The sequence below is a fragment of the Panthera tigris genome, chromosome D3, assembly GCF_018350195.1.
Source record: "Panthera tigris isolate Pti1 chromosome D3, P.tigris_Pti1_mat1.1, whole genome shotgun sequence".
NCBI lineage: Eukaryota > Metazoa > Chordata > Mammalia > Carnivora > Felidae > Panthera > Panthera tigris.
The window spans coordinates 26066986-26173730 of record NC_056671.1 but is presented as its reverse complement, the minus strand read 5'-3'; the positions used below and the strand labels follow the sequence as shown (position 1 = coordinate 26173730).

Below are 106745 nucleotides of genomic sequence, written 5' to 3'. Positions count from 1 at the left end.
AGAAAGGCAGATACATGTTTGCACTCATATGTGGAATTTTAGAAACGTCCCAGAAGATGGGGGGGGGGGGTAATAGCTACAGAGAGGGAGGCAAACCTTAAGAGATTCTTAAACACGGAGAATAAACTGAGGGTTGATGGGGGGTGGGGGGGGAAGGGAGGTGTAAATGGATGATGGGCATTAAAGAGGGCACTTGTTGGGAGGAGCACTGGGTGTTGTATGTAAGCGATGAATCATGGGAATCTACTCCGGAAACCAAGAGCACACTGTATAGCATATAGCTAACTTGACAATAAATTACGTTTAGGAAAAAAAGACTGCCTCCTGTATCTTGAGGGTCCTTTAGTGTAAGCACCGTCATGGGCACAGAGCAGTTGCCTTCCACAGAAGCTTGAGAGAGTGCAGGAATGAATGGGCCAACACTTAGAGGTCCCAAGTGTGCCCTCCAGGAGACTTCCCCATGCTCTTCCTCTCCAGCCAGTTGTTAAATACACTCACCCATTCACTGATCTAATAAAAATGTACTGGTTGCCTACCCTGTGCTAGGCTCAAGGGATGCAATGAACACACAGGCTCCGGAGTTTCCATCTCAGCTCTGCCACGTCCAGCTGTGGGCCTCAGGCAAAGTCACCCACACCTCTGGGAGCCTGTTGCCTCTTCTGCAAAATGGTTGAGGATCTATGAGTTAAAATACGTAAGCAGCTCCAACGGTACCTGCGACGCTGTAGGTATTTAGGAAGTGTTCACTGTTAATTTTTGCATACGTTCTTTCTCACTCTCTCCCCTCCATATGATGAAAAGATTCAAGAGGCACTCTTAGAGTACACAAAGTGCACCTGACTTCTGGTCAGAGGTTTGGGTCTAACTTCCCGTCCTTGTTATGAATGGAAGAAGAGCCTACAGAAAGGCAATCAACTGCCAGCTTCATGGGAACGGGCTCTGTGACTTCATGGTCTCTGTGTCCCCACTGACCTGTAGCGTCACTGTGCCTGACACATGATACGCACTCAGGAAATAAATTAGAAAGTGAGGTGGTAAGGGGCACCCGGGTAGCCCAGTCGGTGAGGAGTCTGACCCTTGGTTTCAGTTCAGGTCATGATCTCATGGTTGGTGAGGTCGAACCCTTTATTGGGCTCTGTGCTGACAGCGTGGAGCCTGCTGGGGATTCTCTTCCCCTCTACCCCTCCCCTACATGTGCTTTAAAAAAAAAAGAGAGAGAGAGAGAGAGGCACCTGGGTAGCTCAACCGGTTAAGCGTCTGACTCGATTTCACCTCCAGTCATAACCTCACAGTTCATGGGTTCAAGTCCTGCGTCAGGCTCCATGCTGACAGCATGGAACCTGGTTGGGATTCTTTCTGCCCCTATCCTGCTCATGCTCTCTCTCGCTCTAAAAATAAATACATACATACATAAACTTAAAAAAAAAAAAAACAAGAGTGAAGTTTTAGTACAAGAGAAGGGGGTGGGGGGGATGGGGGGTGGTGAGAGTCTAACAGACTAAAATTTCCACCAGGCAGCAGAGGGAGGAAAAACAAGGAGACAAGATAGACTGTTTTGAGCCTGGGCCCGGAAATGTGTATGCGTCTGTTTACAGGCCAAAGCCAAAGGTAAAAGTAAGCTTGTGTTCAGCATAGAACGTGTTCGTGTGACAGGCATTTCTGCCCAGAGCCGCACGTACACAATGGTGGGGGGCTTAGTTGGCTCGCGTTCCTCGGGATCAGAACTGGCCCCTCTGTTCCTGACGCCCAGAGGGATGAACTTCCCTCATCGCCTTGAGCCAGACCAGGCTGGCCCCCTGGAAGGGCCCAGGGAGGGAAGAGAACTATGCAGAATGGCATCCTCCTAAGATTGGGAGATGGATAAGAGAAACAGAACAAAAGCCAGCTTGCTCAGGACTGCCCTTCGGCAAACTTAATGACTGACCGTAGATCACAAGTGGGTATTGTGTATATTGCCCTGGAAGGAATAGTTGGAAGCCTCACCTCAGGGGAGGATACTCTGCCCCGGGGGGCCCTCCATCCCGACTCCAACCTGGCTGTATGGAGGGGTGGGGAAGGGGGAGGGGGCTTCCCCAGCCAGAAGGTTGGATGATGTGCATACCCGATCGGATGTATTAACCCTTCTCTGATCTTCTCTATACTCCTTTCTGTGTTTACTCTAGTTGCGTATTTCTGTATATTCCCTTTCCCCCATACTTGATCAAGCTTTCTGCCACGAAACCAAGAGTGGCTGTCGTGAATTACTATATTCAAAAGAGCCGGCTTCTCCGTAGCTACCTCTGTAGCGATCCAGCCAACTTTATTGAGCTGCCGTCACTCTGACCGCAGGGAAGTGATGCTCGTAGATTGGCTTTACCAAATGGACCCTGCCATGTGGCTTCCGTGGACTGTGGCAGAGCCACTAAGAGTACAGGCTCTCTGATCACATGATCAGAGTGTGCCTCCCCCCCCCCCGCACTCCCCCCCCCCCCAGCGGGACAAGTGGACATCACCTACCGCGTTGATAGGATGCCCTGAGAAGATCTGTGATGTTCCTGCCAAAGACACGTCACTGGAATGGAATCGGGACACCTAAGACGAACCCAAGTAACGAGACGTTCTACAAAGCACCTGGCCTGTGATCGTGCAAAGTGCCTGGGTCGTGAAAACCAGAGCAAGCCCCTGGCACTGCTCCAGACTGAAGGGTAGGTCTAAAGAGGTGTGGCAGCTCAATGCAACCCGAGACTCTGCACTGGACAGTGTTTTGCCATAAAGGAAGTTACGGGGTCAACTGGCAAAATGTGAATGGGGTCTGAGGTTTCCATGGTCGTGATGTGTTGGTGTTCATTTTCTGATTTTGACAGTTGTCCTGTGGTTACACTGGAAAATGTCCTTGCTTGTTGGAGAGACTAAAGTATTGGGGGAGTGATAGGGCATTCAAGTAGGGAGCTTCATCTCGCTTATTAAGGGGGACAGAAAGTCCTCTCTATACTTAGGATTTTTAAAATTTTCTTATTTAAACAAATTTTAAGACTTCTTTTACGATTATTGTTTTTTTAAGTTTATTTATTTTGAGAGAGAGAGAGAGAGCACAGGAGAGGGGCAGAGAGAGAGGAGAGAGAGAATCTCGGGCAGGCTCCGTGCTGGCAGCACAGAGCCCGACACGGGGCTCGAACTCACGAACCGTGAGATCATGACCCGAGCCGAAACCAAGAGTCAGACACTTAGCCCACTGAGCCACCCGGGCACCCCTAGAGTTTCTTTTTACTGGAGTAAAACTTCAAGGATCCAAATCGCTTTGCTGCTTCCTAGATGTGGGACGGGGGAAGATAGCTTTGCCTCGCTGCACCTCAGTTTTCCCATCCGCAAAATGGGCACAATGATGGTAGTGCACTAAAAGGGTTGTCTTCAGGACCAACAGAGGAGGGTGGTTAGTTAATGCACATGAAGCCGCTGGCCTTTGTAAGAGTAGCAAAAGCTTGGCAAATTGTTATGACTATTTTCATTTGAAAGACCCAACCTCACCGCTGGGCCTGGGAGGCCCCCGTTTTTCAGGATTCCTGAGTTCCAATGCCCGGTCTCCAGAACAGCCAGGGGAGAGGCAACCAGAGGTTTAGATTTATGATTTCGTGCCAGTACATCACGGTCTCCAGCCACCGCCCACAAAAACCCCTGCTTTGGGCCTCAGGGACGCCCGGGCCCGTGTCTACATTCCCCACGAGGCGCTCAGAAAGGGAGCCATCCTGGAAGGGGTGGCGGGGCCCTCGACACTCGTCAGAGGAAGCCGCGGAAGAGGCCGTGCCCCTAGGGGCGTGTGCAGGGCGCTCAACGAGTTCAAGGACAGAACCAGCCGCGAGACCCGGGAGTCCAGACTTCCGGATGGGTGCGCGCCCCCCTGTGCCCTGCCTGGGGCCCCCCACACCACTTCTGCCCCCGTCCTCGAGCTGATCCGTGGAGAGTGACTGCAAAGAACAGACGCTCTGCGTACATCGTCCCCTGGGTTCCCCAAACCTGCCCGATAGTTTGTTACCTGAGTCCACGCTTGCCATCACGCCCCCTGCACACAGCCTATGCTGGACAGCGCTCTCTCCACATTGCCTTCGAAAGATTTGGGGGCCAAAAAAAAAAAAAAAAAAAAAAAAATCCTTCCTCAGCGACAACTTTAAATAGGTTGGTTCCATAGAAACAATCTGCAAGCAGCATTTCAAGGCTGATGTATTTAAAGTCTAGCACAAGTTCCTTTTCTAGGACGGTGACATTCTACAGTCGCCTGTGGCTTATTCTTAGTTCGACTTCGGTCACAAAAATATACAGCGTGCCCCGCGCTGGGGAGAATTGGAAAGCCAGATGAGCTGTGATTAGCAAACCTGGGCTCCCTTTAGAGGTTTTGCCCAGATGGTTGGTCCCTTGTTTCCCTTTCAAGAGTTTGTGAAGACTCTTTTCTCACACAGAGAGCCGGGACGTGAGGTGACGCAGGCCTGGGCGCTCTCTGTAAAGCGAGCGCCCTCGCAAGCACGCAGGGAAGGGGAGGAACCGCAGCCTTCATCAGTCATTCATTCATTCCTTCATCCACTAGCTCGTTCACTCATTCACAGATATCTCACAAGCTCCCAGGGATTTCTTATCGCGGCATATTTCCTATTGCGGCGTGACCCAAGTCCCTCTACACTTAGCGGCTTGGAACAACAGTGAATATTATCTCACGCCATTTCTTTGGGTAGGAATTCAAGGGTAGCCCAGCTGCCTGGTACTGACTTGGGATCTCTCTTGGGGTTGCAGTCAAGCTGGGACATCTTGCTTGGCTTGACGTCCCGGGGCTTGACCACGGCTGGGGGATCCACTCACCCGGCTGGCAGGAGGCCTTGGGGAACTTGCCACGTGAGCTTCCACCTGTGGCTGCTGACTGTCCTCATGACATAGCGACCAGACGCCCCCAGAATGAGTGACTGAGAACAAGGTGGATGCCACAACATATTTTATCACGGAGCTGGAAGTCACCCACTGCCATTTCCCTAATGCTGGTTACACGTCCAGCCCTACTTAGGGTTGCCAGATTTAGCAAATAAAAATACAGGATTCCAAGGGGCCCCCCGAGGGGCTCAGTGGGTTAAGCATCTGACTCGATTTCGGCTCAGGTCATGAACTCACGTTTCATGATTTCGAGCTGTCAGCATGGAGTCTGCTTGGGATTCTCTCTCTCTCTCTCTCTCTCTCTCTCTCTCCCCCTCTCTCAATAAATTAACAACAAAAAATACAGGATTCCCAGTTTTGAATTTGGATTTCACATAAACAACAAATAAGTTTTTAGTAGAAGTATGTCCCATGAAATACTGTAAAATACTGAAAATTTATTGTTTTACCTGAAATTCAAATTTGTTCCTACACTCATACAGTCTACAGTCTAGTAAGACCAATTTGAATCAAACCACCAGGCCAATCAATGCAAACCTTCGCTATGAGCAAGTGCTTCAGAGGGAAGGGTTGGAGCTTGGGACGGGGCTGATGTTCTCACCAGAAGAGCCACTTTTATGTTTCTTTTTTAAAAAATATTTATTTAGGGGCGCCTGGGTGGCTCAGTCGGTTGAGCGTCCGACTTCAGCTCAGGTCACGATCTCGCGGTCTGTGAGTTTGAGCCCCGCATCGGGCTCTGGGCTGACAGCTCAGAGCCTGGAGCCTGCTTCGGATTCTGTGTCTCCCTCTCTCTCTCTGCCCCTCCCCCGTTCATGCTCTGTCTCTCTCTGTCTCAAAAATAAATAAACGTTAAAAAAAATTTTTTTTTTTAAATATTTATTTAGGGGCGCCTGGGTGGCTCAGTCGGTTAAGCATCCAACTTCAAGGTCGTGAACTCGAGGTCCATGAGTTTGAACCCCGCGTCGGGCTCTGTGCTGACAGCTCAGAGCCTGGAGCCTGCTTCAGATTCTGTGTCTCCCTCTCTCTCTGCCCCTCCACCACTCATGATGTCTGTCTCTCCCAAAAACTAAACATAAAAAAACTTAAAAATATTGGGGCGCCTGGGTGGCTCAGTCGGTTGAGCGTCCGACTTCGGCTCAGGTCATGATCTTGCAGCTCGTGAGTTTGAGCCCCACGTCGGGCTCTGTGCTGACAGCTCGGAGCCTGGAGCCTGTTTCAGATTCGTCTCCCTCTCTCTCTGTCCCAACCCACTCGCATTCTGTCTCTGTCTCTCTCAAAAATAAATAAACATTAAAAAAATATATATTTAAAAAATATTTATTTTTGGGGAGAGCGCAAGTGAGGGAGGGGCAGGGAGAGGGAGACAGAGGATCCAAAGTGGGCTCTGCGCTGACAGGATGCCAGCACAGAGCCCGATGTGGGGCTCCAACTCACGAACCGCGAGATCATGACCTGGGCCGAGGTTGGACGCTCAACTGACTGAGCCACCCAGGCGCCCCCATTTTTACATTTCTTAGATTAAGCTTTTGCATATGATTTTGTGCGTGTGTGTGTGTGTGTGTGTGTGGAGCGGGGGTAGCATATGGAAGGTTCTGCCACTGAAAGGAAATGAAACTCTGAAAATACACACACACACACACACACACACACACACAATGGTGGAAGTAGAACAAGGTCTGTGGTCTGCAGTCTAGTTCACAGCACTGCATAGGACTGTTCGTTTCTTGGTTTTGATAGTACCCTCCCACCAGTACAAGACGTCAACATCGGGGTGGGGGGGGACCCTGCCAAGAAGCCACCGAAGGACCCTTGGTAGTCTGTACCTTCGCAACTTCATGAGAGTTTATCGTTCTTTCAAAAGAAAACAGTCCATCAGCAACCTGTGGAAAACACCAGCTGTTACAACGGAAACGAGGTCACGTCAGAACAATGCGGACTTGTGGACGGATTTAAGTTGGTGTAGGGCGCTTGGTCAAGAGCCAGCCCTGGGGGGGGAGGGGGGGTAGACTGAGAGGGCTTTCACCCAAAGGAATGGGCTTTCTTTGTTAACTGTCCTGAAAAGTGTTCCTTTAGAAGAGAGAATGCGGGCGGGGGGGTGAGAGATGTCTTCCTGGTTCCAGGCCCAGATTTGGGTTTCGGGGAGGCGTGGAGAAGCTCCATCAGTGGGAAGAATCGTCCACGCTCCCAAGGCATAAGCTGGGCAAACCAGAAAGCCTGGGTTTCTTAATGACGAGGCCTTTGGGGGGGGGGGGTTGGAATCACTGGGATTTAAACAGTAAAGGAAAGATATGTCATTCTTCTGCAGCCTAATGGAAGAAAGGGAACATTCTGTCCACATCACATTTTACCAAAGAGAAATTTTACCATCTGATGAATTCGTATGTTCTTTGACGCCCCTGCAGGTGAGGCTGATACACTGGTTTTGATGAGGACGGTGGCCAGCTGTATTTTCCCAAGAGGCCACAATTGTATCTCTCGCCATGTGGTGACCTTGCCACTCCAGCACCAAGAGGAGGGATTTCTCTATTCCTTTGAATGGGGGACAACCCTCCGACTATGACAAACGGAGCGGAAGTGACCCTGGGGCAGCACATCCCTGCAGCGACTGGCTGTTCTTTCTGCAACACCTACACGGGGGAAGCCAGCCAGCACGTAAGAATCCTGGCTGTCCTGGGGCGCCTGGGTGGCTCAGTCGGTGAAGCGTTTGACTCTTGGTTTCGGCTCAGGTCACGATCTCACGGTTTTGTGAGTTGGAGCCCCGTGTGGGGCTCTGCACTGATGGTGCAAGACCCTGCTTGGGATTCTCTCTCTCCCTCTGCCCCTCCCCCTATCATGCTGTTTCTAGGAAGGAAGGAAGGAAGGAAGGAAGGAAGGAAGGAAGGAAGGAGAAAGAAAGAAAGAAAGAAAAGAAAGGAAAGAGAGAGAAAGAAAGAAAGGAAGGAAGGAAAGAAGGGGAGAGAGAAAGAAAGGAAAGGAAGGAAGGAAGGAAGGAAAGAAGGAAAGAAAGAAAGAAGAAAGAAAGAAAGAAAGAAAGAAAGAAAAAGAAAAGAGAGAAAGAAAGAAAAGGAAGGAAGGAAAGAGATAAAGAAAAGAAAGAAGGAAAGAGAGAGAAAGAAAGGAAAGAAAGGAAGGAAGGAAGGAAAGAAAGAAGCGGAGAGAGAAAGAAAGGAAAGGAAGGAAGGAAGGAAAGAAGGAAAGAAAGAAAAAGGAAAGAAAGAAAGAAAGAAAGAAAAAGAAAAGAGAGAGAAAGAAAGAAAATAAAGGAAAGAAAGGAAGGAAGGAAAGAAAAAAGAAAGAAAGAAAGAAAGAAAGAAAGAAGAGAGAGAAAGAAAGAAAAGAAAGGAAAGGAAGGAGAGAAAGAAAGGAAGGAAAGAAAGAAAGAAAGGAAAGAAAGAGAGAGAAAGAAAGGAAGGAAAGAGAGAGGAAGAAAGAGAGAAAAAGAAAAGAAAGAAAGAAAGAAAAAGAAAAAGAAAAAGAAAAAGAAAAAGAAAAAGAAAAAGAAAGAAAGAAAGAAAGAAAGAGAGAGAGGGGTCTGGTTGTCCTGAGATCACCATGCCGCGAGGAAGCCCGGGGCCAGCCATGTGGACAGGCTGCACGATAGAGAAGCCCCTAAAAGCCTCTCCAGGCTCCAGCCCCCCCCGGGCCCCCGCACCAGACACGTGAACGAAGAAGCCTTCGGCGACAGCGGTACCCTCCGCCCCCCGACTGCGGGAAGCAGCCAGCTCTACTGCAGCTGACTTCCGGGACCGTCAGATTTCACAATAAGCCGCTGTAAGTCACGGAGCGTGGGGCCGGCTGGTTTTGCGGCCGACAGGTGCCCGGGACAATGAACGAGGCTGGGTGTGTCCCGCGGCCCCGGGGAGCGGCGACCGGGAGCTTCCCCGGTTCAAAGCTCCATCGGCTGTCCCTCTACTACGGTTCCAAGACCGGGAGAGGGAAGAGTTGCCTCGCGCTACGGGCTCACCACCCGGCCCCCCTCCCCCCACCGCTGCCTACAACCACCACCGGCCTCTCCCGAGAAACCCATGAAGTTTTGACTTCCCCATTTTGTAGACGAAGAAAGGAAGGCCGAAGCCACACAGCCAGTGATGTGGGGGACACAGGCAGAAGGCAACAGCATATAGAACCAAATTTCCTTACAACCTGCAGCCCATTGACACATTTGAGGCTCCCTGCTGTCTTACTGCTAAAGCTTCGCTAGAGGGAAAACCACCTGAGTTTGACAATAGCTAGGCCTCCGGGATCCTGTGCACATGAAAATCTCTCTGGAAACTTCCCCTGAAAGTTCCCTCCAACTCCATGGTATATAACCAGTCTCTCCTCAGGGTCCCGGGGCAGCTCTTCCTGCCCACGGGTCCGGTCCCCGTGCTTCGATAAAAATCACCTTCTTGCACCAAAGACGTCTCCAAGAATTCTTTCTTGGCCGTCGGCTCCGGACCCCACAAACCCCACTATCACCCCCAAAACCTCATCAGGCCAGTAAGGGGGCCTGACTCCCAAAAATCTACGCTCCAAACCACTGTGAGCCATTGCCTGCCCAAATCCTGGAAGGCAAGGGAGTGTGGATAGAATACCTTCACCCTTAATAAGGTATGAAACTGCTCTGGGCCCAGCCGGTCCCTCAGCATTTGCGGGCCGTGCAGCAAAGGCCTAACTCAGCGGGCTTGTACGTGCCGAAGAAAAGACTGGCCCTTGAGCAGCTTTTGAGAGGTTATCTCTCAGCCCTTGGAATATCCTAATAAAAGTTGTCTTTCCCTAGCAGGGACTCTGGGCCACAGCAGGTACCACCCAGTGGGATCTGTGGGGGAGCCTGGGAGCACGCTGTATCATTTGACGACCGCAGGGGCTGGAGACGGGGTCACTAAGGTCAGTCAGATGGGTGCCCCATGCCTACGGCTGACGCCCAATGAAAATGCTGAGCACCATGGCTCAGGCGAGCTTTCCTGGCCGGCCATACTTAATACACCGTGTGCACACTGTGGCTGGTAGAGTTGAGCCCCGTCCGTAAGCCTCCACCGGGTGATAACTAGAAGCTCACTCCTGGTCTCTCTGTGCCTGTCCTGCCTACTTTTTTCCTTTGCAGATTTTAATCCGCATCTTTTCGCCGTAATCAGCGGTGACTGGGGCGCCTGGGTGGCTCAGTCGGTTAAGCGTCCGACTTCGGCTCAGGTCACGATCTCACCGTTCGTGAGTTCGAGCCCCGCGTCGGGCTCCGTGCCGACAGCTCAGAGCCTGGAGCCTGCTTCGAGTTCGGTGTCTCCCTCTCTCTCTGCCCCTCCCCCTGCTTGCACTCTGTCTCTGTCTCTCTCAAAAATAAACAAACATTAAGGGAAAAAAAAATGTTAAAAAAAAAAACAAACCCTGTGACTGTGGGTCTCCCAGCTAATCTGGGAGTCCCTCTAGCAAATCACCGATCCTGAGTGGCCTCGGGGGACCCAACCCAGGAGCTCAGCTGTGCCTCACTGAGCCCCCAAGATGGGAACCTTGTTCGCCGGTCATCAATCCACCTGCCAAAATCTGAAATGGGAAAAAAAACAAAAAACAAAAAAGAAAAAAATCTGTTCGCTCTGTAAAGTAAGGCACAGACAAATGAGTCCCTGGTCACTTTATTCAAATAATTTTTTTTTTCCTCTGAAATCTGAGAACTGAGGAGGAATCAAAGAAAACCTCATATATTAAATTCTTAAATAGATTCTTTGAATTCAAAAGTAAGTCAATAGGAGAGAGGCACAGGTGTGGGCCTTGTCCCCGCCAACAAAGCCGCCAAGGCAGTCCTGCAAATTAAGAAAAATGGCAAATCCATTTCTTTAAAAAAAAGTTCTTGAGGGGCAAGATAAAAAATACCGAAATTTCAAAAGCCAGCCTACTTCCCACACTCTTCTTCGTTCTTCTCCATCCTGGGGGGGGGGGGGCTGTCCACAGGTAGAGAGTCTCCAGGTTAAGTTTTCGGTGATTCGGCTTTTTTGCAAACATATGCAAATACATTCCTCGTTAGCAGTCCTGTTTTGGCGATTAAGAGCAAGCAATATGCTTGGATTAGAGGTCCGATTTCCACTCGAATGCAAGGTGTCTTCTCCTCTGGGCAACAATCTGCAGAGATCTGGACAGAGGATACAACGGCATTAGGTGCGGAGTAAGAATTCGGAGACGGACCTTTTGTATTTGTACGTGTGATCGGGGAGGGGATGGTCTCGCCACGTTCACACACACAAACAGGTGCAGTTTTCTCTACACGTCCCCCATGGCCAGAGATAATTTAAATCGAAAAGCGTCCCTCGGGTGGCGGGGGCGGGGGGCACCTGGTTGAGCGGTTGAGGTCATGATCTCACAGTTTGCTGGTTCGAGCCCCACCTCGGGCTCGCTGCTGTCGGCATGGAGCCCACTTTGGATTTCTAGAAGTCCCCTTTTCCCTCTGCCCCTTACCTGCTTGTTCTCTCTCTCTCTCTCAAAAACAAAAATAAAAATAAATAAATAAATAAATAAATAAATAAATAAATAAATAAATAAAAGCTTTCCTTGGGTTCTTACCCACATCTCAGCCTGGGTCCACCTGACCTCAAAGATCTCTTTTTACTTATGAAGAGACCAGTGGCAATGACGTGATAAAACACCAGTGGGATTTTTGGAGGTGAGGGAAGGATCAGCATTTAATGCCAACTGTTCACCAGGGATGAGCTAAAAAAAAAAAACCAAAACACCCTGTACGTGGTATCTCATTGAAACAGCAAAGGGAAGAATATATCTGGCTTCTGTCAACAGGAAGGTTCAAAATTCTACGAATGAATTTTGCGGAAGGAGCACGAGGGGATGGGGTTGAGGAGAAACGTGGAGAAGGAATCCTCGCGGTCCGACTCTTGATTTGGGCTCAGGTCACGATCTCACGGTTCGTGGGATGGAACCCCATGTCAGGCTCTGTGCTGACAGCGTGGAGCCTGCATGGGACTCTCTCTCTCCCTTTCTCTCTGCCTGCTCCTCCCCATTCTCTCTCTCTCTCTCTCTCTCTCTCTCTCTCTCTCAAAATAAATAAATACATTTTAAAAACTTTAAAAAATTAAAAATAAGATCGGGAGACCAAAACACAGACGCCAGGCAGGGAGCGTCTTCATAGTCTAGAGCAACGGAGAACAAGTGGGTTGTGACCTCTCTGTGGGGTCACCCGAGAGGCAGAGGAAGTGAACTTACTGGAACCTTAACGCCAGCGCCCACAAGCACAGCGAGGGGGCAAGTCTTCCTGGATTCCCCACGCGCCCACCTGGGCCAGCTCACTTCACCTCTCGGCCACCCTCGCGGGGTGGACCCGCGTGAACCCCTGCTCTCCAGACATCAGAAGCGGAGGCCGTGAGAAGTCCAATGTGAAGTGAGTGCCCGAATCTTTGACTTCCCAAGGTCAGAACCTGCGCCTCTCCCCACCTTCGCAAAATACGGGTGGATGGATATGCCCTTCAAATCGGTCCCCCAAAGCGAACTCTGGAAGAAGGTGACCTTGGGAGGGATTCTGCCGTTTGGTGACTCTGTGGCCTTGGGCAAGTCAAAGCCCTCTCTGGGCTCTAGTTTCCTCCGCTGTGTCCGCTGCCTTCCCAGGGATACTGAGGGTTAAATGAGTCCCACAGGAGTAGCCCTCTGTCCAATGCCCTGGGGGTTATTCTTCGACCAGACTTGCTTAGAGCTTTATTAGAATATTAATTGCTCTGGGCCAACCTGATACTGTTTATAGAAGCAGGATCAGCAGGCAGCGTTCTGTGCAAAAATGTTCTGGAATCCCCACCCCACCCCCCATCACATTGGTCCCTGGCACCCCCCCTCCCCAAAGGCAGACAAACCTTTTCCTAGTTGGTTCGGCACTGGTCCCTGCCCCCACGGGATCCAGAGCTGGGTGACTAGTCTGTGATTCTATAAATAGCTCCCCCGGCCCGTCGCCATGGAAACCCCCACAAGGGCCCTGGTCAGTCCACCTGGATGGACACTCCCCCCCATCAAGGGAGGCTCTGGAAGGACAAGCTTTTCAGGGAGGGGCTCCTGAGCTGGGAAGGGCAGCCCCTTCTCCCCAGCCCCCTCCCCCGGGGAAGTCTGCAGGCCTACCTGGAAATCATGAACTTCCTAAGTGGGAGGAGGTGCTGTTCTGGTTCACCTGGAGGAAGACAACACACAGAGGAAGGGGTCACGGCCAGGCTGGGGGGCCAGGGTCTCACTGCCCTGAGGTTCAGCCCTCAGCCTCACTGAGGCAGGCACACTCTCCCTCATCAGGGATTTACTGCACACCTACTTAAGACGGGCCAGGTGCTGGGGATGCCGTGAACATGACCGACATGGTCCCACTCTTCTACAGGGAGAGCCTTAACAAATACATCTGCAAGATAACGTCGCGTCCACCCACTCGTGGGCCTATACGAGTGACTTTGGAGCTACTTCCCATAGGGTGTCAGGAAAGGCCACTACAAAGCTGTTTGAAAAACAAATATGTGCTCTGTGTCCTGGGTTCCTGGCACATAGCTCAGAAAACCCTAGACTCTCCCTAGTGAGAACAAGCCTGTCTTGTATGCTAATGACGTGACTGGCCTCTGGCCTCAGGATGCAGGCTGGTGGCTAGAAGGACGGAGGCATGACTCTGGGGAGGGGAGAGGGGCTGGAGGGTGAGTTAATAACCAGTGATTTAATCAATCATCCCTGCTTCATGAAAGCTCCATAAAACCCCTAAATAACAGCTTCAGGAAGCTTCCAGATTGCTGAACACAGCCCAAAGAGGGCGTGGCAGTGCTACACCTCTTACCCCGCACCCTGCCCGGGGTAGCTCTTCCGTGGTTGTTCCTGAGTCGCATCCTTTATAATAAACCAGTAACCTAGGAAGTAAAGTGCTTTCCTCAGCCCTGTGAGTTGTTCTAGCAAATTCCCAAATCTGAGGAGGGGGTCATAGGGACCCCCAAATGGTAGGTGGCTGCGCAGAAATGTGGGTAGCCTGGGAACCCTGCCGTGGCTGGCGTCTGAAGTGGGCGCGGTCTTCTGGGACTGAGCCCTGAACCTGCGGGGTCTGCCACTAACTGTGGGGGTGTCACTGTGCAAACCGAACTGAATTTAACACCCACTTTGGTGTCTGTCTGGAGAATCAGACACTGGTTGTTGGGGTTGGAAAACGCCCCCTAAGCCGAGATCTAAAAGATGTAAGTGAGGCCAGGCACACAAAGATCTGGCTGGAACAGCAATCCCTGGCAGAGGGAACAGCCAGGAACAAACAGGGAGGGCGTTGGGTGCCTGGCGAGTGAATATTCCTTTTTGTATTCGCAGCAATGGCAACGCGCGAGCTGCTTTGGTTTGCTTGCTTACTATTCTTCCATCTTTTGGGGTTCAGGATCATCATTTTAGAGGGCTGTAGAGGACCCGGAAGACTTTTTCTTGTGCCACCATTTACCTAACGGTTGCCGTTAAGACTGAATCCAACTTATGCGATGCCCTGAATGAAGTCATGTGCACTCTAGAGGCCAGGGAGGGAGATGGCGGGAGGGAAGCAGGGGTCGGATGCGGTCTACAGGGCAGCTCTCCCGGGTGGCAAGGTTCACGATGACAGGGCACATGCCGCGCTTTCACATTTTGCTCCTAAGCGAGCACGAAAACAGTCCCAGGCCAGCCAGCTAGACGTCTTGAGTATGGCCACACGTTCGGGTACGGTCCGACGTTTTTGTGAAACAATTTGGCCTTATGCTTCCAGAGTCTTCCAAAGAACTGGACCCTTGCACCCACCTATGACATTCCGTGACAATGGATTCTAAGGGAATGGCCCAAGAGAGCCCCCCCTCCAGCAGGAGGGAGGCAAAATCAGGATGATGGGCACGTGCCACCATTTCTGCGAAAACTGGACAGGACCTTAGGGCAACAGTTAATTGGTGGCCCATAATGCGTTCCAGAGAATACTATGTAACCATCGGGAAGGGCAGTAGACGGAAAATCCAAAAGATGGGAAAACACGAAGAACGCGAAACCAAGCACCCCATGCAATGGAACTGCACGGAATAGAAGGTAAATACTCAGGTGGGCCGAGAAAGGATAATCCACAAAACTGAAGGGCGTTCCGGACGGTGACTAATTCCCCTCACCCCGGCTTGTGTTTGCTGCTCGTTACATCATCTTTTTGGTTAAACCAAGTGCTAAATCACTGCTGACTAATCTTGACAATATTTGTTCACGGCGGCAAGACGATGGGGTCTCTGACTCCCAGAAAGGGAGCGTGGAGCCCTCCCCGAAGAACTGAGATGTGTGCAAAAGCCAGGGACCCCGGACAAGGAGCATCTGTGATTTTGATTATCAAACTGGGGATTGGCACGGGGTGGCCCGCTCTCTCTCTCCCAAATTAAACACACACAGACTAAGAGTACTAAGCTTGGTATCACCACTTCATTTAAATGGGAGCTATCGCGTCCGTGAAGGGGGCAGTCCTTCCCGACATGATCCATGGACTGTGCCCCTCGGACGTGCCCAGGATGTGTGGGAGGCAGGGCCATGGAGATGTGCCTGAAGACGCAGGGATGTCTGTACGTCTACATTCGCGGGGACGCCCACACCACGTAAGCCTTACGGGTCTCATTTTTTGGCTGACTGATAAAAATTCTGGGCTGGGTCACATGTGGGAACTGCCACTTTAAATAAAACTGAATTTAAGGCTAGAGACAGAGGGCTGGACAGAAAGTCCCCACCAGGGGCTCGCGCAAAAGAGCTGTTGAGATTTGACCCTAGCTGGATCAGACACTTGGAGGGCCCCTGGCCCGGCTCCCCACCCCAAATTTTCTGACGAGGAAATGATCAGCAGATTAGGGAAGCAAAGTGTCCGAGGGCATCCGCAAGCTGGTGGGACAGCCCAATAAACCGATTTCCAGAATTCCCCTTGGGGTTTCTAACCTGAAAATATCCTTTCAGATTGGCTGGTGTTTTATAGTCCCCTTTCAAGACCTAGGAAAGAGAAACAAAGTATCACTATCATAGAAATTATCAAAAATAAAATTCAGTCTGTTACCACCACCTTCCCATCTACTCATTTATCCACCCACCTATTTATCCATCTACACATCCATCCATATACATTCATCCTCCTACCCACCCATCTATCCACTCATCCATCTACCTATCCACCCACCCATCCACCCATTCACCTACCCATCCACCCATCCATCCACCTATCTTTTCATCCATCCATCCATCTAACCATCCATCCACTCTCCCATCCATCCACCTACTCTCCTATCCATCCACCCATCCAACCACTCATCTACCCATTCATCATCCATTCATCCATCCATCCATCCATCCATCTACCCATCCACCCACCCATCTACCCATCCACCCACTCTCCTATCCATCCACCCATCAAGCCACTCATCTACCCATTCATCATCCATCCATCCATCCATCCATCCATCCATCCACCCACCCATCCACTCATCCACCTATCCATCCTCCTTCCCATCCACCCATCCATCCATCCATCCACCCATTCAACTACCCATCCATCCATCCACTCTCCCATCCATCCACCTATCTTTTCATCCATCCATCCATGCATCCATCCATCCATCCACCCATCCACCCTCCCATCCACCTACCCTTGTACCCACCCATCTACCCATCCATCCACTCTCCTATCCATCCACCCATCAAGCCACTCATCTACCCATTCATCATCCATCCATTCATCCATCCACCCACCCATCCACCCATCCCATCCATCCATCCATCCAACAAACATTTATTGACCTCCTCTTATTTCTAAGCATCATTCTAAGCTCTGGAGGTACAAAATTAACCAGACAATTAAAATTCCTTCTCTCCTGCAGCCACCATTCTAGAGGAGGAGCTAGATGATCCATAAGTAATACACAAATAAACAAGAACATATCAAACCATGAGAAGTACAGTAAAAAAAAATAAGACAAAGGGATGTGATCAGGAGTGACCAGGGGGCTTCTTTTGAGCAGATGGTCACAAAGGACTTCTCAGAACAAGTGACCTTTAAGCTGAGCCCTCAATGACAAAGAAAACTAGCCAAGCCGAGCTCTGAAGGAAGAGCGTTCCAGGCACAGCACACAGGGCAAAGAAAGTTCTAGGCCTTTCCATAACTGCTCCATAGATAAGCCATCATATAGACCAGTATCGTCCACTAGAATATAGGATGAACCAACTATATACTTCTAATATTTTAGTAGTCACATTAAAAACAAAGTGACCAAGGGGTGCCTGGGTGGCTCAGTCAGTTAGCGGCCAATTTAGGCTCAGGTCATGATCTTGTGGCCTATGAGTTCGAGCCCCACATCGGGCTCTGTGCTGAGAGCTCACAGCCTGGAGCCTGCTTCAGATTCTGTGTCTCCCTCTCTCTCGGCCCCTCCCATACTCGCACTCTGTCTCTCTCTCTCTCTCTCAAAAATAAGTAAACCTTAAAAATATATATATTAAAAAAACAAAGTGACCAAAAAAAAAGCAAATCAAGTGAACTAATTTTCGTTAGATCTTTTATTTAACCTGATATATCTAAAATATTCACTCTTCGACAAGTAATTAATATAAAAATGATTAATGACAAACTTCACATACTGTTCTCCGTAACTGGACTTCAAAATCAGATACGTGTTTAACACTTAACAGCAACCCTCAATTTGGACCAGTCAGATTTCACTAGGCACATTTCAGTGGCCACACAAGGTTAACGGCTAGAGGCTGTAATGGACAGTGCAGGCAGAGACAATTTCATTAGCACTGGGGTCCTTCCAGTGCCCAAGTGTCCTGCACCCCAGGATCTGTTACAGGAACACACAGTGTCTGCATAGAAACACACACACACACACACACACACACACACACACACACACACACAGTTTTCAGTGAGGGAACGTATCTTTGCAGTGACAGCAAAACTACCAGGAAGACTAAACAAGCGTCTGGCAACCCCTGGGAAGAAACCTCTTTGGAAGAAAACCAGGAGCAGCTTCCGTTTTAAACAAACAAACAACAGAGCTTCAAAGAGTTGGTCTTCCTCATCAGAATTTTTTAGAAGATACACAAGGTCAGGCCTTATTCTGGGAGCTTCCGACCTGCATTCTGGAACGAATCAGGGGCCTTCGCCTTTTAATTTTTTTTTTTTTTTTGACGTTTGCTTATTTTTGAGAGAGAGAGGGGTGGGGGGGAGGGGCAGAGAGAGAGGGAGACACGGAATCTGAAGCAGGCTCCAGGCTCCGAGCTGTCAGAACAGAACCCGACTCCGGGCCTGAACCCACAAACCGCGAGATCACAACCGCCAGTCTAAGTCAGATGCTTAACTGACTGAGCCACCCAGGCGCCCCAGGGGCCTTCACCCTTTAAAGAGGCTTCAGAGAAGTTTCCATGGGGCCCCTGGCTGAGAACACAGAGTCGGGAGAGCCCTCTGTCAATGAGGTCCTCATCCTGGTCCAGCTACTGCCCCTGAGAAGCACCCTGGGTGCTGGAGTTCAAGATCATGCTCCCAGCTGCCGTTTCTTCTGTTTAATCTAATTGTTTTCTCATCATATGAAAATATATGCAATACATTATACAATAAGATAGCCTAGGTACAGAAAAGTGTATGAAACACATTAAGTACAGCTTAAAGAGTACTTTATGAAAGCATAAGAATAATAAATAGCAAAGGCTTAGAATAAAAATAATGGAAAAATAAAAGGGACCACATGGAGGTTGTGAATAGTCACACTGTCAGATGCAGTCTGAGCATCATGGACCTCGGGGTATTTTTCCACAAAGAGATGTTTGCAGAATCGATAGGTGTCAAGGGGGAGAGGAAGTGCTGGGACCCGCTACCCTTCCCGCTTCCCCGCTTCCCCGCTTCCCCGAGGGCAGAGCCTGCACGTGTCAGAGAGGTGTGAAAGCCTTGTTAGCACCAAATGGGGTCTTTCTCCTCCAGTCACTGAACAATTAAAGGGGAAGAGGGAGAAATGGGACTTTCTCCCTTTGCCGTTCAACACAAGAACTGTTCACTTCCTAAAATCAGCATGTGAGGGGCCCCTGGGTGACTCAGTCGGTTAAGCGTCTGCCTACGGCTCAGGTCATGACCTTGTAGTCTGAGAGTTCGAGCCCCGCGTCGGGCTCACTGCTCTCAGCACAGAGCCCCGCCTCAGATCCTCTGTCCCCCTCTCTGGTTCTCTCTCTCAAAATAAAGAAATAAACTTAAAGATATTTTTTGTTTTGTTTCTATTCAGCACGTGTTTGGAAATGCTGAGCGTAGCTGGAATTAAGACTCTTGGGGCGCCTGGGTGGCTCAGTCACTTGAGCGTCTGACCTCGGCTCGGGTCATGAACTCTCGGTTCGTGGGTTCGAGCCCCGCGTCAGGCTCTGTGCTAATGGCTCAGAGGCTAGAGCCTGCTTCGGATTCTGTCTCCCTCTCTCTCTGCCCCTCCCCTGCTCTGCTTGTGCTCTCTCTCAAAAGTTAGTAAACACTAAAAAAAAAAAAAAAAATTAAAAAGACTCCAGGTCTTACTGGCGTAGGAGCTAGGAGCTCACGTGTCCCCAGGCACAGGCCCCATGCTCAAATACTGTCCCTAACTTCGTGCCTCCAAGGAAGTTAGCATACAGCACCCAAAGTAAACTAGAAGCTGTGACAGTCAAGGACAGACTTGCTAACTGTTCCTTTCCCCAGGATTACCTGACTTTAAGGCTTCAGAAACATCTAGTAAAGTCATTTCCCTTGACCACCTTAACCAAGGAGAGCTTAAAGAGTAATTCCAACTGCCCCAAGCTCCCATCTGTCTGAGAAATCAACATTAAAATTTAAGGGGGCAGGGGCGCCTGGGTGGCTCAGTCAGTTAAGCGTCCGACTTCAGCTCAGGTCATGATTTCACAGTCTGTGAGTTCGAGCCCCGCGTCGGGCTCTGTGCTGACAGCTCAGAGCCTGGAGCCTGCTTCGGATTCGGTGTCTCCCTCTCTCTCTGCCCCTCCCCTGCTCATGCTCTCTCTCTGTCTCAAAAATAAATAAAAACATTAAAAAAAAAATTTAAGGGGGCAATAAAGTGACCAAGAGTTTATTTCTATTCAGCCTCAACAAAGACTTGAAGTACTTTCTAAACAGACAAATAGCCAGGGAAATGGGGGGAGAGAGGGTAAAAGAGAACAGAGAAACAGGATGAAATTAGGACACATGGACCTGCCGGTAGAAAGGCTAGCAGTTGGATTTGAGCTTCCCTGTGGCCCAAGCAAAAACGGCCGTCATACAGATACAACCACCCCCGTTCCAGGCCGGGAGCACATCTCCGCGCGAGCACACATACTCACCCGGTGGGTGTTGTTGACCACGATGGGGTCGGGGTTGCCGTAGTTGGGTGGGTTTGCGTAGGGGTCATAGCCGAGCCGCGCCAGCATGGGGGCGATCTGGGCCATGTCCCTCACCACATCCCCAGGGATGTGGCCGGTCCACTTGGAGAGCGCTTCAAGGTTCACGGGCTTGATGACCTGGTCTGTGGATCGCTCGATCCTGGGGAGAAAAAACAGGCCGCAGGGGGCACAGGGAGACCCAGATGGCACCCGGGTGACCTGTGCCCGCCTCGGCTGTGAAGCTGCGGGCAAGTCACTTGCCCTCCTCAGCCCTCCTCTGTACGATAAGAGCCTCTGTGGCCAGAAACTGGAAACTGGAAGACAGTGGAAGGCGGTGAGAACTTAAAACCCTGCTCCCTTGATGTCTCCAACTTTTTAAAAATAACGTTTTATTTCTGTGACTAAGATGGGTATTTCGTTCTGGAGAAATAATTATAAAACACGGACTGCCCCCTCCCAGCCTATCAGTTCCCTACCGAGACCTAATCTTAGCATTTGGGGGTCCACCCGCTCAACACCGTCTTCTGTGCTTTCAATGGGAGAGTGGCCAAGGGCAGACTTGGGGGCCGGGCCACCTGGGTTCAAACGCCAGCTGTACCGACACTGGCTGCGTGGCTTTGGGGGGTTACTTCACCTCTCTGAGCCTCCGTTTCCTCATCTATCGATGGGAATAATGATCGTGCCCACCTCACTGGGCTGTCCTGGGGAGTAAATGAGTTAATGACAGACGAGGCTATGGCACACTGTAAGGTCTCAGTAAGCACCAGCTTTCTCTCTCTCTCTCTCTCTCTCTCTCTCTCTCTCTCTCTCTATCACACACACACACACACACACACACGGAAAACCTATGGTTGGTCTGCAGTTTTAAAACAGCAATAATACGCTGTCTGTATCAGCTGATAACTTTGTTTCGCACCCGACACCTCCTCCATTTCTCCAGCTGTGTAGCATCCCTCCAGAGCGTATTTTTCCAGCCCCTAAAGGTGGCCACTTAGGTCGCTGTCACTTCTGCTGTCACCGTGGAACCACCACCACCTGGGACGTGCGTCCTCGCTCGCCCCTAGGACGGGCTTCTCGCACTGTCTGAATCACAGGACCCTACCGGTCACTGTCCGAGGGCCTTGTACGGTGGAGGGTGGGGCACTCCCGGGATCCAGGCCCTGTCTCCAGGTGCTTCCATTCCAACGAAGAGAGAAATTGGGAAGAAGACCAAAACCCAAAAAGATGTGGCGAAAGGAAGGTGGGACCAGGAGTGAGGAGAGCGGGGAGGCTGGGGGGGTGGGGACGGGTGGTACGAGCAAGGGTTTGGAGTGTGCGGACCAGGAGGGAAATCTCAACTCGGCCCCCTGTGTCTAAGATTCAACTACATGCGTGGCCTCTGCCACGCCCTTGAACCTCCAGGATTTTATGAGACAGAAGCGACACAGGTGCATCCCAGAACATGAATGGGACACGTGCTTGATCTGAGTAAAGAACCAACGTGTCCCGGGGCGCCTGAGTGGTTCGGTCGGTTAAGCATCCGACTTCGGCTCAGGTCACGATCTCACGGTTCGTGGGTTCGAGCCCCACATCGGGCTCGCTGCTGTCGGCACGGAGCCCGTTTGAAATCCTGTCTCCATCTGCCCCTCCTCCCCTGCTTGCGCTCTCTCTCTTTCTCTCAAAAATAAATAAACATTAAAAAAAAAAAAAGAACCAATGTGTTCCAAAATACGGGGCGTGAGACAGAATGCTGTGCTCCGCGGGGTGGAATATTATACAGCCGTCCAAAATGACGTCACGGTGGCAAGCCGGGGCCTGGCGGGCAGGTGGTCCCATACACAAAGCGAAGAAAGGTTACAGGGAAACATGTTCCTGTTTCAGGAGGACTCCGGTTTTACCAACAGCCCCTGACAAAGGACCAGTAGGTCACAGATCAAAATCTGGATGGTGAGATTTTGGGTTCTTGTTCCTTACCCTGGGGGGAATCGTCTCAATCTCCGACAGTAAAGATATATTCCTTAAGTTATCTGATTTTTTGGCTAATTTACAAAGATCCCAGCCCCAGCACTGACTGGCTGGGGTACCGGGCACGTGGGCACTTCACTGCTGGGAGAGTTGCTGTACGTCCCCAGCTCTGCTCGGGGCTCAAGAGCTCTTGGGGATGGGGTCTGACAGGGCCCAGCCATGAGGGAAAGGAGGTGACGCTGTCCCGGGAAGGACTGCTCTCTCACTGGCCTCTCAGGGATGCTTGGGCCAGATCGGGATGGAGACCGACAGACGAAACCCTCCGATCCTGCATTGTTCAAGCGCTCTGGGTCTCAGGAGAGGGACGGCCTCCCCAAAGGAGGAAGGCGGAGAGGAAGGGACAGAAGGGGAGAAGGAAGAGGGGTGTGGAGAGCTTGCGAGCACACACCCTGGAGTCCAGCAGACCTGGGTTCAAATCCTGGAACTACCCTTTGCCAGCTGTGTGGCCTCAGGTAACGTCTCACTGCAACTCAGTTTCTCCGCCTGTAAAATGGGTATAACAGCTGTTCTCCTGTCCTCAGATTGGGAATTAAAGGAATAATGTGTGTTGGGGGCTTAACTCAGTGCTTACTACACCTCAGGCACGCATTACGTGGTCATGCGGGTGAGGATAATGAGCGGGCCGATAAAGGCGGTCTCTATGCTACCATGGTGACAATAATAATAGGAATAATCGCACCTAACGTGCCTTGACCTATCTGATACTCCCAGGTAGCTAGAAGGCTGCTCGATTAGATCCCTGTGCTACAGGTAAGGAAATGGGGGGCACAGAGAGGCTGAGTCGCTCATTCAGCGGCACACAGTCAGGCGGTGGCTGAGCCGGGATCGGAACCCAGACAACCTGGTTCCAGATCCGTGTTCTGAATGTAACCTTTGCCCGCTACGACTTACTGCAAAGCACATTCGCATCTGCTGGTTGGCTCAGAAACAGGGCAAGAGTGAGCGCCCCGCTTCTGCAGGTGCTGAAGCTGAGGCTCAGAGAGACAGCGGCACTCTGCCCACCCACTGCCTCTGACTCAGGCCAGGGGGCCGTGGGCGCAGGGCGAGGGCTCCACTCACTTGGACAGGGACACGCCGCCCGGCTTGCCAATGAGGTCCTCATGGTGCAAAACAGCATCGCTCCAGGCAATGCCCAGGAAGTCCAGGATGAGCTTGAGGGAGCGCCTGGGGTGCAGCACCAGCTGCTCGTAGTACACGGGCAGGCACTTGTCCTTGCCCACCTCCATGCACTGGGCGTACATCACCTCGATGGCCTTGTTCCACTTGGTGAGGCAGTCGCGGTAGCTACTGAGGTCGAAGCCGGCGATCGTGACCTTGCGCGTGATCATGGAGTGCACCGACGCGCGGCCGTCGCGCACCATCAGCAGGAACTTGGAGTTGGGGAACAGGCGCGACAGGTAGACGGAGGACTTGAGCGTGAAGGGGTCCTTGTTGCACAGCACGCGCGCCGGCTCCCCGTGCTTGGCGATCACCTCCAGGATGAAGGCCTGCATGGCGGCATCCAGCACCTCGTCCGTCACGCCCGCCTCGTCCAGCCGCAGCTTCTCGCGGCCCGACTTGGACCAGGCCTGGCGCATGGCCAGCACGCGGGGGATGATGCGCGTCTCCTCGCCGCAGCGCACCTCGGGGTGGGCGTCCAGCATGGCGCGCATCAGCGTGGTGCCGCTGCGGGGCACGCCGCCCACGAAGATAAGCGGCATGGCCTTGCCGTAGCGGTACTCCACGCGGTCCGCGCCCACCATCACCAGGTCCTCCTGCTCCGGCCGCATGGTCCGCCGGGGACCCCGGGGGCCCCCCAGCACCGCGCGGCACTCCAGCACCTGCTGCCCCACCTGGACCGCCAGCACCAGGGCCAGGGCGCAGCTGGCCGCCAGCAGCGCCCTCCGCACCGACAGGCGCATGCTGGGCCTGGGGTGGCGGGTGGGCCTTAGGGCCAGGTCAGCGGAGGGCGGGCGGGACTCGCATCTGGGGAGAGAGAGGGAGGCAGGAGTCAGGCAGGCCTGGGGGGGCTGCCGGCCCTAGCCAAACACGCTGCGATCGTATTCCTCATCCGACAGACAGACAATAACAATTATTAAAAAAAAATTTTTTTTAACATTTATTTTTGAAAGAGAGAGACAGACAGACAGAGGGTGGGTGGGGGAGGGGCGGAGAGAGAGGGAGACACAGAATCTGAAAGAGGCTCCAGGCTCTGAGCCCTCAGCGCAGAGCCTGACGCGGGGCTCGAGCTCACAGACGGTGAGATCATGACCTGAGCAGAAGCTGGATGCTTAACCGACTGAGCTGCCCAGGTGCCCCATAAGAATGATTTTTCAATTGACTATTAAAGTATGGAAAATAATAATGCCCTGGGATGTCCGAATTCAGCAGCACGCCCACTTTGCAAGGACAAGGTTTCTGTGTGTCCTGTTCACGGCGGGCTCTCCAGAGTCTAGCACAGAGCCTGGTGCCTAGCAGGTGCTTCGTATGTATTTGGGGGATGGGCCTTGGTTGAATGAGCAGGACAAGGTTCCAAGTGCTGTGACATGATGGCCGTAGAAACAGAAGGAAACCGAGGGCGCCTGGGTGCCTTAGCATCTGACTTCGGCTCAGTTCACGATCTCACAGTTCATGAGTTCGAGTCCCACATCAGGTAAGCTTGAGCCCTGCTTCGGGTGAAGACGCCCGCTTTGGGTAAGCTTGAGCCCTGCTTCTCTCTCTCTCTCTCTCTCTCTCCTTCTCTCTGCCCCTCAGGGGATTCTCTCTCTCCCCCCCCCCCCCCGCCCTTCTCTCTCTCTGCCCCTTGCTCCCTTGTGCTCCCCGCCCCCCCCTAAAATAAGAAAAAACAGAAGGAAACCAAGAAATGGAGAGGCTGATCCCAGGTGCCCAGCTGGGGAGCAGCCAGGCTGGGGTAGAACATTCTAGCCCGGGCCAGCCAGCTCCGATGCCTGCTCTGAAGGACCACACCGCCTCGGTGAGAGATGCTTTTCAGGAGACGGTGTGGAAAACGCTGTCCTGTTCTGGGCTTCTTCTGGAATCACTACTCACTCTCTCGGTCTTCATTCGGTGAATGGGGATTAAGTACAAAAAAGGTGCCGGGCACCGTGCGCAGTGCTGGGGACAGGAAAGTGGGTAAGACAGCCAGGCGGGGGAGCGATACCACACAAGCTATAGGCACCCAGTGAAAAGGGCTTCCGCTGTGAGAGGGATCGAGGAGGGGAAGGAGGAGGGAGGGCAGGGAGGGCCCCTCGGGGAAGGTGGCATCCAAGTGGAGTCCTGGATGAAGCTGGCCATGTGAAGATACATGGAGGACTGATCCAGGCAGAGGGAACAGAGAATGCAAAGATCCCCAGGTGGGAGAGGGTGGCCCCACACCTGGGAGGAGGGGGTGACAGCTTCTACCCGAGGAGGTGAGGGAAGACTTCTTGTAGGAGTCGGCCCCGGAGCCAAGTTCTGAACAGTGCACAGGTGGTTTTCAAACAGCCAGGTAGGGAAGAGAGAGGAGGGTGTTCTGGCAAAGGGAATGCCCAGTGCAAAGGCCACAGGCAGGTTCCTTGATGGATGCGAGCTTCAGCCGGAACCACCGAAGGACCGACCCAGCCTGCATCCCCACCACAGGCTGTAGCAAGTGGGACGTAAATATCAGAACGGAGGGAATGCACAATCTCGGCCCCGGGGTCCAAGCTGTCGAGAGCTTCAGCATTTCCTGGCTGTGTGGCTTTGGGAGAGTCACTTCCCCCATCTAAACCACGGTTTCCTCAGCTGCAAAGAGGGGTGGGGTGCACTGACCTCAAACGCTGAGAGGATTCTAGAAGCAACTAAGAAAGCAAAGATGAATCTCAGCCTGGGGTCACTGGCCACCGTGGACATCAGAAAATAGCTGGGGACGCTCTCCCCAGGAAACTGTGCTTATCATATGCTGCTGACAATGGCGGGGGTTCATTGGTGCCCTGAATTCAGGGTTGGGGATGGGGAAATCTAATGCCAGGGCTCCTTTCAGGGAGAAGGCAGGCTGGGAAGGACAGAAAGCCACTTCGAAATCCCTCCCAGGACCTATCAACTTGTTCAAGTGCTCACTGAAAGTCTCCTCTTCGACTTGAGACTAGAATTCTGTTATTATGTCAGTGTCTGTGCTCCTGGGGACCAGTCCATCACACTTTAGTTTAAATTAGAGCAATCACCCTTTCCTCCTGACACTTGGTGGGCAACGAGAGAATGGACCAGAAGGTGATGGGAGATGCACAGAAAGGAAGAAAAGGGGTAAGCTTTGGGAAAGCTGTTTCCAGAAAGGGTAAGTACAGTATCTGTGCCCGTGTGTGTGTGTGTGTGTGTGTGTGTGTGTGTGTGTGTGTGTGTATTCTCTAGTGTATATTTGGGGTCAGAAAGTGACTTGGATACTAAATATCAGGGGGAAAGGACTAGAAGAATGGACAGGCAGAATAAGAAAAATGTTACCAACACAGCAGTTTTGGTTAATATTGGTCATTCCTGTTCAGTTTAAACCAAATCACACGAATTTTGGGTTCTTACATTTATGACGCACATGCTCGGCTAAAACTTTTACTATGCATTAGCAGCATTTAATGGGATCACCTCTATCACCCCTGGGGGAGGGACGCCTCGCCCTCAGCAGCTCAGAGAGAAGAAGCCACTGGCCTAGGGCCGTGTGGCCAGAGACAGGCCTGCATCTGACCAGGCTGAGGCAAGCTGTTCACTGTCCTCAGACAGGACACAGTGACAGGCCCCTCTCTGTCACCAAAAGAAAACAGCTCAAAGCAGACAGGTCAGGCCTAAGCAGGAGATAGCAAAGCCTAAGGGGTGCCTTGAAAAGAAAAAGTAGGGCAATGTGGTAAAAAGGACAGCCAGGGACCCACAAAACCAAAGGCAACTTCCTGGCCATCTACGGTCAAGGACCCCACTCTGCAGGGGCCAGAGCGCCCAGCCTGGGGATTCGGGCCAGTCTTCTACCCCCCACTATCCCGCTGGGCCCCGCCAAGGGCAGTGTCCCAGCGTCCTGGCAGTGAGGACGGTGGGTACGAGACTCAGACGTGGCTTCTTAAAGCCCTGGGTTCAAATCCTGCCTCTGCTGCTTGCCAGCTGGCGACCGAGACAAGGGATTTCACCCCTCTGAGCCTCTGCTTTCCCCTCAAAGAAAGGGAAGGGTAATAATAACCCTTCCTCAGGGAGCTATTCTGAGATTCGGGGAGACTCTGTGCGAGGTGCTGAGATGAGCAAGCGCACCAGAAACGCTAGTCAGATGGGACACAGAGGGCTTTGGATTCTGGCCGTGCCTTGAATCTGCTCAGCGATGCTGGCCAAATCCCCTGCCCGCTGTGGGATCCGGCCTTCTCCTATTATAGGAGAATCGTCTTTCTAAGACATGAAAAAGAGCAGAGGACTGTCCCCGACATGCTGCTGGGACCCAGTGCTGCATTTCTAACAGAGAGAACACCGGCCAGGGGAGTCTGGCTGCCCCATAATGGAAGTCGGGGGAGTGGAGTAGCTCTAGGGCTCGGGCGGGGTGGGGGCGGGGGGACTTCTGGAGGCACTTACCTCTCCCGGGCACTGTCATCTCTGGGCTCTAGCCCTTGTGGCCGCTCACGGAGACTGCTCGCAGGCTGTCCCCTGCAGAGGCAAAGGAGATGCCGCGTTAGGGGTGGGTGCTGTGGAGGGGGCCCGGCCCCCTCAGAGGGGCAGAGGAGGGTGTCAGGCTCCCCAGGGGCATCCGGCGGTGATTTGGGGGTAAGTTTTCTGGGGGGGCAAGTTGGAGTGCAGGGGGAGGCCATCCGAGCCCAAGATGTAACAGCTGGGGTCTGAACTCGCCTGGTCCTACAGGGAATGAACTGGCTTACTGTTCAGGCAGAGAGGTATGAGCTGAGAATCTGGGTTCAGGTGCTGCTGCCTTAGGGAGCTGTCGGGTGTCTGTGAACCAGGGTTCTCCCTTCCTCTTGGCCCAAGGACATTGGACTTCAGGAAAAGTAAACATAAGGATAAGCAACAACTACCACCATTATATCACTAATCAGCATCTGGGGCTGCTGGTATGGTTGAACAGGCTGTGCACTGCCCAACTCCAAAAGGGCACCACATACCTAGCCTATGATAAATAAGGTGCCCTCAGAGTAGGACAGCATCCTGCCACTGCCACCTAATACTGACCCAATGCCTACTATGTGAGGACCTTGTATCATTTAGTCCCCCTACGAGGAGTGTGTGATGATCCCAATTTTCTCTTAATTTTTATTATTTTTCTAAATGCTTAATTTATTTCCTTGGAGAGAGAGAGAATGCAAGTGTATGGGGCAGGGCAGAGAGAGACAGAGAGAGAGAATCCCAAGCAGGCTCTGTGACATCAGCACTGAGCCCAACACAGGGCTTGATCTCACAAACCTTGAGATCATGCCCTGAGCTGAAATCAAGAGTCAGACGCTTAACTGACCGAGCCACCCTGGCACCCCAATCCCAATTTTCAAGAAAGGAAAAAGACCTCAAGAGGAAGAGCAACTCACCCAGGGGACCATGGGAACCAGGATCCCATCCAGATCCATGAGCCTTGGGTGCCCAGCTCTTAACCACAGCGGTAAAGGAACGGGGCCATGGATAGGATGGGGTCTGGCAGGAAGCCGGGCTGATGTGGAACCAAGGGGCTCCTGGTGTACTTGTCATGCTGTGTCCTTACCATTTGGGGGCGGGGTGAGGAGTTTTAATCTGATTCTCACCTTCCCCCATGTTACCGGTGGGATGACTGAGGCTCGCAAGGGAAATTATTCCACAGACTTACACACGGAGTCCGGGGAGCTCCTGGTCCCTTTCCAGGAGGCGAGAGTGGTTATGAACACAGCCCTGAAGCCGGACGGCTCCCTGACTCCATAAATCATTGTTCCTCGGAGCCTCAGTTTTCCTGTTCTGCAAAATGGGTTGTTGTCTGCTGAAAGCTCACGATGGCCTATTTACGGTGAACGCTCAGAAATCTTTAGCTATTACTGTATCTGTGTCGTGTTGTAAATTATCTGGGTGTAGACTGTTAACCGCATCTCTCTGTCCTCTCTCCCTTTCTCCTCGCTTACTCCTAGCCTCTGTAGTTTGTGCCTGTCCTGGAAAAAGCAGGCTGATGAGGACTCGTAAACACAGCTGGAGAAGGGTATCCAGATGTAACCACAGCAACCAGCCACACACACACACACACCCTGCCTCCGAGCCTCCTGGGGGATGGGCGGCCCACAACAGAGACCTGCCTCTTGGAACAAATAAAAACAATTAGGGACAGGGCACTTGAAGCTCTTCCAGAGTCGAGATGGCTGGGGCCCAGGTGCCCTCGGGTGGCCCTCGAAATGCCACAGTGCTCGGAGAGGCCTGCCGGGGATGAGAGCTGCCCCAGACTCCCATTATTTACAGCTGCAGTCCAGTGTGGGGCACGGACCCCTTGGAAGGCATTTCAATTTAAATTAAGTAAAATGAAACAAATTAAAAAACCAAAAAAAAGTGGTGGGAGCACCTCAGTGGCTCAGTTGGTTAAGCGTCTGACTTCGGCTCAGGTCATGGTCTTGCGGTCTGTGAGTTCGGGCCCCGCGTTGGGCTCTGTGCTGATGGCTCGGAGCCTGGAGCCTGCTTGGATTCATTTATTCATTCTCTCTCTCTCTCTCTCTCTCTCTCTCTCTCTCTCTCTCCCCCTTAACCCTGCTCCTGCTCTGTCTCTCTCTCTCTCCTCTCTCAAAAATAAAAATAAGCATTAAAAGAATAAAATAAATAAATTTCAGAAAAGGAAATTAAGGAAAACGAAAGAAAATGTTAAATTCGGCTCCTTGTGTGCCCCGGCCGTATTTCAAGAGCCCAGCAGCCGTGTGGTGGCCAGTGGCTACCGTGCTGGACAGTGCAGATCTAGGATGGGGTCAGTGAACCACGGACCAAATCCAACCTTCAGCCCTTGACTTAAGAATAGCTTGTACTTTTTTTTTTTTAAGGGAAAGAGGAGGGGGAGGGGCCGCGGGGAAAAGGAGAGGCAGCAAAACCCACCTTACGCACTCAGCAAAACCTGAAATGGTTAATATTTGGATACTTATAGAACAAGTTCGTGGACCCTTGCTCTGGAACATTCCCCTTATTTGCAGAAGGTTCGACCAGACAGCGCTGACTTGGAAGAAAAATGAGGTACACGGGAGGGGTGGGTGTGGAGAGTGTGGTGGGAGGAACATCAGCATTTATTAAGCACCACTGTGCACCAGACACCAAACCGAGGGCATTCCGTGCTTTACCTCAATTCGTCCTTACAACAGCCCAATGGCAGGGTGGGGTGGCAAGAGGGCACCCCGGTTCTGCAGCTTAGGGATGACAGAGTCCCACGCGGGTGCGGCGTGTGCATAATTATGCCAAAAAGCAAAACCGCCAAATCGGCCGAACCGAACGGCAAACGCAAACCACAGAAAAAGAAAAAAGACAAGAAGGAAATACGTCGACTCAGAATGCCAACAGGAGTGGTGCTTGGTGATAAGTTTTGCCCTCAAGACACACTGTCACAGTCTTTCTCTCTCTGTAATAAAACAATAAAGCGACTAGTGTGTTTTTAATCATATGCCAGGTATAGTAGGGGGCCAGGCTGCTTGGGCTCAGATCCCGGCTCCACCAGCTACTGGCTGTGTGGCCTTGCCAACTCACTCACCCTCTCTGAACCTCAGTTTCTGCATCTTTAAAATGGGGATGACAGCAATACCTGAAAGGAGGCTCCCGGGGAGGCACCTAGACACTTGAAATGTAGCCAGTGTGAACGAGGATCTCGCCTCGTAGGGGTGCGGGGAGCTGTAAATCAGTTAGAACGTGGAGCTATTCACAGGCTGGCTTTCGCTTTCTCATTTCAGCTGCAGGAGAACCTTCTAAGGTGGGGCCTTTTATCCCCATTTGATAGGCTGAGGAGATTGAAACTCGGGAGAGTTGAAGTGGTTTGCAGAAACCACACAGTTTAGTAAGAAGAAAAGTCAGTTTCCAAATCTGGTTATGTCCCCAGATCCCTGGCATCAATGTCACATGGTCAGTGGCAGCAGGGGAGGGCAGAAGGGACTCGGCTCTCTCTCTGCACTGGCCCAAGGGTTTCCCTGAATGACCGTTGGAAGGGAGGGGCAGGGAGAGGGCTGTTCAGTCTTCCAGACCCCTTTAAACCCACGTGCATTCATTCCACAAATGTTTATTGAGCGCCTACTATCGCCAGGCACTGATCAGATGCTGGGACACATCAAGGGCAGCAGACAGAGACCCCTGCCCGCATAGAGCTCACATCCTGGCGGGGAGCAAGGAGACCAGTGTGTGGGGTCATGACGCCTGTGACACATGCTCGGAAGGAAATGCCCACAGCAGGGACCGGGAGATACGCCATATGGTGTCACAGAGGGAGGGGACATTTACACGGAGACCACACCAATCTGGGGTCGAAGTCATTTGAACTTTCTAACTCAGCAGGGTTCCTCCAAGCTCAGCAGATCAACAGGTTCCCCAGGCCGGGGAGGCAGGTCGCCGGACTTACAGAGTGGCCTTGGAGGGGTGCCTGGCACCCCTGTGCCCGGGCTCAGCCACCGGCCCTGCAAACTTTCTCGGTGGGGACCAGCTTCCAAACATTCCATTACCATGGCTACTACCTACCCGCTGACCTCACCACCCCAAGCCCCAACCCTTCCCTGGCAAAGCTGGGGAGACAGGAGACAGGTGATCTCTGGGGTAGGGCCCCTGGCGATCAGAGACCTCCGGAGACCCACTCCCGAGACAAGCCAGCCAGAGTCGAATGGGGCCCAGTTCAGCCCTCTGTTAAGGCACAAGACGGGGATGGGAACTGGGGAGGCTGCGGGTCACACCCCGGCTCCCCCGCTCAGCGGCTGGGTGTCCTGGGTCACCCCGGTGTGGCTCTCTGAGCCTCGGTGTTCCCACCTGACAAATGGGAATAACACCCAGACCAAAGAGGGTCTTGAGGAACTGGACGTAACTTCTACCAAGCCAGGCACAGAGTCAATATGCAAAACTAGGCGCGTTTAATATTATGAGTACTGTCCTCACAGCACGTGGACAAAGATCTGAGAAAACAAGTGGCCCGGCGAGGTGGGATCGGCAAATCTCCCTGTGAAGGGCCGGGAAGCCAACGACCTTGGCCACGTGGGTCAGACGGTCTCAGACGCAGCTACGCCATTCGCGAGAGCACCTCCAGACAACACAGCAAGGAAGGCGTGTGGCTGTGCTCCGATGTACAAAACCAGGCACTGAGCTAGATTTGTCCCGCGGGCCACAGGGTGCCAACCCCCTGGCCTGCACGGCAAGGTTACGGTACAGGCAGCACACGCGCCCAGCAGGACTTGGACGAGCCCAGGACGCGCGAATGCAGTGAGCCCCAGCGGGAGCTGGTGTATATTCCGGTCCTGGCCCCGCCCCCCTTCGGGGGAGGCCTCAGGTGGCCAGCCTTTGGTGGGTGAGAGGAAAACGTAAAATTCAGGGGAGCAAATAGTCCATTAAAAAAAAAAAAATGAAGAAGCACGTGCACAGAATCCTCTGGCATCTGGTCTGTCGTCAAGTAAATAAAGACTCAGGGGGAGAAGCTTTTGTGTATGTCTGGAGCTTTCCTGGACACTCTGCCTCCACCAACAACCGTGGGGGGTAGACGCTGTTACCAGCCCCGTTTTACAGAGGGGGGTAAGGTGAGGCTCAGGGAGGTGAGGTGCCTAGCCCAAGGTCACACAGATGGTAACTGTGCCTGAACTGGAACCCAGGTCCTTCCCAGCCTTCCCCACTCCTCTGGCGTGGCCCCTGGTTCCGGACTTCCTGCTCAGGGGAAACACGGTAAGGGGGGGCCCTGCCTGGTAAACAATGCAAACAGGAGAGGCCCAAGGGACCTTGCACTGGCCACACATTCGTGGGTACACACACACGCACACACACACACACGCATGCAGGCATGCCCGAGGCCCCGCCTCCATTCCTCTGCCAAGAAGCTGCCAGAGGGAAGGAAATGAGCACTGGAGCAGGAGTCCTGGTTCTGCTGATTATTATCAATGCAGCCCTTGAGGGGGTAGGAGGGGGAGGTATTACCTAACTTCTTTGTGCCTCAGTTTCCTCATCTGTAAAGTGGGTCTGCTAATGAAGTTGTGAGACTAAACAAATGAAGGGCACAAAGCACTCGGGACAGGGCCGTATGACTGTATCCCTGTGATTTCCCCCCTCAACTCGGTTCTCAAACCCCTGTGCAGCACACCCCTGGGTCCCGCGCCCAAACACTCTGATTCAGAAGTTACATGACGAGGCTCGGCGAGCTGCCTTTTACTAAGTGCCTCTCTCCTCGACCCTGCTGCTGGAGGAAATGCTACTTAGGGCCCTGGATTCGCATGCAAGGTGCCCACCCAGGCCAGGCGCTCACGCAGCGGTGCAAGGCAGCGTCAGGATGCAGCCCCGCAACTCGCTGGTCCTTCCACCTGCTCTGTGCCACAGACCCCTTCGACTGTGACATCGACGGACCCCTTCAGAGAAGAGTGGGTTTTTATTAACGTTTACTCATATATTCTGGGGGTGCGGGGGCAGAGAGAGAGGGAGAGAGAATCCCAAGCAGGCTCTGCACTGTCAGCGCAGAGCCCCACGTGGGGCTCGAACCCACAAACTGCGAGATCGTGACCTGAGCCAAAATCAAGAGTCGGACGCTCAACCGACAGCATCCCAGGTGCCCAGGTTTTCAATAGAATCAAATACAAGGATCACAAGGACACCAATTATAGTAAAATCTGGCCAAGGACACGATTACCAAAAAACAAACAAACAAAAGCTCTGATAATGTGACCGCTATGCTCATTTATCAAAAACAGTAAGGGGCACCTGGGTGGCTCAGTCGGTTGAGCGTCCGACTTTGGCTCAGACCACGATCTCCTGGTCTGTAAGCTGAAGCCCCACATCGGGCTGCCTGCTGTTAGCAGAATTCACTTAGATCCTCTGTCTCTCTGTCTCTGCCCCCCCCCCCCAACTTGCACTCTCTCAAAAATAAATCAAACATTTAAAACCAAATGAAGAACGAACGAAAAATGAAAAAATGAAAGAACAGAAGAACGAATGAAAACATGAATGAAAAACAAAACAAAGAGAAAGAAAGAGAAAGAAAAGAGAAAAGAAAAGAAAAAAGAAAGAGAAAGACAAGAGAAAAGAAAAGAAAAGAAAAGAAAAGAAAAGAAAAGAAAAGAAAAGAAAAGAAAAGAAAAGAAAAGAAAAGAAAACAAAGAGAGATCTAGAGGCAGGCCCTATAGCAAACACAACGTGCACGCAGCGATGACAAGAGATGCCTGTAGCCGCTGAAATACAACATAAAGGTATGTGTGGCTCCTATTGGTGACCACGACCCAGCTGCCTGGATGTGTCACCTACAAGGACACCTGGAGCAAATATTAAATCAGAGTCAATAAAGATATCGTTGGTTCCCATCCAGACTCCCGGGCCCCTAGGGGGCCCTCCAAAGCTGCACTCCCACCTCGGGAGGGGTTCGGACTTGATGGCATAGTCCCGAGCGCAGCTGGGGTGTTTTCATTTTACATAAAAAAATAAAAGTAGGAGGGGTGGCTGGGTGGCTCAGTCGGTTCAGCACGGACTCTTGGTTTCGGCTCAGGTCATGATCTCGCGGTTCGTGAGTTCGAGCCCCACGTCAGGCTCTCCGCTGTCAACGCAGAGCCTGCTTCAGATCCTCTGTCTCCCTTACTCTACTCCTCCTCCAGCCTCTCTCTCTCTGTCTCTCAAAAATAAACATAAAAAAATAAAAAATAGTAATAAAATAAAATAAATTTAAAAAATAAAAGTAGGAGGCAATACAACTATTACAAAGAAACATGGCCTCCGCCCATGCTGGGCATCACATGCCAGCAGGTGACCTTGGCTCAAGTCTGAAGTAGAGGACACCGGGGACCAGAGTCGGGGTGACTGTGGCCCCAGACCCGGAACACACGGCCCCGCGGGGAAGCTGAACGAGCTCTGCGTCTCAGCCACCGGCAGTGCAGAGACCCCAGGTGTGCACCTGCCTCGGCTCTACACCCCTAGCAGTGCCCTCTCCTGTCTCTGGGCCTCAGTTTCCTCATCTGTAAAATGGGCCCAAGAATTCTTCTGAGCAAGACCGCTGTGAGGATTCACAGAGACGGAGGCTTCACGGAGAGAAGGTTAGTTATGCAACTAAGCCCACGGTCCACCTTGGAATGTTTTCATCATCTCAAAGAGAGACCCCAACTGTTAACTATCACCCCAATCCCTTATCTCCCCCCCCCCATGGCAACCATGGGATCTACTCGGTTTCTATGGATTTGCCTCTTCTGAACATGTTATATACAGTCAACCCTCGAACGACATGGGGGCTGGGGGGCCGACGCCCCATGCATCTGAAAATCTGCAAACAACGTTTGACCGCCCCTGCCCCAAACTTAATAGCCTGCTGTTGACCAGGAGCCTTACCCATAACATCAACGGTCCATCAACATATATTTTGTGTGTTACAGGTACTCTAAGCCATATTCTTACAATAAAATAAGCTGGAGCAAAGAAAGTGTCATGAAGAAAATCATAAAGAAGAGAAAATACATTTACGGTACTGTCCTATATTTATATATATTTTTTAAAATCCGTGTATAAAGTGGGCCATGTATTTGAAACCTGTACTGGTCAAGGGTCAACTGTAAACAGAACAGCACGACACATGGTCTTTACTGGCTGGCTTCTTTCATTTGATGTGCTTTCAAGGCTCACTCATTGGTTTCGATTTTTTTTTTTTTGATTTGCATTAAAATGTTATCTACCTTGATGACAGAATTTTTGGACACCCCCCTACGTTCTGTGCCCAACGCGAGTGCCTCGCTCACCACAGCCTCCAGGACAAACCTGGGTTTGTTTCTACAAACCACAAATCGATGCGTGGCTCTGTTCACACCTGTACTCAGGAGCTGGGGAGCCTGGGGATCCCAGAAATGCCGGGATGGCAGGGGTCACTGGGCATCTCTCCAGGAAATCCACGCACAGCGGTATAACCGGCTTCCCCCACAAAGCCCTGCTCCTTCTGGCACCACTCTGCTCAACTCCCGTTGAGAAATTCTACCACAACTGTGGCTTTGAGGTAAGCATTTATTGAGCTCCAGCTGTATACACTCTGTGTCATCTCCCCCCACACCGAGCTCAGTTCTCCTTAGACAGTCACAGCACACTCACTAAGGCAGGCGGTGAGGCCAGGGCACAGACAGGGGACAGGAGCCGGGTTCATCTCTGCCGCTCCCTGGCTCGCCAGCTCTGGACAAGACACTGACCCTCTCTGAGCCTCGGTTTCCTCACCTGTTAAATGGGGTGTCTGAGGAGATTTCCTCCCGGGGGGCTGAGAGAAGACAAGAGTCCACGGGGAGTTGTCACTTGATCAAAGTGAATGTGTGCTCACTCAGTGGGCACAGAGCTGAGGGCCATGTGACCATGGCACCATCTGAGGCTCCCAGCCACCCCGAGAGGAGGTACAATGACACCCCACTTTACAGACGAGAAATCAAAGCCTCGGGGAAGTTAAGTAGCTTGGCCACCACCGGGAGACTGGTAGGCGTGGGCCAGGATTTACACTGAGGTCTGGCTCGGAAACACTGGATCTTAGACATCGAGCTGGCTTCATTCGCCTTTTCATGGGCCAGACTCCTTCACTCAGAGACCTGACGCAGGACGAGGGGAAGGTGCTTCCAGTCCTGCAACCAGGACATGCCTCTTCCCTCTCCGGGACTCAGTTTCCCCACCACTGACTCACGAAGGGTGGCGGAGCTCTGAGACGCCCTTCCCTGCCCCACACCCAACTTCCGCAGCTAGAATCCTCTCTGATTCAACACCTCACGTGGCACACCCTGTAAGATTTCACCCGCAAAAGGAGTTCAGGGTTCGCATTTGAAAAAAGACAAAAGAGGCCAGTGTCCTTATCTGTAGAATGAGGACAATGGCGGTGCCCACCTCCAGGGGCTGCTGAGAGGGGACAACATAGCACGTCCCAAGTGTCTTACCAATCCCCTGACTCCAGCTGGAACCCCCAATGCAGCCCAGGATGCTCCCACGCTCCCGGCTCTCCAAGACAAGGGCTGTGAAGGTGACCTTGGGCGAGGCTCTTAACCTCTCTAAACTTTAAAACGGAAATCGGAAATCGCTTTCCAGGCCCGCTTCGCGAGGGCTCCCCTGCTCAGTGTGGCCACGGCAGGTGGCCCAGCACCAGCATCTCAGAAACTCTTTAAGGCCTGGAAGCCACGGACTCCAGGGTGAGGCCCCGGCCACCCGTACTCTCCAGTCTTGGGAAAACCGTCCAGCTGAGGCCATCCGGATTTCACCCCACAGGGTTCTGGCAAATTCCCAAGGACAACCAACCGCCTCTCAGGCCTAGGAGGGAGGGCTGTTCCGAGCAAGAACATTCACCCTCTCTTTGGCCATGACTGATGGATCAGGCCACCGCAGACTGCCGTGGCTTCTCCTAATTGGTCTTCCTTCCTTCCTTCCTTCCTTGGCCAGCACCCAGCTCACTTGCCCGCCTCAAAGAGGACACGGGTGATGAAGCAAGGGGCAGGGTGCTCAACAGGGGTTAAGGGCATGGGAGGATGGCTCAGGAGGGGCTGAGTCCACATTTGGCTCCGCCGAGGATGGGCTATGAGACCGGGAGCGGTGGGGGTGGGAGGCAGTTCACATCAAAAGTCTCAGTTTCCTCCTCTGTAAAATGGGCTGAGCTGCCTCCCTCAGAGGGTTGCCAGGATGCCTACTGAGGCACGTGCTTAGGGCTGGAGCTGAGAGGAGTCCAGTACATGCCGGCTATTAAGGCATCATCATCGTCTCTAATTATTCTAATTAAATATTCCATGGTACAAACACAACAGACCCAGATGTGACCCTATAAGAATTCATTACCCCGCAAGGCATCCTGGATAAGTTAGGGGACAGAGGTTAGCTGATCCCATGCTGGTACATATTTAGGTTGGAAAAATACTCCAGAAGGGTATACCCTAAAACGCTTCATTTATTTCTCCTTCCACACCACCCCGCTGACCCCCCGAGTTTTCTAACGCTCCAATAGTGAGTATGTATCAGCGGCACGATACAAAAGAAAAGAATGGAAAAATGAAATGCGGGGGCGGTGGGGCGGGGGGCGGGGGGATGTTCCCAGGTTCGCGGCATAACCTTGGAGACCTTAAGCTCTGGAATACAGAGCCAGCTGCCGAGACAACCCACAGCAAGCCCAGAGAGGAGAGACTGTCTGGTCAAGGTCACGGAGCAGGCCGGGCCTGGGCCCAGCTTTCCAGACACCCAGTCCTGGGCTCCTCTCTGCTGGCCTCATGCTGGCTCACTCCCCTAACGAGATGAGGTAGGTTGACCTCCTGACTTAAAGTCTGGCTCTGAAGTCAGGGTGAAGATCTTGGCAGGGCCAGGAGCTACGTGACCTTGGGCAGGACACTCCACTTTTGCGAGCATCAGTTTCCTTTAACTGTAAAATGACAATCAGCCTTGTGGCAGTGCCAGATGGTTTCTGTGCGGATTAAATAAAATAGTGCAGGTAAAGTACTTACTACTCTACCTGGCAAACAGTAGGTGCTCTGTGTCCTATTATTATAGTTATCACTATTATTAGTATTTGGAATCTAGTCATGTCAGGCAGGATCCTTTGAAGAGCATGGAATGCTAACCCAGTAGGCACGGGTAGGAAATTGAGACTTAGGTACTAGGGAGCCATGGCAGGTATTTGAGCAGGAGAGGTGCAGTAGGACTCCAAAGCTGCATGGGGCTGGCAGCCAGTGCCCATCTACGGGAAACTTTCTGCCAAGGTCCTCTGTCACATCCTTGGCCATCCCCCTAGCGCTGCTGTGCAAAACCAGCACAATCCCCAAGGGGGATTTCTGGGTGCCAGCTGGGCACCGGTACATGTCAAGTGATCAACAAGCCGGGGGACCTGAAGCAGCCCAGATGGCCTCAGTCCACAGGTGCGGGGACCAGGAGCTCCAAACACCCGGCAGGGGCCCCAGGGTGACAGAGGAGAGATGGCCCCTGTCTCAGAGTCATGAAGAGTGGCTCCCTTCGACTTTCCTGTGTGACCTTGCACAAGTCCCTCCCTCTCTCTGAGCTCCTCTGCCCAAATGCAAACAAGGTCTTAACTGCTTCCTTCTGCTTCAGGGCTGTTGGGGGGGGGGGGGGTTGCTCCAAGCCTCACAATAAAGGCAACAGTGGTTTCCTCTGGTTGTTCCAAGTATGTGCCAGGCACTCTGCTGATCCCTTCAGGTGCAAACTTTAGTTAAACCCTCACAACTCCAGGGGCGCCTGTGTGGCTCAGCTGGGTGAGCGTGCAACATCGGCTCAGGTCATGATCTCATGGTTCGTAGGTTTGAGCCCCTACGTAGGGCTTTTCGCTGACAGCGCAGAGCCTGCACTGGATTCTCTGCCTCCCTCTCTCTCTCTCTGCCCCTCCCCCGCTTGCATGCGCACTTGCGCTCTCTCTCTCTCTCAAAAATAAATACACATTAAAAAACATCTTCTAAACCCTCACAACTCTAGAAGAGGTCCTTGTATCATTCCTAGTTCTAAAATTTATTTAAGTATTCAAGTCACAGGTACAATCTTCATTTTTTTGTTTTAAGAGACGGCTTAAGTCTCCTTGGAGCAAAATCTCCAATGCTGTTTTGGTTAGTTAATGTTTATTTAAAAAAAATTTTTTTTTTTAATGTTTATTTATTTTTGAGACAGAGCATGAATGGGGGAGGGTCAGAGAGAGAGAGGGAGACACCGAATCCGAAGCAGGCTCCAGGCTCTGAGCTGCCAGCACAGAGCCCGACGCGGGGCTCGAACTCACGGACCGTGAGATCATGACCTGAGCTGAAGTCGGACGCTTAACCGACTGAGCCACCCAGGCGCCCCAATTAATGTTTATTTTTGAGAGAGAGAGACAGAGCGCGAGCAGGGGAGGGGCAGAGAGAGAGGGAGACACAGAATCCGAAGCAGGCGCCAGGCTCCGAGCTGTTGGCACAGAGCCTGACGCGGGGCTCGAACTCACGGACCGCGAGATCATGACCTGAGCTGAAATCCAGTCAGATGCTTAACCAGCTGAGCCACCCAGGTGCCCCGTGGTCCCTTTTTCTAAGAGGTAACCACGGTCGATCAGTTTGGGGAGGAGCCGCCTGTCCTCCTTTCTATGAGGTCCTGGTCGGACATGTATCTGAATGGCCATCACACAGGGCCTCCCTCCCACCCTCCCAAGCATCCCTCCTCCCCTCCTTCCATGCGCACACCATCATCTCCCGCCAGGGACCGATTTTACCCTTCAGGGGGACAACTGGCAATATCTGGAGACAGTTTTGGTTGTCACAGCCAGGGGCCATCTCAGGAGCAGAGGCGGGGGTGTGGCTAAGCGTCCTATAATGTCCAGCTCAGCCCACACCACAAACGATCATCTGGCCCCAAACGTCCGTGATGCCGAGGCTGAGAAGCCCTGGATCACGCATGTCCTGAAACCTGCTTGATTCCCTCCACGTTAGGTCACAGGGGTATTGCACACGTGTTCGCCACTCAGTAAACATTGCCGGAGCACCTACTACGTGTTCCCTGTAGCCCAGCCAGACCCCGGTTAGCCAGGGGGCACGTGAGCGAATGACAGAGGCAAAGCCCCAGCGCTCAGACGGCGGTCCATCCTCACAGAAGACAAGACCCCTCCTTTAAATTGTGCGAGAGCACCTCCTCCCCCTTCCCCAGCAGGGATGGCCCACCATCCGTGGCCAAAGCCTTCCTGAGCGACATTTAGGCTGTTCCCATCTCTGATGCAACCGCCCCCATCGCTAAGGAGCAGGCCTCCTCATACCCACGTGTGAGAGGCACCCTGGGGCCTTGCTAACTGCATCAGCAGGGTTCCCTGGGAGCTTGCTCATCCCCTCTGGTAGGTTCCAGATCCAATCTGCATTTTAACAGACCGCAGGGATTCCCATGCGTGTTAAAACTTGAGAAGCACAGATCTAGGCAGCTGCGTAAAAAGGGTCCGCTGGCTGGGGACACCTCGGCAGAAACTGCCAAAGCGCCTCCAGAAGGCCAGGGGTCTGTGAGTCCTCCTGCACCGACTTCGGACTGCCAGACGCTGCTGTTTTTGTGAAGCTGACAACTCCTCCCCTTTTCCAGATACGAAGACTGAGGCTGAACAAGGTGTGCAGACAACCAGGACCCCTCTCAGCTCTGGCTTTCAGGATCTGGCCAGGCCCCCCCGGGCATGTTCCCTGCCAGCTTCCTGCCCACCCACTCTGGCTGGCAGAAAGCGGCTCAGAGCAGGGAGGCAGAAAGGTCACGGCTCTCCTGGCAAAGGAAGGAAAGTTCCCGAGGTGGGGCAGGAGCTCCGTGGGCTGGGCATCTCCGAGTGCCACTGGGGAGGCTGCGCTGTACCCATTCATGTCCAGTCATCCAGGACGGAGGGCCAGGCCCGGGGACAGCGCAAGCCCGCCCTCATCGAGCACAAGAAGTGATGTCAGGACGCTGGGGTGAGGGTGAGGACGGGGCCCGTGCCGGGGACAGAGAAGGCCCTGGGGCCAAGGAACTGGTTGGGGCCCCAGCTTCAACTGATGAGGTGCACATATGCGCCTCAGTTTCCTCCCCCTGAAAATGGGCTCACACCAGTAGCTGCAGAGACTTGCTGTGAGGAACTGATCCGCGCGAATCGGTCCACACACAGTAGCGTTATCTGGAGGCCTATCTCCCCCCTGCAGCTGGCACTGAACTGCCCCCCTCGACTACCCCGTCCCCACCGCCACCGGCCGTGGTCAGCTCTGCTCTCCACCCCACCCGACTGATGAGGATACCGAGGCTCGGCGCCCTACCCTTGATCGCAAACTGAGACACGGTCACAGGAGCGGTGGCCCTGCACTGACAAGGCCTGCGTTCCCCGTGTGAATTCTGCCTCTGTTGAGCTGTGTGGACTTAGGAAAGCCCCTTCTCGTTTCTGAGCCTCAGTTTCCAAAGCAGGGGGCAGCGGGGACATAATCCAGAGATGGGAGATGGGGAGCCATCCAGCAAACGGGAGACTGCCATGCCCAACGTCCCCTGACGCTCCACACTGTCACCCCTCCAAAGACCCAGCCCAGGAAGACCTGTCGTCTGTGGGCATCTATCCTATGCCCCAAGTGCGACCTGGGTGAGGCCATGCAAAGCCAGCAGCCCCCAGGGAGGGCAAGTCACTTGCTCAAGGCCACACAGCTGATAAAGCCGTGGAGGGCAGGGCAGGGCAGCAGAAGGTGGGGAGTCAAACCTGAGTGGGGTGCAGGCTGCAGCCAGCAGGGCAGAGAAGGACCAGGTTAGGTCTGGAGTGGACACCAGAAGAAGCAGGCAGACTTGTGGGCACGGTAGCCAAAGTCACTCCTGCTGGCTTTTAGCTGTGAGGCCTCTTTGAAGGAGGGGCAGTCCTGGGATGTGCCCGCCCCTCCCCACAGGCTCCTCCTCCCTCCGGGGCCCAGTCTGGTCACCTGCCCCTACATCCCCAGCAGCCACTACCTGCCTGGGCATCAAGGTTTCTCTCTGTGGCCACAGCTCAAGCCTTGTAGGCTACACTGTCTCCCTATGGCCGAACTCATCCCATCCTCTGGAATCTTCTCTTACCACTATGGCCGGAGGGTGTTAACTCCCAAGGAAACCCGACCAGGTGGCTCCCCTGCCTAACCCCTTCCACGAGCCCTCAGCCTCAGTAGAACATTCCAGCTCCTCCCCAGGGGTTATAACAGCGACATCCACGGTGAGCCATGCGTGGAATCCAATTGTCCAGAAGCCACATTGAAGAAGGAAAAAGAAAAAGGTGAAATGAAATTTGATTCTAGACTTTTATTTAACTCCACATATCCAAAATATCATCGTTACGCAATATAAAACTGTAAATAAAGCCAACATAAAGCACATGTATGATTTAAAATCAGTACCAAAATTAAAATTAATGAGACATTTTCCCTCTCCCCCCCCACCCCTGCTTTAGCACTATGTCTTTTAAATCTGGGGTGTATATTCGACTTTTCACCGGGCCTCTCTGATCTGTATTTGGAGCTCACAGAATTTACGGTTGAAAAAGTACATTCGCGTCCCGAAATAGTCCCACACATGCTTCCAAGTTTTCCAAGAACGGAATCAAGTATCTGTGTTGCAATCTAAATTTAAATGATCTTGAAAATAAAACACTCAGTTCCTTAGGCACACCAGCCACATCGCAAGGGCTCGACAGCCACATGGGGCTTAGGGATCCCAGAGGGTGCGGTGGGGGTTGTGGGGGACACAGGCTGATCAAGTCCTCAACTGTGTGTGCCTGGTCCCCGCGGTCCTCTCCTGCCTCATCTCCAGGCTTGAGCTTGGAGTGAAAGCCCCTGAGCACACAGGGGTCCATCTCGGAGATTCACCAGCACTGCCTCAGCGGCCCCCGCTTCCTGCCTCTTCCCACTGATTCCTTCAAAATTCAGCTCCAGATTCCTCCTTCTGCAACGGCTCCTCTGACATCCTCTGGAGAGGGTGACTCTCCTAGTCCCTCTGCTCATGCCCCTGACTGTTAACGTCGCACCCTCTACTCACCAGACGACAGTAGCATCCCCTCCCCAAGGTGCACCGACCAACAGCATCTCCAGGTATTCCCAGTGGCCCTGGGAGCGCAATCACCTCGGGGTGGGAGCCAGTGCCTGGCGCACAGAAGGCGCCCAAGCGTGTGCCTGAACGCAAGAGCCGTACTCAACTTTACTCAACCCCGTGAGGCTTGCCTCCTCCAAGAAGCCTTCCGTGATGCTGTAGCCCAGTTAGCGCTTCCTCTGGGTTCCCGCAGCCCCCTGCACTCACCTCCAGAGCCACAGCCTCCAAAGGTAGGAACTGGGTCTAGTTCATTGCTATACTTTGAATGCCCAACCTGGAGATTGGTATATAGTAGGTGCTTAATAGATATTTATAGAACTGACCTGAGAAACAGAGAGGATTTAGGTTGAGAAAGCTCCACAGGGTGAGTGTCGCCTGTTTTAGGTCAGGGTTCTTTCATCCCAGCAAAGGTTCTAAAACAGTCACAGCTCCATCTACACGCTAAGCACTGGGCTAAATATAAAGACTCTGCAGGGTTCAGAGAGGGAAACTGAGGCTTAGACACATAGAGGGCTTGCCCTGTCTTCAAATCAAGGATTGTGAGGTTCAAAACGTTTTTCAAACGTTCACCCATCAGGGAAATAAATGCAAATTAAAAGTACAATAGAAGACTGCTATATAGCTGAATCGCTTCAAAAAAAAAAAATAATAATACCAGGTGTTAGCAAGGATGTGATGCCATCAGAAATGCATCTAACTCGTCACCAAAGGCCCCAATAGCACCAAACGTTCCCAATAGCACCATCCGCAAAAGCCCCCAACTAGAAACTACCCAAACGCCCATAACCAAGAGACTTCACATGTAAATACGAATAAATAAATATACACCCAACAGCCAGGCAGATGAACAAGCCAACACTTCAGACAAAACTCAGGACGAATCTCATAGACTTATGTTGAGCGGGGGGAAAAAAAGCCAATACAAAAGAGAGCATCTGCGTTTTGACGTATGTGAAGTATTTTATACTTGATAGGTCTATAAAGTACAAAGGCAGGCAAAATTAATCTCTAATAGGAGATTTAAGGATGGCGGTCACCCTTTGGGGAGACCTGACTGGAGGAGGGGTATGGACATCTTGTTGGAGGGGGTACAAGGCATGTGCTTTAAAAAAGATTTTTTTTAAGTTTACTTATGTATTTTGAGAAAGAGAGAGAGAGCAGTCGAGCAGGGGAAGGGCGGAGAGAGGTTGGGGGGCGGGGGGGGGGGGCACAATCCCAAGCAGGCTCCACGCTGTCGGGCAGAGCTGGACGCAGGGCTCGATCCACGACCCGGGGATCCTGAGCGGAAATCAAGAGTCGGATGCTTAACCAACTGAGCCCCCCAGGCGCCCCGAGGCACGTGCTTTTTTTCTCGATCTGGTGCCGTCACATGGGCACGGTTCACCTGCAAATTCATCGAGCTGTCCACCCATGATGTACGCAGCTTTCTGTACGGATGAGAGCCTTTCGTAAAAGTAGTCTTAAAGAGCCACACTCGGTCAGAGACGGTGGTGCTGCCTGGGCACCCCACCCCCACCCCACACACCTTCCTGTTTCTGGTGCAGCGGAGCACACAGGACTCCATTCATTCCCTCAACCAACACCCACTGGCAGGCGCCCTCCCAGGGCCAGGCTCGGTGCCGGGCACTGCGAACATAAAAGTCAACAGGGCCGAGGCCTCCGATCCCGGCACCCACAACCCAGTTCCTGGTACACACGTCCCCAAACCCACACCCAAGAAAGGAGCAGCCAGGCTGGGGGAGCTTTTGAGGAGAGGCCAAGGAGGTGATGTCTACTTGTCTTCCTCTTTCTCTGCCACTCCTCGGAGTGAGAACATTTTCAGGCGTCTTCCTTCCGGACCCCGGGCCAAACCCCAATGTTCGGGCACAGGTAGCAGGAGATTCCTACTCTGCTCCTCCAGGCTGACGACCCCTGGATTATCACCTCCAATCCAGAAATCCCTCCCCAACACCAGACTCGGGCAACCACTGTCTCCTTGTCACTGCCACTTGGGCGTTGAGCTGGCGCCCCAAGCTGATCACCTGGTTATCCCCCCAAATGCACGCTACCCTCACTTGGTGGCAGCGTATTATGCGCAGGCCGAAAGGCTTGAAGGCAGCCCAAAGCAAGACTCCCCCCTCTCTCTCCCAACCCCAACCCGACCCAGCAGCAAATCCTGCCGACCTCACCTTCAAGACAGAGCCATGCAACGATTTCTTGGCTGTGACGCCAGAGGCACAGGTAGCAGAAGAAAAAAATAACAGGCGACCGGAACTTCGCGGAGAGTAAAACATTTTGTGCATCAAAAGATATCCGAAGAGCAAAACGCCAACCCACAGAAGAGGAGACAATATTTGCAAGTCACGATAACCAGAACATACGAGGAACGTGTAGCACTTAACAACACGCACCGAGCCACCTGATTCGAAAGTGGGCAAGAGAGCTCAGCAGACATTTCTCCAAAGATCTACAGATGGCCAAAAAGCACATGGAAAGCTGCTCAACGTCACTGACCATTAGGGAAATGCAAGTCAAAACCGCCACGAGAAAGCACCTCGCATCCGTCAGCAACAACGTGAATACCTCCCCCTCCTACCTGGCCCCCACCTCCAGCCCCCCTGCTCGCCAGCAGTGTGCATGTCAAGGCTCCCAGATACCCTCAGGATGCAATTCTTCTCATGGCTTGTGGGGGCCTCACGATCACCACCCTGCACGCCAGCCAAACGGATTGTCTATCGACCTGATAGACGCCACGCACCCCTGATTTTCCTATCCACGTTCTCAGTCTACCTGCGACTCCAGGTGTGAGCATGTGTCCCAGGACACAGTGTCAGTTCAGGGACGGGTACGTAACTCAGTCCAGGTCCGTGAAAGTCAGCTAGAGCCTCAACAGGATCTTCTGGGGAAGCTAAGCAAATAGGGTGCGGGGCCGGAAGTACGGGGACATCTCTGGTCACCACCTGCAGAGCCTGCCTGAGAAGCCTAGGCAAGAAGATGGAGCCACGACTCCCTCTCTGAGCTTCATTTTCTTATCCGCGAAAGGCAAACGGCAGCTAACTCCAAAGGATGGCAGCGCCTACCCCCACCTTCTCCTCCAGGGCCAAAATTCTGCCTCTCTCTCCTTTCTGCTCCATTACTGGTGTGGATTATCTGTCCCGCTGCCTACCAAACGTGCATTCTCTGACCCCCTGGGATCGGTCTTTGGGACCAGGATGGCGCTGATCCCATGCCCAGGATCAGTGATGGAGGGCTGACCGACGAGGGTACAGAAATTTACAGATGGGCATGGGCAGGAAGGTGAAGAGGAGTCAATCCCAGGATTTTCAAGAATTACTAGAGAAATGGCTCTCTTACAGCCAAGACTGGTATGTACGCCCGGGAGTGTTCCTGGGGACAGCATGCCTGAGAATGAAGCCACCACAAAAGAAAGTCTATCTAAGAGACACGTCCTAATACAGTGGAGCACCTACCTGACCCAATAAATACACCTACCTAATCGTTTCTTTTGACCTCTACGTGCTTCCCACTTAGTGGTCTTCTCCCAGGCCCCAGAATGATTTTTTTTTTTTTAATGTTTTGACAAGCCTAGGCAAAACTGATTTCCAAAGTCTTACATAGAGACTCAGGAGCCAGCTAACCACTCGAACTTCTGCCCCAAGGGTGTAGGTAGAAGTTTTCCACATGGAGAGTTTTCCACACAGGAAGCCAACTCTTACAAAAAAGTCAGGTTGTTCCTGTCTATTTTGCTTTACACAAAAGTCAGGCTGTTCCCATATATTTTGCTTAGAAGGTCTTTGGCTGCCCCCCGGTTGTGATTCATGGCTTTTCCTGATTGCATTACCTTCCACTTCTTCACTGTGGAGGTTTTGCAAGGGCTGCAGTCAAAAGGTCGTGTCCCCAGATAAGAAGGTCCACACCTTTTTTTTTTTTTTATGGTTCATCCAAGAGGCATTTGACTTTCATCCTGGTGATACGGTGGGCATGTGAGTCTGGACAGAAGTAGGATTTGGGTGTTTGTTTGTTTTTTTTTTTTTAAGTTTATTTATTTTGAAAGAGAAAGAGAGAGCACAAGCAGGGGAGGGGTGGGGAGAGAGGGAGAGAGAGAATCTGTGCTGTCAGCACAGAGCCCGATGTGGGGCTCGAACTCACCAACCGTGAGATCACGACCTGAGCCGAAATCAAGAGTCGGACGCTCAACCGACTGAGCCACCCAGGAGTGGGCGGGGGGTTTTAAGAACACAATTTGCGGGCTTGGTTCTGTGGCCACGCCAACCTGGGCATCTAGTTTCCCTGCCCCTCTATTTCCCTCTTGGACAAACACAGCCCAGGACCAGGAGAGTTTCGTCCCTCACCTGCTCATGAAGGAGACAGAACAGCAAAGGTCTCAAAGGCCCCAAGAGCTGTTCAGAACAAGAACACTTAACAGATTGAAACCCGTGAGGAAGGAGCACCTCCTCACAGCTCACTGTCCTCCTGGGAGGGCCACTCCAGATTCGGAGTGAGTGAACAGCCTTTTCCTACACAAAAATGGTTTGGGCCCTAGAGGAGGCCTTGGACCCTGTTGGAAAGTATTTCCATCTGCAGACTTGCCTGGACATGGCCAGACACAGGACCAGGTGTGAGGAGAGTCCTTGAACTTCTCTGAGCCTCAGTTTCTTCATCTGTTAAATGGGTGAACAATATAATCCTTATTGCCACGAATTGCCGAGCACTTCTGTGCAGTGGGCACTAGACAACCTTATCTATAATCTTCCCGGCACCCCAAGAGATGGTCATTATTATGATCCCCATTTTACAGGTAAGAAAACTGAGGCCCAGAGAGGGGAAGTGGCTGGCCCAGGGTCTCACAGTTTGAGTTCCGGGCAGGTGGCATTCTAATTCAAAAGCGTCTTACTCAAAAGGCCCCATTTCCCCACCATATCATATCATCATATGCTCTGGATGCCAGCGTCACATCACTGTGAGCTTTCAAGGACACCACACACAAAAAGATAAATGTGCACCTGTTTGCTCAGGAACCGGCAAGTCACAAGTGCGATTCGTAAGGGAGAGGATTCATTTTCAGAAAAACCAAATAAAAGCTGTGCTGCCTAATTAACAAGAGGTTTACAACCTGCTGCAAAGTGTACGAACCCCTCCCACCCCCTAAGATGGAGTCCCAAACCCTCAGACACCTCACTTCTGCTGCTTCTTCCCCTCTCCGTTTCACCAGCTTATTTTTGCGGGCTTTGCAATGAGCATGCGCCAACATTTGTTGCAATCAGACTGTTCCAATCAGCCTATGGGCATGGGGGATGGCGGCGTAAGGCTGTACCCTCTGTAGTTCTCAGCCAATGAGGGATCAGGGGAGGGGCTTGCAGGCTAGGAGATAAATTGCCTGCTTTAACTGCCCCCAGTGGGCCTGTCCCTCAGACGCCCGCTCTTGCAAGAACGTTGATTAAAGCCTCCTTCACTGTGCTCCAAGCCTCCGCGTCCCTCCTTCGATGGGGTCAGTGGGCTTACTTCTCACAATAGGTATTCAGGGATTTGAGAACTGAACGGCTGGAGGCAGATGCAGTTCCCTGGTGTCCTCATTACCCGCTTCATCTCAGCTCTCTCTGTCCCCAGTCCCAAGTGGAGCAGGTCCCCAAAGAGCAGAGCTGGGAAAAGGTGGCAATAAATCATCACCTTTCGATGAAGGGGCACACGCCTGGGCGTCCTTGCCCTCGAGGACATGGGCTCCCAACCACGCATCTGGCCATGCCCATCACTCCCAGCCCCACTAGGAAGCTGCCACCCACCGGCCAACCCCACCGGAAGGAGGCCAGAGAGGGGCCCCCCGCTTCCCACCCATTTCTGTGCGGCTTCATACCGCACTGGCTTGCTCAGACTGGAAGGTGAGATGGGCTGCAGACCTCCCCACCCTGTCCACCCCAGGGACTCCAGCAGCTTCAAGGCAACACTTGAGCCCTCCCCATCTGGCTCCAGCCCTACCAGTCTCACCTCCAGAAGGAGGGCTAAGAACCCCGTTTCAAATCGCCACTTCTCCACTTCCCCAGACCAGTTTCTCCACTTCCCCAACTGCCATGCCCCACATCCTTCCTCTGTCAAATGGGGACAAGAGCACCTCCCTGGAGGTCAAGATGAGTTTGTACCCGGGAGACCCTCCGCAAACTACCTGGCACACACTAGGGCATCAGTAAGCACCGACCGCGAATATCATGGTTTTGACACCAAATACCTTCTCGTCCCCACATTGTTACTGACACTATTCCTTTTCCCTGCCACGTCTCCTGTCCTTTTTCACCTCCTCCTCCTAATAATTACATAATCAATCAATTACACAATAATTACATAATCAAAGGCCCTACCAAGTACCTAGGGCCTCTTCGGTGCACAGAGCGCTTCTCATGGGCCACCTCCTACCCAGCATGGCCTCACAAGGACAGTATTATGCACGTACTTCTTCGGTGATGGTTAATTTCGTGTGTCAACCAGACTGGGCTAAGGACTGCCCCGACAGCTGGTAAAACATTATTTCTGAGTGTGTCTTTGAGGGTAGTTTCCCAAAGGGATTAGCATTTGAATTGGTAGGCCCAGTAAAGAAGACGCCATCATCAAAGGCGGGTGGGCCTCACCTAAGCTGTTGAGGGTTTGTATAGAGCAAAGACCTGGAAGAAACGCAAATTTTCTTTTTTTTTTTTTTTTTTTTGCCGGAGGTGGGCCATCCATCCGTCCTGTCCTGTCCCCGGACATTTGTGCTGCTGGTTCTGAGGCCATCAGACTCAGACTGGATTTCACTACCAGCTTTCCTGCTCTCCAGCTTCCTTGCAGAAGTCTCAGCCCCCTTCACCGGGTGAACCAATTCCTCTGATAAATCTCCTCTCCCGTCCTATGGGTTCTGATTCTCTGGAGAGCTCTGACATATTTCCCTTCCTCTTCAGCTTTTCCCCTAAGCTGGCAGCTCCCCAAGGGCAGGGACAGTCTGTCTTGCCTGCTGCCGGATCCCTCGTACCTGGCACAGAGGCTGGCATACAGAAGGTGCTCAGTACTTGCTGCATAAATGAGGCCCGGCTGAATCCTCACAAAAACCCACCAGTGGGACGATGGTTACCGTTTTAAAATGAAGCCGCCAACGACACAAATAGTTAAGAAAATTACCAAAGGCCACATAGCACTAAATGGGTAAAGCTAGATTTGAACTTGAGACTTTCAGATGCCGATTATTATTAATTAGGGAAATCCCACGTGTTCTTATTCATTAGGGAAATCCCACACCCCAGATGTGTGTTCCACCCCGCAGCCCTGGGAGCCTTCTCTGACCTCTGCTGCCACGGGGCCGGCCTGCGTGAAACACATCAAGGCTGTACTTTGGGAATAACATTCCCAGGGGACTTCCTCTGCACCATCAAAGCCCCCGAGAAGTCTCATCTTGGAGGAGTTTGGGGGTCAGCCCAGGAAACTGATGCTCCAGTAACCGGATAATGGGCAGAATGAAATAAAAGCTTGATCGGGGGAATAAATAAGTCATGTGACCAGGGAGGTCAAGAGGAAGGGACTGTGGATTCTAGAAGCATGCGGCAGCAGGTGGTGAGGGTCAGGCAGGAGTTCAGAGAAGGATTCCTAGCATCCGAACAGATGTAGAGAGTAGGGGAAGGGCCCCAGGGGGAGGGGAGGCCCAGAAGTGTACCAGTGCACTGGGGACCGGGAATGGCAAGGAGTCATTGAAAACACAGCGGTCTCAAGGTCAAGGTGGGGGGTAAATGATAACGGTAATAAAAATTACAATAGCAAGAACAGTCATAGTAGCAAACACGCAAATACTGCTTACTTGGTGCCCAGACGCTGTTCTAGGCACTTTACATGTATTAGCTCATTTGGTCCTCACAACCAATCTATGAGGATGGTGCCATTACGGCCCCATCGTACAGATGAGGAAACTGAGGCACCGGAAGGTCAAAGTCTTTGCCTATGAGCTCACAGGGTAGGTGGTGGAGTAGGGTCTTGCACCAGTTTGGTTTTTAGAGTATGCTTACCCTCTACCACCGGGGTTCCCAAAATGGGTTCCCAGACCAGCGGCACTGGCAGCACCTGGGAACCCATTAGAAATGCAAACGCTGGGGCCCCTTCCAGACCTGCTGAATGGGGGGATTCTGGGCATGGGGTGCAGCCAGCTGTGTGGAGCAAGGCTTCCAGGGGAAGCCGCTGCTTGCTTCAAGGTGCCACGCTGCTATAAACCTGCTCAAGAGGGGAGGGAGGCAGGAGAGGAGGGCAGCAGAGATGCCCAGCAGATGGGTGAGGGCGAGCCAGCCTCAAATTCCAGTGTCCCACCTCCTAGGAGGGAGTTTCCACATGACGCCCCCGGAGGGCCAGCTGAGCACCCACCAGCTAAACGCTCTCCCCGCAGTGCATCCGCCTTGGGGACCCAGGCCTGTTCTGTACTCCAGATCTGTTTACATGACCTTAGCAAATAACCTCCACTCTCCGCCTCTGGGAAAGGACGAGGCTGGGCCCATTTTCTTATATACCTATTCCCACCCCCTGCCCTGCCCAAAACTCTTAGGCAACAAAAGTGCACTGCTGGCTTACTGTGTGCCCCGGTAGGGGAGTGAACACAATGTGGGGCCTGCGCGGGCAGTTCGCACCCACTGAGACAGAAGGAAAGGTGAAGGCAATGACCTGCAGGGCCACGCACCTGCCCACCTGCCGTATGCCGGCTCAGGGGGTCCCCAGAGGCAGGGGACAGTGCTCTGCTAAGCACCCACACCAAAGCAAACCCAGAGCCGCACTCTACCCCCTCGCTGCCAACTCGGGCTTCCTCTTCCTCTCCCTACCCCACAGTCTCAGGGCCTGCCCAGCACCGCCCCCCCCACCCCGCCCCCACTGCACTAGGTGCCCCAGAGGCGGGGCTGCTGTAGGGGGCGGGCTCAGAATCCCCGCCCGCCCAGTGCTGCTGCCTCTGCCGCTGCCTCTGCCGGGTTCCTGACCTCCCTGGGCCTCCACACCTGTCCACACCCCTGCGGGGAAGTGGCACACCACCACCACCTCCCACGCCTCCAGAAGGGTGGTCGCTGAGTCCCCCGGACTCCGGGATGGTTCGGTTCCGAAGGTTCTGGGGCAGGATGTCACTCACAGCCAAAGGAAGTGGGGCAGAGAGTTTCTAACGAGAAAAAGGAAGGGCTGGGGGAGGGGGGTGCGCGTGTGGAGGGGGAAGTAGTGCCGGTGGGGGAGGGAGAAGACAGACAGATGGGAAAGAGCCAGCCGGCCAGAGATAGAGAGAGACAGCGAAGGGGGAGACACAGTCAGGGGGAGATCTGAACAGAGGGATGGGAAGGAGACAGGGAGAGACAAAAATAGAGACCCAGACAGACGCGCAGAGAGAAGGAGCGAGATGGGAGGGGGGGGGCCGGTAACAGGCTGGAACCGGAACCTCAGCTCCTAGAGCGTGCCCCCCCCCCACCCCCGTTAACTAATGGAGTCCTTCCCCACCCCTCAGTCAAGGCTCCGGGGCCTTCACGGAGAACTTTAAGGGCAAGGTCACTTGCTAGCCTAGCGCCCCCTCCCCCCCCCCCCCCCCCCCCGTCGGGCTGCCCCAATTCCCACCTGCTGGGGACCACCCTCCACATTACTCTCACCTGTTTCATATTTTTGTTCAATGAGCTCAATGCTGTTAGAACATTTTCAAAGGGAACTAGAACCCACCGGCTTCAACGAAAAACATGCCCTAATTAAAAAGAAGCTGCCAAAATAAATGCACAGCGAGCAATAATCGTTCCGCCTCCTAGCTTGGAGGCTGCCGCCCAGGGAGGCCAGCCTGGGGAGGCCAGCAGGGGGTGTGCTCAGCGTTAAACAACAGGAGCCTGGAGAGAAACGAAGTTAGCACCCCGCGGAGACTCTTTCTGGAAGTCAGCAAAGGGCAGACAGAGGGAGACGTGGAGAGGAAAACTCTCATTCTCCAGGGGGGAACCCAAGTTCTCCAGGGTGCCACTGGCTGCTGGTGTAACTCCACTCGTTTTGTTTTTTTTTTTTTAATTATTTATTGAGTGAGGCGCGAGCGCACGCGAGGGCACGGGGGAGAGAGGGAGAGAGAATCCAAGCAGGCTCTACACCGTCAGTGCAGAAGATCGATGCGGGGGCTCAAATCCCCAAACCGTGAGATCATGACCTGAGCTGAGATCATTTAACCACCAACCGTGCGAGCCAGGAGCCACAGTTGTGTGGTGGCTCTACCCCTGCAGAACTCCAGTGGTAACCCCCACTCCACCCCAAAAGGCACCTAGAACATCCGGAAGGGCTAGACCACGAACTCTGTCAGGCCACAGGGTCTCACACCTCTGAATTTTTGCACCTGTGGTTCTCTCCCCGCCGAAACACATTTCCTGCCCTCCTCTACCCAGCTAACTCCTACTGGCACAATTTGTACCCCCCCCCCCCTCCAGGAAGCCTTCCCTGGCTGCCTCCCATCCCCCAAAGTACTTCGCTGCCTGTGTGGCCTCTCTGGCCTGCTGCCTCCTCCTCTGGAATTCACAGGGTTGACCATTCCCCCCCCCCCACCGTCCTGGTGGCCCCCTATTTGTCGACTAAACGGGAGAACGGACAAGATGTGGAGGTACCCTAATAGCCACGGACAGTCAAAATCAAAATGAAACCTCCTCTGAGCTCCGTGAGTTTCAGGCAGGAGCTCCTGCAAAACAAAAATGAGGCGACCTGGCTCCAATGGGCCTTACCTACTCCCTGGACCACACACTCCGGGCCAGTGACCGAACGTCAATTTCCTATAAGCCTCAATTTCCTCTCCTATAAAATGAAGGTACTGGAGTCCCTTATGGTAAGAGTTGAGCTAAGAAACATACATGTAAAGAGCTAAGTACTCAGTAGGCACTCAAATATTAACGGCAATCATTATTTTTGCTATCACCTTACAGCCACCAAACTACAAAATATCACAACTTACAGGGACCCAAGAGATGAGTAGCTCAGGGCTTGCCAGACTTTCTGCAAAGGGCCTGATAATAAATATTTTCAATTTTGTGGACCACATGGGTCTCTGTCGGAACCACCAAACTCTGCCCTGGTAGCACGGAGGCAGCCATAGAGGAAATGTAAGTAAATGAGTGTGGTTGTATTCCAACAAAACTTTACAAAAACACGCCGGGGGCTGGACTGGGCCCAGGGGCTGTCATTTGCCAACTTTCTAGGTAGGCACCTCAGGTGGGAGGTGTGATTTACTTTTTATCTCGTCTGATGCCTCCACCAGAGGGTAAACTCCGGGCACCCAGGGGCTTCTTAAATCCTGCACCCCAGCATCTAGCTGAGAAACTGCCACGCGTCCCTATTTCCCAGGAAGTTACTGAGTGCTTCTAATGACCCAGGCTCAGTGCCAGTTGCTAGGGACGCAGTGACTGCAGATGCGTGGGGGGGGGGGGAAGGGGGGCATCACTCAGCGGAAATCTGTGCAGTGATGGGATGGATGAAAGACTCCCATGGGCGGCCTCTGGAGTTGGGCAGGTCTGGGTTCAAACCCCAATGCTGTCCCATCAGGCCTGTGTGACCTCGGGAAAGTGACTCGACCATCCTGAGCCTCGGTTTCCAGGAAATGGAATCATCAATAACAAATGCTTCCCTGACACCCTGTGAGGACGGAGAAAGGGTAGGGGACGGTGTTCCCCGAGCCACTCAGGTGGTGTAGACGTGCTGGGACACAGGCAGAAATAGGCTCGCCAGTGCTCACAGCACAGGGACCTCAGCTGGCCTCAAATATCTCACCGTGGGTTCTGTGAGAACCCCAACCAGTAAGGTGGGACCCTGGGGCCCAGAGACAGGGGCTTTCCCGCCCCGCCCCCCCTCCACCGCAGGGGGTGGGGAATGAGGACACGCTCCCACGTGTTAAGAGCCTTGAGGCCGACAGTGGCAGAACAGGAGGCCTCGGATAACCTCCAATGTGCTAGAAAAACAGGGCTGGAAGGACTCTTGAAAAACACGGGCACAGTGGTTGAACATTTTTGCTTGTAAAGCAATGGGAACTGCCTGTTCAAGTGACACCCAGGCAAGCCCGTGGTGTCTTCAAAGACCCACACCGGGCCAGAGGGCCCTTGGGGCCAGACAGGTCACGTGTGTGATGATGGAGAATGGTGGGCACCATGACGACCAGGAGAGCCCAGGACATTTAAGGGGGAGCTTCAGGCCACTCCGGTTTCGCCCAAGCTCCTGAGGTCCCAAAAGAAGTGGGGAGATTGGATTATTCTCTAAAAATATTTGAATGTTGGCTCCATGTAAAATGAATCACCATGGGAGCCACACAAAAACCATCCTGTGGGTCACAGGCATCGACTGCCAGCACGTTACAGCCCAATCTGCCCATTTCACAGCTGGGGAAACGGAGTCTCGGAGGGGGGAAACACCTTACTCGATGTCACAGAGTGACCTGGGAAGCAAAGCTGGGGCTCAGATGCCTCCAGGCCTCTACCCAGCCCCAACTGCTCCAGAGACCGTGGGGAATGGGAGGGGGTGGGGGTGGGGGGTGAGGGTTGGGGGGTAGGAATCTGGGCTACACAAGCCAAGAGCCCTGTGTGTTCTGCCATCCAGGACGGAGCGTGGACAAATGGGCAGGAAAAGGGATGAATACGTATTAGTAACACCTAATAATTTGTAGGGGCACCTGGGTGTCTCGGTCAGTTAAGTGTCTGACTCTTGATTTTGGCTCAGGTCATGATCTCACAGTTTGTGAGTTCAAGCCCCACATGGGGCTCTGTGATGACAGTGCAGAGCCTGCTGGGGATTCTCTCTAGCCCTCCCCTACTCTCATGGGAGCACGTGCTCTCTCAAAAATAAATTTAAAAACTTAAATAATAATACATAGTAATTTGTAACAATATATATAATGCAGTAATAATAACTGGTATCTTCTTAGTGTTTTCTATCTGTTGGGCATTAAGATAGGGTATGAGGAGTGGGTAAGATGGTAATTGAAAGTGAAGATGAGGGACACCTGGGTGGCTCAGTCGGTTAAGCGTCCGACTTTGGCTCAGGTCGGGATCTTATGGTCTGTGGGTTCAAGCCCCGTGTCGGGCTCTGTGCTGACAGCTCGGAGCCTGGAGCCTGCTTTGGATTCTGTGTCTCCCTCTCTCTCTCTACCCCTCACACACTCATGCTCTGTCTCTCTCTGTCTCAAAACTAAATAAACATTACAAAAAAATTTTTTTAAAGTGGAGATGATAATTAAGAGTACAGACTCAGGATTAAAATCCTGTCTCTCCCACTTCCTAGCTGAGGGATCTTATCCAAATTGGTTCACCTCTCTGTGCCTCAGCTTGTCCTTTTATTTTTTAATTTCAATTTTTTTTTTTTTTTTTTTTTTTTTTTTTACTTGAGAGAGAGAGAGAGCACACACATAGGCATGTGCACAGGGGCATGGGGCTTGATCTCATGACCCTGGATCGTGACCTGAGCCAAAATCAAGAGTCAGATGCTCAACCGACTGAGCCACCTAGGCGCCCCTTGGCTTGTCCATTTCATATAGCCAGTGGGAGAATCAAATCTGATTGACGCACATAAAGTGCCTCGTGCCTGGTGAGCTCTACTGATATCAGTTATAATTATTGCTTTTTGACAGATGGGGAAGCTGAGGCGTCCAAAGGGACATGCTCCAGACTCCAGCCTGTCTGACCCTGAGCCCTCACATTTTGCCTTGTACCAAGGTATGCACTTTATGCCCCACCCCCCCGCCCCCCCCCCCGCCGGTCTCCTCTGGTCCAAACCAGGAGGTAGGTCCTCGCTGCACCTCTATTCTGCAGACAAGGAAACTGAAGCATGGGGAAGGCAGCCAGTAAACCCAGACATGCAGCCACGAAGTGGAATAACCAGATTCTAACGCAAGCCCGAGCCCTCCATCATGCGTGCTACCACTCGGCCTGCCTGCTGGCCACCGGAACCTGGTCGAAAGTCTGGTTGATGCAAGAATGCACTTGGCAGACGGGACTGCTGCCCTGCCTTGCCTCCCACCAGCTGAGCACACAGGATTACATGAAACTCCTCCCTAGGCAGCAGCCCCAGACGCTCCCCTGGGCATATGGGCGCTTCCCCTAGGATTTCGAGGGCTTGGCCCAGCTCGTGGGCTATTCTCAAGGAATCATTCCCACGAATCCTCCTCAGGCCACAACCCGGGGTGGAGGAGACCAGAGAAGGGGCATGGGAGGGGGCAGGATCTCAAAACTGTCTCCTGAGCGGCCCCAGACAGGGTGAACATGTGGCTGCAGAGGGCAAGGGGACCTTGCAGATGGCAGGAACAGGTGGCAGGTGGGGAGGCCAGGAGCTGCTGTTACCCAGACAGGTTTCTGCAGTGCCGCGTGGCAAACCAGAGCCAGCTGGGCCATACCCGGGCTTTCAGATCACTCACACCAGCCACTTCTGACCCACCTCTCTTACTGCAAATCAATTCACAAAGTCATGTCGATAACACACTTGGATGGCTTTACCAGTCCCAAGGTGGCACTACATCTAAGTTGTGGCTGGGTCTACACCCACTGCCCAGCAGGATACACTGAGGCCCATGCATGCCTAGGCCCATGTTTCCCCAGGCTATGCAGGAATGCTTGATTTTAAAAGGGCAAGGAGAGGGAAGTATGCACAAATGAATAAAGGCAGGAGGGGCTGGGGCTGGGGCTGGATACAGCGGCCAGAGGCCCATCGCAATGGCCCTCCCAAACGGCAGATGCCCGGGTAGGACAAGGCTGCTTGTTGGGAGCCCAGAACACACAGATGAATGCTGGCTTAAGTTCCAGAGCCAGCAGACGACAGGTTTAAGAACATCAGGAAGACCCGATCACCTTCGAGAAACTTGGTTCCTCCATGAAAACGTCATGCTCTGACCTGGGCAGCTTCACCTCACAGAAGCCAGAGAGCGTGAGGGAAGAGGTGGGGGTCCCAGGCACGGGGGCAATGCCAAGAGGAGGGACGGGATGTCTGTGCGTCCCGAGGGGCACGAGTAGGGCGACTGCCCTACTCAGGACTGCCGGTCGCAGGCCTGGCAGGGAGCATCTCTTAAAAGTAAGGAGTGGCTCACTGAGGCCACTCAGATGGCCCACCTCACATGGCCACCAGGGGAGGGCACCTTCAGAATGATTATGGGGGGCTGGCGGGGGGGGGGGAGCACGGGCAGGACCAGACTCCCTTTCTCAATTGAGGGACAAGCCTTCCCCCGGCCTCTGTGGGTCTTTGCTGTGATGGGATGTCCTGTTGGCCTGGGGTGGGAAGGTCTGAGCAGTTCTTTCCACTGTGTGCAGGTTCCTAATAGGCAGCCCCAGGTCTGGGGTGGGTACCGTGAGCTCCCGGGCTCCCCACTGCCCCCGGTCCCACACAGGGCCCAGCAGGATGCCTTCAGCAAGTTATGTCACTATCACAGAAGCGATGTAAACGCACACATACCTCGGCTAAGCGCTGGCTGGGCTTCGTCACCAGTTTCCTGATGGTCCCGGAGCTGTTCCTCGTGACCCACAGAACACTCCTCATTCTGCTAATGAGGCATTTAATTCCACGCGTATTGGAATATAATTTATAATGAGCACATCAAAGCCAGTGATTTCAAAGATTAGGATGGCTTCGGAGACTGTATTTAGTCCAGATTATCCACACCTTCATCGGCTGCCTGTGGGATTGTAAAATGGGGCAGCTGCTTTGCAAAACTGGCCCTTCTTCAAAAGGTTTAGAATTACCGTGCAACCCAGCAATTCCACTCCTCGGGATATACCCGAGAGCACTGAAAACATCATGTGCCTGCACAGACTTGTACACAAATGTTCACAGCAGCATTATTCACGACACCCAAAAAGTGGACAGAAAGCAAACGTCCATTAGCTGCCAAGTGGAAACATAGAGTATATCCACAGTGGAATAGTATTCAGCCCTTAAAAGGTGATCAAATACTACACCTGAAACTAATAAGACACTGCACGTTAACTATATTGGAATTAAAAACCTAAAAACAGAAAGTCATGAAATAGCAAAAAAATTAAAAAAAAAAAAAAAAAAGGAACACAGAACCCCTACATGCTACCACATGGACGAAACTCGGGCTCATTCTAAGTGAAAAGCACCAGTCACAAAAGGCCACGTTGTGTGTGACTCCATTTACATAAAATTTGCATAAAATGTCCAGCACAGGGAAATCCAGAGAGGGAAAACAGATGAGTGGTTGCCAGGGGCTGGGGAAGGAGGGATTGAGCGGTGATTGCCGATGGGTCCAAGGTTTCTTTTTGGGTGATGAAAATGTTCTAGAATTAGGTAGTAGTCGTGGTTGCACATCTCTGCGAATATCCTAAAAACCAGTGAACTGAATGCTTTAAAATCTGAATTGTATCTCAGTAAAGCTGCTGTAAAGAGATCATATGCGATTTGGAAGAACAGTGATATAAGCACATACACTGGGTAAATAATACAATAATACAATTAGGATTCAGTAAGGTAAAAATGGTTCATGAATGACTCAAAAAACCCAATTTCACAGTCATGGAAACTGAGGCTGGATAAGGAAGAATGACTCGAGCAGGCTACCTCACTACTAAGCCAGGATGAGTCACACTGAGATCTGCCTAACTCCAGAGGCCTGGCCTAACCATCAGGCCACCTAGCTGAAGGAAAAGATAGGAGATGGGGTGTAGGGAGAGGTGTGCACAGCCCAGTACAGGACACAGACCTACAAGGAGGTTGGTAAGTGAAAGAAAGAGCAAGTTACCTCAGTGGATTTCAAAACAGGAACCCCCCACAATGCCTGGGGACTGCTAGGCACCCCAGGATAGGGTGCTGCCTGAAGCTTCTGAAGGATGAGTAGGAGTTTGCCAGCTCCCCTCCCCAACATCCCGACATGACACATGAAGTCAGGAAGCCTGAGGGTAGGTTTCAGCTCTGCCACGTCCTACCTGGGGGCCCTAGTAGGTTACTAGGGCCGTGGGCACATGCCTTTCTGAGCCTCAGTTTCCCCAAGTGATAAGCACAGTGCCTTGTAACAACTGCACTCCATCGGATGGCTCCCACCCTTCCTCCCGAGGGGATGTGCGTTTGAGTGGGAAAGCCAGACCTGACCTCTGTCCCACATTTAATAATAACGACTCTGCCAGGTCCAGCCTCCGTGACCAAACCCCTCTTCCCTCGCGGCCACTCCCAGTCCCAGCTTTATCTGGCACCTCGCCTCCAGCTCACACTGCGAGGGGGAGGTTGCCGGGCGGTGGGGTGTTCTGGCCGAATTTCGCGGGGGACCCATAAGTTCACGAGGGCTCCGCGGACCCCAAGCTCTCGGCGGCGCCCTCCCCAACCAACGATTTCCGCCCCCCGACGCCTCCACTCTGGACACACCTCGCAACTGCACGGCGTTGCAAGTTAACTTCCACGCGCCCTCCCGGGGGTCCCCGCAAGGCGAGGAGGGGTCGGGGACCCCGACGGCGGTCACACGCCGCTTTCCCCCCACCCCCAACACACACACACACACACACATATACACACACACACACACGGACGCCGAGCGCCGCCCGGGCGCTGGGTCCGAGGCGGGAAGCGCGGGCCGGGGGCCGAGGCTCTGCCGCACCCCGCGGACATCGCTCCGGACGCCCGGCGCCTGCGGATCCTCGAACCGGCCGCGCGCGCCGCCTCCCGCCCAGCTCCCAGCCCCGGAGCCCCAGCAGCCGCGCCGGGCCCGGGAAGAAGCCGCCCGGGCCGAGGGCTCCCCGGAGCCCGAGGCCGACCCGCAGGCGGCCCCCTGCCGGCGGCTGCGGCCCGGGGCCCCACGCGCCGCCCCAGGGCCACCTACCGTGCCGAGGCGCGGCGAGGCGACCCCGCGCGCCCAGCGACTCTGGGCTGGCCAGCCACCCCGGCCGGGGGAGGGGGAGGCACCCGCGCGCGGGGGCGGGGCCGCGGCGCCGTGACGTTGCGTGGAGGCGGGGACGGGGCGCGGCCCCGCCCACGGCCGCTCGCCGCCCCTGCGGTCCGCCTCCGGACCGCGCGGTGGGGCGGGGCGGCCCCGGGAGCCGACCCCGCCCCGGAAGTCCTCGTCTGCGTGCTGGCTTACCCCCCAGGACGGGCAGCTCACCACTCTTCCTGCCAGGACAGCTCTGTTTCAGAGGCTTACCCTTCTGTCTGTAAGCAGCAGGGTGGAACGGTCGCGGAGAAGTGGTGTGAGAGAAGACTACGCCCTGAACAGAGGGCACTTATGCTCCGGTGTGTGTGACACAAGGGAAAAAGAGAGAGGGGCTATCATACGTATTCATAGGCGTCAGGGGTTCTCAAGAAGGGGGCGACTTTGCCCTGCCCCCACCGCAAGGACATTTGACAATATCTGAAGACATTTTTGGTTGTCACAACTGGGGGATGGGGGTGTCGTACTGGTGTCTGGTGGGTAGAGGCCGAGGCGCTGCTAAACATTCTGCAATAACACGGGACAGCCCCGTCCCCAACCCACCCACCCCCAGCCTAAGATGTCAGCTGTGCTGAGCTTGAGAAACCCTGGCGTAGATGAGTAAAATAAAACTCTAGGCTGGTGGGACTCAGCTCCATCTAAGATATATAACCTCTCTGTGCCTGTTTCTTCATCTGTAAAATGGGTGTGTAACAGATCTATCTCTGCATTATATGCATACTCACTGAAGGAAAGGGAAGGAAGGGATGCGGCTTACCATTCATCGTGGACCTTTGTTCTTTGTTGTTGTTGTTTTTAACCATCTGTATATAGGGCCTATTTAAAATGAATTTCTGTTGGGGCGCCGGCGTGGCTCAGCTGGTTAAGCAATCCCACTTCAGCTCAGGTCATGATCTCACAGCTCACGGGTTTGAGCCCTGTGTCCGGCCCTGTGCTGATGCTTAGTATCCTGTGATAGGTGTATTGTCACCCCCATTTTACAGATAACAGCACCAAGGCCTACAGAAAAGAGGTAATTTGCCCATGCGTTCATTCATAGCTCTTCATTAATTCATTCACGTGTCCAATAAATAGTGCCTACCATGTAGAAAGTATTGGGACTGACGATATGAAATCCCCTGTCTCCGTGAAGCTGACTGTTATTTAAGAACGATATCATATAGTGTTTCTTGTGCACATATCAGAGGATTTGTGTGATTAGCTGCATAGTAACTCTGCTGGGTGTTTTATAATGCCCCCTTTGTGGGCAGAGAACTGGAGATCAAGGGAAGAGATCTGAATGGGGACCATCTGTTTAATAACATTCTGGCCAGCAACAGCATCTCCTGAGCGCCCTGTTTCGGGCACTGGGATTCAGCAGTTAACAGGAGGACAAGGACCCTGCATCCACTTGGGAAACCAGACCCTTCAATATGCAGTCACGATACAGTGGGCACCTCTAATTGGGAAGGACAGAGGGGATTAACCTGGCCCCGGCAGGGAAGACCAGGAGTGTTTACACTGAGGCCTGAAACATGGGTAAAGGTCTACGGAAGAGTGTGCCAACCACAGAGACCAGCAGGTACAAAGGTCCAGCAGGAAGCACTTTCCAGATGCAGGCTTGCGTGAAATGCGGTGGACCAGATGTGGGGAGAGGCGGGGAGACAGGAGATCAGAGGGGTCTGCAGGGGCTGGATGCTGCGGGGCTTTGCTGAATGTGGGAAGGAGTCAGGACCTCACCCGGCAGCAATGGAAAGACAGGAAGGTGTTCCGCAGGGGAAGGACATGGTTGATTTTGCTTTCTGCAGAGGTCCTCTGACTGCTCTGTGGAGGATGACAGGCAGGGAAGGCAGGTTGAAGGCTGTTGAAATACTCCAGGGGAGGTGGCCAACCCAGGGTGGGACCAGAGGCAGGGAGGGGATGTTTGGGTTCCAGAGATATCTGGAAGACAGGATTGGCAGATCTCAGTTGTGGGGCTGAAGAAGGGGACCAGATGATCTTCTGGTTTCTAGGTTGGACCTTCTCCTCTTGGTCCTCCAACTTGGTGAACCCCTTCAAATCTCAAGCTAGCTGCCCCTCCTTGAGGAAGCCTACCTGACCCCCAGGAGATCCTGATGAGACGGACACTGGACCATGCAGCCCAGGAATTTGATGTGGCTTTGAAACCAAATGACAGCTCTCCTCCCGTCTGCTGCTCCAATCCATGACCACCCAGGCAGGGGGCCTCTCCTGTCTTCTCTCCCCACCTGTTTCCCCAGCACCTAGATGAAGCCTGGCACTTAGGAGGCCCTCAGCCAATACTTGTCAGAAGCAGGAAGAATAAATGTGGCATAAAACACATTGATTCCAGGGGCGCCTGGGTGGCTCTGTCGGTTAAGCATCCCACTTTGGCTCAGGTCACGATCTCATGGTTCTTGGGTTCTAGGCTTTGCGCTGACGGTGCACATCTTGCTTAGGATTCTCCCTCTCTCTCTCTCTCTCTCTGCCCCTCCCCCCTCTAAATAAACTTAAAAAAAATGTTGATTCTAAAACTCTTTCCAGCTCCAACATCTGAGAAGGTGATACTGATGATGATTAGGGGAAATGCTGTGCTTTAAGCTCCTTGTATGTAACCTATTCAAGTTGATCCTTTACTCCTCCTAACAAACAACCTCATCACTCCCATTTTACAGATGAAGAATCAGAGGCTCCACCAGGTCATTTGTCTTGACCGCAGGCCACGGCTTGTAAATGTCAGAGCTGAGATGCAGGCTCAGGACGGTGGTGGCAGGAGGTGCCCCACAGTGGATAGGGAGCTAGGCTTTCTCCTCCTGCTGGAAGGATGCGTAGCACTCCTAGCTCGGTACCCAAGCTTCATAAAACACTCTGACCTTAGGGATCGGATCCAGGCGACTGGCTGTCATGGCAACGAGGCTCTAAAGAGATGCTCACCTCTCTGGAAGCTTCTTGGGACACCCTGGCACAATGAACCTTTCCCAAAACTCGGTTGCTGTGAGTCCATCAGCATCGGGTGCCGGCACGCAAGGGATCACAGCCCTGGGTGGCCCTTCCACCCCCTCACCCCGCCCCTCACGCCCACACACACTGCTGATTGTGCCCTGATGCCCCAAAGATGGTGGTTTGCCTCCTGTTGCTGTGGACGGGAGATAGCGTTCCATAACCAAGGTGCTTTGTCTTCCCAAAGGCCTGTGACTCAGAGATTCATGAGCTGGGATCTAATAGTGAAACAGGATGACATCCCAGCGTGCACTGCGTTTGGAAGCCAGCATTTAGGGCCAAACTCCCACAGAGTCCAAACCGGCCCCGGGAAGCCCCCCAAAAAAGCTGTGGGCACGACAGCCACATGACCAGGTCCGGCTCCACTGGTGGCCTCCAGCATGGTGCCCATCATCAGTGCTTCTGGTGAGCACCTGAAAAAGTCGAACGCTCTAAGTTTCCATTTCGAGGCAAAAAAAACCCAAAAAACCAAAAAAACAGTGACTTCTCTTTCAGCTCTGAAATTCTGTTTCAGGTGGTGAAAAGCTCACGTTTCGTTGGAAGTAGGACCCACGGCAGAAACAACAGGTCGGTCACTCTTAAATGTCACCCTCCCTCCCCACCTTTTTACGTGGCCTTGTCTTGGGCTCACTCATCCTTTGCGTTTGTTCCGGCTTTTTATCACGTGGTGTGTGGATTCAGGAGCTTGTTAACGAAAGCTAAATAATATACGGACACAGCGGCAAGTCAGGCATAGAATAAATTACTGGGGCGCTGCCTGCCTCGTTTTTGCCGATTTGCTCGGTTTTGCCGAGCGTCAGCTCGCGTCACCGCACGGCTACCACGCACCCTGTTTTCGTAGAACACCTGTGAGAAAATCAGGGCTTCGACACCTCTGAGTTACAGCAGCCTGGAAAATCTAGATTACGAACACGCGTCAGCTTTGTCACTCCTTAAACCAGTGGATTTCTGTTATGTTCGCCTTTTGTAGGACTCACAGGATTGGCACACGGAAAACAAGACAAAACGCCTGTTACGCCCAAAATAGTTCTCTCAAGAAGCGTGAAATACAAGTTCTGAGTGATCAGAGAGCAGCTTGGGTCATATCTGAATGGGGAGCGTGTTCCTCTTTCTTTCTCTTTCTCGCCGAATCGCGCGTCTTGCTGTCCGCGAGGTCTCACAGTCGGCTCTTGTGACTCCACCGAGTGGAGTGTCAGAGCTTCACCCACGGACCTTAGGAACAGAGGACGGCAATCTGTGTGGCTTGGCTTGGGAATCAGAGAGTCACGGCTGTTCGGAGATAAACTACAGAATCTTGGAGAATCGTGGGAGTTGGGAACCATGGAATGCCAGCGTCAGAGTCTTGGGCCTGTTCGGACAGTCGAGCTGCCCTCGTAGGGACGGGCAGAATGAGTCCCAGGGAATGGAAGCATTTTGCCCAACACTGCAGCTTCTAGCAGTGAGACAGGGCAAACACCCGCATCTACAGATTCCTGCCCCGGAATCTTCTAGTCCAAGACAAGAGAACCTGTCTTCTAATAGAAGATGCTGGTCACATTAGAGGGTGGAGGCGGGGAGACTGAGGATGGGAGGGAGTGGGAGGGCACGCCTCAGAGGGCAAAGACCTTCGGAGTCAGGTGGTGCCTCAACTTTGAAGCTCAGCAAAACCACAGAGTGGGGTTTCAGGAGGCCCCACCCTTCTTTCCAGCTTCATCTCCTGCCACATTCAGCAACTTCTTTCCACCCACCCACCCCCCTCTCCCTCCCCGCTTCTGCCCACACAGCCGCCAAGCTAGTGCTCTCACATCAATAAGCTTTGCTTGGGCCCACCGCAAGCTCTCTCAACCTCTGTGCCTTTCCCATGGTGCCCCAGGCCTGCCAAGTACAGCTGTGTAAGTTGGGCACAGTGCAAAGGTATCGCATTCACACTTCGGGCGTCGCAGACGTAGGCCAAGAAATTCTGGCAGAGGGCAGTCAGATGTCTTGAGGAAGAGAGGTATCATTTTATCATTTGTACAAAGGTGCCATGTGGGATGGTAGTAAGGCCTCGCTGTTTGCTCTGCCTGGAATGTCATCGTTCTTCTTCCCCACCAAAGCAGGCTCCTGTCCCACCCCTCAAGGTCCCCTCAAACATCCCCTCCGCCATGGCAACACCCCCCCCTCGCCCACCCTCCTGCATGGATTAAAGGTTAATAACATCAATCAATAATAACTGTGGATATGGGAGTCAATATGGCCTGGCGCGGGTTTTCAAAGAGCAAAAGGCACGTGCCATTTGTAGTAGGAGGGATGATTCTCAGTGGAACTTGGACCCGGGATTAAGTAACCCTGCACCGGATACAAGAAAATAAGGCTCTTTTCAATCTTCTTTGATTATATCAGGGAGAAAAAACTCTGTGTGGCGTGTGTCTCCCATCTCTCTCCGCAACCCTTGGTAATCACCCATTTTATCAAAGCCCGCGCGGGGCTACAGGCTTAGAGCCTTCAGCGGGCAGGTGTCTGTCTGATACTTGGCCTTCTTAAAAAGTACATTTACACGATTGCTTTCTATCTATGGCATATGATGCTGATTCGCCACTTCCCGTGGTGCAATAAAGCTTCATTTACAAATCAATGCCTCTGAGCGCAAAATAGGAAGTCTGTTTAAATCAAAATATTAAGTAAATAACAAGACAGGTGTCGAGCAGAGAAGGCAAGAAATGAGCAGCGTGCACGAAGGAGCAGAGTTGGAAAGCACAGATTTGTTAAGAGCTCAGCAGTCAGAGGGCCTGGGTTCAAATTTTTGGCTGTGTGACCTTGGGCAAGTCATTTTTCCCTCTCTGAGCCTCAGTTGCCTCACCTGTCAAATGGGAATAATTATGCTCCCAGCCACTTAGAGTAGTCCAAAAGAGATATGAAGAGAACGTGTGTCACGAACTTTTGCCTGTTGTGTTTATTACGAGTATACGTAATTATCAAGACAGAGGAAGTCACATGCCGGCAATGATGGGGGACCCCAAAGCTCACATTTATGCACAGACCCAGGAGACAATTTGGCTTTAGGAACTTTTATTTGCACGGGAAAGATGGGCAAACCGGGTCTGGGGGAGGGGTGGGGCAAGGGAGAAGAGCAGAGTGTGGATGGCTTCACTTGGGGGGCTCGGCGGCGAGGACCGGGAAGCAGCCCTCACGATGCCACTGCCTGTCACGCAGGCGACGCACGGCCTGCATCTGCGGCTGGAAGGCCCCCCACTCGTTCCAGTGCCGGAATTCGCCTGGTTCCAGGAGGTACTGGTACCCGCGGTAGCCGGGATATTGATAGCCGACCCAGCTGGAAGGGAAGTAAGGAGCACAGGGTGGAGACGGTCAGCCTCACTGCCTGGCACCCAGATCCCTGCCGGGACCAGCTCCCCCCATCCCTGCAATCTGTTCTCCATCCCTCATGGGCTTTGGTCACAGGAAGCGGGCGCGGCTCCTCTGTCCTGGCTTTGCCCCTTCTTGGGGCTTCCTATTGGCTTTGGCCAGTAACTCCACCTCTCTAAAAGACCTCAGTTTCCCCTTCTGGAAAGTTATTAGGGGGCCACGTGGAAAAATGTACCTAAAGTACTTCGTGTGCTTGGGTGGCAGGGAGATCAGTGCACATCCCACCGATGGTGGTGACGTGGGGCTCACACAACAGAATCGAAAGGATGAGACTAGGTTTTGGGGACTGGTTAGCAATGAGGCACAGAAGAGAGAGGAGCCTCCTTTCAAATAGTGGTTTCCTAGGTGTGTAAGTGAATTTACATGTAGTGGTTGCGAATGCACAGTCTGATATCAGCAATACTTTCGTTCAGATCCCAGCACCGCTACCTGTTAGCTGTGGGATTCACAGCTAACCAAGCAATTGCCAGGTTTGTTCACACTGACATGTAATTCATCAGAGTATGAGTCCACTCTCCAGGGGAATAATGCTCTGTGGGTGCAATCCCAGCCCCCAGCACCAGGGAGGGGCCGTGTGGCCTTCCTACGCACCCGATGTTGTATTCTAGAAGGGGGACCGCCTTTGAGCTCTGAGCTTAAGGCAGAAGCCACGGGCCTGGCAGGAGAGATGCTTACGTTCCACTGGAGACCCTCACGCTGCCCACGCGGTCACAGAAGCCATAGACCCAGAGACTGGGCACATCGTCCTCCTGGATCTCCATGGTGTTGCCCTTGAAGTTGGCACCTTCAAACAGGCAGATCTTGTGCTCCTGGGAGTCCTAGGGAAGGAGAGACCGGGTCAGGCATGTGAAGTGTGAACGGGGCGAAGAGAAGTAACATAGAGGGGCCCCCTGGGTGTGGACAGAGAGACAGCTGAGTCTGCTCGGGCTGCCATGGGCCTTGCCTGGGGCTGCCACTGTCCGGCCTGGGAGGGCCCTCCTCAGCTGTGAAAAGAAGCTATAACGGCCTGTGTTTCATGGCACTGTCATGCGGGCTACACGTAGTAATTCACACAGCACTCTCCACACCGTGCCTAGCATACGATTCAGTGCTTACCAAACCCTGTATCCGTCACGGTTATCGTTACAGCCGGGGATGCAGAGGCTCAGAGAGGTCAAGACTCTTGATCGGCGTCACCCAGCCAGCGAGAGGCAGAGGCTCTCAGAGACGCAATTCATTCCTCCCAACCCAGCCTGCACCCTTCTCCCCTCCGTCCCGCCACACCAGCTCTCTTGTAGTTCCTGGGCTCCCAGTTCATCCTTGCTTCAGGGAATTCGGCACCCCCTTTGCAGCGGAAAAGCCCGTCAGGCCTCTTGTGGCTGACTGGGTCCTCAGCCTCCAGGGAGCTGGCTTCCTCGACCACCCCTGGCCGGCTGCCACCACCCACAGCAGAGCCCCACTAACCTCTCCTGCTCTCCTAGCCCGGGGTGCGTGCCACGTGCTTTGTGATTATAGACTGATTTCTGTGACTGGGTTTTCAGTAGCGGCCTCTTGTGAGGGCAGGGGCCTGGCCTGTCCCGTGAAGAGTTGTGCACCCAGAGCCTGCAACGGAGCCTGGCAGACAGAGGTCAACCGATAGTGGTTGAATGCATGATGGTAAGTGGGAGGTAGGTCAGGTTGGACACCCATCTAATGTCCCAGGAGTGTGGGCTGGGAAGGAGCCAGGGAACCGGGCGGGGAGGGAGCGGGAGCTGCCCAAGGAAGAGACCATGGTGGCCCGCACGAGGACAGTGGCCGAGATAGAGAGGGGAGAGGGGTCTGGTATTCTCAGCCCCGGCAACACCTCCTACCTGGTGGGCATGAGAAAGATACCAGTGCCCGTGACCCGGCCGCAGAGATTCGGATGCAATGGATCTGGGGTGGGGTGCAGGCACTGGGATTTGTCCCCCCTAGTAATAGACTATATAGTTAAGCAAATACGTCCAACCTATTAGAATTTCGACATGCAAACAGTGTAGCAATAGTAATGAGATCGTGATATTCTTATTTTTATCTTTGTACTACGTGGTCAAACCCTGGTTTGTGTATGTTACACTGAGAGCACACCTCCATTCAGACTAGTCAAGAGTTAAGCACTCAACAGCCACATGTGGCTACTCCTTAAGGTATTGGGCAGCAAAGCTCTAGAGGCTACGAGAAACGCCCTGGCCGGTCAACCCTCCAAACAAGCTTTGTTGACATAGATTGCCTTTTAAGGACCGTTGATTGAGAGATACATCTATGAATTCTTACCAGGGGCCCATTACAGCCTGATAAGTCAGCTCCCAATTCTGAGAAATATGTTGGGGCAATGCCAAAACAGCTGGGATCACGGAGAGTCATAGAAGTTCTTCGGGAAAACTCCCATCATGGAGGCAGAAGCTGGTTACCCTTGGAGATCGACACTGGTGACGGAACACACGGCTGGTTCCAGCATCGCAACCAACACTACTCTGGAAAAACTGTCTTTCTTGGGGATCGCACCAGCGATCTTGGCTTTGAGTCTTCCTTAAGTGATACTATTTAGCTCAGCTAAATAGTATAAAGGAGCTACTTCAGTATGTTGTCCTATCATCGTGAAGTTCAAGGTGTCCTTCTACGACATCCCTCTTCTCAGCTACCACACAGGCTTGAACCTGCCCCTTGGAGGTTTTGAACAGGCACTGGGATTGTCAGAACTTCTTAGGAGGGTCTAACGTGGAGTCAGGGATGAGAAACAGTCCACAAAGAGAAGCAAGGGAGACACTGAAGTCTCTCATTCCAACAACTAAGGTAGTGAGTCTCCTCTCTAAAGTGGCAGGGAAGGAAAAACCATATTTCGTATGTCTCATTGGTCCAGGGCTCCTAGAGGGGGCTGGGCACACCAGGAACACCTTATAAATCGATGAGCGTCAGGGCCCAGTGCCCTTGGTCATCGTCCCTCCCTGCCTGCCTTTCCTCCTTCTTTCCCTTGCTCGTCCCCCATTGCCTTGTTTGCAATCAGACCTGACCTTTGCTCCTGCCTCCCCACTGACCCCCCCAGGACGGGCTCAGGAGCCACTCACCATCTTGACAGGCCGGAAGGACATGAGCCTGTCGCTGCGGTAGCTGCTCGACCACGTGTCCCAGCGTGGGTACTCGCCCTTCTCCAGGACGAACATCTCCCCCCGGAAGTTGGACTGCTCAAAGGCGACCCAGCTGGATGTGGGAGGGATGGACAGAATGACGAGGGCCGGGAGGGGCAAAGGCAAGAAGGAGAGAGACCGTTAGCAGAAGCTCTTGGGTTTGAGCCTAGGCTATGTCACTTACAGGCTGTGTGACCATGGGCAAGTGGCTTTACCTCTCTGAGCCTTGGTTTCTTCCTCTACCATGCCTATTTTCTGGAGGCTGGTGGAGGATTCAATGAGACAGTGTGTGTCATTATGTGAGCAAAATGTTTCCCCAGTTGTGGGATTCACACACAACTTAAGCACTACAAGACCCTGGAGTAAAATAAGACATAAGAAGACATTTCCCTTGAAACCTGATCACAGCTAGGGGAAAGTCTCTGCTGGGTGCTGACGAACCTTTGACACTCACTAGTCTCTCTCTCTCTCTCTCTCTCTCTCTCTCTCTCTCTGTGATAAGGAAAGAACAGCCATCCACCCAGAGCCTTGAGCAAGCAAACGGTGTAACAGCCCTTCTTTACGTCCATCGTGTTGACTCTTCACCTTTTACTTACAGCGAGTGATACTAGCTTTCCATGTGTGAAACGGATGTCAAGGTTCTTTAGACAGATATTTAATTGTGTTCGAAAGGGTCGTTTGAAATGAAATATACTAAACAAATCAAAGTCTTGGTAGCACAGGGGCAAGGGGCACGCTGATACAGGGGCCCAGATCACACGCTGGATGAGGACTGGTCTGGAATATGGAAGACACCCAGTAATTGGTATGGGGGCAGTGGTAGGAGCATCGCCTTCTCAGACCCCTCTGACAATTCAGTGTGACAGTGCATTGGAAGATTTTCAGTCCTCTCCAAGAAAGGATTACAAGCCCGAAGTCACACAGGGCTTTTATTGGCTTTGCCAGCGTCTCCTGATTAAGGATGGGAAGTCCGCTTGTGTGGAAGGGATCCCCTGGTTCTGGGGGAGGTTGATGAAAAAGTTGAGGCTAAGGGACCCATTTCATAGATGGGAAAGTTGAGGCTAAGGGATCCCTTGGCCTTTGCTCTGTATGTGTTCGGGGAGTCTCAGGGAATAAGAGGGGACACTGACATCGGTATCACCTCTCTGGGATCTTCCTCAGAAGGAGACAGGGAGGCATGTAGGGGATGGGCTACCACCATGGACTGAAACACTATGAGCCCCTGGAGCCTCAAGTCCTTGTCTGGGGAATGAGCCAATGCCCCCTGGAGTGACAGAATTAAAGATGCAGTTATGGTCCTAGAACGGAGGGGAATCTGCCTCAGCCTGCTTGATCTAGAGGAGATGAGAAAAGGGTGGATGGATGGATGGATGGATGGATGGATGGATGGATGGTTGAATGGATGGATAGGTGGCTGGATAGGTAAGTAGATGGATACAAGGGTAGATGGCTGGGTGGATAGATAGATGTATTGATGGATGGATGGATAGAGGGAGCAGATGGCTGAATAAGTGGAAAATGGATGGATGGATGGATGGATGGATGGATGGATGGATGGATGGGCTGATCTACAGATGGATGGATAAATGGATAGATAGATGGATGATGAATGGATGGTTGGGTGGATGAGGAGGAAGCCTTGGAAGATGGTGCCATGTAGTAATTAAGAGCATAGACTCTGGAAACTGACCTAAGTTCTAATCCCAATTTATCATTTATCTGCTGCGTGACTTCAGGCAAATCACTCAAACTCATTAAGCCCCAGTAGAGGAGAGGAGAGATCGCATCTACCTGTGAGGGTCGAAAAACGAATGCATGGACCAAGTCCAGCCCAGAGAAATCTCAACAAATACTATCTTTTATGATTAAAGAAAGAACAAAGCTGCAGGAGGTCTGAGCTGATGGAAAGATTCTGATGTAACTTGCCACTCTGCCCGTCTGTACCTCAGGCGTTGGACCTCAGGGATTCTCTGAGATCAGGAAAGACTTTGTGCCCGCAAACTCTCCCTGTCACCGCTCTGGGAGTCATAATACCCAGTGAGGACCCGTTATAAGAATGAGGACTCGTATATATTTGTTTCAATCTTTTCTCATCTCCTGTGGCTCACTGGAGCCTTACGAGAAAGGAGAGAAGTAGGGCAGGGATATTAAGTTACAGATATGGAAACTGAGGCTCAGAGGGGCCCAGTCACCGTCTAAGGTCCCGGCATGGTGTCAGGTGTCAGGGTGAAGGCTCCTAGGTTTCAGGCAGGCATGCCCCTCTCTCCCCACCCCTGTGCTGAGGGCACACCCCTCCTCTCCTTCCCCCGCCCGCCTCACCCTCTACCACCGCCTTTCCCACCGCCCTGCCTGTCCTGACACAGACTCAGGACGCTGGACCACAGCCCCTCTCCTCTCCCCGTCGGGCACAGCCGAAGACCAGCTGCATCCTTGTTGGAGGAGAAATACTCTGGGTTTGAGTCACTGTCACCAAAAAAAGCCCGAAAACCCAAATTGGCCACATCCGTAGCTTCTGTTCCCAGCTGGGCTTCGGGTCTGAGGGTGGGGCTGAGGCCGTGTTGACCACACCAGGGGTGGGGGTGGGGCAGGAGGTAGAAGTGCACCTCCTTCGCTGAATTTCGCTACACTCACAGGGCAATGGGGAGGGGAAGCAGTCGTCACTGTCACCCGCTATGTTTGGGCAGGCACGAAGTGCCAGGCTGCCTTAGCTCTTTTAGGCTTCAGCATAATTCAATGGAGGGAGTGGGGACCATTACTCTCTCCATTTCAGAGATGAGAAAACTGAGGTTTGGAGACGGTACAGGTGAATGGGGGAGGTGGGACTTCAACTCAGGCCTGACTGACCTCAAAGCCCATCTCTGCCCTTTTGTACTGCAGTCCCACGATGCTGGGTATACAGGCTGACCCCACCCCTTGGGGGATGGGGGGGCTGGTGGGACAAGAGGCAAAGCAGCCACGTGGGTCCTGTCCTGCACTCTGACCTCAGCAGGGCTTGGAGCCGGTATAGCCACTGCATCCACCAGGCTTTCCATGGGGGTCACTAAGGCCCAGAGAGGCCCGGAGAGCCAGGGGCAGGCAGTGGAGTAAGTGATGAAAACACTGGATGAAACTGACCTGAGTTGAATCCAGGAGCTGCCATTTACCGCTGCTTGACTTTGGCCAAGGGACCTAACCCCTCTGAGCCTCTGAGAAAAGCGCCTGCCTTGGGGCGCCTGGGTGCTCAGTCGGTTAAGCGTCCGACTTTGGCTCAGGTCATGCATGATCTCTCGGCTCCTGAGTCTGAGCCCCCCGCGTCGGGCTCCGTGCTGACAGCTCCGAGCCCGGAGCCTGCCTCGGATTCTGTGTCTCCCTCTCTCTCTGCCCCTCCCCCACTCGCGCTGTCTTTCTCTCTCACAAAAATAAATAAAACATTAAAAAAAAAAAAAAGAACAGCCCATGCCTCATGTAGCAATCATCTAGGTAAAGCCCTCAGTCGGTGTCCAGCACCTAGTGTGTGCTCAGTGGATGCTGACTGTTTCTCGTAAGGCTGCCTGAGGCCCAGGAGGGAGGCAGTGGGAGAAGCAGGGTTCGCTCCTTCTATAGAGAAAAAGCGTTTCTCCCCCAGAATCGTGACTTAAATCATCTCTCTGAACCTCAGTTTCTTCATCTGTAGAATGGGAAGGGGGATAATACCGCCCCCTCGCGAAATGGCAGCTACTGTGTTTCATTATTATTATTCTACTGTGGCCCTGGGAGTGCCCTCCCCCCCGCCAACACTCACGGTCCCGAGATGACAATGAGGCTGCGCACTCGGTCGAAGCCACGGTCTCCCAGGTTCAAGCACTCCCCAGAGAATTCCACACGCCGGCCCTGGAAGTTCTCCTGCTCAAAGACCACCAGCTGCAGGAGGGAACCCCCATCCCCGGGGCGGGGGGGGCGGAAAAGGGTACGGAGTGAGGGGGGAGGTACACCCCCCAGGTCAAAACTTCATTAAGTATCTATATAAGTAAGAGCAGACCCACACGGATCATAGGAGAGTGGGCCACGAGCCAGATTCTGTGCAACTATCCTGTCCTCCCTTCCTTACACTTCTGGACTGAGCATCTCTGCACCATCTTTAGGAATTGATGGCTCTTCCTTCCCGCCTCGGTGCTGTTCCTTCTGCCTGGAATGCCCTCTGCAATATACGTCCCCATCCTGGAGCTCATCCATGGTCCCTGTCCTGCTCTAGGCTCAGATGTCACCTCCTCCAGGAAGCCTTCCCTGATACACTTGCCCCATGTGGGCTTGGTTGAGTGACCCTGCACTGTGCTTAACCCATTATCAGCACAACCAACACGGTCCCTGCTGCTTTGCTTCCTGGCTTCTCTCTGCGCACGCCCTCCCCTTTATTCAACCTCCAAAGACCAAAGGCTCCTCCAGGGCAGGGTGTGGGGTTGATCTGGTTGTGCACCCGCAGCCTCAGCCTCAGCCTCAGCGCCTGTCATGGAGCTAACGCTCAGAAAGCACTTGCCAGTTCACCTGCCTCAGCGTAGGGGCCTCTGTGCTGAACTTGGGCTAATCCCTCCCTTCACTGGGCCTCCAGCATTTTGTTGTCCTGAGCTGGGAAAACCTCGTCGTTCACTTGACCTGAGGCAAGTGTCCTCCTTCTCTGAGCCTCAGTTTCCCCAGCTACACAAGGAGGAGGTGCACACACCCTTGACCCAGCACGTGCACGCCTCCACTTGCCCTCCCCAGAGGAACTCTGGCACGTGGGCCTCAGGAGACACGGACAAGAACGACCCGGCCACACTTTTCGCCAGAGAAAAGCCAGCAGCCACCCAAATATGGTCTTCAGGAGTGACGGTCCCACTGTGACACATCAGCAGCCCAAATGAGTGACCCATAGAAACACACAGCAATGTGGCTGACTATTCTGGATCTCGTGGGAGTGGGTGGAAAGAAAAGGGAAAAACCCAAATGATTGCATACAGCATCATTCTAGAAGTTAACACCACATAAAATACAAACACAGGAATTTCTTTTAATGGCATAATGCATAAAAATGCAGGGAGGCAGGGGTACCTGGGTGGCTCAGTCGGTTAGGAGTCTGACTTCGGCTCAGGTCATGATGTCACAGCTCGTGAGTGCGAGCCCCGCATCGGGTTCTGTGCTGACAGCTCAGAGCCTGGAGCCTGCTCTGGATTCTGTGTCTCCCTCTCTCTGTCCCTCCCCCCTTCACACCCTGTCTCTCTCTCCTCTCAAAGATGAATAAAAACGTTAAAAAAATAATATCAAAAAGAACGAACTGCATGACAAAAGCCAGCCACATGCGGACCACATGAGAGAGCACGTAGTGAACCCAGTTCTGTGCACCCCAGTTTGAAACCTAAACCCACCCCAACCGGAGAGGCTAGATGTTGAGCTCTACGGAAGCCCTTTCAGACCTCAGTGCCTCGAAGAATTTTCCGGAGGGGCTGAGGCCACCTGCAGCTCCTAGAGTACCTCCCAGGGGGCGGGTGGTTCCTGCTGCTAAGCCAGCCCACCTCTGCCCCTCCTTCCTTTCTCAAAACTCCGAGGGGGGGGAGGGGGGAGGAGGGAGGGGGAGGGAAAGAGGAGGGGAGAGGGGAGGAGGGAGAGGAAATGCAGGGGTGGAGCCCAGCCACTGCTCCCCGGAGTGCTTACCTTGTAGTTGCCCAGAGGCAGGTCCCCCGCTTTTGTCGTTGGCACGGATGCGGGGGCCAGGGCGGGGCCGGGGCTGGGGGCCGGTCCTGCCGCTGGGGCCCCTTTCCCCTTCCCATCAGGCCCTGTGTTCGCTGCCGCTGTAGCTGAGGCCTTCACAGCCTGAGACATGGTCCCCACCTGCAAACCTCTGCAAAGGAACCTTTGGCCTGGGTCACTCAGGGATGGCGCCCTTAAGCTGTGTCCCAGCCTCGCATTCCCCTCCCCCCCAACTGGCCCCAAGATGTTCGCAGCCCTCTCTGAACTCATTTGTGCGCTCTCTCTCTCTCATTCTAAGTCCCCTGCCTGGGGACCGCTTTTTCTTGGTGTGCCTTCCCCCAGGCCTCCTGCCACCTGCCGCCCCCCCCCGCCCCCCACCACCTGGCACGCCGCTCATCAGGCTTCTCTGCTGGTTCCATTCAGTTCGCCTCCCCAGATTCATAACAAGATGTCCCATCTGGGGGTCCTTGGGGTACCCCGCGCACGTCACCAGCATTTGTGATCCTGAATGCTGAGCCAGTGCGGTGGGTTCAGTGGGGGCCATGGCATCCCCTCTGAGCTCAGAGAGGGGAGTGACCCGCCCCAGCACACACGGCTGCTAAGAGGTAGGGCTCAAATCTCACCTCAAGCAGATGGACCCAGCCGCCGGGTTATTACCTGCTCTGCTCTTTCCTTATTCTGATGAGCCCACCCCACCGTCCCCAGCGGCATCGGCCGTAGATTCTCAACCAACACCTGTTCCGGGAATGAATGCCTGCGGATTCTTGACCTCTTCCCGGGTTGACCTGCTGCCTCTGGCATTGGCCGCCAAGGGTGTGTGGGTGCAGACACGGGCCCGGGACTGGGGCATAATGGAGGGAGCCGAGAGAGTGGGTCGAGTGTAGTAGGCGCTGGCTGGAGAGGGCTTTGGTCAATGCCTGTGGCTCCTCAGTGCTTTGGGGTCACGGGCGCCTTTGAGTGTTTGAAGAACGCCCTGTGATTGCCCCCCTTTCATTTTGGAGACAATTTCTGGGGATCTGAGGACCCCCTGCCAGTACAGATTAAGGCCCTCCGGTCCCTGGATGGTTCCTGAAGGCTTTGGGTAAGAAAGAGCTAATTGGGACAAGTAGACCCTCCCCTCTACTTCCCCCAGGAGGGTTGTCGTTTCTCTGCCGTGCTCTGCCCACTCTGGGCAGGCCAGACATCTGGGCCACATCTGTGACTTCCAGGCTCTTGCTTACATCCCTCACAACCCCCATGTCACTCTGGGAATCAACATTCCCCTGAGCTGGCAGTCAGGGTCCTTCCTTCCTGGAGATGTTCCTGTTCTCTCTCTCTCTCTCTCTCTCTCCCTCTCCCTCTCCCTCTCCCTCTCCCTCTCCCTCTCCCTCTCCCTCTCCCTCTCCCTCTCCCTCTCCCTCTCTCTCTCCCTCTCCCTCTCCCTCTCCCTCTCTCTCTCTCCTTCTCTCTGTCCTTCTCTGTTTATTTTTATCTCCTCTCTCTCTCACTCCGCCTTTCTCTCTCTTCTGCTACAGCTCTCTTTGCCTCCCTCTGTCTCTTCCCTCCTCTCCTCTTCTCTCCTCTCCTCTCCTCTCCTCTCCTCTCCCCTCCCCTCCCCTCCCCTTGGGCTCTCGGCAGCTGCCGGGTCCCCTCTTACCTGGGGACCTGCTACTTCCTGCTAAAGGACAGGCAGGCAGACGGGCGGACTGGTGCAGTGGGTGACTGGGGGCCGACCCCCCATTTTATAGTCTGGCAGACACCAGGGCCCATGCCCTGTGACACAAAGCTGGAGCTGGCTCAGCAGGCTCTGGGCTGGGGGCGGCCCCTGGGGCCCCGACCTCGCCTAGGTTACTGTGGAGAGCAGCAGTTTCCATTGTGAGCCCAGCTCGCACAGCAGAAACCCTGGCCAGCTGCCACTTTGCCTCGCCCCCGTGCCTGGCCCCTACCGGGAGGCCTTTCTCCAAAAACCCAGCTGTGCTGGGCCCATGGGGTCCCCGCTGGCTGCCAGTCCTGGGACAGGGAAAAGAGGAGCCCCGGGAGGGGGGGGTGGGATACTTGGGTGACAGGGGGCATAGCAGGTGCGAAAATGCTTTGTAAAGGCAGATGTGGGTGTGATCCCAAGAGCCCCGCCTACTGAGTGTTTGCAGTGTCCTAAGCGCACCGCCAAAAGCACGACTCCTGCCATCTTGGTCAAGCCCCAGGGCAGCCCATCTTATCTGGTACTTTCAATGCCCATTTCACAGATGAGCCCAGCTCTCTGAAAGAGAGGTCGGAGGCAGGAACCGGCCCAAACCGGCTGCCCCGGGGGCCTGTGTGCTTCATTCTCCTGACATCTGATCTCGGCTCTGGCCCGACTTTCTGCCCTCAGTATAGATGTCAGGCTGTGCTCAGGCCTGTTGAAGGTTCAAAGCCTGAGTCCTGTTCCTCTATCCACATTGAGCCCAGATTCTTCCTCCACTCTTCCGTGACCTGCCTGTAGAAGTCCCCCCGCTGCCCCCCCTGCCCTAAGCTGACCCCGGGGACAGAGCTGGTGGCCAGGAACACGACTGCCATCTGGAAGCTTCCTTGGGGAAGCCCCGAACCCCACTCCCTTCTTGTCCTCTGCTGGATCCCAGCACTGGCACAGAGGCACCCCCAGTCAATTTGGGGGGGACTAAATGGTCCCACCAATGGCTCATGATGCAAGCTGGGGCACAGGGGGAAATGGGGGAACCAGGGTGAGGGAGAGAACCAGGGTGACTGGCTGGGAGACGTGGAGAGGCACAGAGAGAGACGGAGACAGAAATGCAGAGCAGCAGTGGGGGAGACGGACGGTGCAGGGGAAGAGACAGAAGGCAAAAGAGAGCAAGAAAAACTCAGAAAAACGGAACAGACACCAGAAGTCACATCTTCCAATTCCTTCCTTTTGCAAACGGGGAGACTGAGGCCCAGCCGGAACGGGTGACTTCCCCAAGGTCACGGAGGGTGAACACATGTACTGCTGGGGGGGGGGGGACTACTGAGCTGGGTCAGCCCGCAGCCTGGCCCCCTGGCCCCAGGTAGTGGTGACAGCATGGGTTCCTGCCCCCTGTGTGGGGGGTCCAGGGACCCAGGCCCCACGGAACTCAGCTCCGCCTGGAGATCACGCTGGCTTGGGGCCAGCTCTGCCGGCTGCCCCTCCACCCCCCCCCCACCCAACGTCCCCTCACTTCCCAGCCTCTCTCTCAGCCTTTCATCCTCGGCCAAGGCCTAGGAGGGGGGGCAGGAACCACAAGATGGGGCAGCCACTGGAACAGGGGCCAAGATGCCTGCGGCTGGGGCGGGGGGCGGGGGGAACCACCCACAGGTCTGGGCTTCAAGGCCAGGCTGTCTGGGAGAGTTCCATGCTCCCTCGTGGCAATGGGCCCCCTGCCAAAGAGTGGGGGTAGAGGTAGGGGATGGCCCCCCATGCTGGGTGGCTACACCCTGAGCCTTTTCACTGACTTGGGTCCCGCAAGCCTCACTATGAGGGGCTGTCTCTGGGATGCATCTGTTTACAGATGAGGAAACCAAGGCAAATCCTTTTCTCCGTTCTCAGCCTGGGAGCTCATCCATGAAATGGAGTTGGGAGTTACTTCTTTTTAATTCTTCAACCCAGGCTCTTGAAAGCATTGTACTCCTGCTTTTCCATGAAGAATTCTTCATATATATATATATATATATATATATATATGTTCATGTATATAGTGATATATATATATGTGTGTGTGTGTGTGTGTGTCAAAGTTTATTTATTTATTTTGAGACAGAGCGCACGAGCAGGGGAGGAGCAGAGAGAGAGGAAGGGAGAAAGAATCCCAAGCAGGTTCCGCCTTGTCAGGGCAGAGCCTGACTTGGGGCTCGAACCTACGAACCTTGAGATCGTGCATGACCTGAGCTGAAATCAAGAGTTGGGCGTCTAACCCACTGAGCCGCCCAGGCGCCCCCCCCCCATGAAGAATTATTTAATAGGAAGTCATTTTTGCAGCTTTATTGAGCTGTAATTGGCACATAACTTTGTGTAAGTATAAGGTGCACAGTGTATTGATTTGATGCACGGGCGTGTGTTGCTGCTTTGTTTGTTTTGTTTGTGCTTGAGAACAGGTAGGATCTACTCTCTTAGCAACGTCCAAGTACGTGATGGAATATCATTAGGTACAATCACCTTGCTAGGTCCCCAGACTTCTTAATCTTACAAGGGGGGTTGCCCCCTTTGAACAACATCTCCCTGTGTCCCCCACCGGCCAAGCCCTGGAACACCACTTTACTCTCTGTTTCTATGAGGGTTTTTTTGGGGTTTTTTTTTGCAGATCTCATGTTATATAAGTGATATCATACGGTATTTGTCTTTCTCTGTCTATTGCAAATGGCAGAACTTTCTTCTTGCTCATGGCTAAGTCATACCCATGTTTATACGCCACATCTTGATCCGTTCATCCGTTGGTGGACACTTGGGTTTCCCCCACGTGTTGGCTGTTGTGAATAACACTGCAATAAACACGGGGGTACGGGTATCTTCATAGTAATCACCTTTATTATTAGCAATGATAATGACAGTGAGGAGGTGCATAATACTTTCTGTGTTTCAGTTCAGGAGCGGCAAGTGTTGTTCATGGGTAATCACACTTATCTGCACACTACCCCTATCTCTTAGGCTGAGCCCAATTTATTCTTCATACCCATTTTGTACACGGGGAAACTGAGGCTCAGAGAGATTAAGCCACACGCTCAAGTTTTCCAGCCCGTAAAGGGAGGTGCGGACCCAGGCTGCTTGGCCGCAGAGGTTGCGTCCCTGGCCTTTTATCTTTCGTGATAGCCCTTCATCAGAGTCACGCATTTGATAAGGCTGCCTCTAACCAGCCCTGGAGGGAGCTAATGTTGCCATTTTGTAGGCCATGAACTTGAGATCAGACATCCTCCAGGTCACCCAGATGTTAAGAGGCAGGGCTGGATTTCACCCAGAGCCATCTGGTTTCCAGCCACACTTGTTCTCCGCTGTCAGTGGCCCCTCTTGGGTCAGCCCTCAGAGGGTGGGAGTGTGGGGACGGGTTACCCAAAGCAAATCTTACCCCCTCCCCCCCCCCCCGCCGGATATCTGACAGGTTTATTTGCACAGCAGCGTTCACACCCACCAGCTCCTTTATTCTGCCTACAGAACCATCTGGACTCCTCTTTGAACTCTGTGGGTCCTGGAGATCTTGGCCCCTGCCTGCCTTCGTGCCGGGCTCCCTCTTTCAGGGTCCTGGAACTCCAGCTCAATTGGGCTACTGGCTCTTCCTCGCACATATGCTCCCAAGTTCCCACCTCTACACTTTTGCTTAGAAAAAGCATTCCCTGAAGCTCACTTTGTATACATCCTCCTCACCCTTCAGAGTCTCGTGCCTGCCTTCAGAGTCTTGCTAAATGCCACCTCTGACATGAAGCCTTCCCTGATTACCCCTACTGGAAGAGGAGGGGGGTGGGGGAGGAGGCAATGTACAGACATTTGATGAACGTTTTCCCTGTGGTAGGCATGTTACATAACCTCACAACAACCCCGTGATATAGTTTATTCTTGTCCCGTTTTATAGGCAGAAATGGAGGCGAAATGACCCGCCCCAGGTCACACGGCTAGGAAGGGTGAGGGTTTTGGACTCCTTGTCCAGTGCTCATTCTCCGGCTCCAATCAGGAGTCTCATGGAGCTGATTAAGGTAGAACTTCCCCTTCTTCTCTTCTTCATGGCTGATCCCTGAGGGAGGCCACCTGACCCTCTCCCTTCCAGCTACAGCCAACGCTGCTGACCCCTCTCAGTTGGGACTTCAGCCAGGACTGGCTTTTGTTTCGGTGGCTCACATGCTGAGTCCGAGCTTTGTCTCCCAGGGGCCCTCTCCCCTCCCTGCCTATAAGAGCCTGACCTCGGCTGGTCCCCGCATGTTCTGGCATATTCTCTGGGTCCGTCTTGGTAAGTCCCGGGCTTGGAGAAAGGGTGGGATCCACGTTCCGAGCGAGCACTGTGGGAGGTGGGGAGGCCAGGTCTCCCATCCTGGGGATGTCACTGTGCCATGCTGAAGGTCATCCTCACCTTAGCCAAGGTCAGGCCCCAGACATCACGGCCAATACCTACTACCTTCATTTAAAAGCAGAATTATTCCTACAGTCCCGTTGCCTCAGTGGCCACCGTGAGAGTCGCCTCTTTGGGTCAGGTGTCCTCTTGCGGGGAGGGGGCTCTCTCAAACTTAGCACGCTGGCATTTGCTGGAGTGATGCATCCCACTGGCAGCCGCGGAGAATTTCCCATAGTGAGCGGATAAATTAATACCGAGCAGGGCTCAGAGGCAATGGGACCCGGAACGGTGAGTTGTGAGATGGTGTGTAGAATGGAAGTAAGGGAGATGATGTTAGTCACAGATGGGAAGAGGAGAGGGCCCCGTCGCATCTGGACGCCATCTGGCTCCCGACCCTGCCCAAACGGGACTTTAGCATCCAGAGGGACAGCGGAGGGGCGGGCCAGAAGCTTATCATGTTCTTCTCTTGCCTAGGAAGCTGGCAACATGACCCTGCAGTGCACCAAAACCACAGGACATTGGAAGGTAGGCAGACCCACGGGGTGCTGAGGAGTGGGGGTGGGGCCGCAGAGATGGGCGACCCCCTCGGTCCTCCTCCCCTGAATCCCCACCTCACGCTGGGGGCATGTTATGAGAGCCCATTTTGTAGAGCATGCTATCAAGGCCCAAAGAGGGGAACGGGCTGGCCCAAGGTTACACACAGGGGTCTCGATTCGCACTTGGGTCTTCTGGCCCCCAGATTTAACCGTTACACAGTGGCAAACAGGTGACTGCACACAGTCTCTGGGCACGGTTTCTTCGGCCTCCTCTGTGTTAAAATGCGTTTGTTTCCAAATTTATCATCAGCCTTTAAAAACCTAGAGGGTCCACAGAAGAGTCCAGATACAGTGATGGTCTTGAGACACTGGAAAATCTGGCCGGCATCTCCAGGTGGCAAAAAACAGGTGGCACTGAGCTGAGACCACCCCTTGGCGGGGTCTGTGCTTTCCAGGGTGCGGCCCTCGCCCTCTTCACCCACCTGGCTCCCGGAGACATCTGAGTTTGCGATCCCTGCCCCGCCCCCGCCCCCGCCCCCTAGTCCTGGGGTGAGGTCCTAATCCCTCACCCCCCACCGGACTCTGATTGAGGCTGGTCTTCACCTTTTCCCTCTGTCACAGATCGTGGTGTGGGATGAAGAGGGCTTCCAGGGCCGGAGGCATGAGTTTACGGCAGAGTGCCCCAGTGTGCTGGAGCTTGGCTTTGAGACTGTGCGATCTTTGAAAGTGCTGAGTGGAGCGTGAGTCTGGGCTGGGGGTGGGGGGGGGGAGGGCGCGGATCTGAGTTGGGATGGGGGCGGACAGGAAGGGATCTAGAAAGGAATGTTCTAGGCCTTAACTTCCCAGACTCTAACGGTACCGGTGTGCCTTCCTTGGGTTTGAAGTGCTGGGGAGTGGTATAAGGTTAAGCAGGTTGTGCACTGCCCAAATGCAGAAGGCAACGTTCATTCAGAGCCTGCCCACTGGATGAGGCAGCCCTGTAGGGGCAGATCTTTCGAACCAAGTGTTGGGTCTGAAATGTCCCTCTTTTGTGTAAATTGAAAGCCACATATGGCCATTGGGAACTTATTTGGAGCCAGTGCGACTAAAGGACTGAAAAAAATTTTTTAACATTTATTCATTGTTGAGAGACAGGGTGCGACGGGGGAGGGGCAGAGAGAGAGGGAGACACAGAATCTGAAGCAGGCTCCGGGCTCTGAGCTGTCAGCACAGAGCCTGACGCGGGGCTCAAACTCATGGACCGTGAGATCGTGACCTGAGCTGAAGTCAGACACTTAACCGACTGAGCCACCCAGGTGTCCCCAAAACCAAAATTTTAATTTAACTTAATAGAAGTGTGAATTTAATTAGCTACTTGGGGCTAGTGGCTACGAGAGTAGATGGAAGTTTCTAAAAGTTTGGGAAGTAGCTTGAAAGGAGAACAAGGTTCTAAGTGATTCGGAGTCACTTTAGACTATGCCCGTGAGTGCCACGGAGGTTATCTGGGGTATTTATGCACCTCACACCCGGGGAAACACTCTTCTAGCTTCTGCTTTGTACAGATGGGGAACTGAGGGTCAGATGGGAGCAGCGACCTGTCCAGGGCTGTGTCCAGCAAACTGCTAGGCTTTGCCGGGGGGGGTGGGGAGACAATAACCTCAGGTTCATTACTTACATGCGACAGCTTGTTTCTTATGCAGACAGCGAAAGCAAGGGCCTCATGGTGGCTGCCGCGTCTCAGGTCCCACCGGATGACGCCAGAAGGGGCCGGGTGACAGCAAGTGTGGTGGGCGCCCCGCTGTTGGGGAGCCGCTCCACGCTTCGGCTGGGGCTCGCTGCTAGACTCTGCAGGGTGGAGGGCGGTGGACAGTCCCATGTGTCAAGGGACCCCGAGAGTAATCGTCTCATGGAAGCCTTCTCAAGAAAGGGAGGTGGGTGGGAATGGTCCTTGGCCGCTCCTCACAAGACTGCCTGTCTCCCCGCGTTCCTGGAGGATCACAAGGAATCCCACCAAGGCTTAGGTCAGCCTGTGATCAAGCCGTGTCTCCACGGCCCAGAGGACCGCATGCAAGATGGCCAGGCACCGGCACAGAGCAGTTCCCCCACCCGAGGGACACACAGCAAGGCAGTGGACTACAGGGTCTGGACTAGGTTTCTTCACCTGAGCACAGTGGATGTCCGGAGCCAGATACTTGTGTTATGGGGGCTGACCTCTGCGTTCGGGATGTGTCGCAGCATGTCTAGCCTCTCCCTGCAGACACCCTCTCCTCCCTCCTCCCAGCGTGACAACTAAAAATGCCTTTAGACGTTGTTCGATGCTCCTAAATGATAACCGCTGATCTTGCATTGGGACGAATGGTCTCTTACCTCCTGCTCTCTCTACCCTCTGCCTGCAGGTGGGTAGGCTACGAGCACGCTGGCTTCCAAGGGCAGCAGTATGTGCTGGAGCGGGGCGAGTACCCGTCCTGGGATGCCTGGAGCGGCAACACTGCCTACCCAGCCGACAGGCTCACCTCCTTCCGACCGGTGACCTGCGCTGTGAGTCCCGCCACCACCTTGTCCCAGTGGGGACTTGGGAACAGAATACGCCAGAGTTCACATCCTCTTGTCACTTAAAAAAAATTTTTTTAACGTTTATTTATTTTTGAGAGAGAGAGAGAGAGAGAGAGAGAGAGAGAGAGAGAGAGAGAGAGCATAAGTGGGAGAGGGGCAGAGAGAGAGGGAGACACCGAATCCGAAGCAGGCTCCAGGCTCCGAGCTGTCAGCACAGAACCCAACACGGGGCTCAAACTCACTGACTGTGAGATCATGACCTGAGCCAAAATTGGACGCTTAACCCACTGAGCCACCCAGGCACCCCCATCTTCCTGTCACTTACGTGTGACAAGGCTTCCCTCCCTTCTCTGAGCCTCAGTTTCTTCATCTGGAAGTGGGGCCACTTCGTGGGGAAGAAGAATGGGTAACATCTGGACAGAGACAGGTGCAAATGTTGTGCCCTTGGCGACTTTGGTTAAGATTTGAGCCCCTGCGTGTTTGGTGCCCCTCTTTTCATGACTCGGGGATACTGGCAGATAAGATGGTGAGGAAGGTTCTATTTCTTGCTCCTGATTCCTTACCAGTGTTCCTGATTGTATGCTTTAGCTACTGTTTATGGAGTCGGGGGTGGAGGTGGGCACTGTTATCCCCATCTTACAGACCAAACAGCCGAAGCTCGAAAAGGTGTATTGTTTTTCTCCAAAGGCAGCTTTTATTAATTTAAAAATCATTGATCGTCCAGAGTTCAGGAAAACACCTGATATGGCAGAGTAAGAAAAGTCTCTCATCTCCACACCTCTGAGACAGAAGCCCGGTCGTAAAGGTGCTGGAGACTTCCTTTGGTCTTGTTTGTTACCCACAGATTCTGCCTGTCCCAATCGATACTGACATCTGTGTCTGTATCTATACACCTATATCGTCTATATCTCTGTATCTAGGCCCACTCGTAACTTTGTTATAAAGATGGAAACACAACGAACGTCAGGCTTGGAAGCCAGCTTTTCTCCCTGGGCAAATACATCACAGTCATCCTCCTGGGTGATGAAATCTCTTTGACAGCATCGCTGTTCATGGCTCCCTAGTGTCTCAGGGTGTGAGTAAACTCATTCGCTCATGTATTTACTCCACAATGGCCCAGGCGCTGTGCCGATATAGGGACCCATGGTGGACTGTGACAGATGCCATCCCTGATTTCACACAGTTTACAGCTTCCGATTTCATTTTGCCCTCCAAACGAACCTGACAAGGAAAGGTGATTAGCTTCATTTTAGGGGTATGGCAAAAGGGGAGAAACGTTGTGTGCCATGTCCAAGCTGGTACATGGAGAGTCAGGATTTGAACCCAGATCTCAACAGTCCTCTTCTTACCTCCGTCTACCACCGGATCCCCTAGTGGGATATTCAGGTTGATCCTTCTTTTTCTCTTTTCTTTTCCTTTCCTTTCCTTTCCTTTCCTTTCCTTTCCTTTCCTTTCCTTTCCTTTCCTTCCCTTCCCTTCCCTTCCCTTCCCTTTCCTTTCCTTTCCTTCCTCTATCTCTTCCTTTCGTTTTTTTCTTTCTTTCCTTTCCTTCCTCCATCTCTTTCTTTCTTTCTTTCTTTCTTTCATTCTTTCTTTCCTTTCCTTTCCTTCCTCCCTCCATTTCTTTCTCTTTCTTTCTTTCTTTTCTTTTCCTTTCCTCCCTCTCTTTCTTTCTTTCTTTCTTTCTTTCTTTCTTTCTTTCTTTCTTTTCCTTTCCTCCCTCCATCATCCCTTCCTTCCTTCCTTCCTTCCTTCCTTCCTTCCTTCCTTCTTTTCTTTCTTTCTTTCTTTCTTTCTTTCTTTCTTTCTTTCTTTCTCTTTCCTTCTTTCCGTTCCTTTCCTTCCTTTCTTTTTCTTTGTGTACATTTCTGGAAAGGCAAATGCTATACCCTTGTAAGGTTTCTGGTGCTTGCTGCCTTACTGCCCTTCCAAAAGGTTTGCAAGGAAGGCTGATGGGGTTGGGGATCAAGGGCAGGGGCTTAGCAGGGGCTCCTTGGTTCTCAGCTGGGTGTCTGGTGGCCTGACAGTTTCCCTTGCCTACAGAACCATCGTGACTCGAGGCTGACCATCTTCGAGCAAGAGAACTTTCTGGGCAGGAAAGGCGAGCTGAGCGATGACTACCCCTCCCTCCAGGCCATGGGCTGGGATGGCAATGAAGTGGGCTCCTTCCATGTCCACTCGGGGGCGTAAGTGAATCCAAGGCTCTGCCTGGCGGGGAAGGAGAGGCTGTTGGGTGGGACAGGGACACCTCTTGTGAAAACTGTGTGCTGGGGACTTTGGGGCTCTGACGCTCACAATCCGGAGGAGGACACTCAGGCACAGGGAGGTATCAGGCGGAATTTGTGGGGTTGCAAGTGGTAGATTCCCGTATCAACCTGACATTATTCCCAAAGGATATTTATTGACCCTTGTAACTAGCTTCAGGCATGGCTGGATCCAGGTGCTACAGCAGGGCTCTCTCTTTCCTGTTCTGTCTGTCTTACTGGGGCTATAATCTCAGGCAAGCTCTCTCCATGCAAAGACAACAGTGAAGCTTCTTACCCCAGCCCGCCCCAGGAAGGGCGCCTCTTTCTCAGTGATTCCACCCAACGTTCTCAGAAAGGCTCTCATTGGGCCGATTTGGGTCATGTGCTCGACTCTGAACCAATCGTCATGCTGCAGGAAGTGGGTGGTCTAACTGGCTAGGAAGGGTCACATGCTCTTCACCAAATGAGCATTTTCCCACGTTGACTGGGAGGTAGCATAGGGTGGCAGAGGTCTCTCCCCAGAAGAGGAGAGAAGGGATGTCCAGCCATAAAGAAAAAGGTGTGGCTCAAGCACCGTGTTCCACGTCAGCAGCAGCTGGGTGACCAAATCTAGCCCAGGACGGACTGACCCTTCCCACCCTTTCCCGCAGGGGCTGGCAGGTGAGGCCTGACATGTGAGGTCTTCACTTGGGGAGGACGATACCGCCCCCTTCTAGGCGCCCTTTGGCTCTTGGCAGGGGTGAAGGTGGGAGGGCTTTTGTTTGTTTGGTTTTGGTTTTTGGTTTTAAGTTTTCTCAGGAAGCGTCAGAGGATCTTGTTGTGAGTGGGATGAACCTCTTGTGGTTCTTGGGTCCACTTCTCTCTTGCCAAAGAAGAAAGAGAAGCTCAGAAAGTGAGACACCGAGTCTTGACCGGTCCTGAACAATGTAGGGGTCGATGAATTGAAACAACGTAGCCCGTTTCCTTGGAAGGGCTTCTGGCTAAGGAAGGAGGGAAAGGAATAGGATTCCCTCCTTTTCTCCTTCCTTCCTTCCTTCCTTCCTTCCTTCCTTCCTTCCTTCCCTCCCTTCCTCCCTCCCTCCATAGTTATTAGCCCCTCCTCTGTGCTAGGCATTGCACTAGGAATCAGAAATCCCAATGAACGAGGCACACACACCCCTACACCTAGGAGCTCACCTGCTGGTGGAGGAGGCTGACATTTTACAAATAATCTGATAATTGTCTAATTATACAAGAACTACCCAGGACCCATAACGGACTGTGGCCTGATTTGGAAAGCAAGTCCTCAGAACAAGCTGAGACCCAGAGGATAAATACAACTTGGTGGGGGGCCAGGCAAAGAATGGCTGGAATGGTGTTCTTGGCAGAGGGAACAGCATGATCAAAGGCCCAGTAGTGGGGGGAGCAGGGCACATTCCGGGCACTGAAGGGAGGCCAGGATGGCTGAAATGTGTCTGTAGCGAGTCCCTTCGTCCCCCGTGTGCTCACCTCGCTGATGCCTCTCTAGGGTAACCGTCTGCCTCTTCCCTTTCCCAGCTGGGTTTGCTCCCAGTTTCCCGGCTACCGAGGCTTTCAGTATGTGCTGGAGTGTGATCACCACTCGGGCGACTACAAGCATTTCCGAGAGTGGGGCTCGCACGCCCAGACCTTCCTGGTGCAAAGCGTCCGCAGGATCCAGCAGTGAGCAGGGGGGGACCGGCGCTGAGGAGCCAACGCGTGCTTGTCTGGACGGAGGGGCTGTGGCGGTCTTTCCGTGCCCTCTCCTCTGCCTCCCCCTGTGCCCCGTGTGAGCCCAGCACCCATGTGAGCCAGTTCATGCACAGTCAGCACGAAAAACAAAAAGTAATAAAAAAGAAGGTCTAGTGTTATCTTGTGCTTTCCGACGTTATTAATCCTTTCAAAGAACCGGTCTTTTGCTTGGTTGGTGCCCTTGATCATTTGCCTGCGTCTTCCTTCATTCAGCTTTACTCTTCTCTTCAGTATTTCCTTGCTTCTATTTACTTTGGGTTTACTTTATTCTCCACATCTGTAGCTTCTTTTTTTTTTTTTTTTTAATGTCTATTTATTTTTGAGAGAGACACAGAGTGTGAGCAGGGGAAGGGCAGAAACAGAGAGGATGACACAGAAGCCAAAGCAGGCTCCAGGCTCTGAGCTGTCAACGCAGAGCCCAACGCGGGGCTTGAACTCGGGAACAGCGAGATCATGACCTTAGCCGAAGTCAGACGCTCAACTGACGGAGCCACCCAGGTGGCCCCACATCTGTGGCTTTTAAGGGTAGTCTCTTGAGTCATTAATGTTGGGCCCTGTTCCCCGCCCCCCCCGCCATATATTCATTTAGGGCTATCAATTTCCCTATGAGCACAGCTTTGGATGCTCCCCCAGATTTGAACTGGACGTGTCTCCATTATCATTCAGTCTGGTATTTTCTGTTTTCCTTTGTGATTTCTTCTTTGACCCATGGGCTCTTTAATAAAGAACTTGCCTTTAATAAAGGCATGTTATCCCCTTGGGATTTTCTAGATAGTTTATTGTTATTGCTCTGTTATCAAGTCCCTGTGGTCAGAGAATACAGTGTATAAGATTTCAACACTCATGCTCGCTTTGGCAGTACACATACTAAAATTGGAACAATGTAAGATTGCAAGACTCTAAAATGAATCCAGACTTATTTTATCGTCCAGCAAATGGTCTGTTTTTGATAAACTTGGATGTATACTTGAAAACTGTTTAAATTTTGCAGTTGTTGGGTATAGCGTTCTGTCAGTGTCAATTAGGTCAAGCTGAGGTTGGTTAGTGTTTTTGGCAAATGCGGGTTAGATTTTTGTACATTTTTGCTGATTTTATTTTATTTTTTTTAAAAAATGTAATGCTTATTTTTGAGAGAGAGAGAGAGGGGCAGAGCACGAGCAGGGGAAGGACAGCAAGAGAGCGAGACACAGAATCTGAAGCAGGCTCCAGGCTCTGAGCTGTCAGCACAGAGCCCGATGCGGGGCTCGAACTCACAAACCTCGAGATCGTGACCTGAGCCCGAGTCAGACACTTACCTGACTGAGCCACCCAGGTGTCACTTTGCTGATTTTTTTAACTCAGATTTTTATCAATCACTGAGAGAGGGTTGTTAATATCTCCTACTAATAACCTGGATTTATCTGTTTCTCCCTTCAGTTTTATCCATTTTTGTTTCCTGATTTTTTTTTCTTTTTTCCAGAATGTTGATACTCTGTTATTAGGTGTGTGTGCGTGTGTGTCTGTGTGCGTGTGTGTGTTTTCTTAAAACTAATCTGTTAGTCTAACGTGGGGCTTGAACTCACAACCCTGAGACAAAGAGTCACACGCTGTACCGACAGAGCCAGCCAGGCACCGTAGGTGAACTTACATTGATGATTGCTATCTTCCTGCTAAATTGTTCTTAGTACACAAGTGTTTTATTTTTTATGTTTTTTAATGTTAACTTATTTTTGAGAGAGAGAGAGAGAGAGCGTGAGCGAGCGGGACGGCCAGCCAGTGGGGGAGGGCCAAACAGAGGGACAGAGGATCCAAAGCAGGCTCCGTGCCCAGCGAGTGCAGAGCCCGACCTGAGCTGAAATCACGTGACTGAGCCACCCAGGCGCCCCCCCTTAGTTTGTGTTTTTTAAAGCCACGTGTGAAGGGGGCCAGTTCTCTCCCCTAGCGACATTTCTCATATCCCTTTTGTCTTTACCCTGTTCCTTCTCACATACTACCCTAAAGTCCTCTACCCCCTAAGGGAGGTCTCTGAAACAAAGAAATAAACTCCCTTTCCGCACTCTCTCCGGCTCTCTCCCCACCCCTGGTTTCTTTATTATGTAGATTGCCTTAACAGTCATAAGCCCTCTGGCTCTTTTTTCCGGAGTGTCTTCCTTTGCTGTAAGTCAGTCGGACAGAGACCGGACAGGGTGGGGTCCGAGCCGCCTGCTGGAAAAGATAACATTATCCGGCTCCGGAAGGGGAGGGATGTGTTTGGGAACATTTGTTCTTGGGTAATTCTTAACCCCTCTTTGGGTCGTCCCGTTCATTCAGACCAGCATTTGTCGGGGTCCCTTTGCGCGCCAGGCCCCCCGGGGAGTGGTAAACAAGGCACGTGAAGTCCTTACTCTCAGATGAACCCACCACGGGTTACAACGTCCTGGGAGAGTCGGGGGAGCCTGTGGGCTGCCGGCCTGGGATGGGTAGGAACGACTCTGGGGCAGGTGATAGGAGATGGGTGGGGGGGCGAAGACTCTCCTGGGTGCTTATCTCTACGACCGCCTCTTGTCTGAACTTGATCCCTGAATGTCCAACTGCCTCCCGGGCACCTCCGCGTGGACGTCCAAACGCGCATTGCAAACAGCTCATCAAAACGGAAGCTACGCGGTTCCAGCTGGAATCCATAACATGTCTGTCTCTTTCTCACTCCTCAATCCAATCCATTGCAAATCCTGCAGGCTGTCCTTGCAAACTGTACCAGAATCCAATCACTTCTTACCATCCCCACTGGGTCCAAGCCACCCCCCTCCCCTGCCACCCACCCCATGTAGTTTCATGTCCCAGGTCAAAACCAGAGCGTTCACACCCGCCATCAGGTCTGAGGCGCCAGTATGTGGCCCGGAGAGTGATGCCAGGTGGCTAAGAGTGGGAGGTGAGGGGGGCACCTGGGGGGCTCAGTCGGTTAAGCGGCCGACTTTGCTCAGGTCATGATCTCGCAGTTCTGGAGTTCGAGCCCTGCCTCGGGCTCTGTGCTGACAGCCCAGAGCCTGGAGCCTGTTTCAGATTCTGTGTCTCCCTCTCTCTCTGCCCCTTTCCAACTTGCATTCTCTCTGTCTCCCTCTCTCTAAAAAATAAAGATAAAAAAATTAAAAAAGAAAATGGAAGGAAAATGGACCTTGTCACTCCTTTGCTCAAAACCCTCCTCTCCTCCTCCCCACAAAACAACACAAAACACAACACAACACAGCACAACAGCATCTTTCTAGTTAACCGGCTGGCCGTCACCTGCCTCTCCCATGGCCCGTCTCACCCCCTGTCCCTCCAGTGAGTCTTCCTCGAACATGCCAAGGGCATCTTGCTTGCTGTTTGCCAGAACAGAGCCCTGCAAAATGGCAGCTTCAGCAACGGATAAGTATTTCTCGCTGTCCTGGAGGTTGATGTCCAAGATCAAGGTGCCATCAGAGGTGGTTTCTGGTGAGGCCCCTTTCCTTGGCTCGCAGGTGGCTGCCCCCTGTCTGTCCCCACCTTTCCTCTGTGCGTGCGCCCCGGTGTCCCTTCCTTTTTTTGGAAGGACCCAGTCCTATTGGGTTAGGGCTCCACCTCAATGGCCCAACTTAATCACCTCTTTAAAGACCTTTTCTCCGAATTTGGTTACTTCTGAGGCCCTGGGGTTGGGACTCGAACGTATGAATTCTGGGGAGAAGCATTTCAGTCCACAATACCAGATTTATTCCCCACAAGTTGAGGTTCTTTGGGTTCTTGTTGTTTCCTGTTCCCTTAGATATTTCCCGCCAACCTCCCCCCCCCTTCACCTAGAGTCAAAGGTTCATAAACTGTCAGACCTGGAAGGAACCTTCTATATCAAATCTAGTGTTTCACAATCTTTTCTTCATTATTGTCCTATCCCCACTCCAAAAGTCTTTCTTAGACATTCTTTTCCTGATTGTCACCCCACCGTGAAATTTTAATCCAATTTTATATTATGACTTAATACAAATTTGTAGCACAAGTTATATTACAATTTAATACAAAGCTATATCAGAATTTTAATATAATGTGTATCTGTGTATGTCCTATATGCATATCTGTGCTTTATATATAAAAAGAATTAAGGTTGTTTTTGTTTGTTTGCTCACAAAGAACCATTTTCACTTCCTTCCTGGGGGTGCTACTGCCCCCGTGAGAATGTATAATCCCTCACCAGCATTTCTCACAGACCTAGAACAAACAATCCTAAAATTTGTATAGGACCAGAAAAGACCCCAAATAGCCAAAATAATTTTGAAAAAGAAAACCGAAAGGGTGCCTGGGTGATTCAGTCAGTTATGCGTCCGACTTCGGCTCAGGTCATGATTTGTCAGTCTGTGGGTTCAAGTCCCGCATCGGGCTCTGTGCTGACGGCTCAGAACCTGGAGCCTGCTTCGGATTCTGTGTCTCCCTCTCTCTCTGCCCCTCCCTGCTCACACTCTGTCTCTCTCTCAAAAAAAAAAAAAAAAAAGACATTTAAAAAATTTAAAAAAAAAAAAAAGAAAAAGAAAAAGACCAAAGCTGGAGACATCACAATTCCGGGCTTTAAGCTATACCACAAAGCTGTAATCATCAAGACAGTATGGCATGGGCACAAAAACAGACACATAGATCAATGAACAGAATAGAGAACCCAGAAATGGACCCACTGATGTATGGTCAGCTAATCTTTGACACAGCAGGAAAGAGTATCCACTGGAAAAAGGACAGTCTCTTCAGCAAATGGTGCTGGGAAAACTGGACAGGGTCACGCAGAAGAATGAACCTGGACCACTTTCTCACATCGTCTCATCCTTTCTTTACCTGCAGGGAAATGGAAACTTCGGGAGGGATAGGGACTTGCTCAAGGACATACAGTGCGTGAGAGGCAAAGCCGGGATTAGAACACAGACTTGCTGATATTGTCCAACTGCCAATATCACTCATTCATTCATTCATTCATTCAACAAACATGTATCAAATATCTACAATGTACCAAACTCTACTGTAGGTTCTAAGGATCAAACAGGGAAGGAAACAGACAAAATTCCCTTCTTTTAAGGGATATCAATTTGAGTTGGGGGGGACACAGATGTTCTCCCCATACCTCCACAGTCCTCCAGTTAAGAGTCGTCAAAGACCATTTGGCAGACGCTGTTACATTGTTCCTTGAAAAAAGAAAAAAATGACGTCCAAAAGGCATGGGCATCACTGGTGTCTGTTTTGCAGCCCTTCGCCAAGCCTGCGATAGTTTATCGTGTGTTGTGACTCTCTGGAAGGGAGAATGGAGTATTCAGACTTTCCCAAACTAATTTGACCACACAACAATTATTATTATTATTATTATTTTAAATGTTTATTTATTTATTTTTGAGAGACAGAGAGAGCAGGTGGGGAGGGACAGAGGGAGAGGTGAGAGAGAGCGTCCCAAGCAGGCTCCATGCTGTCAGCGCAGAGCCCAGCACAGGGCTCGAACTCACGAACTATGAGATCATGACTGAAGCAGAAATCAAGGGTTGAACGCTTAACTGACTGAACCACCCAGGCACCCCACCACACAGCTATTATTATTATTATTATTATTATTATTATTTTGGCAGAGCATCTTGCATGATGAGCGACTTGAGTAACACAGGTGGGAAATGCTCAACTTAGCCACGATAGTCAATCACAACCTAGTGTAAGTTAGTTGGCAGGTTTGGGTCCTGCCATTCAGCAAGGCTTTAGGAAACGGACTGCGGAAGAACTGGGTGCTGCTGTTGATGCAGGGGTGCTGTCTGGGAAGTGGCCTCATGGTCAGTCCTAGGGAATAGGCATTAGGAAGACATAGGAAGGGGGAAATTTTAGAGAGGGTAATGAAGTCAGTCTCAGATTCTGAGGCTTTGCTAAGGCCTGGGATGGGGGCTGGGCCTGGCCGCCATCTTCCAACCAGATATGTCCTCGCCCAGAGCCCCCGAGACCCTGCGAGGCACTGGATGCAGGGTTCTGTACCCCTACAGCAGTGTCCGCCATAGAGGGGCAGCTGTCTGACCCTGACAGGTGTGGGTTGACTACCAGCCTCTGGGGAAGCGGCCGTCACAGCCCTGGGTTTGCATCTTGGGCTTACCAGGTTGTGGCCTCAGTTTCCTCCTCTGTTAACTGGGAACACACAAGACCCACCTCTTTGCTTGTGAGAAGTGAAATGATGTATGACACGCGCCTATCCCCAGAACATGTACGAGGTATGGTAGGTGACACTGTGACAGTTGGAAACTATTGGCATTATTCTACCTCTCTGTCCTTTTCCTTTGACACCTCCCATCACCACCCTCGTCCCCTGCCTTGGGCACGCCTTCCTCATAATGATGATAAAGATAATATCGATGATACATACTATGTTGGTTCAATTCACGTGTCATAAAATTGAAATCTCACAGCAACTCCTTGACATCGTTATTATTCCTTTAAAACCCATCAGAATCTTGAGGGCCATAGGCTCAGAGAGGTCAAGCAACTTCCCCAAAGCCAACCAGCCTGTACCAGCATTGAGCTTACCGTGGACTGTGTAAGCTTTGGGGGAAAGATTAAGAGCTGATGGCATTTGTAAGTAGTAAGTCGCAATGCTCCTGTCCTCTCTTAATAGAGTTGAGAAAGTATAGCCCCTAACACTTTAGTATGAATAACTGGGAGCTTTCTAATCTATCATAGGAACGTCTTAGGTTCCCGGGGGACAAAGCAGACCATATTTGCTGAATGAATGAAAGAATGAATGGATAGGGGAGGCTCATTAGAATTCGATGGCAGGCCTGTGAAGAACCAGCTGGAGTCCAAGCCCAGAGTGGGGCTGGTAACCCAAAAAAATGGTACCCCAGATGTGAGATGACGGCTGGAGTGACAGGCACTAATGAGACAATTTGTCAGGGGTGAGCTTGGGAGGGGAGGAAAGAGAGCATGAAATTATTTTTCATCTCTTGCCAGGAGACCAATTTTCTTAGGTTATAGAGGCAAAGGGAACTTGAATTATTGACACGATTTGGCCAGAGGTGGTGGTAGGTGCAGAATACCCATGGTCCAGAGCAGCGCAGTCAGCCAGCAGGACCGACCGCAGAGTCCGGAACAGCGGAATACAAACGGGCGCCCTCTGGGCGCAGAGAGGAGGGGAGGGGGCTGGTCCAGAGCCACACAGCAAACACCACCCACGTCGCTGCTCCCTCTTGCTTCGTCACCCGGAAGCGAGCGTGGGGCAGAGGGTGACAATACGCGTGGAGTCGCACACGCCCGGGTCCGAATCCTGGAGTTTGTCAGCCAAGGTGACCTTCCGGGAGGCCTCTTTGCCTCTCCGCGGAGAGGGGAGAGCCGTCGCTAGGGTTGAGGGGGGGGACACCTGGCACAAGGTCCTTTGCACCCATCACTCGTGCCCTCTCTGCCCCCTCTGCTCCATCCGTCCAGCGCTTTCTCTGGTCTGCACGCTCCTTTCACGGAGTCACGTCCCGGGGAGTAGAGACGCTGCGACAACCCTTCGGGTGGAAGCTGTCAGCCAGAGAGGAAAGAGATGGCCTAGAGGGGGGTTAGGGTGAGAAGCTGAAGATCTCACACACACACATACACACACACACACACACACACACACACACACGTTTCCCGAAGGAGGGAGCAAAGGAGCGGAGAAGGGAGAGGAGGGGGGGAGACAGAGGCTTGTTTCTGCGCACCTGTGAGAAGGGAACACCTGTTCGTCACTAACAGGGACCAAAGCAGTGCCCGTGACAGTGACCCAGCCCGCGCCGCGGCCCTTTGCGGAAAGGAGAAAGAAAAGCATCTGGGCGCAGAGCCAGGCCCTCACGCATCCATCGGGGCGGAGCTTCCGGCGCCAGGGGTGGGCTGACCCCCCACCTGTCCCCGGGGGGCGGAGCCCTGTACCTGACTGCGGGGTGGCGCACGTGGCCAGCCCTGCTTCCTGGGCCTCTGTTTACAGGGACCATAATTACAAGATTAACGGAGGCGAGATATCCTGAGGTGGGAAGGCCCTTCCTCTCCGGGTTGCGCGCCCGTGAATCTTCGGGCAACAGAGCTAGGGGAGGCAGGCCCGTGTGTGGTGACAGCTTCCCCCCAGGGATGGCAACCGGCCTTTCACGCTTCAGGAGCCTTCAGAAGCTTCTGGGAGGAGCCCCGGGTTCAGTTTAGAGAATTACTGCTTCTCCTTTACGCATCGAATGGGCTCGGGCCACTCGGATCGCAGAGGCCAGAACGTGACCCAGGTCCGGTCAGCAATGGTCACCAGGACTGGGCCAGGGGTGGGCACCTGAGCCAGTTGGAGCCAGGAAGAGCCAGCTCTGGAACTTTGTTGGAAGCATCTGGAAAGGGAAGCTCCCTTTGTGCCGGGCTTGGTAAGTTCTGGGAGGTAAACTTGGGACTTGCCAGCAAAGCCACACTGACAACAAAGCCAGTGTGGGGGAGAGCGGGGGTCAGAAATGGAGAGAATGAGTCCAACCGTCTGTCCTATTATGCAGGCATCCCATGTGCCTTTTACCACACGGACTAAAACACACTCTCCCCCTGCCTTTTCTTGTTCTTGTTCTTTTTTTTTTGGTTTAAGACATTCGAGGATGGGTTTCTGTCATCGACACTCGAAAAAATCCTGAACGTTTTGACTTCTCCAAACCCCCCTCCCCCGAAGACCTCCCCGCCTCCCCCCCCCCCCCGTTCATCCCCAGCTGGGGGGCTTTGGTGGGCTTTCTGGAAAAGTGGGTCCTTTTTCCCCCCACCCCCTGTAGCTCAGAAGCTCTTGGTCCCTCTGGCTATTCCAGGCTTTAGTGACACCCATCTTTCTTGATCCCCGTTTCAGGCTCCTCTCCCCTTCCCCGCCACCCTCCCCCCCCCCCCAGCACGCATTTTTCATCCCCTTGCTCAGATGAGAAGACTGAGGCAAAGAGAGGTGCAGTGCTCAGGTTTGAGCAGAGCTGGGATTCCAACCCAGGACTCCAGCCTCAAGGTCCAGGGCTTTTCCTTCTCTCCCCCCCCCCGTGGAGAAGCAGTGCAGCCTGATTTCTTCCTTGAAGTTCAACCAAAAAGCCCTGCCCCCACCAGGCTGCCTTCTCAGGTCCCTCCCGTCCTCCAGGCTGCTGGGGGAGCGAACCTGTTCTCCCATTTGGAGAACCCTCCTCCTAAGGTCTGCGCCGCACTGCCACCTGGTGGCAGCGTGCGGGAAACACACCCTCCAAGTCGCTGTCCAAAGACCGCGGCTTTCGGCCCTGGAGCAGGGAATGGAGACGGGGCGCAAGGGACAGTTTCTGGGAAATTGAGGATATGATATTAGATCAGGGATCCTGACGTTCCGTTTTCGATACCAGGCACCGCCAGGTCTGCAGAACGTGGACACTCACAAAACGAATTGCATTCTTTTTTTTTGCATAGGCTGCCAGGGTGCTCAGAACCCACGTAGAGTCCCTTGGATGATTAGCCACTGGATAGAATCGTGTGTCAGGTATTTGGAAGAGGAACTTAATCCCTGATTCCATATTCTTTTCTCTGGGACTCATTTTTCGATCTTATTTTACATATACTTTTCTGGCTATGCTGACCTTTCTAAGCCACCTTAGCTCCCTCTTTTGGGGGGAGGATGGGGGAGGGGGACAAAACAAAGTTACACATTCAGGAAGAGCTTGCTTACCTCGGGCAAGCTTCTGTTTCCTCCCCTGTAAAGTGAACACAAGAATTTCTGCCTTGTAGCGTTTCATGTGGGTTTGAGGAGCCACTCACTCAGTTAATATTAGTGCCTACCCTATTTCCCACCTTTCCACCCCCATCCCAACCCCAGGGCTCTTCCCTGCTTGCCTATAGCAGGCCAGGATGCATCAGGGATCCAAAGTACAGGTCACTTGGTCACCAGTCCCCCTCTGTGCTCTGCAGGCCAACTGGGTGGCCCTTTCAGAGCCTGGTGCCTGGGATCCAGCCCCTGCCTGCCTCCTGGAGGACTTCCTGGCCTCCAGAACTCCCCACCTCCTGTCTGCAGGCGCCCGTGGCATTCCCAGCTGATTTGCAGAGAGCCAAGATGCATCTCATAAATAAAGAATGTACTGTTCTGCAGACTGGCTGCGGCATGGCCACGCGGGGGTGGGAAAGTCTGGAACAGACAGGAGCCACAGGAGGCAGGGAGGATCGGACAGGGGCTGCCGGTCAGGAAGGGGACGGCGAGAGCCTGGGAAGGTGTAATGGGACCGGGGTGGGGAGGGGGCTTTAGGAGGCCGGGATCCGGATGTAGACTGTTGGGACTGCATCTTGGTTCAGACGCCCTCTAGCTGTGTTTCTTTAGCCTCAGTTTCCTTGTCTGTAACCTGGCAATGGCATCAATCCCTGGCTAGCATCAGGCCAGAACCTGGAAGCCTGTGATGCTTAGTAAGTGTTATTATTTGCTCCAAGCTTCCTTAGCGTCTTCCCCAAGACCTCTGTGTGGCTTCCGCTATGGGGAGCAAGCAGAGTGGGGTGAGGACTGCATCTGTGTCTGGGGAGAGGGCCACAGCCCACGGGAAAGGGGAGGAAACAGGTAGAGGTGCCCTAAGTGACAGGTGCGAGAGGTGAAGACACAATCACCGCTCACGAGAGGGGGACGAGACCCCAAAAGGGGACTGCGTTTCTGCGGCCATGTCAGGGTGGGCACTTGAAATGCTTCATTGGCTTCTGAAAGAGAAGGTGACCTTTGGAAGGCAGAAGAAGGGGGGGGAGGGGGGCTGTGGAGCCACTGCGGTTACACCCTCAGCTTGGCCACACTGGGAACAGAGCCCCCGGGTGAGTCATTTTCCTTGCCTGGGTGTCTATGAAATGAGTGGCCAGAACCACAGTGTTTTAAGCTTTAAGGTTTAGTTCCTCTTTGGACAGGCATGCATGGGGGGCGTCCTGTGTGTCAGACCCTATGCCAAGCCCTGGTGACGCCAATCTCACAGGCTGGTTGGGCAGTGTGTGTGTGTGTGTGTGTGTACAACAGACAAGCAAATGAAGGTATAGAATCCCAAACTGGGGTCAGTCAGGGAGTGTGTGTAGCTAATGGACTCGACTTTCGCCCGGAGGTCAGGGAAGGCTTCCCGTCACTGCTGAGGCTGGGCAGGGCTGGGTCGGGGGGTGGGCGGCTGGAGGAGGAGCTTGGGGAGGGCGGAATGCGGGCAGCAGCAGGGGCCAGCCTTGCGGGTAAAGCTGGAGATCTTGCTTCCCATCCTGGCACCGGTGGGGCAGGGGCGTGGTGAGGGCAGCTTTGCATTTCAAGAGTCTTCTGGCTGGGGCGAGGGGGGACAGGTTGGAGGAGCCTGCCGTGGAAGCTGGATGTCCCAGGAGGGGATGATGGGGGCTGAGACCACCGTGGCGTTGGGCGGAGTGAGCATGACTTAGTGGAATGTTCAGGAGGATATACTGATGGGGCTGGGGGTGCACTGGATCTGGGGGTGAGGGGACATGGCTCCCCTTAGGTGTATGGGGGGGTCCTTTGTAAGTCTTCCACGGGGCTTGTCTGGCTCTGCCGGCATCTGCCCTTAAAGGGAAAGAGATGGGCGGGAGGGAAGGGAGGGGAGGGAGAGGAGGGCGGGGAGGCGGCTGGCTGAGGTCTGTGCCTTTCTCTGGCAGCAGCCGTGGGCTGGCCGGTTGCAGCACCTGCTGGGGCGGCCGGCCGGGAGGGCTGGGGAGCAGGTGCGGGGTGTCTGGAGGGGGTCTGTTTGCAGATGGATAATGAGAAGGGGTGGATGGAAGCAACACACCCTCTGCCCCGCTTCTCTGTTGTCTGGACAAGACAAGACAAAGAAGCCAAGACAAAGAAGCTTTGGGGAGGCAGCACACGGCGCACACAGGCGTGCCCACGGGGCACACACATGCTGGAGACAAAGGAGAGGCCCCCGGGCAGAGGCAGAGGCTGAGCAGGCACAGGCAGAACTCAGAGCTCGGGGTGCAGAAGCAGGGAAGTCTCCCTTGACCTTGGCCAAAGCCTCCTTGGTTCCAAGTCTTGCTCTGGGGACCGTGTAGGAAGAGGTTGGGGGATACGAGTGGGCCCCAAACTTTGCCAGCCCCATCGGACTCTTTCTTAAAGGAAAATAGACCGTGGGCTGCACAAAGTCAAGGGTACGCTTTCAGGTCCCGAGGATGAGAAAGAAAGTAGCTCTGAATGTGGTGTGGGGGAGCCTACGGTCATACCACTCGGAACGCGCCTGATCGCGTCTGAATGTGCTGTGGGGTTGATACTCGCCTGGATTTAGTCAATTCAATGGCATGTTTGCACACATGAAAAAGGCCAAGGGCATCTGTCGACTGGACTTGTTATTTCCATGCTCTGCAGACAGCGTTGGTGTCTGTTGAGTTCCTGAGACCCCCTTCTAATGACTTCGCAGGAATAAGACACTCCAGGCCTTGGAGAGTCTCTAATGGCCCTTCCAACAGAGAGAGAGAAAGAGAGAGCCAGAATTTACTGAGCCCATGACTAGGCTATGCGTTTTCCAGGCTGAGGTCACTGAATTCTCCCCACAGCCCCGTGGAAGAGGTGATTTTATCCCCATTTTACAGAAGTGAAAACTGAGGCCCAGAGGGGTGAAGTTCCTTGCCCAAAGTCATGTGACAAGTAAGAGCGGAGATGAAATTCGAACTCAGGTCTACCTGAATGTCCATGTCTTGGCTGAGGGGAAGGCAGAGAAAGGCAGCAAGACAGTCAGTTGGCAGAGGGTCTGGAAGTCCCTGGTGGCCTCTTCCTTACCTCTGCAGACAGCTGGAGAAAGACAGATGCCTGGTGGTAGTGTTTGGACACCCGGATACAGCCGTGCCTGAAACCAGTATGGCATAGCTTTGTTTCTGCTACTTGAAACTGAAAAGATCCTGAAAATAATAGCGATTGATAGCTATTCTTGTGATTTTCTTTAAAAAAAAATTTTTTTTTTAACATTTATTTATTTTTGAGAGACAGAGACAGAGCATGAGAGGGGAGGGGCGGAGACAGAGGGAGACACAGAATCTGAAGCAGGCTCCAGGCTCCGAGCTGTCAGCACAGGGCCTGACAAGGCGCTCAAACTCATGAACCATGAGATCATGACCTGAGCCGAAGTCGGACACTCAATTGACTGAGCCATCCAGGCGCCCCTTCTTGTAAATTTCTTATTGGGATTTTCACTTCTCATTACCGGGGACAGTGTCTGACACTTGATCGGCCTTTTCTCGATCTCAAAGGCTAGTTGGGTCACTTATACATACTCCCATTAGCCCCTTGACCTTCCTTCATTATGGCATTGGTCATCATGACGTCTCTTTGCAAAGTGGCTTGTCTCTGCCCCAGACTAGGCCAGGCTGGCACATAGTGGGTGGAAGCTTCTCACACTGGGGAGGTTTGTGGGGCTCAGTGTGGGCTCTGCTGGGTGGGGTTGTGCGGTGAGTGGGTAACGGGAGAATGAATGGTCCACTGTCCCCTGTGGTGGATGTCCCCTGGATACCTGCCATGCCCAGGCATAGCAGTCGGTGGCTTTGTACTGCAGCCCCCAGTGACTCCCTGCTGATGACTTTCTCTGGCCAAGGGCACACGTTTGGTCTGCTGCCATGGCCGCCTGGAGGTGGCGAGGGGTTGATGCGCAAGGAGCGCCCTTCAACCATGACAGGAAAGAGTTGGTGGTTGGCTACCCAGGTGTCCTTGACCTCAAGCGGGATGCTTCAGGTGTATCCTACTCTGGCTCCCAGAGAACCTCAGCAGGATGGAGTCCCAGTTGCCCATAACAGCCAGCTCATTGTTATGGGCTGAATTTCATCCCCTCCTAAATTCGTATGTTGAAGCCCGAATCCTCAACATGACTGTACTTGGAGATGAGGCCTTTACGGAGGTCATTAAGATTAAATGTGATCAGAAGAGTGGGGCCGTAATCAATAGGACTGAGGTCCTTATAAGAAGAGGAAGGACCTCACGCCGGTCAGAGTGGCTAAAATGAACCAGTCAGGAGACTATGGATGCTGGTGAGGATGTGGAGAAACAGGAACCCTCTTGCACTGTTGGTGGGAATGCAAACTGGTGCAGCCGCTCTGGAAAACAGTGTGGAGGTTCCTCAAATAATTAAAAATAGATCTACCCTATGACCCAGCAACAGCACTGCTAGGAATTTACCCAAGGGATACAGGAGGGCTGATGCATAGGGGCACTTGTACCCCAATGTTTATAGCAGCACTCTCAACAATAGCCAAATTATGGAAAGAGCCTAAATGTCCATCAACTGATGAATGGATAAAGAAATTGTGGTTTATATACACAACGGAGTACTACGTGGCAATGAGAAAGAATGAAATATGGCCCTTTGTAGCAACGTGGATAGAACTGGAGAGTGTGATGCTAAGTGAAATAAGTTATCCAGAGAAAGACAGATACCATATGTTTTTATTCTTAGGTGGATCCTGAGAAACTTAACAGAAGACCATGGGGGAGGGGAAGAAAAAAAAGAGGTTAGAGAGGGAGGGTTAGACAAACCATAAGAGACTCTTAAATACTGAGAACAAACTGAGGGTTGATGGGGGATGGGAGGGAGGGGAGGGGGGGTGATGGGCATTGAGGAGGGCACCTGCTGGGAGGAGCACTGGATGTGGTGTGGAAACCAATTTGACAATAAATTATATTTAAAAAAAAAAAAGAAGAGGAAGAGACGGGGTTCCCGTGCACAGAGAAAAGACCACGTGAGGCTTCAGCAGGAAGACAGCCACCGAGAGAGGCCTCAGGAGAAAGCAATCCTGACAGCACCTTGATCTTGCACTTCCAGCCTCCAGACAGTGAGAAGAGGAAATCTTGTTTGTAAGCCACTTCGTCTCTGGTACTTCGTCATCGCAGCCACAACACTAAGACGCTCATCGATGCACCTGTTCCGACTTTCTTCCTTTCGCTGTCCCTAACTGATGCTTCCTTGGATCAGCTCCCAAATAAATTACTTGCACTTGAATCTCTGTCTCAGGATCTTGGATAGCCCAGGCTAATACACCCGTCCATGCCTCATCCAGTGGGGACACATTAAGGTAGCCTCGGGGGGCAGGACAGAGGTTAAGACCCTGAAGAACACGAAACTCTAGTCTTCTATGGCAACGACCCTGAACCAGTGATGTCTCTCTGGGACCGAGGCACAGATTAACCGCTGCTGTGCATGCCAGGGCAGGTGAAGGGACCCCAGAGCTACCCCAGCAAGGTGGCAGGGCCATTGTTCAGCTGGCTGTGGGGAGGGCACGATCCCTCCCCGCGGAAGGATGGGATGCGTGTGAATGCACTTGGGATTTTAGAGATTCTGAGTGCTGTTTTTGGAGTCAGACAGTGGTGGGTTTGAATCTCAGCCTCCCCCCTTTCTAGCCGGCTGACCTTGGGTAAGTCACTTCCCTGCTCTGAGCCTCCCTTTCCTCATCAGATGGACACGATATCAACACTCCCTCAGAGGGTATTAGGGAGCCATGTGGATAAAGCACCTGGACCAGTGTCAAGAAAGTAGGCAAAGGGTCAAGTTCATTGCATCTGAAGGTGATTCCAAGGGGGGCAGGCAGGAGAATGTTGTGGCTGTGGGGACTTTGTGAAAGGCACGTTCTTTTTGAACGTGAAAGCCACATACCCAAACGCAGCTCTCCTCTGCCACAAAAGGCCTCCCCCTGAATTCACGGAGCACCCCCCCTCACCCCGGGTGAGAATGGCTACCTTGATGAGTCAAAACGGAATTTTCTATCTGGGTGGGACAGGGAGTTGCTTGCTCAGGGAGCGGCTGTCAGAGAGGAGCTCCCCTGATGCCATGATGGATGCCCGCAGTCTTGGTTAACAACATGGCTCGAGGGCAGACTGAATCTTTCCCCAAAGCCGTTCCTCAGGAGGTACGGCAGGTGTGGCCAGGCAGGAAGGGGGCGCTGGTGCTGGCGGTGGTGGTGGAGGGTTTGTGTGAGTAGCTTAACAAGGTAAAGAAGCCCACCTTGTGACGAACTTTGGACACCCCTGCCTACGTGCATGGGGACAGTGTAAAAAGGAATGAGGCACAGAGGGGTGTATTCCCCCCGAAATTGGGATGCGAGACTCCAACAACCCTTGCACGTGCATGTTCACAGCGGCACTGTTCACACTTGTGAAAGACGGAAGCCGTGCAAACTGGATGAGTGGGCAGCGAACTGTGCTACATTCACACGACGGAATAGTATTCAGCCATGAAAAGGGATGAAATACTGGCGCGTACTACAGCACGGATAGACCCCAAAAGCATTATGCTGAGCGGGATAAGCTGGACCTCAAAGATCACATATTGTAGGATTCCATTTATATCAAATAACCAGAATAGGGGGCGCCTGGGTGGCTCACTGGTTAAGCGTCTGGCTCTTGGTTTTGGCTCAGGACAGGATGTCATGGTTGGTGAGATTGAGCCCCGGGGTCAGGTCTGCGCTGACAGCTCCGAGCGTCCTTGGGATTCTCTCCCTCTCTCTTTGCCCCTCCCCTGCTCATGTTCTCTCTCTCTCTCTCTCTCTCTCTCTCAAAAATACATACATACATACGCTTAAAGAAAATAACCGGAATAGGTAAACCCATAGAGACAGAAAGCAGATTTGTGGTTGCCAGTGGGTGGGGGGGAGAGAGGATGTGTAGTAAACTACTCAGTGGGGGTGGGGTATTTTAGGGTGATGAATAGGTTTTGGAACTGGATGGAGGTGGTGGTTGCACATTGTGAGTGTTCTAAGCTTCTGCACAGCAAAGGAAACTGTCAACAAAACTAAAAGGCAACTTACTGAGTGGGAGAGGATATTTGCAAATGACGTTATCTGATAAAGGGTGAGTAACCAGAGTATACAAAGAACTGATACAACTCAATGCCCCCAAGCCCAAATAATCTGATTAAACATGGGCAGAAGATATGAACAGACATCTCTTGAAAGAAGACATCCAGCTGGCCAACAGTCACACGAAACGGTGCTCAACA

At 52.9% G+C, this 106745-nt stretch overlaps 3 protein-coding genes and 2 long non-coding RNA genes across 10 annotated transcripts; 3 read left to right on the top strand and 2 right to left on the bottom strand.

Moving 5' to 3' along the window:
• Positions 1–10480: 10480 nt before the first annotated feature.
• Positions 10481–61600, bottom strand: TPST2 (tyrosylprotein sulfotransferase 2). 4 transcript variants are annotated; one of them, XM_042961362.1, is made up of 7 exons: positions 61541–61600; positions 59167–59386; positions 27739–27810; positions 23266–24171; positions 20164–20362; positions 15775–15825; positions 10481–10990 (listed from the first exon to the last, which is right to left on the bottom strand). In XM_042961362.1, the coding sequence occupies exons 4-7, from the start codon at positions 24105–24107 to the stop codon at positions 10829–10831; spliced, it is 1254 nt and encodes a 417-aa protein (XP_042817296.1). In that variant the 5' UTR covers positions 24108–24171; positions 27739–27810; positions 59167–59386; positions 61541–61600; the 3' UTR covers positions 10481–10828. The 4 variants fall into 4 exon arrangements, with proteins under 4 accessions (XP_042817296.1, XP_042817294.1, XP_042817295.1 ...); XM_042961360.1 differs by lacking the exon at positions 59167–59386 and having other exon boundaries at positions 61541–61595; XM_042961361.1 differs by lacking the exon at positions 61541–61600 and having other exon boundaries at positions 59167–61318.
• A 164-nt stretch (positions 61601–61764) lies between these two features.
• On the top strand, positions 61765–65660 carry LOC122232804. Its single transcript, XR_006210216.1, has 3 exons — positions 61765–61947; positions 65136–65188; positions 65592–65660. It is a non-coding gene; the product is annotated as an uncharacterized LOC122232804 (long non-coding RNA).
• A 1980-nt stretch (positions 65661–67640) lies between these two features.
• CRYBB1 (crystallin beta B1) lies at positions 67641–78637 on the bottom strand. Of its 3 annotated transcripts, none has more exons than XM_042962245.1 (6): positions 78440–78637; positions 76768–76954; positions 74885–75003; positions 71065–71197; positions 68678–68820; positions 67641–67910 (listed from the first exon to the last, which is right to left on the bottom strand). In XM_042962245.1, exons 2-6 carry the CDS (start codon positions 76933–76935, stop codon positions 67727–67729), a joined length of 747 nt encoding a protein of 248 aa, XP_042818179.1. In that variant the 5' UTR covers positions 76936–76954; positions 78440–78637; the 3' UTR covers positions 67641–67726. The 3 variants fall into 3 exon arrangements, with proteins under 3 accessions (XP_042818179.1, XP_042818177.1, XP_042818176.1); XM_042962243.1 differs by having other exon boundaries at positions 76768–76973; positions 78440–78636; XM_042962242.1 differs by having other exon boundaries at positions 76768–76966; positions 78440–78636.
• A 4038-nt stretch (positions 78638–82675) lies between these two features.
• On the top strand, positions 82676–89988 carry CRYBA4 (crystallin beta A4). Its single transcript, XM_042962382.1, has 6 exons — positions 82676–82721; positions 83298–83348; positions 83981–84099; positions 85735–85876; positions 87935–88077; positions 89674–89988. Exons 2-6 carry the CDS (start codon positions 83310–83312, stop codon positions 89819–89821), a joined length of 591 nt encoding a protein of 196 aa, XP_042818316.1. The 5' UTR covers positions 82676–82721; positions 83298–83309; the 3' UTR covers positions 89822–89988.
• Positions 89989–97837: 7849 nt separating this feature from the next.
• LOC107179656 lies at positions 97838–104745 on the top strand. The gene is made up of 3 exons (XR_006209982.1): positions 97838–98210; positions 99238–99307; positions 104452–104745. It is a non-coding gene; the product is annotated as an uncharacterized LOC107179656 (long non-coding RNA).
• Positions 104746–106745: the final 2000 nt, after the last annotated feature.

Excerpts from the sequence above, each read along its gene's own strand:
- TPST2 (XM_042961362.1), bottom strand. The coding sequence starts at position 24,107 with ATGCGCCTGTCGGTGCGGAGGGCGCTGCTGGCGGCCAGCTGCGCCCTG. Across the intron at positions 20,363-23,265 it reads GGCGGCGTGTCCCTGTCCAA|GATCGAGCGATCCACAGACC; the intron begins GTGAGTGGAGCC and ends TTTTCTCCCCAG. Across the intron at positions 10,991-15,774 it reads ATCTGAAAGGATATTTTCAG|ATCTCTGCAGATTGTTGCCC; the intron begins GTTAGAAACCCC and ends TCCTCTGTCCAG.
- CRYBB1 (XM_042962245.1), bottom strand. The coding sequence starts at position 76,935 with ATGTCTCAGGCTGTGAAGGCCTCAGCTACAGCGGCAGCGAACACAGGG. Across the intron at positions 75,004-76,767 it reads TGCCTCTGGGCAACTACAAG|CTGGTGGTCTTTGAGCAGGA; the intron begins GTAAGCACTCCG and ends TCCCTCCTGCAG. Across the intron at positions 71,198-74,884 it reads CTCATTGTCATCTCGGGACC|CTGGGTCGCCTTTGAGCAGT; the intron begins GTGAGTGTTGGC and ends TCCCACATCCAG.
- CRYBA4 (XM_042962382.1), top strand. The coding sequence starts at position 83,310 with ATGACCCTGCAGTGCACCAAAACCACAGGACATTGGAAG. Across the intron at positions 85,877-87,934 it reads TCCGACCGGTGACCTGCGCT|AACCATCGTGACTCGAGGCT; the intron begins GTGAGTCCCGCC and ends CCTTGCCTACAG. Across the intron at positions 88,078-89,673 it reads TTCCATGTCCACTCGGGGGC|CTGGGTTTGCTCCCAGTTTC; the intron begins GTAAGTGAATCC and ends TCCCTTTCCCAG.